Genomic DNA, 144,179 nt, shown 5'->3' on the forward strand with positions numbered 1-144,179 from the left:
TATTGCTAAAATTCCTAAATATCCCTTCCTAATAAAATATAAATTTTCCCTGAAAATTCTTTAAAACTTTACTTCTAAGAATAGAATCAGTAAAATCAATATATAGAATTCAATACAGTATGGTTAACTGGGAAACAATTCTGTATCAAACAGGTAACTACCTTTTAAAGATCCAGAGAACAATGAAATATGCTTAACTATAAACTTCATGTAATGCCATTACAATATATAACAATATTTTAAAGCTTATCAAGAGACCTTTAGAACGTGATGACTATTAAGAGTAGAATTTCAGAAGTCAATTATTATATTGTGGATATTTGAAAATGTAACTTCTATTAAATACTCTTCTATTATATTGAATACTAAATAATAGATTTTACTATAACCAAGTCAAAGAAGAATGCAGTGAGGTGTGCAGTGAGGTGTACCATGAGACAAAAGCAGAATGATTTATTGTGCCACCATTTATAATTTAACAAAATATGTCAAATAACATTGAATATTTTAGCTTCTAGCTTTACATGGAAACAGAGTAAAATAATAAATTAACTACAAAAAAGTTATATCGCCTAAATAGAGAAAATTCCTACAAATAATCACATATAAATATTTATATTGAGAGTGGAGCGTTAAGAATATGCTATCATATTAAAATGTTAAATCCCAGAAGAATCTCCCCCTCTTTTTTCTACAATGTGATAGCCTATACATTTTCTGATTATATTCACAGGAAAAAATGTCATAACAGTACTTAGTATAGACTTAAGAACTAAATAAAGGGAGTTCCCATCGTGGCTCAGCTGAAATGAATCCGACTAGTATCCATGAGGATGCAGGTTCTATCCCTGGCCTTGCTCAGTGGGTTAAAGATCCAACATTGCCCTGAGCTGTGGTGTGGGTTGTAGATGTGGTTTAGATCCCACATTGCTGTGGCTGTGGTGTAGGCTGGCAGCTGTAACTATGATTTGACCCCTAGCCTGGGAACTTCCATATGCCATGGGTGTGGCCCTAAAAAGCAGAAAAGAAGAAAGGAAATATAAAATTATCAATGAAAAATATCACATGCATATTGAACAACCACAGAATTAAGTCATTTCAACATAAAAACAATTTCTAGGGTTTAAGATGATTATAGTTGGATAAATTTTTCCAAAAAATTAATGGACTCAGAAATAGTGTTATAAACCTCTTTCTGTCAAAACATCTTCCAGCATATTGTTTTAATTACAATAACCTAATTGAAAAAAATTTTCTAAAGAATTCAGCTAGTGAAAATAGCACTAAACTGTTTGTACAGGCTTTGTTTCTGATATTTCAGTAGAAAGTTTTAGTACCTCCTTGAATCTTGAAAAAGTACCACTTTGAATTTATGGGGTTCATGCACATCACATTTCTGACAATGTTGCCAAGGGTATGGGTGGATGAAGTTATAAGCCAAACTTCATATTCTACGGAGTATGTATTTTCATTTTTGAACAACTTCTTATTTTGCTTAATACCATTTTTTCTAATTTGTTATCTTAATATATAAAATTTAAAATTATGAACTTGAAAAGCAATTCTATAAAGTTTCTTTCTTCTCTTTGTTATTTCCAAGGAGAAGTGAGGAATACAGGAAAATTTAGAAAGAATGATTACGACACATCTAACTGTTCAGTAATATCTATTTAGAAGAAAATGTTTCAGTTGTTTAGTATAAGAAAAAAAGTTATTTAGAATAGCATACATTAATTTTAGAACACTAATTAATTTTTACATTTAAGATTTACTAAATTATCAATTAATCCATATAAGTGATAACATACTTTTTGAGACTTTAATATTTTAAGAAAACATTTCCCTTCCCATTCTATATTGTTTCTAGTTAAATAATAATTCTGTGCAGATAATAAGAGTTGCGGTTAAAAACAGAATAAAAGAACAAGTAGACATTGTGATCTATTGAAAAAACAATAGCATATAATTTAGAAGACAAGAATTCGCACGCCAAGTCAGTGTTTAAATAAGCATTTTAAGGATAAACTTCCATCATTCTAAATATTTATGTTACAGAAAACATCTATAATCATGCTGCATGGAAGTTTTCTTTTGCATATTCTTTAATTGCTTTGATACTTTCAGATGTTTGAAAAAGTTGAACTATTTCAGTCTCATAGGCTTTGAGCCCACGTCTAATTCATCAAGTTGAGAATGGTGGCAATTATTTTGCAGGGAATGGGTAGCAAAAAAATCAAAGGACAGGAAACTTGGTTACTGTATAGCTGCTCTCATCATTTGATACAGATATTACTTTTTTTTGAATGCTGATAAAAAGACTGACCTCTAAATGTATTCAAATAAGCAATATATCAAAAAGACAGATCTTTATAAATAGACAAGCACTCATACATGTGTATAAATATATGTCCCCTTACGTCTATCCTTCTGAATATTTCTCTTTCCAAGCTCAACAAGAATAACAACGAACAACAAGAACTCTAGAATAGTATATTCTAGACTTTACATTCAATTCATCTCTCCTTTACAATGCTTAGTGCTGATGATATACTCATTTTAAAAAACTAAATCCCCCATGGGGTACGTAAGATGTTAACAAAATCTTCATCATCTATTATCCCTATACTTAGACCTTCATAGTAATCTTCAAATTCACCATATGACACTTCATCGGACTTGATGCAGGCATCTTTTAATGTTTCTAGAAAAGATGATTTGATTTCTTCCTCTGTGGAATGTCCTGTAAAACAGTACTGACTATGAAACAATGTACTTAAAAGTCCAATAAAATGGCTGATGATGATAAAAAAATACTTAATTCATCTTATGAAACTTTTTCAGCAATTTGAAATCTTATGTCAAGCTATCCCCCAATTTATTTAAACATTTTCGTGCATAAACTAGAATTTACTTGTGAGGATTTTAATACACATTTGAGGAATCTTTTAAGCCTCTGATAGGGTGTATCTGTATGTATAGGCAAAATAATAGTTACTACCATAGATATTCATGCATTTGTTAATGTTTTAGAGACCTTGTTTTCATTCCCATTAGAAATGAGGAAAGAAGAAAAAAGGTAAATAATCTCAGTGATTTATAGGCTGTTAACACAGTAGCGCAATGTGTGAAAGGCAGCAGTTACTTTATGAAGCAGTTACTCATTACTGCAGCTAGAAAATATTACTGCAAACACAGGATTCAGAGGCCTATGAAAATCTTCGCTGAAAGAATTTTCACTTGATTAAATTATTCTATTTGAATCTCTGAAATTAAGTAGGCTATTTCTACTGGTGGGTTATTTTAAATATGATTAATTTTAACCTACAGGAAGATGTTATTGAGAATTACATATGTAAAAGGATTATAATTCCTTAGCTTGTTATTTAAAGAGAACATAAAATATCTGATTCATCCTTTTTAAAATTTGTTTTAACAGGTAACAGTTTTTCCTCTTTTTAGATTGTTTAGATTGCTAGCTTATCTTCCTTAATGTTAATGCAAAAAGTATAGAATTTTTTAAACTAACAAAGGCTTATCTGACAACACAAAAACAAAATACTTACCAAGGACTCAATGACACATAACAAAACTAAAGCTACTGAAGCAACTTAATTAAGATTTTAGAGGGGAGAAGACAAAGAGGAAAAAAAAATTCACAGTGTTGAAATCACCTAATATTGAAATAAGTAAACTATCTTGTTCCTGCATTTAATGTGACCAATTAAAGGGGAAAAGGCAGAAAAATCACATGGATTTAAAGGGAAAGACATACTAAATACAATTAAATAATATTACAAATTCCCTTATAGCAACCATAATTCATTTAAAATCATTGATAAGGAAGTTAAACTATTTGACCTGAAATAGATGACTGGAAATTGAGAAGCCTGTGATGAGTAGCTTTAATCATCATAATTCTGTTAATTTTTCACTCCACAATTAAAAGTAATAACCATTTATAAGGATCAATTAAAAACCAAAGTGACTATATGTTCTTTTTTCTAAAAAGAAAAATTCTAGAGTAATAGTATTATATAGTATTTAACAATATAAAATCAAATTATGAATTAGAAACTTCACAAAATATAAATTACAAATGGTCAATAAATATACAAAAATATGCTTAACCTCCCTAGTAACAAAGGAAATGCAAATAAAAAAATTTGGGGCCTATCAGATTGGGAAAAATCTAGGGTTTTGGTGAGGTGGTGGTGGGAATTAATCTCTAATTAACAGCAATAAAATCTGGAGTAGCCATCTTATAATGAGATTTGGAAGGAGCAATTAAAACATGAAAGGTGGATATTATAGGTCTTAATATAACCCCAAGGAAACAGCAGAAAATAGGATTAAGGAGTCACAAATAAGCATATTCACTGCTTCAATGCTTGCACATCAATAATTAGAAATTAAAAGTCTACCAACAGGAGACTAACTAGGTAAATTGCAGTAATTTTGCTTTTTAAAAGAATAATAGGCAGCAGATAAAAATAAGATGCCTCAATGTTGATTAAGATGGAAAAAAACGGAGTTCCCAACTAGTAACCATGAGGTTGCGGGTTCAATCCCTGGCCTCGCTTGATGGGTTAAGGATCTGGCATTGCCCTGATCTGTGGTGTAGGTGGCAGACGCAGCTTGGATCCCCATGTTGCTATGGCTGTGGTGTAGCCTGGACTCCAACTGGAGCCCTAGCCTGGGAACCTCCATATGCCGTGGGTGCAGCCCTAGAAAAGACAAAAAGACAAAAAAAGATGGAAAAAACACCAAAACATGTTGTTAAGGGTAAAAAGCATACTACATAGCAATATGGTTAATGTAATTTTCATGTCAAAAAAAATCTTCAAAAGATATTATCTATTTATAGGATATACACAGCTATGAAAATTTATACAGTAAAAACTATATATATATAAAGTAAAATGATAATAATTGTTGCCTCTATAGAGGGAAATGGAAAGAGAGGAGTTACTATGGCCAAATGGTTTCTTTATAATAATAAAATTTTATTTATATTTACTCATATTTATTTATATTTATTAATTTAATTATGTAAAAATTAAAGTCAGAAGAAGTATAGTAGGTACTGAATCTCTAGAATTACTTGGAGCTATTTTCTATATCCTCAAATTTTGATAGACATATGATTTTCATTATATGCATAGCTATCCCCAGAAAAAGGATATCCCCTTATTCTGCCATAAATCCTCAAGCATAAGCAGATACAGAAAAACTAACTCAGAGAACGTGCATACGTAATTATCTGTTTTCTAAATCTGCTCTGTTCAAACTCAAATTAGTCATTATCTCCTCAGGAAATAAAAGTTAAATCTCAATTATAAACATCAAAGAAAAAATAAGTATAGATAACAGACCTAAGATTTTTAAAAGAAGGTCAAATAGCTCTCACGTTCCTGGTTTAAAAAAAATTGTTTCTTTCCTGTCTTAATGGCCTCAAGCTCATGCTAAACATTAATATAATTAAAGATAATACTTTTATTAACTAGCATCTTAGAAATATAATGAATTTTAACTCATAATGATTACCTGAAATTACTTGAGGATGCTTCTTTGCACAATAACATTTTCTTATGTCTATAATAGACACAGTACCTGTTTTGTTAAAATCCAATTTCATAAAGGCCTAAATAAAGAGAGAAATGTTATTCTTTTCTATGAAATTATTAGAACTTAATTTTCTATTCTGAAGTAAGTTATTTTTGAGCTCAAACAAGACAGTTTAAAGTACTAAACTGGTATAGGAAGGAAACATCATGAACACAGGGAGAAAGGTATTGGAATAAGATATTAGGTAAACTGCACTTAAGTATCAGTTCTACCACTTTTTAGCACCCTGGCCTTGAGAAAGCAACTTAACCTCTGTTGCTCTGGCTTTTCTCTTCTGTACACTGAGGACTTGGGTAAAAGACCTCTCAGGTAAATATCACCTTTAGGATTCACGTGAAACTGATAAATGGCTAAGGGAAATTGCTGGGATTATTCTGATTTAGAAAGTGAAACTGTAAATAATCCATCATTGAAATCAATGAGATGGAGAAATAATTTTTAAATGGGTTTTGTTACTCTATTTCCTTAAGTTTAACACTATCTTTTGAAATGCTACTTTTTATACTATTCCTCTAATTCAATGCAATTCTGAGTATCACAAAATATATTTTATTGGAAAGAGGAGTGGGTTCATAGAAGCATCCAACTAACCCAAAGCAACATCCCACATTTGCAGACAAGTCAAAACTAAAATCATGTTTGTTTATTCACAGTAATACTGCAGATACATGGTACCTGTTATGGGCTGAATTGTGTCCTCCCCCAAATTCACATGTTGAAGCGCTTACCCTCCCCCTAGTACCCCAGAGTGTGACTGTCTTTGGAGATAGAGCCTTTAAAGGGGAAATTAAGTTACAATGAAATCATTAGCATGGGCCCTAATGCAATACCACTAGAGTCCTCATAAGAAGGGATAAGAACACAGACAACAGAGACCGAGATACGACCATGCAAGCACACAGGACCAATTACAAGCCAAGGAGAATAGCCTCAGGAGAAACCAAACCTGCTGACACCTTGATCTTGGACTTTTAGTCTCCAGAATTGTGAGACAATACATTTCTGTTGTGTAAGTCATCCAGTCTGTAGTATTTGTTATGGTAGCCCTAGCAAACTAGGGCAGTACTTTAGAAGTCTGCCTTTGTCCTCTAGTCCCAGTGCCAAGACTTATGAAAGAGACAACCACCCAGTTTCTACTCCTGATACATCTATCAGCAGGACATGTAAAGTACAAATAAGTGCAAATTTATACACATTATGAGGTAAGTTGTTTACCACAAGGTTTTTATTTTGTATTTTGGCCAGTGAAAATAAAGATTCTGATATTTTCTATTTTGAGATTTTTACCTGATGTAGTTGTTGATACTAAATACACAATAGTTTCATTTCAATATTAGGTAAATATACTTCTCATATGAGATCTATATACAAGAGGGGAAAAAAACCACATTGCTTAAAAGTATGTGCTAAAGATGGCAACCAGAACCTAAATAACATGTTCTTGCTTCTTACAAAAGCAGGGCTCCTGTTTTCAATTACAATTTAACATGATCGTTTTAATCTTCATTTAAACATTTAGCACTCATATTTAAAAGCAGAGAAGCATCTTTTAGTTATCCTCCTAATTGAGCCTTGACCTACAACAGCTATAATGCTATTAATTTCACATGTATTACACCATTCAATCCTTAGAGCAGCTCTGTGATGTAAGAAACTGAGGCTTGGAAATACTTAATAACAGATATAGATATACAGCTAAATGGAGCTACCAATTTATGGAATTAGTAATTTGTGAACTGACTTTTAATTTGAGATTTTATTTTCCTTTTATAATATTTTCCTAAAATATATGCATAACTTATTGTGCTTTATCTTGGGCTGATCTGTGTTTATGTTTTACTAAACCCAAAATACCTTAGAAGTAAATGAATTTAAAACATTTTCTTCTTCTTTTTTTTTTTTTTTTGTCTTTTTGCTATTTCTTTGGGCCGCTCCCGCGGCATATGGAGGTTCCCAGGCTAGGGGTCACATCGGAGCTGTAGCCCCCAGCCTACACCAGAGCCACAGCAACGCAGGATCCGAACCACGTCTGCCACCTACACCACAGCTCACGGCAACACCGGATCGTTAACCCACTGAGCAAGGGCAGGGACCAAACCCGCAACCTCATGGTTCCTAGTCGGATTCGCTAACCACTGCGCCACGACGGGAACTCCTCCTAAAACATTTTCAATGATAATTCTTTTAGTTCAAAAGAATAAACCCAACAATCTATTAAAAGTAACCATTTAAAAGACTAACAAATTTACCTTTCGAACAAATGATTTCCTGTATTCATTCATTTCACCAACAACAGCATGCCTGAATTCTCCATAATCAACCTTGCCATCACCATTACCATTTAGAATTAGCCACAAAGACTCAAAATCCTAGAAAAAAATCACACAGAGACCATTGCTACACCTTTAAGTTATGTATGGTCACAAAGATAATCATCATAACAATATTTTGTTATATCTTTTGTAACCCTAGACTAGGTAGTGGACTTAATAAGAAAACTGAAAAAGTTACATAGAAATCCAATCAAAGTCACTAAGAAAGCATATTTAGGGGAACTCTGTGTTGGACAGTTCCATAAAGTTAAGAACCACTTAAGGGTGGCAATAAATCACAAATTTAGCTTTGTTTTTTTAATTTCTTTTATTGTTACTTCCCCAATACAATTTTTTTCTACTGTACAGCATGGTGACCCAGTTACACATACATGTATACATTCTTTTTTTTCATATTACATGTTCCATCATAATTGACTAGACAGAGTTCCCAGTGCTACACAGCAGGATCCCATTGCTCATCCATCCCAAAGGCATCAGTCAACATCTATTAACCCCAAGCTCCCGATCCCTCCCACTCCCTCCCCTTCCCCCTTGGCAACCACAAGTCTGTTCTCCAAGTCCATGAGTTTCTTTTCTATGGAAAGGTTCCTTTGTGCCATACATTAGATTCCAGATATAAGTGATATTATATGATATTTGTCTTTCTCTTTCTAACTTAACCTCTCTCAGCATGAGAGTCTCTAGTTCCATCCAGGTTTCTGCAAATGGCATTATTTTGTTCTTTTTTATGGCTGAGTAGTATTCCATTGTGTATATATACCACATCTTCCTAATCCAATCATCTGTTGATGGACATTTGGGTTGTTTCCATGTCTTGGCTATTGTGAATAGAGCTGCAATGAACATGCAGGTGCATGTGTCTTTTTAAGGAAAGTTCTGTCTGGATATATGCCCAAGAGTGGGAATGCTGGGCCATATGGTAGTTCTATGTATAGTTTTCTAAGGTATCTCCAAACTGTTCTCCATAGTGGTTGTATCAGCTTACATTCCCACCAACAGTGAAGGAGGGTTCCCTTTTCTCCACACCCCCTCCAGCATTTGTTGTTTGTGAACTTATTAATGATGGCCATTCTGACTGGAGTGAGGTGGTAGTTTTGATTTGCATTTCTCTAATAATCAGAGATGTTGAATATTTTTTTCATGTGCTTGTTGGCCATCTGTATATCTTCCTTGGAGAAATGTCTATTCAGGCTTTTTGCCCATTTTTCCATCGGGTTGTTGGCTTTTTTGCTGTTGAGCTGTATAAGTTGTTTATATATTCTAGAGATTAAGCCCTTGTCAGTTGCATCATTTGAAACTATTTTCTCTCATTCTGTAAGGTGTCTTTTTGTTTTCTTTTTGGTTTCCTTTGCTGTGCAAAAGCTTGTCAGTTTGATTAGGTCCCATGGGTTTGTTTTTGCTTTTATTTCTGTTGCTTTGGGAGACTGACCTCAGAGCACATCTGTAAGGTTGATGTCAGAAAATGTTTTGCCTGTATTCTCTTCTAGGAGTTTGATGGTGTCTTGTCTTATGTTTAATTCTTTAAGCCATTTTGAGTTTATTTTCGTGCATGGTGTGAGGCTGTGTTCTAGTTTCATTTATTTGCATGCAGCTGTCCAGGTTTCCAAGCAATACTTGCTGAAAAGACTGTCTTTTTCCCATTTTATGTTCTTGCCTCCTTTGTCAAAGATTAATTGACCATAGGTGTCTGAGTTTATTTCTGCATTCTCTATTCTGTTCCATTGGTCTGTCTGTCTGTTTTGGTACCAGCACCACATTGTCTTGATGACTGTGGCTTTGTAATATCGCCTGAAGTCTGGGAGAGAGATGCCTCCTGCTTGGTTTTTGTTCCTCAGAATTACTTTGGCAGTTCTGGGTCTTTTGTGGTTTCATATAAATTTTTGGATTGTGTGTTCTAGTTCTGTGAAAAATGTCATGGGTAATTTGATAAGGATTGCACTGAATCTGTAGAATGCTTTGGGTGGTATGGCCATTTTTCCAATATTAATTTTTCCAACCCAGGAGCATGGAATAGCTTTCCATTTCTTTACATCTTCTTTAATTTCCTTGATTAATGTTTTATAGTTCTTGGCATCTAAGTATTTTACTTCTTTGGCCAGGTGTATTCCCAGGTATTTGATTTTTGGGGGTGCAATTTTAAAAGGTTTTGTATTTTTGTATTCCTTTTCTAATATTTCATTGTTAGTACAGAGAAATGCAACTGATTTCTGAATGTTAATCTTACATCCTGCTAGTTTTCTGAATTTGTTGATGAAATTTAGCTTTTTAAGTTTAATTCTTTTCTTTAAAAACACCTACCATTTATTTGAATTTGACCAGTTAATTATTATTGATGTATTATATCTGTGACAAATAAGAAGTCATTTAACATACTGGAATGCCTCCAACAGCATTAAGACTACTAACTTTATTTCTGCTTCACATTTGAAATGAGATTTTAATGACTGTAACAAATATTCCATAATTTACACTGAAAACGGATGTTTTGAATAAATTCCTTATACCAATTTATTCATTTTACCATTGCCATCTTTTTTTGGGGGGGAAATACACTACCAAATAGAAATAGAAAAATAGTACAGAATTGAATATTAGAATAGAATAGAATAGAATATTCACAGCAAGAGCTTTTCTTAAACTCAAATAAATGGGAGTTCCCATCATGGCACAGTGAAAATGAATCCAACTAGGAACCATGAGGTTGCAGGTTTGATTCCTGCCCTCGCTCAGTTGGTTAAGAATCTGGCATTGCCATGAACTGCAGTGTAGGTTGCAGACGCAGCTTGGATATGGCATGGCTGTGGCATAGGCTGGCAGCTGTAGCTCCGATTACAGCCCTAGCCTGGGAACCTTCATATGCTGTAGGTGTGTCCCTAAAAAAAAAAAAAACAAAACAAAACTCAGATAAATGTATTTTCAATGTTTCAGTCAAGTTGTTACCCTTAAATGAGAATGTAAATTTAAAAAAACAGCAAATTGACTGACAAATAATGGATACCCCCAAAATATTCTACTCCATTTCCTCCTAATTTTTTAAATTAAATTGTTAATAATAAAAACTTAAGATGTCTTGTCTCCTCGCAGTTTTCAATAACCCATAAATGTTTTTTTGTCTGTTGCAATGCCCTGTAGATAAACAGATTTTAAGGTCTATTAAATAAACTTTTAAGAGTGCAAATGAGCTTAACCTTTACAATCATAAGTAACATGGATAGAAGATGAATTTGCTCACCCAACTCATGGAATACTAGAATTAAAAGATACTGCTTGAAGCTTAAAAGAAACTATTTTTAAGAATGAATGATTTACCAAAAGGAGTAACAAATTTAGATAACTCTTTATAAAATATGGTGCAGAATGGAAAATGATAATTCAGTTGAAAAAAATAAGGTAAATTTATTTGATAGTATCTATATAAATTAGGCTATTTAGAGGGCATATCATTTTGTTTAAATTTCAAATCAGTGCAAATACTTTGCCTTCCCCTAAACTAGTACTAGAATTAGACCCAGGTTGGTGACTTTTATGTTCTTATGTTTCTGCTTCTCATTGCCTGGGCAGTCTGAGGTGATATTACAGAGAAGAAAGAAAGAAAGAAAAAGAGAGAGAGAGAGAGAGGGAAAGGGAGAAAGGGAGAGAGGGAGAGAAAGTGAGAGAGAGAGAGAGAGAAAGAGAGAGAAAGAAAGACAGACAGAAGAAAAGAAGGAAGGAAGGAAGGAAGGAAGGAAGGAAGAAAGAAAGAAAGAAAGAAAGAAAGAAAGAAAGAAAGAAAGAAAGAAAGAAAGAGGGACTATTATTTTGAAAATGGGAAAATGGGAAAACTTACTCATACTTTCATAATATAGGTTCTCCCTTATGCTAGAAGTCATATAATTACTTTAGTTCTATATTCCTGAATCCAATCATAAAAATTTAGCCAATCAACCAAAAAGAGAAGTATTGTGGCAGCTCAGAAAAAGTACTAGATTGTTCTGTAATCATTTATATCTTTCTTTCCTTATGAAGACTTTAAGACTACAGCGTATGTCTTCTCAGAGTTTAGAACAATGCCTGCTTATTAGGCTTGTAGTCAGCATATGAGGGAAGGGTGAATACTGACATTTAAGAAATCACGAGACTCTGGGTAAAGCATCTTGGGAACTTTGGAAACCAGCAGTTTTAGAATCCATGAATCATTCTACCAATCCTGGACTTGAGCTGCAACAGCTAACCTAGCTCATTTCAGACTGGTCCCCACAATCTTGAATAGGTTCTTTCTAATCCTGCTACTGTTGGTCCTGAGTTAGTGGTTTTCGTAAATGGACAAAACTGCTTGGTGTGTCTTGTTTGAGGTCAAAGGGGGATTATGTCAGCAACCAAGGACCTCTGTTGAATCCTGAGCTTTTAGCCTTGCAGGGCTTGTTCTCATAGTTGTGTACAGGGGTACAGTTATACTACCCCTTAAATTTCATTAACATGTAATACTGTTTCACATTACACCCTTAAAACTCTAGAATTTAGCACTGTCAGTGAAAGTTTAAGTGTTAAAGTTTAAGTTAAAAGTTTAAGTGTTTAAGTTAAAATAGTATTATACCAAAAAAAAAAGAAAAAAAAAAAAAAAAGAAATCACTAGGACTGGCCTGAGGGCTGAATCTAAATATTGAGACACAGAGAAGGAAATAAATGAACTCCTAAAATTTCAGTAGAAAAGTGAGTAAGACCACTTAAGAGTACTGTGTCATTCACTGCAGAGAATTATCTGTGGTACATACGTTTTCAGACACTTCTAAGTGAAATACTTCCAGAGCTTGCTTAAAATCTGCCTTCTCTAAAAGCCCATTTCTTTTCTTGTCCAATTGTTGAAGGTATTTTCCCAAACCGGTAAAAATACGAACACCTCTTTTCCGTAGCTGTTCTTTTAGCACATCTGTTTAGAAAGAAAGGAAGTGGAAATGAATTGCTCCTATGCACACATGTATCAAATTGCAATTGTCTTTCTGATAAGAAAATTAAAGTTGATATAACTGATTTAAAGGATGTGAATATGCAACCAGATCATATATACGACTGATAATAGGCTTTGAAAAACAGAGTTTTTAGTAAAAGAGGTTATATATAAAATCACATGTAAATATACCAGAACTATAGCACCACTGTGTGGTGAAAATGTTACTATTTGAAATGTAAGAAAATAATGGTTCATTTTCTCTGTAGCATGAAAATAACCTACATGCTACAAATAAAATCTTCATTTGTATTTTCCAGGCTTTCTCTTCATCTAAAGATCCTACGTCTTTAATATCTTTTCTCTTTCTTTACAATTAACAACTGAAAATTGATGCCAGACAAGTCACACAAAAATTATCAGCTCAGAATTTCTAAAATTTTTTGAAATGTTCAAATTGTAACCTATATATTAAAAAGTATTAAGACTTTGGTGTGCTATTCAATATTACACATTTAAAGTAGCCCTTTCTTCTAGGAATTAATGAGAAGTTATATTCTAAGGTCCCAGCATTCTCTTTGTGGACAGATTTCATTTAATGCAGTTTGTGCCATCTTTACTTAGGAAAATATAGGCAACTTTATTAAAGCAGTTATTAAATATAATACATGAGAAGAAAGGGCAAATGTCCCTAGATACACTAGTGACAAGTATATTGATCATGACAGAACAGAGAAAATGATTTGCTGAAAATGGCATCAGGAATATTGAGAGCTCAAATATCAATCCCGGAAAACTTTTAAGCCTGTTTTTAGTCCTCTTACCCCTATCATCAGGATTTATCAAAATTCATAAATTATATGTCGATGTCTGAGATTACGTGTTTAATGCCTTCCTCCCTTCTTGACTATGAGATTCAACAGAGGAACTGTCTACATGAGCCTTGTAGACTGTAGTGATTGCAAAAGTGGACTCTAGAAACAAATCTGTAAAACGTTCTGGTGTTCAAAGCCAACATGTATTTCACTTATTACCTAAAACAACTCTGAAAGTAATAAAAGAGGTCATTAGCCGCATTTTAGACAAAGAGGTGCAGGAGATTTACATAAAGTCATATGTCTACTGAATGGCAGGATCCAAACATGAAATCTGGCTTCCAGTCTAGCATTTTTTTTTACACTAGGCTGTCAGAAATCTCTTTAAAAGATCATCTGAAGCCTAAGATAAGTACTATATGGCAAAAAACCACTTCTATTCATTTCATGAATAAAACCAGTACTATCTGGTACTTTCTAAAATCTTAAATTCATAAATGATAGAATACTAGTTATTCAGTTAGATGGGATCATTAAAATAGGGGAAATCCTAAAAATATTTTTAAACATGTATATATGTATGTGTGTATAAACTTATAAAAGATGGGAAAGCAAATAAGAAATATAAATCATGTCATAAAATGAAGAAATATCTGCAAAATACTGCTGTACTACTTAACAAAGAAATTGGTTGAAAATTAAAACTACCTGAGAGTATAGTAATGATATATACCTTGAATGGCCTTGAAAACCAGCCTATCATTGGCTTCTTGATTGTTTATATCATCATGTTCCACAGAATCAGTTCTGCAATTGACATGTTTGCAGTGATAAATATACATTGTTTTGTAATCTTGAGTACAGAAACTCTAAGCTCTTCCCTACTCTAGACTGAAAGAAACCCTCAAAGTTGGAAGGGTGCTTAATCAAGTCCACCTTTGCTTGCTGCTTTAATCCCTGGGAGAATTAAATATGCTAAATCAAGAACTGAAATCCTCAAAACCTTCCAAGAATTACCTTTAAACATTACATTGCTTTGTAGTTACTTCAATGTTCTTTTAAAATACTTAATTAAAACTACTGAACTTAAAAGCAGTTTTACCTTTAAATGTATAAGATGTAAAAATGTTATTTTAAAAAGTAAAAAAATACATTAATATTGGCAATACGGTAAATGACAAAGAAATACAGACTTCCTATAAATTATAGCCAATTTATGGGAAATGGTCTCTAAGGCACAGTTAGTATACCAATTGTTATCATCTTGATTATATTTAGCACCAAAAAAACACTTGCAAAAATAGCATATATGTTTTTTCTGCGATTGAAAAAAAAACCTCAAATTCATTTAAAAGCTTTCCATTCACAGCATTATTTTTTTCATTTTATATATACATTATCAATCAGTAAATATTATAAGCATGTGGAAAAAGATGTTTCAGTATTTTATTGTATCTCTTTTAAAACCTATTGGTTTGGTAGCATTTAATAAAATAAAAAAGTGTTACAGCACAGGCAAATTAATAAAGTACTTCAACGAACTTAAAATGGTACTTTTTAAATCTTTACTTGATTGCAACTGTTCCCACATATGGCATATATTTGAGTATAAGATATAACACATAAAATACACATATATAGCTATGCTCTGTTTTTTATAAATACAAATATTCAAAATGCTTCAACATAGAATATCATTTTAGGATAGTAAAAAATAATGTTTTCGCTTACCTCCAAAATGACAAATGGATGTTTGACTTACTTGAGAGAATCTGAAGCTCCCCGATCAATATTCGTGATTCGAAGTGTAAGCACTGTGTTTTCTTTTATGCTTTCTGGAAGCCTGGGATGTTCAGAACTCAAAAATGTCAAGTTAGCACCCTAAAGAAATTAACGAATGGATTATTTAAAGCTAGAAATATGTAAGAAGTAAAATACAACTAATATTCAATTTTGATTATATCTGATGTGGTATACTTTTATACCAATAAAAAGTATATTAAGAGAATATTTAGAAACTACCCAGGCTTCAGCTAATAATATAGGAAAATAACAGAACTAATTTCCCAATTGATCTCTCAATTAACAATCTTAAAATTAACAGTTCATGTGAAAAATACAAGAACTCCAGTTTTTATAAGAATCAGGAGAAAGGACAGGTTATTTCAATAGAAATTATGTCAGCCTAAATACAGAAATAGAGTTATTGATCCACAGAAAGATGTGCTGCAAATTGATGAACTATGATAGATTTATCACCTTCTTTCACCTGCTCTTTTGATGGCAAATATCACATAAATGTAAAACTAATTTTAACCTAATTAGAGCATCAAAGATTTGATGAAAAAATTCCCATAAAAAATTTTTAATCCAAACTTAGAAAATTATTATTTTAATTTCTGAGTTGCTCAAATAAATATGGTCAAATAGGGATGAACACAAATTTAAAATAAGTTTAATTCTCTCTCTTGAAAATAAGAAATTTCTCTCTTCTCTTTTTTCCAAGAGCATTTACTTTAGAAAACTTGTAACTATAAGTATTTGCTCCATTCTTTGAAATGTATATAAATTCTCTCAAAATCATGTAGGCAATTAAAGAGACTATGTGTTATGTGTAGCAGAGTTATGCATATAAGCATATGTGCATAACTGTGCATCTATGAGGTCTGTCAGTGCATCCGAAGAATATGTATGTGTACAAGTGAAGTGGGTGAAGTTTTACGTATGTGTGTCTATGGACACAAGGGCATGCTTATATGACTATTATCTTAACAGTAGGCACTAAAATTTATTTTAGTGAGTATTTAGGAAAAGACTTATGGGGCACATAGAAAGGAAAAGATAAGTTCCAGAGCAACATCAGGAAGGCAGAAGAGACCATACTCCCCCCAAAAAAGAGGCATAAGGTTGAATATTTCAGCACAAAGAAACAGAAATTGTGGGTAGGCACAAGAGGTGGCAGGAGTCAGAAAATCAAGAGGTGGGCCTTTATCATGGGATTTATTGAAAGGATGCATTTTTAAGAATGAGAATGTCCAATACAGAGTTCCCATCGAGCTTAGCAGAAACAAATCTGACTAGCATCCATGAGGATGCAGGTTCAATCCCTGGCCTCACTCAGTGGGTTAAGGATCCTGCGTTGCACTGAGCTGTGGTGTAGGCTGCAGACGTGGCTTGGAACTGGCATTGCTGTGGCTGTGGCCTAGGCCAGCAGCTATATCTCCAATTCCACCCTTAGCCTGGGAACCTCTAAATGCCACAGGGGCGGCCCTAAAAAGAAAAAAAAAAATGTCTAATAATTGTAAGTTGCTTATGCTGCACCTATATAAACTTCCCTCTATATCCCCTTCAAAACATCTGCCACACACTAAAGGTGTCATATATAAGGTCTGTGTGTAGCTTTCTCTTTTTTTTCTTTCTATTTCTTCCTTCTTTCCTTCCTTCCCTCTCTCCTTTCTCTTTCTCTTTCTTAGAAATCATAATAAAACAAGAGTTTCACATCTGGCTCAAATAATATGGAAGAGGGATATTGAGAATAAATCATAAATTATTGGAGACAGCAGCTCAGACCTAGAGATAACTTTCATCTATCTGAGATAGGCATTCAAATTCTGCAGGTTGTAAAATGTGAGATGAAGCTGATTTTCTCTAGAAGCAGACTTGAGGGATACACACACACACACACACACACACACACACATATACAAATACATACATAGTATGTATAGTGTACTATGTCCAAGTTTAAGGGGTAAAGTTTTTCTTCACCCCTCAACTCCTCACCCATCTAGTCACTACATCTTAGTGACTCTACTGCCTGAAGAATTTTTTCCTAATTAGCTTCACAGCAATCACTTGCCTAATTCACACTGCTGCAACCCCCCACCTAGATTAAGGTCATTCAATCCAATCTGGTCCTTTGTACTAATCTTCAGTCCATTCCCCACACTGCAACCAGAGAAATCTTTCTAAATCACAAATATGATAACGCCACCACCCTTCATTCCACCCATGAATGACTCCCCAAAATATGAGATAACTCTTTAACAAAAGGCTGTTCTTAATAAGCTCTGATTTGTCTCTTGCCGACTCTCACCTTGAAGTAGAATTCAACAAGCCTAAACTACTTTCAGTTCTCAAAAAAAAGGCCATGCTCTTTCATGCTTTGATTCTTTGTACAAACTGTCTCCTCCATTTAGAAGCCTTTCCCTATATCCTCTGCTCTCTACCTCTCGCAGCCTACCTAGGTCAAGGTCAGATGGTACTTTCCTAGGTCAAGGCAATGACACTTTCACCATGAAGCCTCATTTGACTCCACAAAACTAGGTTGTTGCTCCTCCTATTTGACTGTTTCCCATTAGACTGCAATTCCCACAAAAGCAGGGAATATTTTTAAGTTACGGTTCCATTTCCAATGCCTAGCCTATGAGTATCTACTTGTTACATGAATGATCCCTGTGGATAGTGCTACATTTTGATCATGAGATGACATGAATGTAATAATTTAAAATTTAAGGGCACTATTCAAACTCTAATATTACCTATGATCCACCCACACTAGGGAATCCTTGTAATAATGCCATATGCCAGGAGTGTGCAAGGTAGGGAAAGCATAGGGAAGACAAGGTAACTAAGAGCTATGTGACAGCTCCAGAAGCCAAGGCCTTCTCGCTCTGTGTGGAGGAAAATGTGCATCTTCAGGAAATAGGCCTACATTAGCTGGAGAATTATTCATGGTACTAATAAAGTAGCCACTTACCCAGAGGTACAGCCTCACAGGGCCTTTAAAAGTACCAAGACACAAGCTTTCCCGGGCTTATATTGCAGAATTGAGCATTGGCGGAAGGCTACAGGAATAAGTGCTATGCTTAGATTCAGAACTTCATGGGGAAACATCAACCATGAGCCATTCACACAAAGGCCCCTACTCAGGAAGGAGGAGAGAAAATAAAGTGGAAACTAGAAACTCTGCCCCTCCAGTCCCACAGGAGCCCTCAAAATCCAATACCAATAATAAATATACAGCAGGACACCATCAAACTCCTAGAAGAAAACATAGGCAAAACACTCTCTGACATCAACATCATGAATATTTTCTCAGGTCAGTCGCCCAAAGCAATAGAAATTAGAGCAAAAATAAACCCATGGGACCTCATCAAACTGAAAAGCTTTTGCACAGCAAAGGAAACCAAAAAGAAAACAAAAAGACAACTTACAGAATGGGAGAAAATAGTTTCAAATGATGTAACTGACAAGGGCTTAATCTCTATAATATATAAACAACTTATACAACCCAACAGCAAAAAAACCAATCAATCAATGGAAAAATGGGCAAAAGACCTGAATAGACTGTTCTCCAAAGAAGATATACAGATGGCCAATAAACACATGAAAAAATGCTCAACATCGCTGATTATAAGAGAAATGTAAATCAAAACTACCATGAGATACCACCTCACACCAGTCAGAATGGCCATCATTAATAAATCCACAAATAACAAGTGCTGGAGGGGCTGTGGAGAAAAGGGAACCCTCCTGCACTGTTAGTGGGAATGTCAACTGGTACAGCCACTATGGAGAACAGTTTGGAGATACCTTAGAAATCTATACATAGAACTTCCATATGACCCCGCAATCCCACTCTTGGGCATCTATCCGGACAAAACTCTACTTAAAAGAGACACGTGCACCCGCATGTTCATTGCAGCACTATTCACGATAGCCAGGACATGGAAACAACCTAAATGTCCATCGACAGATGATTGGATTCGGAAGATGTGGTATATATACACAATGGAATACTACTCAGCCATAAAAAAGGATGACATAATGCCATTTGCAGCAACATGGATGGAACTAGAGAATCTCATCCTGAGTGAAATGAGCCAGAAAGACAAAGACAAATACCATATGATATCACTTATAACTGGAATCTAATATCCAGCACAAATGAACATCTCCTCAGAAAAGAAAATCATGGACTTGGAGAAGAGACTTGTGGCTGCCTGATGGGAGGGGGAGGGAGTGGGAGGGATGGGGAGCTTGGGCTTATCAGACACAACTTAGAATAGATTTACAAGGAGATCCTGCTGAATAGCATTGAGAACTTTGTCTAGATACTCATGTTGCAACAGAAGAAAGGGTGGGGGAAAAAATGTAATTGTAATGTATACATGTAAGGATAACCTGACCCCCTTGCTGTACAGTGGGAAAAGAAAAAAAAAAAGAAAAAAAAAAAGAAAAAAAAAATCCAATACCAGTTAGTATAACATACACACATATACACTCAACTTACAATATAAAAATCACCAAGTTGGTATTGTTTTCCTTTTCTTCGTCCATGCTGATGACAATAAATGCTCTTCTGAATAAAAGGAAGCACATTTGTTCTAGGAGTTAAATAACAAAAATGTGAAGTTATTCAGCTTCTCTGGGAAGTAATCATCTTGAGAATTTTAACAATGTTTGATGGCATACCTATTTTTCCCAAATTGCCGATACTCATAAATTGTAAGGGACTGGTCATGAGTGAAAAAGAACCCAACCAGCTCTCTGCAGGCATCATGTCCATTTCTAGTAAGACAGAAAAATATCAAAGATTTTTAAATAGAACACTTTTAATACTTAATAATAAACAGATTGTGTACGTCAGAGAGGGATTGCATAGAGTTCCCATTGTGGCTCACTGGGTTAAGGACCTGACATTGTCTCTGTGAGGATGTGGTTCAATCCCTGGCTTTGCTCAGTGGGTTAATGACCTGGCACTGCTGCTAGCTGCAGCATAGGTCGCAGGTGAGGCTCAGATCTGGCGTTGCCATGCCTGTCTGTGGTGTAGGCCTGCAGATGCAGCTCTGATTCAACCCCTAGCTCAGAACTACCATATGCTGTAAGTGCAGCTGTAAAAAGAAAAAAAAGGAATTGTGTGACTCGCTCAAATGTGTGGCATTGGGCAAGAGTTATGGGAAACCACAGGGAAAACATGACAGAGCTTGCTTAAGTGTCAACTTAAGTCATATTTGGATGGAGAAAAGAGCTTTATCTTATACAGATAGGAATATGGAAAAATTACAATGTGGATTACTAATTTGGCATAGATTTTTAAGATAAAGTGAAAGACATTTACAAAAATGTTGAGTTTGCATAAAGCCACCCCAGGATAGATATACATTTATTATCTTGGACATGGAAAATTTAAAATCACTGAACAATATGATAATTTACCTTTAATATGCATAAGGAGCATCAAGTAGCATTATGTATTACTAGAAGTTTTTATAAGACTGAGATAACAGTTTTAAGAATCATCTTCCTTGTCACTTTACTACATCTACCAATAATATACTATTAATTTAAATTATTAAAATAAAACTAACAAAAGTAGCTTACATAAAGGTTAATTTTTAAATAGTTTAGAATACCTCTAGCAGTAACATATATCCTTAAAAAAATCACTTTTAAATTTCTTTTTGAAAGATATATTTTTTTTTTTTCTTTTCGTCTTTTTGCCATTTCTTGGGCTGCTCTCACGGCACATGGAGGTTCCCAGGCTAAGGGTCTAATTGGAGCTGTAGCCGCCGTCCTAAGCCAGAGCCACAGCACCGCGGGATCCGAGCTGCGTCTGCAACCTACACCACAGCTCACGGCAACGCTGGATCCTTAACCCACTGAGCAAGGCCAGGGATCAAACCTGCAACTTCATGATTCCTAGTCGGATTCATTAACCACTGTGCCATGACGGGAACTCCTGAAAGACATTTTAAAATCACATTTTAAATAACTTTTTTTTTTTTTTAAGGCTTTTTAGGGCCATACCCACAGCATATGGAAGTTCCCAGGCTAGGGGTCAAATTTTCAAAAGCTGCTGGCCTATGCCACAGCCACAGCAATGTGGGATCCAAGCCATGTCTGCAACCTACACCAGAGCTCATAGCAATGCCGGATCCCCATCCTACTGAGAGAGGCCAGGGATAGAACCTACATCTTCATAGATACTAGTCAGATTCATCTCTGCTGCACCACAATGGGAACTCCAATAACTTCTAATTTAAATGCTTTTCTTTTAGATTCACATGTCCCATAATTTTTGTCACAGATTAATATATATTACCTAAAGATGTTTGTGCTAAATTCATATTTTTCACTTAAATGTGACAAATTTAACTAATTCCATTATTGTTATTTCTATTTGAAAGGAAAATACCTTTTAATAATCACAGGATTAAAAAGCTTAATAAAATCACAATTACCTTGATATGATTCTACCATCAAATTGTACTTTATGAGAAAGCATATTTTCAGTTAAGGTAGACTGGGTTCTTATTCTGTGGAGAAATACAAACAGTCAATAATTATTTCTAATTTATCTCTATTGGATGTAAATGATAAAAGCACCTCCAAAAGTTATGTTAATATCTTGAAGTGCACATATTAGATAAAGATGAAGATATAAACCTCTTTTTTCCCAGATTGCTAGTTGTAGCACAGAAGAAAAATAATCCTGAGCTATGGGACATAACACATGAATGGCTTTTATGTTAGAATGTATAGTACCAGACTGCTACAAAAGCCAGTACAGAACAGAGACAGCACATTTGTGCCTAGAACTATTGCAGGACTACCCATTTCTAACCCACTTCTCCTTTGCCTCTCCCGCACCACAGAATTTGCTTTCTTTTGTCCTGATGAGACAGTGGCTTGGGAAGAGTTCCTGGCCCTGGACGTGGCAGGAATGTGAAGGTAGGAGCCACTATAGCCAGCAGGCCACAGTGTTGGAGAGGCCAACAAGATCCCAGAGAAGCTTGCCCAGAGCTGCACCTCCCTGGCCACAGAGCTGACACCAACTACTGCCTACCTCCAAGCAGCTGGTTGAATAAGGAAAATAAATCCTGACTTGTTTAAGCCCCTATCAGTCAGGTTTTCAGTTATGGGTCTCTGAAAGCATTCTTTGCCAAAACAGACTAGAGAGGGAGAGTCCTGGACGAGACTCTAGTCTTGGCCACAGTTCCCACTGTGAGGCCTCCAATCAGTTATTTAATCTTTATGGCCGTTAGATAGCATTGAACCATCTCACAAAGACTGCCAGTCCTGGAGTTCTCTTTAAGAATATGAAGCAAAATCCAATGACACACACTTTGACACCCTACTACCAACAAATCTCCTTTTTACTAAGAGATCTGAAGATTCAGTGATAGCTCTTAATTCCCTTTCTAAGTAATTTTATGATACTCCCATAAAACTGCAGATATAATGAAATAGCAATAATGTAAACAGTAAGTGTGTAGCTTACTGAGATCTTGAAAAGTTATATCTCTATAAAATCTAGTTGTCTATGAAAGGTAAGCAGGATACAGCAAACAAGAACCTGTAAACCAAATGAGAGTTTGCAGACACAGAGTGGAACCATGAAAGCTTGGTCATCTCAACTCAGTTCAATCCATTAGTAGTAATGTGTTTATTGAATGCCCACTATGAGCCTGAAATAATTCTAAGTGCTAAGAAAATAAAAGCAATAATAATAATAAGTACTATTTATTAAGAACTTTGTAGATACTAGTCTGTGTGAAAATAATTTTAATGTGTATTGGTTCATTTAATGGTTATAATAACTCTATGAAGGAAGTACTATTATTCCCATTCTATAATTAAATTTTACATTTACACAGCACATGGCAGAACCAAAAAAAAAAATTGCTCAACCATTACATTATGTTGCTTCTCTAAAGTAAATAGAACTCAGGGAGTTCCCCATTGGCCTAGCAGTTAAGAAACCAGTGTTGTCATTGCTGTGGCTCAGGTTTAGTTCCCAGCCTGGGAACTTCCACATGCCATGTGCATGGAAAAAAAAAAAAAGTAGACAGAATTCAGAATGAAGTAATAGCTTCAAGCAGTCTACAGTCTTCTTGGAAAGATAAAAGAATTAAAGAGGCATTTATATTATAAAATGGAAAGTTCCATGTTGGGGTTTTGGGTATCCAATGAGTAGCACAAATACTTCTCCAAGTTCTCCAGTAGAGGAATAAGGATCCACACAGATGAAGATCCACACAGGACTATTACTATTGATAGAGCTGCTGAAAGCCATGGCTTAGAAATGCAGCAACCACAAGCTAAGTACTTAACACTAGAATTAAACAGACTAACCCTCTCGTTCCCACTGGGGAGGTACCCTCTAAAACTTAATGCACTTCTGCAGACAGCTCCCAAGGCAGAGAGAGGGGGAGGGTTGCACGACACATGCCAATTCCTGCTTCTCACCCCTCCTTCTCTGGCAATAGGGAGGAAGGGAAGTGAAGTCCATAAATTCAATCATTCTAATCAATACCCCCTAGGATTTTTCACAGAACTAGACTAGCTAAATCTAAAATTTTTACTGAAGGCGAAAGGGCCAAGAATGACAAGATGCTATTAAAGCTAAACAAGCTTCAGGTATTTAATACATAAGAAGACTAATTAAGACAGGATAATATTGGTGCAGGGATGTATCTCAAGTAGATGAGACTGAAAAAAGCCTAGAAACAAACCATGCCCCAGAATAGCCAAAGACATCCTGAAAAAGAAAAATGGAGCTGGAGGAATCAGGCTCCCAGACTTCAGACTATACTACAAAGCAACAGTCGTCAAAACTGCATGGTACTGGCACAAAGACAGACATATAGATCAGTGGAACAGGATAGAAAGCCCAGCATTAAACCCATGCACTTACAGCCAACTAATCTATGACAAAGGAAGCAAGACTATACAATGGAGAAAGGACAGCTTGTTCAATAAGTGGTGCTGGGAAAACTGGACAGCCATATGGAAAAGAATGAAATTAGAACACTCCCTAACACCATACACAAAAAGAAACTCCAAATGGATTAAAGACCTAGATATAAGACCAGACACTTTCAAACTCCTAGAGGAAAACATAGGCCAAACACTCTCTGACATAAACGACAGCAACATCTTCTCAGATCCACCTATCAGAGTATTGACAATAAAAAGAAAAATAAACAAATGGGACCTACTCAAACTCCAAAGTTTCTGCACAGCTAAGGAAACCCTAAACAACATGAAAAGACAACTCACAGAATGGGAGAAAATCTTTGCAAATGAATCGACTGACAAGGGATTAATCTCCAAAATTTATAAACAACTTCTGCAGCTTCATACCAAAAAAACAAACAACCCCATCAAAAAATGGGCAGAAGATCTAAACAGACAGTTCTCCAAAAAAGACATACAGATGGCCGAGAAACACATGAAAAGATGTTCAGCGTCACTCATTATTAGAGAAATGCAAATCAAAACCACGATGAGGTACCACCTTACACCAGCCAGAATGGCCATCATCCAAAAGTCTACAAAGAATAAGTGCTGGAGAGGGTTTGGAGAAAAAGGAACCGTAGTACACTGTTGGTGGGATTATAAATTGGTGCAACCACTGTGGAAAGTGGTATGGAGATTCCTTAGAAAACTCAAAATAGAACTCCCATTTGACCCAGCAGTCCCACTCCTGGGCATCTATCCAGAGAAAACCACGACTCGCAAAACACGTGTACTCCAATGTTCATTGCAGCACTATTTACAATAGCCAAGACATGGAAACAACCTAAATGTCCATCGACAGAGGAGTGGATCAAGAAGATGTGGTACATATACACAATGGAATGTTACTCAGCCATCAAAAAGAACGAAATACCAGCATTTTTAGCAACATGGATGGACCTAGAAACTATCATGCTAAGTGAAGTCAGCCATACAATGAGACACTAAAATCAAATGCTTTCACTGACATGTGCAATCTGAAAAAAGGACAGAATGAACTTCTTTGCAGAACAGATGCTGACTCATAGACATTGAAAAACTTATGGTCTCCGGAGGAGACAGTTTGGGGGGTGGGGGGATGTGCTTGGACTGTGGGATGGAAATTCTGTGAAATCAGATTGTTATGATCATTATACAACTACAGATGTGATAAATTCATTTGAGTAATAAAAAAAAGCATGCACGTACAACAACTTTATATATGACAGTGGTGTTACAAGTTAGAAGGATAATGACTTGGTGGTAGGGAGAGATTTTGTAAAGAAGACACGAAGGACACTAACAATAAATGGAAAGACTGGCAAACTGGTCTACAATAAATTTAGAAACTTTTGTTCATCAAAAAACATGATCAAGGGAATGAAAAGATGGCCACAGGGTAGAAAAAGATATTTCCAGCAAATAAAGCTGAAAAAGGACTCATAACTGGAATATATAAATAAGTTCCACAAATCAAGATGAAAAAGATAACCCAATAGATTTGAAGGGAAATTTCCTATAGGAGGATTTCCAGATGACTGATACACATGTGCAAAAGTGATCAATGTCATTACTCCCCAGTGAAATGTAAGTGAAAATCACCAATACATACCCATGGGAAGAAGTAAAATGAAAAATATAGACAGTTCCCAGCATTGGCAAAGATATGGTGCCACTAGCACCCTCTTGCTGCTACTGGTGTGTGTTTTAATTGCAGCAGCCACTTTGGAAAACTATTTGGCAGTATTTTTCAAAGCTGAACATATGCAAACTAAATGGGCCAGCGATTCCACTCCTAAGTGAGTACTGAGCAGAAACGAATACATATGTTCACCAAAAGGCGTGCACAAAAGTTCATGGCAACACTCTTCATAAATTGCCAAATGTCCACCAACAGGTGTGAATAAATAAACTGTGGTATATTTATACAATGAAATGCAGTACAGCAATGAGTATAAAGGACAACTACAAATAGTAACACGGATAAAACTCAAACATAATATTGAGCAAAAGAGCCAGACACAGAGTCCAAATTCTGTGATTTCATATCAGTTTATAACCAGGCAGTTATGACTATAGGACTTCAGGACAGAGAGGGTAGGGGAAGTGGAGAGTGACTGGGAGGCAACACATGGGGCAGGGGAGGGGATGGTTCTGGGGTAACATTCTATTTCTTGGTCTAGGAACTTGGTACACAAATTATTGTTCAGCTTGTGAAAACTCCTATGCTGTACATTTACATGTACACTTCGTGAATGAATGTTTTATTTCAACAAAAGTTTACTTTAAGAAAGGGAAGTTTAGATATATTGTAGCTGAATGATGGCCTTCCAAAGAGATTTATATCCTAATCCTCAGAACCTATAATTAGTGAATTCACATAAGAGGGGCTTTGCAAATATGATTAAGTTAAGGGTCTGGAGATGAGGAGAATAACCAGGACTATCCAGGTAGGTTCTATGCAATTGCAAGTGTCTTTATAAGAGAAAAGCAGAAGGATATAGAACTATAGAAGAGGAGCATTCGAATGATCTAGAAAAGACTTGACCAGCCACTGATAGCCTTAAAAAACCAAGGAAGGAGTTTCCATCATGGCACATCAGAAATGAAGCCAACTAGGAACCATGAAATTGTGGATTCAATTCCTGGCCTCGCTCAATGGGTTAAGGATCCAGTGTTGCCAAGAGTTGTGGTGTAGGTCAAAGATGAAGCTTGGATCCTGCGTTGCTATGGCTGTGGTATAGGCTAGCGGCTATATCGCCAATTCCACCCCTGGCCTGGGAACCTCCATGTGATGCATGAGTGCATGTGGGCTAAAACAAAACAAAACAAAGCCAAGGAATAAAGGCAAAGAAATGAATTCTTCCCTGAGGCCTCCAGAAGGAATGCAGCCCTGGCAACACCTTGATTTAGGCTTCTGACCTCCCTCTAGAACTGTAAGAGAATAAATTTGCCTTGTTTTAAAATAAAACACCTGTTTGTGATCATTTGCAATAGGAAATTATCAATAGGAAATTAATACATGATACCTTCAAATATTTAAAGGTATGAAAAAAAAGGCTTCCAAAAAATAAGAAACGAAAAAATAGAGTTATAAGAAAGAACTGTCTAACAATTACAGAAGTCTAAAAATATAAAAAACTGCTACAGCAACTGGTGGGTTTTTATTCTATTAAGTCTGAGGCTAGATGTTAACTGTCAGTGAAGTCGCTGAAAAATTTCATTGGACTGTACTAGTGGACTGTAAAAGTCCATATCGAACCAAAGATTTTAGGAGGTTTAAAAGGCAAAAATAAGAACTTTTAAACTATACTAATTTTGAATATATTATGTCAGTGAAATTCAGCCAGTATATATTGTGCACAAATAAATGTCTCAATTACTATATTAGGTATTTTCACATATATTATCACCTAAGATTCTTGTTTTCATTTTTAAATTATAAGTAGAAGATCTGGAGGGCAAAATTTACTCCAGTATCTTAACTGAACTCCAAATATTCCACCTCCATTTATATAGAAAAAAGAAAAAACATGCAGAAAATCTTTTCAGTTAGACTCAAAAGTACATTTAAAAATACATTTATAACATATTACGTCCTCAGTTTAATATAAGTAAAATCTTCTTACTTTGTTTCATGTAGTGTTCTTTTCCTAAATCGAATAGGTGCCATCTTTGAATCTGGAAGGATATGAGCAATTTCTTGTTTCTCAGTGGTTAAATTTTGCTCTGGATCACTGATTACAGCCCTATTAGGAATATACAAAATCTGACAATTAAATGTTATAATGCATTTCTCTAGCATTCATATATTTATAAGCAATTGGAAAACTCAAAGACAAATGCCAATTTATGCTACTGGTAGAATTATATATTTTTCAGATATTGAATTAATAAATTTAATAATTAAAAAACACTGGCCAGGAGTTCCCGTCGTGGTGCAGTGATTAACGAATCTAACTGGGAACCATGAGGTTGCGGGTTCGATTCCTGGCCTTGCTCAGTGGGTTAAGGATCCAGCATTGTTGTGAGCTGTGGTGTGGGTCACAGACGTGGCTCAGATCCCGTGTTGCTGTGGCTCTGGCATAGGCCAGTGGCTACAGCTCCGATTCAACCCCTATCCTGGGAACCTCCATGTGCCACGGGAGCGGCCCAAGAAAAGGCAAAAAGACAAAAAAAAAAAAAAAAAAAAAAAAAAAAAAAACCACTGGCCATAAAAAATTGAATATTCCTGTCTCTTTTTCTACAAGTGTTACCTAAAAATAAACTGAAATTTTTGAGAGAACTCAGACCTTTAAGTCTTCCTCTTACTATTCTTTAAACAAAAAGATACTGTGCTGGTGACCTGTGAATAAAGACAAGAAGCAAAATAAGTAAGCAGTGGTATGGATTTCCAGGGAAAATGCATTCCAAGCAGAGCGGAAAATAAATGCAAAGCACCTGAGACAGAAGTGAACCTGGTATGTTACAGAACAAAGAGGAAGCCAGATGGTGGAGCCGGGTAAACAACAGGGGAAAAAGTGGAAGAGGCATTCAGGATCTAACAGTGGGCAGATCACCTAGGGCTTGAAGAGACTGTATTCTTGGCTCCAACTTTTCAGCAATTCTGATCCATATCCTTGCCTTAGCCTCCATATAAATATAGTGTATTTTCCTACCCTTTGGCTTTAACCTTAGCTGTTTAACTTCCTTTGGCAAGTTATATATAGTTAGATGGCTCTGCTGATCTCAGTTGAACTCTTGCCAAGTGTGGGCTGGTTGGGGATCTGCTCATCTAGGTTAACCTTGGCTAAGTGTCCCAGCTGCATTTGTAGAAGTACTTTCTTCTTGAGACCAGTGGGTTGACCAATCTATGTTCTAATTACAAAGATAGCAGAGGCACAAAAAGGCAAATGGAAACACATGATATTTCTTAAGGCTTAAACTCAGAATTAAGCCCATTGCTTTTGCTCATATATAACAAGCCAAAGTAAGCAAAAAGTTAGAACCATTCAGCCAGGCCTCGCCTGGGCAGCTGACCTAAAGATACATGAACTGTAATTAATGATTGCTGTTTTAAGCTACCAGGTTTGTGGTTATATATAATTAATACATAGGTCTTATAGATTTTAAACTGATTGAGATGGGAAATTACTGGAGGGTTTGATCTGGCTTGCCTTTCAGTGGACTTACTCTGGCTGCTGGGTTGAGAAGAGACCAATTAGGGTGAATGCAGATACAATGAGTCCAGTTAAAAAGTGGTTGAAATAATCCAGAAACAGAAGATGAACAGAGATGGTAGCAGCAGAAGGAATAAATTTATTTTGATGGGAAACCTGAGAGTGTTTGCTGACAAAGTGGGTATAGGATTTGAGTGAAGGAGAGGGATTTAAGGCATCACCAAGATTTTAGGCCCCTGAATTATTCGAAGAATGGGGTTGCCCTGCAAGAAAATTAAAGAGGATTTCGTCATGAGGGAAAGGAAGGAAAACAATTTGCAGGAACCCAGTTTGGAAAAATTTTACTTTGGGATCTTGAATTAGAGAAACATCAGCATGTAGACGGTTATTAAAGATGTGGTACCAGAGGAGATCACTTAGGAAGTTAATGTTTACAAGTCCAATAATTGAGCCCTGATGTTTTTCCACCTATAAAGACTGGAGAGACAAAGAGGAAGCAGGACAAGTGGCCGAAAACAGGGATGTAGGAGGAAAAACAAGCCAAGAGTGGGAAGCCAGAAAGCCAAGTGGGAAAAAGAAAAGCATTTCAAAGAGAACAAAGTCTTCAATCCAGACAGATGTTGCTGATGGGTAATGTAATTGAGAGTTAAGAAATCACCATTAGTCCAGCAATACGGATGTCACTCGCTATCTTTTTTTTCTTTTTTTTTCTTTTTCTTTTTAGGGCTGTACCCTTAGCATGTGGAGGTTTCCAGGCTAGGGGTCCAATCAGAGCTACAGCTGCCAGCCTACACCACAGCCACAGCAACGCCAGATCCAAGCCACCTCTGCAGCTTACAGCACAGCTCATGGCAATTCCAGATCCTTAACCCAATGAGCGAGGCCAGGGATTTGAACCTGCAACCTCATGGTTGTTTTCGCTGCATCATGGCAGGAATTCCTCATTTGTTATCTTATGAAGAAACACTGTAGTGGCATTTGGCAGGTAGAGGAAAACATAGAGTCCATGAGATAAAAGAAGGAAATACATTGAAGACTATAAGGAAAATTAATTGTTTCAAAGAATTAACCAAAAGACATGCATGCAGACTATCATTCTTTCTCTCTGCCACTTAACTAAACAATTTTTTTTTAAGTCTTACTTCTTTCTTGAAGACTTTTGAGACTATTCCAGCTTCCTCTGAAATCCAACAATATATACGTATTCACAAAATTGAGCACAGTAGGTATCAAAACTTCATATAGTTTTCCAAGGGTTGTGAAATTTTAGATTTTAAAATTCTTAACAGTCCCACAGCTCTCAAACCATGCACTAAGTCAAACTGGGGTGTCACAGGGAACTCAAAGGGACACCAGGGATATTTTTAATTTTTGAGGGAAATGGTGACACTTCATGTTTGTTGGCTATCACAGAAAGTACTAGCTCAAGATAATTCACAGTTTCAACAAAATATGCTACACTCCTTCAATGACATTACGTCTTTGCAAAGCTGTCCTTTCTATAATTGCTGTGATTAAAAGCAAGTGCCATGTGGAATAGAAAGTGAGGGTGGCAGCATCCTACGCATTCTAAGGTTTGAGAGATTGTGCAGCACCCAAGAAGTGCATACATCTCATTAGTAAGTAACTACACCTATTTCAGAATGAAATTAAAATATATTTTCTTTCGATTTACGTGTATGATTTTTTCTGATGACCACTAGTTTGTTGAGAAGTAAATGTTTACTAAGATGTTTAGACAAAGATAATAAATAGAACTGCTGGCTAGATCTATCAGCCAAGGAGTCTGGTGAAAAAAATTACGAAAACACTGCAAGTGCAGTGAACAGAGAAAGTCTGTAAATCTCTGAGCTCACCACTTGTTGACTGACCAAAGATATGGGTATCATGTATTAAAAAAGAAATTTGATGAATAATTTCTGAATGGATTTCTATTATGATTTACTCTCTTACCTGGATAAGTGGTCTAGCATCACTTGCTCTGCAACAGTCTGTTTCTTCTTCTCTGCAGCCACAACTTCCTGAGAAGAGAAAATAAAATGTCATTGTCCATAAAGAAGAACAATGTTATAGTTAATGCAAGAGTCCTAAAACATAAAGTAAACAATTCCAATTTCTTTCTTAAATATAGATTACTGTATCCATAATAAATAAATCTAAAGTCCAACTTTTTAACCTAAAAATACATTTATTTCCTAAAAAGTAATGCACTTAAATTTTGGTAGGAATCATTGGAGATTTCCATATCAGCCAGATGATGGATGTAAAACCCAGAAGCAAGCGAAAGAGGTGAGATTAATGAATATAGAGACCATGCAGAAAGCCCACCTTGGGTGTTGACATTTATGGTGGCTTATACTTTGGAAGAAAGGTTAGAAACACCCTCAAGCACATTGATTTAGTGGCCTGTGTAAACAGAAAGCAGATTAGAAGCAGAAGTCACATAAAGGCAAAGGAGCTAACACTAAAAAATGACAAAATAGAAGAGATGGACCTAAAAACCATAGGTTCATTTCTTTTGTTCATTTAGTTAAAAACTAACTACATTTCCACCTACATATTTTAAAAATACATTGGTACTAATTTCAGATGCATTCAAAGTTTACTCACATAAACTTTTCCTTTCAAAAACTGATAAATGAGTGCTACCACAATGGAGTAAAATGTGCTTTATGGTGAATTCAGATGTGATGCCACTAAGAAAGTAATTGTAAGGAAAAGAAATCCACTAACACCCAGCTGGCTTTGGATTACACCAAGAATAGAACCCAACGGGCCTTGAATATTTGTAACGTCCGTTCAAGTAAAACTAAAGGAATATATCCAAATAAGCCTTATCTGGGACAAAGCTTTGCCCTATAAAGTAGGGTTTTGTTTTGTTTTTTAGGATAATCCTGGTAATACTTCTTATTTTATTAAGCATAAATACCTAAATAATAATAGGCACAGAAAATAATGTGTATGTGATTTTAGTAAAAGAACATAATTACCAACTTGGAACAGCCACAGAAAATCAGTCCAACTGGTTCAGAGATTGATCACACATTGCTCTCAATTCAGAATGTACTTATTTTGGATGACTCCAAATAAAATCTATTTTTAATTTCTCCTCAAAGATAGTGATAATGTAACTAGCTAAATCCATATTGATTTATTATTATTTAGGCCAATTAAGGCAGAATTTTTTCAATGTTTGAGCCAATACACACTGATATTCCATCAATTTATGATAGGTGTGCCTAAGATATTAATCACCGGGGGCAGGGTGTCTAGGTAACCAGTAGACTCCAACTCCATGCAGCTTGGTCTGCTTGCCCCAGGACGCTATAGAAGTGTTATAATCATTTATATATACAAGAACTGATCTAAGCCAATACTTATTAGACAATCTCAATTGATGTCCAACACTTATAAAGTTAATACTGAGAGCCTAGAGCTTTGCTTCCCTTTTCCTAAAGAAAAATTACTTTATCCCTGCCCTTTTTCTTAGTTGGCCTGAATTTCTCTAGTTCTATATCTAATGACTTTCAAAAAAAAAAAAAAAAATCTGGCTACATCTTTGTGGGGGAAGGGGTGATGCCAGAGAAGCCCACAGTCATAAATACTGGCCTTTAACATTTTGAACAACATAAACTTAATTTTTACAAACTCCCAAAGATGCAAAATGATTTTCCCGTATTTAACATACCAAACAAATGTCAATCCATGGTAAGAGCGAACACTCAATTTGCATATTAATGCATCACCTCAATCCAAATTCAGTTGCAATTATTTATTCAATTTTAAGTCTGTAAAATCTCGAAGGGCAAATTATCTTAACGGCTTATCAAATAAGTAGAAATACCAGTAACATACGGCGTCAGATTTTCTTGTAGTCCGTTGTGCAGTATAAGGGTTGTCTGCATAACCGTGCTGTAGGAGGGCTTTCCTGTCCAGAGTTGTAAGATCATCCACAATGGCTTCTGCATCTTGTATACACTATACATGAAAGCAACAAGTGAACCCTCATACATATACTTAGAATATTTGTTTTTAATAAAATAAAGGATAGGAGTTCCTGTCATGACTCAGCGGAAATGAATCTGACTAGCATCCATGAGGACACAGGTTAGATCCCTGGCCTCGTGCAGTGGGTAAAGGATCCGGCGTTGTGTGAGCTGTGGTGTAGGCCAGCAGCCACACCTCCGAGTTGACCCCTAGCCTGGAAGCCTCCATATGCCATGGGTGTGACCCTAAAAAACAAACAAAAAAAGTAAAATGAAATAAAATAAAGGATAAAATTATTGCTGTATACGTAAGACTAGGAGCACAAGCTCTGACAATGAGACAGTCTGAAGTTCTCTCTCCCACTTTCTAGCTAGATGACCTCTCTATACCTCTATTTACTCATAGATAGAATAGGAATTAATATTAGTATTTACTTCACACACAAAAAATGATTAAATGAGATGATACATGTCCAACACTTATAAAAGTACTGACATACAGTAAGCATTAGATTAAAAGGAACAACTAATATAACTGTCCATTTGAGAATGTAAAGTTAATAAATGTGGGCTTCTCACTTCTTTATAAAATTAAATTCACATGTACTAATAGAAAGGGTGTATCCTTTCAGACTGTTAAAATCAAACACAAAGACCAGTATTGAAAATTCCTTGAGCAGACAATACCAGTTTAGTCATACAAGCAAAGCTTAATTTAGCTTATTTTGCAAGACAAGTGAGCCTAACTTGACTAGGATCACTTCCTGCTTCCTGGAAATCATAAGCAAAACTTAAAACTATTCCCCAAAATTGATATGAGGTAACCACGAGTCAATCCCCTATCATTTAAAAAAATTCTAATATAATCAATCAATGTGAAGAATAAACAGTCACTCCCTCCTCACTCCATCATCTGCTTTATAACAATTTATCCCTGAGTCTTATTCCACATTTGATTTGAGTGCTCCCACTTTACAAACTGTCTTTTTGTTGTGTGCACAACTGACTTTTAGTAATTACTGTTTCAATGATTTACTGGTTTTACTTCTGATATTCCTGAACTTTTAACAAGGATTCTAAAGAGATAAACACTACATTTTTCTCTGACTATAAGATGTGCTTACATGACCTTAACAAAAAATAGGACAGCAACTTGTCAAAAACTTAATAGATTTCAAGAGTTTCCCCCATAGGGCTTGTTTTTGCTCTAGGTCTTCCTTGAAAGGTTACACTCCTTCATACTCTTCTCTTCTGAAGACCTTGAATTGCTACATGAAACTTTATTATACATTTGCTTAGGATTTGTTGTCCACCTCTCCTGCTATAAGTTCCCTGAGGGCAGGAATCTTGTCTGTCTTTTATTGCAGCATGCTTGGTACCAGAACAGAAGCACATATAGTGAGCACTTAATATTTATTCAATGAATGAATAATAAATCTTGTTTCTATACTATTGGGAAATAAATTTATGAGTATATCTTACAATTTTATTTACCCACTAATATCTCTTTTTCCTAAATAGTGATTTAACAGTCACCAAAAAGATGTTTAGCATTATATACAGTAACTATAAAAGGTTAACACATATGTTTTACTATAAGCCAAGCTCTGCATTATGTGTAGGCTGGAAAAACTTTCCAAAGCATTTTATTTTGTTTCAGCTTGTTTGTAATCTTGTACAAAAGGGAAACAGTGACATTTCCACTTGGTAATTCACATTTAATCTCCCCAAATCAGACTTCACTGTGGTCTTTTCCACTCCAGTTAATGACAAGTCCACCCTTCCAGTTGCTCAGCTCAAAAGCCCTAAGAGTCATTTTTCAGCTTTCCTTTCTCTGAATCCTACAATCAATCCATCACCAAATATTCTCAGCCCTACCTTCAGAATCTATCTAGAAACTGATTTATTATGACCACTTCTTATCCAAGCCTTCTGCAACCACCTGGGTCCAAGCAAGAATCTTCATCTCTTTCCTGCGATATACTGTGATAGCCTCCTCAATAAAATGTGTGTGTGTGTGTGTGTGTGTGTGTGTGTGTGTGTGTGTGTGTGTGTGTGTGTGTACACACACACAAAGTTTACATTTTAGGTAGTAAAACAATTTGACAATAAGAGATTCACCACCATACTAAATGTAAGGAAAGTTCAACACAAGACATTTGCCTTTAGAATCAAGCAGAATGGAACTTTTATTTTACTGTTTGACATTATCAATTGACTGATGAATCAGCCTGATTAGTTAGTAGCTATGGCCTTTAGTTACTATCTTGGATTCTAAATATATCTAACTTTAGCTCTTCTTTTTCAACAAAGAGAATCAGTTTACATGTGGGCTCCCTCCTTTAAAGAGAGGCTTATATTTCTGGGGCCTCTTCTATTTCCAGAGACTACTATTAGTGTTAATTCATGTAATTATAATAGGATTTACTAACAGCACACTTACATAGCAGTTTTGGTTCTAATAATGGGGTGTGTGTGTGTGTGTGTGTATATATATATATATCAGATAAATTGCTTAAACCCCTTAAGTACAAGATTATTATATATGGAATATATAGGAACTAGGGCTTTTTTGCAAGACTATCAAAAAATTTTAAACTTTTAACATGTAGGTTAAATGTAGGTTAAAAAATCAAAGAAATAAAATTGGATCTTCTCTAGAAGAAAATATGCAAATATTGGCTTTTATTTATAAAACCCTTAATTCATACTATGTAACTATTTACCAATCATATAGGAAGATTTGCAAACAATACTGTCCTCTCTTAAACCAAAAGTTAAGCAAGTGTCCTCATTTGGACTTGTGTTCAGTTCAAGGTCATCAAATGTTTACTTTAAAACTATTTTTATGTGGCAAATAAAGCATGCACTTATAGAAACCTTTGTTCTTTCTATTTTTCTAACATTATTACAGTGATCTAAATATCACATGATAGATCCTAGAAATAATGGCTAGATGCTAAACAGTTTTGAAATTATTCTATATATTATGACAGACATTAGAATATTATATTTATGTGCATCTATTTGGATCTGGGAAATTTGTTTTAAAATAAAAGACCAAATAATCCCATAATTTTTTTTACTCTTTGAGCTAAACACCATGTGATTTAGTTAGTTCTAGATAATTCCTACATGGATTAGAAAAAAATAGCTGATATGCCATACCTACTTATAATTTATCCTTTTTTTTTTTAACCTACAGGAAAATGCTAAGCAAATACAACCATAAAATGTCTGTGAAAATAAACTGTTCTCATTAAAAAGTAAGTGATAAAGAATTGTATCAAGAGTGCTCTCTTCTTAATGGTCAGTAGTATCATAAACTATGTTTTCAAGCTTTCTTTCTAAAATTCAAGATTGACTTTTCCGGTATGCTTGTGGAAAGCCATTCAATGTACTACATTTAATTTGCTCTTATATTTGCTATTGGTGAACCTACACCTAATTAGTATAATATTAAATGAAAGTATAACAATTTCAGCAATTTGTGATACTAAATTATTACCCAAAATGAGATAGAAGACAATCATAGAATGATGACAGTTTTAGAATAAAACAGGGTCACTTTTAAGTCTGAAACTACTTTTCAACTTTAAAGTTTAGCTTGTGAGACCAACAAAGTTCAAAACAGTTACACCAAAAACAGTTATATAATACTATCTTATTTCCAACCCAAGGAATGTGAAAAATTATTAATAAAGATGATTAGGTCAGATGACTAGAGTTTTCACATCTGAAAATGGTGATAATAACCAATTAGGGTTGTTATGCAGAATAAACTTGTTAATGTAAGTAAAATACTTAAAATAGCCTTTGGCACACAGAAATAAATATTAAATATTATACTTTATCATGAATAACAGCAAAACATATCAGACATAAAGATGTTTCCATAATATGGGTACTGTTTTCTTTAAATTTTATTACAATTTTATAAAGCCTCTATATTACCTTGCCATCTATTTTGTTTCTTACATTCTGTTGATGTGCGATGTTTGACTTAGTCTTTTCTGCATTTCTCTTACTATACTGCTTATATTCCTCTTTCATTTCAGTTTTATATTGCTGATTTTTTAGTTTATATTTTCCTGTTGGCGCTGGCAAATCCTCAGGTAGTATGTCCTGCTCCTAGAGGTAAAAAGAAAAACTATACTATATGCCAGAAAATATCAAAGTTATATTAATTTTCCTCATTAACATTAACTGGCTTACATTTTATCTTTACATTAATACCTAAGAAACTGACCACTATAATCTCTTTTCTAAAGAGAGGTCATACTTAAAACATTTAGCTGGAATAGCAGCATTGAACAATCAGAGCACACAGGGCTACTCAGAATGGGCCTGGCCTCAGACTCTAAGCCTGTGTCTTATTTCCCAGCTGGAGATCAGTGCTTGTTCTAAATTGTAGAGGAGAAAAAAAAAAAAAAAAATGACTTTTCTTTCTTCTTAGGAGTAGGCTTTTTATTCCTGCCTCAGAAAAACTCCATAACCCATCATATTTCCAGAACAGCCATGAGAACTGGAAATCACTCATACTGAGAAGCTCTGTTGCCATTTCAAAAATACTTAAAATTCTACCTTCTGGTGTTATTTGGTTCCCTGCCACATTTCCTTGGGATGAGCAGTAAGAGAACCAGTGAATAAGAGAAACTTAAAAGGAATAGTAGGCAAATATGTATTGTCCCAGAGAGGAACAGCTGTTCCAAAGGGAGTGTAATGCCAGTACAATGCTTAGAAAGTCTACACTCCAAGTCTACACCCAGAGGAGAAGGATGGGGCAAGGCTTCAGGGTGAAAACCACAGCATGATACCAATTAGGGTACTAGTCATATAATTTAATCCAAAATGAGACTGAGAAGAACATGAATGGAAAAAGACTAACAAAGACAGAAAAGCAAGCCCTACTCACAGAATACTATAGTTAGTTACTTAGTCCCTAGTATCCTAGTAGCCTAAAGTATAAGTCAATTTCCAAGAGACCAGTTTTATATTGTTAAGCTAGCAAGATCCAATCTAGATTTTCTGCCCTAATTTTCAAATACCAGAACTCTCTATTAGTATAAATCAATACGTTACTGATTTTATAAGACATTTTAAAAATACTATTCTTATATGAAACAAAAATATAAAACAAAGTAAAATTATTTCATCAATAGTATTGTTTGGGATGTTAATATATATAATACTTCAGCTAACAACGTAGACTAAACATAGTGAAATTTCTGGGTTAAATACAGTGATAGATGCACACTATAATTCTGAAAGTTGGTAAATAAATAAATACAAACCAGGTAATTTATTTATTTATTTATTTATTTATTTATTTATTTATTTTGCTTTTTGCTTTCTGTTTTTTAGGGCTGCACTCATGTCACATGGAAGTTCCTAGGCTAGGGGTCGAATCAGAGCTATAGCTGCCGGCCTATACCACAGCCACAGCAGCAACAGATCCAAGCCGTGTCTGCAACCTACACCATAGCTCATGACAACACCGGATCCTGGACCCACTGAGTGGGGCAGAGATCAAACCCAAACCCTCATGGGGATACTAGTCAGATTCGTTTGCACTGCACCACAATGGGAACTCCAACCAGGTCATTTAGATGATGCTGAGTATATGGTATTTGACATGGTGGGACACAACCAAAAGCAGAAGATGAATTTGGTGGGTTAAAATGAATATGCACTATACTAAGTGGAATATATGAAAAATCATCATAAAAATAAAATTAAGTGACACTGATCACACGCTATCTGTAATACTGTGTTCAAATGTTTATTATATTAAATAACAAGTAAAAATTACCTCTTCATCAGAGTCAACAAGGCTTCCCAAATCAAGTCGTGGAACCCTGAAAGAAATAATCTATGCATCCTATAAATTTTTAAATGAGACTTTAATAGCTGCAAATCATATAAGCTACATCCTATATAAACAGGTACCTGAAGCTAATAGTATGCTGGCTCCTTCAGCTATGACAGGCTTTTGTTAAATGTTCAGTAAATTTTTGAGCTGGTTATTAACACAGAATTATCAAAAATAAATTGTATAAACTTTTGATGAAATAAATTATATTAAAAACAAAGGTAATAAATACTCAAAAGCCATAATTTCTTAATGGCTTTACTATACTTCACTATTACTTGTGTTCTGGAAATTATTTATAGCTATCCTGAGTGGTAATATTGTGGTGGATCTCTTTCCCACTCTGTTCAGTGACAGCCTGAAATCAGCCACAGTGAGATTATTTAGACAGAAATGGGCAAATGCTATGAATTGGAACTTGATACATTATTCTGTTGATTTATGAAGCTGACACAAGTGGTAGAGAAAACATTAATAATGCATATTAAACTTAAAAGTACATCCTGTCTGTAACTATCAAATGGTAACAAAAAACTGAGGAAATATTTTTCCAATAGTCAAAACTATTACTTGATTCCACAAAGAAATCACTCATGTCACTCTACAGTAAATGAAAATATCAACCATTATTCATGTTGATTGATATTCTCATGTAAAATTTATAATATATTTAATTATATTTAGTTATATTTAAATATTTAAATATATTTGATTATATTTAAATATATTTGATTTATTATGATTAACAAGTAAAATTTATAATAAATTTATAGTATACTTTTAGAAAAACAGTTGTTATACTTTTTCCAGCACACAACTGATTGTCACCATATACTCAATACCTTGTATATGCACTTGCAACTTGCTCTATTCTTTGGATGAGCATACAAGCATCCATTTTGTGAAACCACATGAAATTGCTGATATTTGCCCATTTTTAATCTGTAAAAATGTCAATTTTCTATAGTTCAACCTAATACATAACTTTAATTTCTATTTTTCAAGAAGTCCTACAGTCTGACCTACTTGAAATAATATGAAAATAATATTCTTTCAGTTTTTTTTAAAAATAAAATATGTAACAATCAATGGATTTTAGACCAAAAATAAAATCATTTAGTAAGATTGAGAAAATTGTCACATTCCTCAAGATAAGATTAAAGTACAGATACACCTCCCATTAAATTCATTTTGACTATCCCAGTTATAAAACACAAGATTTTATATATTTCTTTAATAAAAGCTCTTAATTTTCTAAATAAAACAATATTTTAACTGTCAGAAAATTATAAAAATAATATTAACTAAAATTAAATAACAAGAGTAGGGAGTTCCCATCGTGGCGCAGTGGTTAACGAATCCGACTAGGAACCATGAGGTTGCAGGTTCGATCCCTGCCCTTGCTCAGTGGGTTAACGATCTGGCGTTGCCATGAGCTGTGGTGTAGGTGGCAGACATGGCTCGGATCCAGCGTTACTGTGGCCCTGGTGTAGGCCAGCGGCTTCAACTCCGATTAGACCCCTAGCCTGGGAACTTCCATATGCTGCCAGAGTGGCCCAAGAAATGGCAAAAAGACAAAAAAAAAAAAAACACAAGAGTTAAGTATTACCTTAATTCTACCATCCTATCACAAGAGCTAGTTTAATTCTGACACAGTAATTTTCAGGCCATCCACATGCATATAAACTTTTCTGTGTTTCATAATCATACTCTATATATAATTTTCTTACTTTTTGTGTCAATATGTTATAAATATTTTACCCATTAAACATCTCAAATGTGAAGAAATGTTACTTACACAGGTAGGCAAGGATTCTCCATTGCCCATGATTTGGAGGTCCATCCTTGCTTTAATTTAAAAAAAAAATAGAATCAGTATGCATATATCATTTATTTATACTTTAAAAGGTCAATGCAACAAGGCTAATTATAATTTTCCTCAGTCAACTTTATGTAAGAAATATTTAGTAAGTCCCTCCTGTGCTTGAGACACAGAGGTAGGATAATAACCTGCATAGGACTGTACCTACCCGGGGAAGACATTCATGCAAACAAACAATGTGGAAAATACGTGCTGAGACAGAGCAGCTGCATACTAACCTAGTCTAGAGAATTGAGGTGGTCTTTTCGGAAATAAAAAAGGAACCTTTAAATGGAGCTCTGAGGGATGAGTAGGAGTTAGCCAGATGGAGAGAGAAGGGAGAAAATTGCTCCAGCCCAGGCAAACAACTTGTGCTGCACAGGCCCACAGGCAAGAGTTGGCAGTAGGAAAGGGCTGAAATCCAGAGTGAGGACGTGGTGGCCAGAGCTGTAACATTAGAGTACAAGTTAAAGAACTTGGGCCTTATCCTAAGGTAATGGGAAGACAGCCCCCAGCATGGGACTTAAGAAAGTGACAGATATATACAGGTGTATGTTGGTAAATGTTCAATCTTCTTGCCAAAAAACTGCAAAGACTTAAAAATTACAATAAGCTCAGCCACCATGGCATAAGAAATATATATGAGTCTTCAGGAAAGTTCAAGTTAATAAAAGCAGAAAATATTTCACCCATTAGCATTTATAGCTTACTTCTGAAATGTCACCTAATAGGTCATTTTTGTGATACTTAAATTATATTTACGACTAGACTTCATCACTCTGACCATAAAAGAAAACAAATTCAGCTCAGTATCAATTTTAATATGGCATCATTTTAAATACTATCTGAATAGTTAAGATGAAATATAAAATCACAAGATGATCATATAAATAGAAATATATTTGATATATAATAAAATAAAAACATATATATTAATCATAATTAATTTTAACATAATAAATTTAAAATATAATTGTATATCTCTCTATATAAAACATAGGCTAAAATAGCAGCACACTTCCATCACCCATCAAAGATTTTCTTAATTATATTTGGGAAACATTATACTATCATCTAACTTTAGGAAGAAAATCTAAAGAGAATACAGCTATAGATTTCATAGTCATCATAAACATCATCATTGTTATTCCCCAGAAAGTGTTTTAATACATTTATTAAAGTTTATTAAATAGGCTATTTAATAATGAAGTCATAGGCATAAATATTTTAAAATAGCAGTTAACCTTTCTTGCCCAATTCCAACAAAACTTGCTAGCCAATCCAGAATAAGATAAATTATAGTTTCTAAATCCCTAGGCCAGTGGTCAGCAAAGAATGGCCCAGCTCTGTTTTTGTAGATAAAGGCTGTATGGGAACACAGCTATGCTCATTTATTTATAAATTGTCTATGTGTTCTCACTAAAATAGCAAAGCAGAGTGGATGCGACAGAGACGACATGGCCCATGAAACCAAAATATTTATTATTTGGCCCTTTATTTTAAAATGTAGATAATTTTGTATCCTATCTTTTAAAAAAATACACTTTATTTTTTAAAACAGTTTTAGGTTCACAGCAAAATTGAGTGGAAGAAATTTCATACATATATATACTATATATATATTTCCCATATACTCCTTGATCTCACACATGCATAGCCTCCCCTAAGAAAGTCTTCTTTGATTCACATTATCAAACAATTCAGATTTAACCCATAATATTGTGAACCATAAAAAAAACCCAAAACACTAACTCAAGCATAAGGGAGATGGCTGAACACAGAGTAAAGAGCACAGATCCTGAACTAAAGTTCAAAATCCTGGCGAGTCAGTTAACCTCTAGGAAGTTCAGTTCCATGTCTAAAAGCAGGCTATTATTACCTACCTCAAAGGCTTGCTGTGAGAATGAAGTGATATAAATTATCAAAATATTTATCATGTTCACTGATAAGCAGTATGCATTCAATATATACAATAGTAAGAACAGAAAGGAAATACATATTTCTAAACTAAATTTTATATTTACCCAATTTCATGGTGGCTTCAGGGACAAAGTAGCTTAAACTTGCATTTCATGATATACACAACAGTGATATCACAAAGGTTGAAAGTCCTAGTTAAGAGAAGCCCAGATACTTTCTACCTAGCCAACACAAAATGTATATTGGTATTTTCTTCCTCTTTCTATTTTTTTTATATTTCCTGCAAACTTACACAGATAGTATTTTAAATACTAATGAGGAAACAATAATAAGCTCAATTTTAGAAAACAAAATTGATTCAAGTAATGATTTTCAAGGTACGGTTATCTTCAGTTTGATGGTTCAATTATTCAAATCTAGGAAATATTGATCTTAAATATTTGGGACTATAAGTAGTCATAAAACACAAAGAAAGGAGTCAGAAAATTATGTAATGAATCATCCTACAAGAGGAAGATTATATAGCATACATACTTGTAGTGGGTTCTTTCTTCCAGAACATGGTTGAGTTTGACTTACAGGAGAAGCAGCAACTCCTTTAACCTCTAAATCCATTCAAGTTCATGTATTTATCATGCAGTATACTTTGAAAAAGCTAAAACAGATATGAAATGATAATTCTTACTCTAATTTTAAATAAGCCATACAAATTACATGGTAATCGTACATGGAAAAAAATCAGATGGTTAATCTCACATTTGTGTCTTTCATCAAAATCAATGTTTTAGGGGGCAAGTATATTACACAGGGTAACATTTACGGGGTATTTACGGCTCCCTCAGAGATGTCCCTGTCCTAATCACTAGATCCTATGAATATGTTGCCTTAAATGGCAGAAAGGACTTTTCAGATATGATTAAGTTAAGGATTTTAACATGCATTGATTATCCTGGAATATCTGGTGGCCCCAATTAATTACCTCATGAAAAGTCCCTATAAAAAGGAGGCAGGATGATCAGAGTGAGAAAGAGGATGAAAGCACAGGTCATACAGGAGCTAAGATGTCAAGCAGCCAGCTTTGGAAATGGAGGGAGAGGTCACCTGTAGTTTCTAGGAGCTTCAAGAGGCAAGGACCCCATTCTCCCCTGGAGCCTCCAGAAGGAACCAGCCCTGCTGACATCTTGATTTTAGCCCTGTAAGGCTCATCTTTTATTTCTGGCCTCCATAACTGTAAAATAATGTGTTTATGTTGCTTTAAACCACCATTTGGTGGTAGGTTTTTACAGGGGTAGTAGAAAACTAATGTGTGTACCACTTATCTACCACTAAGTGATATACGTTTATTTTCTTTACTTTTTTCCTAAACCTTAATGAGTTGATTTTGTCAGAGTAGGTCAATGACAGTATTTTTTAGCAAACAATCTTCATCTATAATACAAAGAATAAAACACAGTGAATAGTTCAATTAGTAATTAAGAGATGATAGGTAAAAATGCTTTCAAGAGAATGCAGAAAATAAACAACTTGCAAATATGTCCAAAACAAAAATCAGGTGAATAGTTTGATCATCCAAATTGTGTATATTTCACTATAGACTTCAACCTTATATTACCAAGGACACATTTTTGTTTAATGATCCATTCATACTTCCTTTTTCTATTATTAGACTTGAATTTATGTTCATGGTAATTTTTTTAAGGAAAGGTGGTATGGCACAGTGCCAGCTTCAGTCAGACAGACTAACAATAAAATCTTCATTTTTTTTGACACCATCCCATAATGTAAACTTAGGAAAGAACTTAATCTTTCCAAGCCAATATTTCTAATACACAATATGAGTTTAATGTTAGCACTTTTCTCATCCTACTGTATCATATGGAACATAGTTAACCATCAATACAACACACTTATCCTTATTATTATTCAAATGTAATTTCATTTCATGCCCAATGAAATCCTCTCATCTGAAAGACGGCCCAATTCCTTACTGATTTATCCGTATGGTTCCCTTCACCCCATGATGGAAGAAAATTTCATATGTTGAGGTATAAAAAACTCGTTCTGGCTTATTTGGCCTGAACTTCATGCTAACCAGACCAGCTGGTCTTGTGACCTATCAAACGTTCATTTTTGCTTTTCTTTAATCATTAAAGAAAGAGGTACATTTTTCAGAAGTAAAGAATGTCCATTTTGAAGATAGAGGTAAACACCTCCCTTCCTGGGAAGTCAATGCTAGTACTCCTTTGGTGATAAGACTCCCTTCCCAAGCAACACTCACTCCAGAGCCCTCTCCCCTAAAAATCCCTTGCCCTAAGCCTGGAATTCTGTAAGAGTAAATTCAGAAAGACTTAGTTACTTCACAAGAGCTGTTATATTTGCCAGGATAATTAGTGGCCAAGGAACCCAAGTTGAGACACAGATGCTAAGCAATCAGCTGAAAAATTTTCTCCAAACATCAGCCTCGCCATTATTTACACCTTAGGGAACGTTAAGAGCCATTTCGAATCACTATAGGCCACTTTGTCCTGATAACTTATTTAAAAATAATGAAAACAATAGGAGTTCCCGTCGTGGCGCAGTGGTTAACGAATCCAACTAGGAACCATGAGGTTGCGGGTTCGGTCCCTGCCCTTGCTCAGTGGGTTAACGATCCGGCATTGCCGTGAGCTGTGGTGTAGGTTGCAGACGCGGCTCGGATCCCGAGTTGCTGTGGCTCTGGCGTAGGCCGGTGGCTACAGCTCCAATTCGACCCCTAGCCTGGGAACCTCCATATGCCGCGGGAGCGGCCCAGGAAATAGCAACAACAACAAAAGACAAAAATTAATTAATTAATTAATTAAAAAACAAAAATAACAATAACATTTATATTCTCAAACGTCCATGTCCTCCTCGTTCCTTACTTCCCCAGGCATGACAGTCATCACTCTTCACTGTAATTACTCTTTTCATCTCCCTAATAAACTGTCAAGACCAGGAAGGTTGGTATCTCATGTCCTTAACATAGCAGATGTTTAATAAATATTTAATCAATAAATAAATTAATGCATAATCAAATACCTGAATACATCTTAAACATATCTTTAGTTTCACTTCTTTGCACTTAGTTACGACATGATCATAAGGCCCATCTATAAAACTGTCTTCAAACAAAGATAAGGTGTTTAAAGCATGAATGGTAGCTATTATTCTTCACCACTATACCATAAAAAAAAATCTACCTATACTATACTATCCTCAAAAAAGTAAAGATTACTACTGGTTTTCTTCACCCTGTAACTCAGCACTTAGAATAAAACCTAGAAAATGGTAGGCTTTTAAATTTTTGTTAAACAAGTGAATTCAGTCAATTCAGATATGAGTTATTTCAAAACTACAATCACTAGCATACAAACATTTCATTCAGATATAACAAAAGTATGAAAAGGGCAATGCATCATATATGGAGCACTCCAGGATTTATAGAATTAGGGAAGTCAGGCCAATGACATCCTATTTCAGAGAATCTTCAAATTTGGACAAAACTTCAGAAATTAAACATCTCAACCTTTTGACTTTCAAACTCAGAAAAGTGAATTTTACTTAGCCAAATTACTTGCTAGTTACTGCAAAGTTTGAAGTCATACAGGTTCCAGACCACTTTCTAGTACTACATCCTTGCTGGTACAGGAAATAATCAGAAGAAGGGAATTAGCTGAAGAGACTAAAGAACACCAGAAACCTAAACTTGGTAGGAAAAGCCTCAGAATTTCAAATAAAGGGCTTGTGAGCCAATCTTTGTAATGCAAGGGTTGCCAAGGCTTGTCTTTGGTTGCCAAGGCTTGTCTTTGGTTGCCAAGGCTTGTCTTTGTCCAAAAGCACTGAATAGCCAGTTGGGATATGTTGGGGATGGGGGATAGCAGGAGGTAGGAAGAGGCTTTTGATGGATTCTGTCTCCACCCAAACTGCTGCGGAATCATGGATGTTATTTTCAGCATGTAATAAATACTGTTGGCTAATAAACCCACATCCTGCCATATTATCTTTTCTGCTACCAAAAAGAATTCACCTCCCACTTTTCTCATTTTTTAAAGATGATTATTTCCAACTCCAATCACCATCACTTCTCTCTTGATCAGTAGTATTAGTGGCTATAATGTTGCTTATACCAAATCCGAACACAGTGGAAAGCAAAGAATAAACTGATCAAATCAAGCCATAATCAAATAAAGAGGAAAAGAGGTGTGTAAATACAATTTACTCCACACAGGTGGAGACCAAGTCTACCTTGGAGTCCTGGTGATAAGAGAACCAGGTGTCTGAAGAGAACCTGGGGTCATTACTAATTTCAAACAAAGCAGAGTAATTGCCCCCACATCACTCTGCCCCAAAATGACATTATACTGAAGAGCTTCTGCAATGTACCAGAAGGTATGCTCCACCCTCTTCCTACCTGGGATTCATGGACCAGGACAAGCGGCAGCTAACCTGAATTAACCCAACAATCTGAGTAAAAACTAAATCCGGGATGGAAGGGCTGGAAAAGGCATAAATTGACGCAATTCCCCCGAAAGAACCCTCTTTGAGAGAGCTTCAGACAGGACACGCTAAGGAACAGTTCCCCGCTACGGCTCAAGCCAGCCCAGACCCGCGTCTGCCGGTTGCTAAGCAACCGGCGTCTCCACGCAGGGCCTCTGAGCCCTTTCTCACTTTCAGGGAAAAGAAGGTCTTCACCTGAGTCCCTGGCTCCTTTCACCGCACCTCTCCAACTGCGTCTGCCTTTCCCCCTCCTCCCCTGCCTGCTCACTGCAGGAGCTCCCGCCCAGCGGAGGTACTCACGGAAAGTGCAAGGCATGAACTCTTTTAAGTTCCTGGCCTGCCAAGCGTTTCAGAAGACCAGCCCCGCTGCGCCTCTAAACCTCTGCCGGAGCTGGAGGGGACTCACTTATCTGCGCATGTCCGGAGTTAGAAGGTGGGGCCAAAGCTCGACCCAGATCCAAGGCGGTTAGTGTGCAATTCTCCAATGAAGTGAATTCTAATTAACGTATTTTATGGGGCATATACCAGGTGTTCAGCTCCCAGACTGATGTTTTGAGAAGGAAAGAGCTTTAAGCATATGGTCCGCTCTCAAAGAGCTTGCAATTATTTAAACAGACTGCAGTGTATTATTAAAGAGCCAGAGATAAAGATATTAGTTTCGGTATGTGAACATATATGTATATGATCACCTATATAATTACATATATGCATAGATATAATTACAAATTAAAATATTGATATAAGGGAAAGGGAACAGGCTTGAGAATCAAGAAACCTCTCTTTTATTCTTTGCTCTGCACACAATGTCTTCTGGCATCAACCCCTCATCAGTAAAAGGAAGGGTTTGGTTTAAGATATTTCTAAGGTTCCATTCTACTTTAATATGTTGTAAGTTTCCTGAATTACACATCAAGGTGTCAGATACCCAAGTTAGAGCTAAGATATTTTGAAACCTAATCCAGTTCTCTTCCCACAAAATGAAGTTGTTTTTCTAATCTGCTGTATTTTTTCAAAGCATAAAATGAATCTTCTCAGTGAGTGTAAAGTAGTCACTTTAATTTCATCTCTGTACCCTATAATCCATAAAATTCATCCACCCGTAACACCCACATAGAGAGAAAAGAAAAATAAACTGAAGCAAAAATGAACCAGAAAACTTCAACTTTTAAAAAGTAATTAAAAAGCTTAAAAATTCTAATGCCTTACTAACCTTTCTGGTTCCACAAATAATATTCAAGAAAATAACGTTAACACATATTCTTGTCTTGACATGTAGGCTTAGTACACCTAAATTGCTTCAGTATTTCTGTATATAGAAAACATCTAGTATAGAAGCAATAATCGTGGATTATGTGTTGATTATATAAATTGCACTTTTTGCCAATTTTCAAAATAATTTATTACAAAAGCTCTTTTCTTATTACTGCCAATTAATTTGTCTATACATAAAATAAAGCTAAATTAGCCATATGTTAACCTCTACCATTTTTAGATCCAAAATAAATTGCATTTGAAGCCCAACAAACATCCACTGAATACCTACAATCTGCAATTATATCCAATGTTAGAAAAAGTATATAAGCTTATCCAGTATTGCCTTTTAAATTATTGAGTATAAAATACTTAGTAAGCCCCTAGTATATATGTGACAAATAAGATACATAGTTTCTAAATAAGCTTACAATTACATACGACATTTTTAGAAAATTAAAGACTGCTCATTTCTTCATAATTCATTCAACAGCTATTTTGTGAGGGTGTAAGCATTCAGTATCTACTCTAGGTGCTATGGATATAGCAGTGAAGCAAACAAAGCCACTCTTTTAGTGAAGGTTACAATCTAATAGAGGTGACAAACCTTAAATAGTAAATGATGTCAGGTAGCAGTTAATACAATGAAGAAAATATTAGAGGTTAATGGGATAGATACTGACAGTAGGAGATGTTGTTATGATCTGGTATGGTTTCACTGAGGGGAATTCTGCAGGCGAAGGGAAAAGCAAGTGCAAAAGGCCTGAGGAGATGGCATCCTTGTCAAGCTGATGGATGTGGCTCAAGCAGAATGAGCCAGAGGAGAATGTCAGATAGGGGCCAGGGATTAGCCATGGTCAAACTAGGTAGTGCCTTGTGAGCCTTGTCTAGGACTTTGAATTTTATAAGTGTGACAGGAAGTCATTAGGGGGTTTTTGAAAAGATGGTGGCTTAGGTTTTAAAAGGAACAATCTGCGTTTCTATGGAAAATAAATTGTAATGAAGCAAGAATGGGTACAGGGAAACCCAGTAGAAGGATACCTCTGCCTCTATTCCAATAAGAGGAGATGTTGACTCTAACAAGGGTATTGTCTGTCCACAGAATGGGAAGAAATGTTTGGATTCAAGATTGTTTTAAAAGTAGAGCTAACAAGATTTGTAAATTGACTGAATGAAGTAGATGAGGGAGAAAGAAGAATAAAGTCATAAGATAGACAGATACAGTGTTTGGAAGAGTAAGAGGGTACCATGGTTAATTTTATGTGTCAGCTTAGCTAGATAGTGACAACCAGTTGTTTGATCAAACACCAGTCTAGATGTTTCATGAGGATGGTTTTTAGATGTGATTAACACTTGAATCAATAGACTTTGACTACAGCAGGTTATTCACTCATAGTGTGGGTGGGCCTCATCCAGTCAGCTGAAGGCCTTAAAAGCACAGAAGAAGGAACTCTGCCTCTAGAGTCCAATACAGAAATTCTGCTTGAGTTTCTCGCCTGCAGACTGAAAACTGTAACATCAACTCTTATCTGAATCTTCAGCCTGTTGGCTTGCCCTATAGATTTGGAGCTTGCCAGCCCCCATAACTGTGTAAGCCATTAAAAAAAAAAAAAAAAAAAAAAAAAACTGGGAGTTTCCATCGTGGCGCAGTGGTTAACGAATCCGACTAGGAACCATGAGGTTGCGTGTTCGATCCCTGTCCTTGCTCAGTGGGTTAACGATCCGGCATTGCCGTGAGCTGTGGTGTAGGTTGCAGATGCGGCTCGGATCCTGTGTTGCTGTGGCTCTGGCGTAGGCTGGTGGCTACAGCTCCAATTAGACCCCTAGCCTGGGAACCTCCCATATGCCGCAAGAGCGGCCCAAGAAATAGCAAAAAGACAAAAAAAAAAAAAAAAAAATCTGTGTGTGTGCGTGTGTGTGTGTAAAGAGCAGGTCAGGATATATATTCTATTGGTTGTTTCTCTAGACAACCCTAATACAAAGGAAAAGAGAAATAAAGTAATAAGCTATAGGAAGTTGAAGTCCTTTAATGAGAGGACATTCCTGTTAATTGGAGAATTTCATAAAGGAACTAACATAATTGGGGTCTTAAAAGGTTCATTTATTAATTTGTTCATCAAATATTGAACTCCTCTGTTGAATGCTGGGAATACAGCAGTAAAAAATATTAATAATCAATCCCTGCCTCATGGGGCTTACATTAAATCGAAAGGAAATGTGATAGCAATATAAATAAGTAAATTACATCAAAAAATATGAGGGTAAGAGTTATAAAGAAATATAAAGCAGAAAAAGCCAATAGGAAGTGATAAGTATAGAATGGGTAATATAAAATACCACTGTCAGTTATTTTGAAAAGTTATAATTTGAGCAAATACTTAATAGAAGTTATAAATGAGCCATGTATCTTTCTGGGGAAAATAATTTAGGCAAATGAAACAAGAACAAATGTCCTGAGGCAAGAGCCCCATAGCTTTTTCCAGGAGCTAGAGTTTCTTAAAGAGAGAATAGGAAGGGGAGAGAAGTAGGAGATGAGATCAGATGTGGGCTGTATTGTTTAGGACTTTGAAGGCTAATGTGAGGATTTAGTTTTGCTTTGGGAAGCCATCAATTGGAAGGTTTTGAGCAGTGAAGTGTCATGACCTGATTTACATTTAACAGAATCACTCTGGGAGTTCCCGTTGTGGCTCAGTGGTTAATGAATCCAACTAGGAACCATGAGGTTGCAGGTTTGATCCATAGCCTTGCTCATGGGTTAAGGATCCAGCATTGCCTTGAGCTGTGGTGTAGGTCGAAGACGTGGCTTGGATCCTGTGTTGCTGTGCTGTGGTGTAGGCCGGTGGCTACAGCTCCAATTAGACCCCTAGCCTGGGAACCTCCATATGCCATGAGTGAGGCCCTACAAGAGACAAAAACAAAAACAAAAACAAAAACAGACGCACTCTGGATTATGTAAATATTTGAATATGAAGGTAAATATACATAGAAGCAATAGTATGAGGTCCAAGAGATACTCAGAAATACTCTATTTTCCTGTAGAGGCTTTTTTCACATTTAATTCTTAATCTGGAATTTAATTTTGTGTAATGAAGAGATTAAATCTTACATTTTTCCATAGGGATAAGTAATTATATGAGAATATCTTTTAAAAAGTCTTACCACCTAACTCACCAGAAATAGCATCTCTGTTAGACACAAGTTCTGGGATGTATATGTGGATACTTCTTGAGTCTTTATTCTCTTCATCTGAGTTCCAACAAAAAAGGCTTTATAGCACATAGTTCATATTCTCTAACCTCAAATGTAATGAAATTTAATTTAACTTAAAAGGCGGGAACTAAAAAATAAAAATCTGGAAATTTTTTTTTTTTTTTTTTGCTCTTTAGGGCCACACCCATGGCATATGGAAGTTCCCAGGATAGGGGTCTAATCAGAGGTATAGTTGCCGGCCTACACCACAACCACAGCAACACGGGATCCGAGCCATGTCTGCAACTTACACCACAGCTCTCCACAATGCCAGATCCTTAACCCATTGAGTGGAGGCCAGGCATCGAACCTGCATCATCGTGGATTCTAGCCGGGTTTGTTAACAGCTGAGCCATGAATGGAACCACCCATCCATAAAATTTTTAAAAAAGCAATTAATAGGTGAAAGAATAAGTCATAGTAGAAATTATGAATTATTTGTAATTGAATAGCAATAAAAGCAGTACACTCTCAAACCTTATGAGTTGCACCTAAATTGTAATTCAAAGAACACGAATAAACTTAAATACAGACACGAAGAAAGGAAAAAGTAAAAATTCCTTCTGATTTCTTGACTTCTCTTGGGTTGACTAAATATTCATCTTCTGCCATTTTTCCTCTGCTCGTTTGGTATTCTTTTTTCTTTCAATTTTTATTCCTAAATTTTTAACCTGTGCGTCACTTAATGTCAAAAGTCACTCATTATCTCTGCTCTTCTCCCACATTACAATCCATTTAAAATAGTTCAACTATAATCGCTAAGCTCTCTCACCTTCCACACGATTTTTGCCTATATTATAATTCCACCTTGACTTAAACTTCTTCTTTGAACACACTTCCTCCAGTATTCACATGCTTCCCTCTTGCATCCTCTTCAAGCATTTTCTCAAAGGGCACCTTCTCAAAGACATCCACACTGTCAATTTCACTCTAATTAAAATCACAATGTGCCATTGTTATGTCCACACTTACCCCAGTGTTCTCAAACTCCTAATTTATTTTTTCCATGAACAGTATCGCCATTTTATTATACTACAGAACTTTATTATGTTTACCATTTATTGTCTGTCTCCCTTCACTAGAATTCCAGGAAGGCAGATCGCTTTGTTTTATTTTTTACAGTTATAACATCAAGCACCAAGACAAATGCCTGGACATTTGTAGACACTCAAAATACATAAATATACTAAAGACCATCTAAGATCACTCTGACTGCTATCTTGGGAAAAGACTGTAAGAGATTAAGAGTGAGAGTAGGAAGATCCACTACGAAGTCATTGTAATTATCCATGAAGTCAAAGAGGTCCCATTCCTAATGGTGATCAGTGGTCAAGTTCTGAAAATATAAAGACAAACCAATAGAATTTACCAGAGGACCAAATGCCTCCAAACTTTGGGGACTGAACAGTCCAAAAAATGGAGGTGCCATTAACTGAAATAGGGAAGATTGTAGGAGAATCAAAATTGAGGTGAGGGCTATCAGAAACTCAATTTTGACTATGTAAATAATTCTCAAGTCACACATATTGCAATTCCCTATTGACAGATAGTAGACCGGAAATATTTTTTTCTACTGCTCAGTAGAACGTCCATTAGGATCCTTGTATTTCCCCCCATTTTATAATTTAATTTTCTGCTTTCTATTTAAAAAAAAAAATGACGGGGTGGGGGAAGAGGAAAAAGTCACTAGTAGCAAAGATTTTTTTTTCTTTTAGTGGCAAGTTTAACTGAGTACTAGAATTGATTAGAATATCAGTAAATGAAAATACGTGTTCACTTAAACAGAATTGTAAACAACCTCAAATAATCAAATAACGACATTTATTTGAAACACAGAAATACTGAAAAATATCATTTAATGTCACAGGAAAAAATGCTGGTTTATTATTGAATAACAATTTAACATAATGGATTTAAAACATTAAGCCAAATGAAGTTGATTCATATCTCAATGTAGGTAAAATACGCAATCAAATGCACTCTGTTCTAGTCTTTAATGTCCCAGCTGTCCTTTATCTGAAGTTTACTAGTCACCAAAAGGAAGATCTGTTCCAAATTTAAGTATCCAGAAGGAAAGATTTTGTCCACTTGTCCACATGTCTATATCTTTCCAGGCATTCATTCTCTTCAACTGAGAAAAACAGAAGCAGAATATTAAATAATTAAATGTTAAGTAATTAAAGGTATTAAGAATCTCTACATCATGGAGTATACAGAATGCCTATTCTTGCTTTATTACCAGCCTCTGAGGAAACACACAATATGAGGCTGCAATTTATTTAAAGCAATTTTAAAAAAAAAAAAAAAGCCATACAAGGAAGCTGAGTCTGTTAAACAGCTGCTCTATAGGGCTTTGCACAGGCCCGGGCCCATTATCACTATCTAATACGTGTTGCTCTTTTACATACTTGTGCTCCCTGAATACTGCAACCCGGAATACAATCTAGATTCCCTCTGCAGTAATTTCAGATTGGATCCACTGAAAGCACCTTGGACAGTTAAGAGACTCAAGACTTTCTCCTGCAACCCAGGGCTGTGCGCTGGGCTAATTCCGCACCCTGTCAGCCTGGCTGCTTGGAGCCCAACCTCCCACGCATCCCCCGTGCTGGGCTCGAGCGGGTGCAGGAAACTGGAGCCAGTGGAAGAGCGTGGTCCGCAGGAGCTCGGAAAGCTTGATTGACCTGGCCGTTACTGGTCCGTACATTCAGGGCATTCTCGCGTCCCGCCATGATTCTGAAGAAGAAATTGAGTTGTTTTTGGACATTAGGTCTCTGTCTGGTAGCCAGTAAGTCGTCTCCCAAAGTCCCCTCCATCACAGATCCAACATTTATAGACCAGGCCGTCAAAGCGCACAATGAAATGCGTGGTAAAGTCTGGCCCACCGCAGCCAACATGAAACACATGGTGAGGAGGAACTCGGGCTAGGACCTTATTTCTCTGATTCATTCTAAGGTATCTGAGCGATAAATTTCGTGGCTTCATTCATGTGAATTCAGTCTGGGGCTTTTCAACATGCGGCTAAAAATCACATCTGGCTGAGCTGTCTCTTCCAAGGTCGTGAAGGAGTGGATGGATGCGAATGGATAACTGGAAGCTATTCCTTGCCTGGACTTAGCTCCCTTTTGTGCAGGTTTGAGGGCACAAAGGAAGGGGTGGTCGTCATGGATACTCTTGGCTTAGTGACTGTCTGTCCTCCATATAAACAATAGGCAATGGTAGCACAGAGACAAAACAGCTATAAAAAAATACTTACATTCAGAAAGTGGAAGAATGGGAACCACACAGCAATCACTGGTTCAGAGCAATTCTGAAATCTTTATGAGAATCTTTTGTTTTATAATGAAGACTCTGTGTGTGTGTGTAATAAGTGGTTTCTTATAAAGATGGGACCCAGAGCAGGGATTCTTCCTACTTAGGTCTCAGTGGTATGAGTTTAGATTTTTATTATGGCTGCACCTCACTTCCAGTAATGTTTTACAAGAGGCTTCCCTTGGCTCTGGTGTGAAACAAACCCTGAAATCTAAGTGGCTTAACAAAACAAATTTTAAGTTCATACTTACATAGGTTGTAGAGAAAATGAGTTAGGATTCAGCCCTTCTGGCTGTGACAAAGGGATGTCCCCAACCTCAGCTAGCTCATTGACAGGCAACAAGAACTCCCAAAATCATTCATTGGATAATTGCTTTATTTATTTACTTATTTATTTATTTATTTATTTTAGGACCGCACTGTGGCATGGAAGTTCCCAGGCTAGGGGTCGAATCGGAGCTGTAGCTGCCAGCCTACACCACAGCCAAGGCAAGGCAGGATTCAAGCCGGGTCTGCAACACAGCTCATGGGAACACAGGATCCTTAACCCACTGAGCAGAGCCAGATATAGAACCCACATCCTCATGGGTAGTAGTTGAGTTCATTAACCACTGAGCCACAATGGGAACTCCAATAATTGTTTTAGTAATGTGAAGAATAAGAGGGTGTCTACTCATCCTCTTGCTATTGTAAAGTAGGAGGCTTCACATTCTTTTGCTGTCTTCTTAGTCCCATTTTTTGTTGATGTAATGACTTTTATATTCAGAGTGCTCGTCTTAATTGCAAATGTTTGTTATACTGGAAGTAACTACAGTAACTTTTTGGGTAACTTTTGGTGAGGTTGTGGAGAAATTGGAATAACGGTACACTGTTAGTAGAAATGTAAAACTGTGCTGAAGCTATGGAAAACAGTAGGAAGGTTCTCAAGAAATTAAATACTAGAACTACCATATGATCCAGAAATCCTGCTTCTTGGTATCTATCCAAAAAAAAAAAAAAACTGAAAAACCAAGCTCTTGGAAGAGATATCTGCTGCACTTCCATGTTTGTTGCAGCACTATTCACAATATCCAAGATAAAAAAAACAACTCAGGAGTACATCTACAGATAATTGGATACATACAATGGAATATTATTCACCCTTAAAAAATAAGGAAATCTTGCCATTTGTGACAACATGGAAGAATTTGCAGGACATTATGCTAACTGAAATGTGGCAGTCACAGAAGGACAAATACTGCATGATTCTACTTATTAGAGGTTTCTAAAATAGTCAAACTCATGGAAGTAGAGAATGTTAATAGCGGTTGCCAGGGGCTGGGAGGTGGAAAAATTGGGGAACTGATATTCAAAGGGTATAAAGTTTCAGTTATTTTAGATGAATAATTCTAGAGATCTACCATATAGCATGGTTAGTGACTACTGTAAACAATACAGTATGGTGCACTTCAAAATGTGTGAAGAAGGTGTATCTTATTTGTTAAGTGTTCTTACCATAAAAACAAAGCACAAAGGGATAGAAGGAACCACTGGGAGGTGTTGATTATGTCTGTTAGGTTGATTGTGGTCATGGTATTATGAGTGTTTGCATGTGCCCCAACTCATCAAATTGTACACATCTAATATATGGTTTTTCTATATCAATTATATCTAAACAAATCCATTTTTAAAGTACTATTTTTGTCATTTGCATCATTTTGTATAGTCCTTTGAGGAATTTTTGAATAGCAACTACTATACTGTATTTTATTGCTGAACATCATTCTTTTTATCTTTTCTGTGTATAGCATAAATTCTTTGGTAGTTTACTGACACATCCCAACATCCTCCTACCCTCAGCTCTATGCACAACATAATATTTCTTTCCACAGCACAGGCAGAATCATCTTGATTATTGGATCATAGCCTTTAAAAACAGTGTGGGAATTCTCTATCAGATAAAACTATTATAAATATCTTTGTGTTTATATTTTGAAGAATTCCTTAGTAGGCTTTTTTCTTCCTCCTTGCCCTGAGGAGCTTGTTAATATAGATGTGATTCATAATTGAGGACTTATGATTGGAAGAGCTTCTAGACTGTACTGGAATTATTAGTTACTAGGCATAAGACAGGTGATTGGGCTTTTTAAAAAGATTCATTTAAAAAAAAAATTTAAAGGTCGAATTCTTCCATTTACAGGTTAGAGCAGAATATTGCTTAATAAAAATATTCACTTAGGGCCAGAGACTTAATAGCAATTGTTTTAGGTGAAAGCACTGCCAAATCTAAGAGGTCATTAAATTATTTTCTAGAAAAAAATTTTAATTACATTGTCCAATCAAAACAAATGATCTATAATTATAGAGTCCTTGGGAATTCTAAAATGCAAATATATGTTTTTATATATATGTCTAGGGAATTATAATTTGTACATATTATGCATGTTTGAACTGGCTTGAAATACATGCTTTGAATAAATATAATTCCTAGCCATCAGATGTTAATTCTTACTCTTTCAAAGCCATAGTGTCTTCCATTTGGATAGTAAGACTATGTCTTAATTAGAATGACAGAATAATTTTATTTTGTACCATACTCTGGATAGGGGATGACATGGTACAAGCTACTCTATTTTATAACTACACTTAATTAATATTTTTTCTTTTAAAATATATACTAGGAGTTCCCACTGTGGCTCAATGGAAACAAATCTGACTAGCATCCATGAGGATGTGGGTTCGATCCCTGGCTTCTCTCAGTGGGTTGCTGTGAGCTGTGGTGTAACTCTGATCTGGCATTGCTGTGGCTGTAGTGTAGGCCAGCAGCTACAACTCTGATTCAACCTCTAGCCTGGGAACCTCCATATGCTGCAGATGCGGCCCTAAAAAGACAAATAAACAAATTAATTAATTAAATAAAATATATTCTAGATTTAAGATAATAATTTTTCCTTTTAAAGCAGAGAAATCTCCCAATGATCCAGGCAAAAGACTAGGATTCTCCTAGACTTACAGGGAGGTAAAGTTTTCTAGAGTCTATAGATAAGCAGAGATATCTTGAAAAAGAAATGAATTGCATAAAAGCTATAGCTAATATTATATGAAGTGAAAAAAAGTGGCTTGAAAATTTTTTTTACTATTGTTGATTTCTTGGTTTAGTTCTGGAATTATATCTGTCTTACAGTAACTATGAGAAAAAAATTGGAAATTTTGTCTTTGTGGTATTTTACCTGTTTCAGGCTCATATAATTTTTGGTGGAGGGTGGTATACGAAAACTCATCACTCAGTCTCTTCATTTTTCAAAAGAGTAAATTATGAACTATTTTCTGGAAACTGCTGAAGTCGCTCTTGGATACTGAAAACAAAATTTTTGATACAAAAATGTTTGCAGCTTGAAGGAAAATTAGTGATTAAAATGTGAAAAAAATACAGGAAATTAACCAATGACATTAATGGTATGGATTTAAATCCACATCCTAAAATAGAAATGTAATGACATGTATTTGTTTCCATTAAATCAACATCATTGTAATTTTTAGTCCTCACATTAACAAGGGAGTTAAAAATGTTATCTTTAACATTTTTGGACTCATCTTCTTCCATTATTACATATACACACACACACACACAAAAAAAAAAAAAAAAAAAAAAAAAAACCACACACAAAAAAAAAACCTGGAGTCTTTACTCGAAGAGATAAAGAAAACGTCTTTAGGAATCAAGTCAATAATCATAATTATCCTTTCAAACTAGTCACCAGTGAGATGCCACTGACATTTGCCTTCCAGGTCTGAAAACATTCAGTCTCCATGGTAGTCCTATGCCACAGAAATTTTGATGAAGGCTGGGAGAACCATATTAGATATCTGACCTTCCTAGTCCAATGGCCTACCATTCCCCTGAGAGCTTTCTGTAGGCTCAAGGCTATGATTGTGGTAGCAGAATTTATTATGGTAGCAGCTTTTATTTTTATTTAAGTTTCTGCCAAATTTCTTGAGTCAAGGAACTAAGGGAGGCTATCTACCTATTGGGAATGCCTTCTTTTGGAGTCATAAAGATAGGAATGGGAAATATAATGAGAAAACAACTTTTTAAAAAATCACTTTCCCAATAAGATGAAGCAGATCCATCCGCCATATTCCTCCCATTAAGTATAGCTATAAACCTTGGATATTCTATATAAAACAAATATAAGAAGACTTAAAGTTGGAGAAAAGAAAGCAGACAGTTCCACTAAAGACTCCAAAATTCAAAGAATGACACAAGGTGAGTTCCCTGGATTTTCTTTTTAACTCACGTATTTACTGGACTAGGAACTAAAGAAGTCTAAAATCCAGAAGTGCCAATGGATGAAGAAAACAAAAGCCTCAAGAAAAATCTGCAGTCTTGTCAGAGAACACGGAAAGGGGCAGCCTTCTAGGGCAATTTTGGTTTTTTTGTTGTTGTTGTTGGTTTTTTTCAACAGTAACCATCCTACTCTGAACAAACAAGGGGAAAAAAACGACAACCCTCTTATGTTTTTCAGCAAAGGCCAAGTGGAAGGCTTAGACTATGATAGTAACTTGACACTTGACCCTTCCTACCTCCTCTCCACCAGTGTTGTGTCAGAAGACGCTGAACGGGGAAAGTTCCAGCCCCACCAGACAGTAATGAGTTTGCCACCCCCTTCCAGCCAGGGTGATGTCAGAGAAGGCCAAGCATGGAGCCTGGACTTTCAGTACCACCCAGCAGTAATGAGAGGGCCCTCACAACAACCCCTCAGTGGTACCAGTGGAGGCCATGTGGGGAATCAGGACTTCCAGCTTCATCCCAAGGCAATAGATACCCTTTCCTCTACTGAGGTGTCAGCAGAGGTCAAGTAGGGAGCTTAGACTTTCATTCCCACCTAGTGATAACAAGGTACCTCATTTTCTCCACGTGGGATGCCATCAGCAGAAGCAAAGGGGAAGCCTGGATGTCTATCTCCTTCTAGTGATAACAAGATAACCCTTCCCACAGCAGGGTTAATAAGAATGAGTGGGAAGCCCTGACTTTTGCCCACCAACTTGTGATGTATAGAACTTCGTCATTGGAGTAGTGTCAGTGAGGACCTGCTAAAATAAGAGGATTGACTAGGATATAGACTCTCATACTAAAAAATTCAAAATGTCAAGGATACAATAAAAAAACCCACATACACTAAGAACTAGGAAAATTTCAGTGTGAATGAGAGAAGACAATAGATGCCAACACCCAAATAACACAGACGTTAGGATCATCTGATAAGGATTTTAAAGTAGTCACAAAAATGCTGCAAGGATTGATTACAAAAAATGCTTAAAATAAGTGAAAAAAATTCTCAGGAAGGAAATGGAAGTTATAGATTCAAATGGAAATTTTACAAATGAAAAATAGAATGACCAAAACTAAAAACTAAATGGATGTGCTGAGTAGCCAAATGAATTTGGCAAAGGAAAAAAATAGTGAATTTAAAAATAGAACAGTAGGAATTACCCAATCTGCACAACAGAGAGAAAATGGACTGGGAAAAAAAAATGAACATAACATCAAGGATCTAAGAGACAGTAATAAAATATCTAATATTCATGTCATTAAAGTCCCAGTAGGATGGAGAAAGATGGAGAGGAGTAGAAAAAATATTCTAAGAAATAGTGGCTGAGAACTTCCAAAATTTGGGTAAAAACATAATAAATCTGAGTAAAGGCTAAATATGATAAGCCCAAAGAAATTCATGCCACAATACATCATAATCAACCAGAGACCCTAGAACAAAGAAAAAGCTTAGAAGCATTTGGAAAGAAACATTATATTACCAATAGGAGAATTTCAATTTGTCAAATTTCTCATCCAAATATATGGATATCAAGGAAGTGGCACAACATTTCCTGTTTTTTTTTTGTTGTTTTTTTTTTTTTGCTTTTTAGGGCTGCACTTGTGGCATATGGAAATTCCAAGACTAGGGGTAGAATCAAAGCTGCAGCTGCCGGCCTATGCCACAGCTCATAGCAATGCCAGATCCTTAACTCAGTGAGTGAGGCCAGGGATTGAACCCACATCCTCATGGATACTAGTCAAGTTCATAACCTGCTGAGCCACAGTGGGAATTCTGCAACTTTTTCAAATTCAGTTTCAATGTCAAAAAAAAAAAAAAAAAAAGTCAATAATACCACACAGAGAAAATATACTTTAGGAATGAAGATAAAATTAGAACATCCTCAAATTCAAGAAAGCTAAGATGATTTGTCATAATCAGACCTATTCTAAAAGAGTAGCTAAAGAAACATCTTCAAATAGTAAGACAATGGTAAAACAAGGACTCCTGCAAATCAAGAGTGAAGAAAACACAAGACAAAGAGTAAAACCATGAGTAAATATAACAGATTGTTCTTATGTTTTCTAAATTATATTTGACAATTAAAGCAAACTTATAACATTGCCTGATATGGTTCTTAATATAGAAGAAATATTTAAGTCAATGATATTAGTGATGGAATGAGTGAAAGGACCTAAATGGAAGTAACAGTTCTACACTTCATTCAATCAGGTAAAGCCTAACACTAGTAGTTTGTGATAAGCTGTATATATTATATACAACTATAGCAACCACTAAAACATCTATATAAAGATACCTACTTAAACACACTATAGATAAAATGGAGTTCTAAATAATGCTCAAGTAATTCACAGGAAGTCAGGAAAAGTAAAACAGAAATGAAAGGTGGATCAAATAAAAAATAAACAATAAAATGATAGATTTATGCTTGAACTCTCAATAAGGATATTAATTATAAATAGTCTAAAATCGTAAATTAAAAAACAGATGGGTTGAGTGGATTGAAAACAAACAAACATGAACTAATAATGTGCTATAACCAAGAAATTCACTTCAAATATGATACAGGAATGTTGAAAATAAAAGGGTGGAGAAAGACATGTCGTGAAAACATTAATCAAAAGAAAGTAGAAGTGGCCTTATTAATTCAGATAAAGTAGATTTCAGAGCGAAGAAATTACTGGAGACAGAAAATGACCTTAAATAATGATAAAATGATCAATCCCTCACAAATAAATTGTTATAAAAATGTGTATGTTTCAAACAACAGACTTTTAACATACAGGAAGGAAAGCTGAACTAACTGAAAAAGGAAATACAAAAGTCCTCAATTACATTTGGAGATTTAAACCCTCTCTTTCAACAATCAGACAAAATCAGCAAGGACAAAGAAGAACAATACCATTAACAAACTAGAATTTAATCGACATTTAGAGAACACTCCACTCAACAACTAGAGAATACACATTCTTATCAAGTGCTTATGAAACATTAACCAAGATTGACCATATTATCCTGAACCATAATTAAAAACTCAACAAATTCATAAGAATTGAAATTATATGCAGTATATTCTCAGAACATACAATGAAATCAATCCAGAAATCTATAGCACGAGGATAATAAAAAAAATTTGTAAACATTTAGAGATTAAACACACTTCTAAATAAGCCATGAGTCAAAGAGGAAGTCTCAAGAAAATTTAAATACAGATAAATATATCTATATAGATATATAAATACTAATACATATATTTCATATATATATATATACACATATACATACACACATACACGCCAATGCAATGTGGCTAAGGCAGTGCTGAGAAGAAATGTACAGCACTAAATGGTCACATTAGAAAAAAGGAAAACTCTTAAATGGATACTCTAAGTTTCACCTAAAGAACAAGAAAAGAAAGTAAAAAAAAACATACAGAAGGAAGAAAACAATGAGGAGGAGAAATTAATGAAGGTGCAAAGCAGCAGCAATAACAGATCCGAGCCTCTTCTGTGACCTACACCACAGCTCACAGCAACAGCAGATCCTTAACACACTGAGGGAGGCTATGGATTGAACCCACATACTCATGGATACTCGTCAGGTTCATTACTGTTGAGCCACAGTGGGAACTCCTAAAGAGGAAAATTTATTGTTACACAAAAACCTGCTCACACATGTTCATAGCAGCTTTACTTGTGATAGTCCAAATGTCTACATTTCCATCAAAAGGTGAAGATTAAATGAATTATGGTTCCTCATGCCATGGAATACTACTCAGTAATAAAGAAGAATAAATGACTGACACATGAAACAATGTGGATGGATCTCAAGGGAATTATGCTGAGTGAAAAAAGCCAACCTCAAAATGGTTACATACTGCAGGGTTCTATTTTATAACATTTTTGAGATGACAAAATTATAGAGATGGAAAACATACTAGTGATTGCCTGGAATTAGGAATAGGGTGGAGGAATATTAAAGGGTTAACATGAGGGATCATTAAGCGATGGAAGAGTTATGTATCTTAATTGTGGGGGTGTTACTTTAATTTAATATGGTAAAATTGCATGAAACTACATACACACACACACATACACATAAATGAATGCATGCAAAACTATTGAAATCTTAAAGTCTGTTGATTGTACCAATGTCAATTTCTTGATTTTGGCACTGTGCTATATTTACATAAAACATTACCAATGGAGAAACTGTAAGGTATTTACACAGGATCTCTGGGTACTATTTTGGTAACCTCTTATGAATCTACAATTAGTTTAAAATGAAAATACTTTTTAAATCACCTTGCCAATAATACCTCATATGAAGATATTGTCACTTTTGTCAAAAGTTGCTTCTGGACGCTGTTTTGTTCCATCAGGCTATTTGTCTATCCTCCTTCCAATAGTGCAATATCTTACTATAGCTTTATGGTACCTTAATATATGGTTGAATAGATCTGTTTTACTTTTATAAAGTTTGTCTTAGCTATTGTTGGTTCTTTGACTTTCCATATAAAGTTTATAATCAATTTTCACCCCCCTGAAAAACCTACATAGATTTTCATTAGAAATGTATTAAAATCAAGACCAATTTTTTTTTACAAAAAGGAATTTTCCAGGCTATGAACATTTAATACTTCATTATTTATTTAAGTCTTCTAAAATTTCTCTTAGTGATGTTTTGTAGTTTTCAGTATAGAGATAGTTTTTATATCATTTATTAGATTTAATTATATATATTTGATATTTTTGAAGCCATTGGTTTCTAGAGTGTATATGGAAATAGTTTTTTATCTATTCCTGGAATCAGGACAACTTTGCTAATTTCACCTATTTCTTATAGTTTTGTTTGGGTATTCATTTGAATTTTTTATGAACCCAGTAATGTCAGTGAATAATGAGAGATTCCAATCAAGACAACTTGGATAATTTCACGTATTTCTTATAGTTTTGTTTGGGTATCCATTTCAATTTTCTATGAACCCAGTAATGTCAGTGAATAATGAGAGATTCCAATCATTATACATATTATATGTTCTATCTTATATATTTATACCTCACATTTTATTATACTATCTAACCTCCAGAACAATTTTAAGCAGAAATAATGAGACATTTTGTTTCATTCTCAATCTTAGGGGGAAGCTTTCACTATTTTACCATTATCTATTAATGTTTATTGTAAGGCTTTGGTTTTCTTTTGTAGATGCTCTTAATCGAATTAACAAAATTCTATTCTTAGTGTGCTAAGAAGCTTTTTCCCTTTTTAATTATAAACAGGTTCTTATCCTTCACTAATCATATATTTTCATAACCTTCTGAATTAATAGACTGTGGACTCTGACTTATATAAATCACATTCCAATGTATTTGTTGAGTATCTCTACAGTACCAGTCCATCTGCTAGGTACTAAAAATATAAAAATGAACTGCTGCATAGTGAGTACTAAGTAACTGCTTCTGAAGCTGAACTAAAAAGAAATAACTATGCACATAATAAATACCACGTAAAAGCTATATATTATTAAAATAATTGATTTAAATAAAATTTAATTGATTACAATCCTTAGAATAACTTTAATCTGGACAAATATGCACAATTCATCTTAAATTATTTTTATCTTTCAGAGTTGGGATGAAGCTTTAGCGAAGACTGCTAAAGCATGGGCGAACAAGTGCTTATTTGGACACAACCCCTGTTTACCAAAGTCACTTCAATGCCATCCAACTTTTCAGTACATTGGAGAAAATATCTGGTTAGGGCCATTACGCATCTTTACACCAAGATGTGCAGTTGAAGCCTGGTATAACGAAAGTCAATTTTATGATTTTAATAGTCTATCATGTTCCAAAGTTTGTGGCCATTATACACAGGTAAATATTTGATATTTTACTGATTAGTTCTTATTTCAATTATAAGACAATTTTTTAGCATTCTCTTTAGAATTTCTTTTGAGGAGTTCCCGTCATGGCGCCATGGTTAACAAATCCGACTAGGAACCACGAGGTTGCGGGTTCGATCCCTCCCCCTTGCTCAGCGGGTTAACGATCCGGCGTTGCTGTGAGCTGTGGTGTAGGTCGCAGATACGGCTCGGATCCCACGTTGCTGTGGCTCTGGCGTAGGCCGGTGGCTACAGCTCTGATTCGACCCCTAGCCTGGGAACCTCCACATGACATGCGAGCGGCCCAAGAAATGGCAAAAAAACAAAAAAAAAAAAAGAATTTCTTTTGAGTATCTGGAAAACCCACCTTCATTTGGAAGATGTTTTGACCAGGAATAGAACTCTGTGTATTGAGGGGGGTTTTTTTGACTTTAAAAATCTTACTTCACTCTCATTTTGCTTGCACAATAGTGCAACAACAAGAAATCTAATGCAATCCTTTAATTTATTCTTCTATATGTAATGGGTCTTTTTTCTCTGACTGCCTTTAAATTTTTTCCTGTATTGCAGGTCTTGAGCAATTTCATAACAATGTACTGCAGTTTCTTCATGTTTTTTGTGCTGCAGTTCACTGAGCTTCTGGAATTGTAGGTCTATAGCTTAAATCAATTTTGGAAAAATGGGTGTCCCCATTGTGCCTCAGTGGATTAAGAACCCAACATAGTGTCCATGAGGATGCAGTTTGATATCTGGCCTCACTCAGTGGGTTAAGGATCTAGTGTTGCTGTGGCTGTGGCATAGGCCTCTGGCAGCTACAGCTTCCATTCAACCCCTAGCCCAGGAACTTCCATATGCCAACAGGTGCAGCTGTAAATAAAATTAAAAAGAAAAAAAAAATAAAGTATAGGAAAGTAAAGGAAAAGAAAAAGAAAAGAAAAGAAATTTGGAAAAATGTTAGCCATTGTTTCTTGAAAATATTTGTCTCTCTCTTTCCAGAGCCCAGTTACCCATGCAGAAGTCCACTTGAAGTTTTCCCACGGTGATTTAATTTTCTTTTTCATTATTGGTTAAATTTTCCTTCTTCCATTCATATTGGGTAAATTTTATTATATTCCCAACTTTGTAAATTCTTGCCCTGCTGGATACTGGATTTCTTTATATACCTATAAATATTCTTAACTGCCTTCTGGGATATGGTTATCTGGAATTCGTTTGACCATTTTGGTTCCTGCTTTTAAAATATGTTAGATGGAATTAAAGCAATGTTTAGTCTAGGGCTAATTCTCTCACCAGTATGTAATATTCTTCTGCACAGTCTACCCAATGCCCCAGAAATTATTAAATTTTTCAGTCTGGCTAGTGGGAACAGGCCTACTGTTCCTATTCCTGGCCCTGTATATTCTTTCCTCTAGGTTTTATAGGTGTTTCTTTCCGAGGCCTTGGGTAGTTTTTTTGCATGCATGCTCTGATTAGTGCTCTGCTGCACTGATAATGAGGACCCTCTACAGACCTCCACAGTTGTGTCACTATGAGATTTTCACCTCTCCAGTATTATGCTTTCTAAGCTTCTGCCTCCTTGCTTTCCCCGGACTCTCTGCTCTGACTCTCAACTCTGCGAATTCAAGCTTCTCCTGGTTTCTGTGCCATCCCATACCTAACCACAGCCTGGAAACTCTCAGTACAAAAAGCTGAGACAATTGCATAGCTAGCATCTTTTCTCTCCAACTCTCAGGGGGCATGATCCATTGTTGTCTGATGGCCAGTATCTTGAAAAACACTATTTCCTCTCATTTTTTCCAATTCTACTTGTTGTTTGGGGTAGGAGGTTTGGTGAAATGTGGAAGTCACTTTTTCACTAAATTAATCTTCGACATGGCACTGAGCTCTTAGGGAAGTTCATTTAAGCAACAGAAAGAGCTGACTTTATTCTCTAAACTTATTCATCTGCACAAGCTGAATTAACATGTAATGTCCTAAAGCAAATCGTTTTTTATCGGAGGTGTACTGAACAAAGAAATTAACATTTTCCATGCTCCCCTTCTAATCATTCTTTGTCCTTTAACAGAATGCTGTAAGTTTGCAGATACTTTTCAGAATAGACATTTGGTTTGGTCTCTGCTGGCAAAATTGACAGAATAGAATCAAATGTCAAGCGTCTGATAATAAGCAGAATTCAGTACAGTAGTCCCCCCTATCTACAAGGGATATAGTGAATGCCTAAAACTTCAGATAGTAGCAAACCCTATATATACTATTTTTTTTTCCTATACATATATACCTATGATGAAGCTTAATTTATAAATTAGGCACAGTAAAAATTAATAGCAATACCTATTAATAAAATAGAAAAAATATTTAAAGTTTAATAAACATTACCTGAATATAGTCTCCCCCCTCACCCTGTCTCAAAATATCTTATTATACTGAACTCATCTTTCTTCTTCTTGTGATGATGTGAAATGATAAAATGCCTATCATGTAGGGAGGCGAATAAACATAGGCACTGTGATGTAGCAGTTAGGTGACCACTGAAGGAGGATCACTGCCTCAGGTGATTCTGGATCAATGAGCCATGACTATGTCAGTGGCTGGATGGCAGGAGCAGATGATATCAGTGGTTGGGGATCCCAGGTGGGATGGAGTGGAATACTATGAGATTTCATACCACCACTCAGAAAGGCACACAATTTAAGACATAAATTGTTTACTTCTGGGATTTTCCATTTAATATTTTTGGATTTCAGTTGACTGTAGGTAACTGAAACCTCAGAAAAGGAACTGGCAAATAAGGGGTGAACTACTATATCCCTAATATGGTGTCGAGGCTGAGTCACAGCCTTTATATAATCTTTGTCTCCTCTTTTGTTGCAAGGAAGCAGGAACCTGTTCCAAAACACCCCTTCTCCCTTAGTATGCCACATCAGAAGCAAGAGCTCACTCCTCGTCTAATTTATACATACGCTTAGGTAATTAAGGTGCATTCTTTCTTTTGGTTCAACAACTTTATCTTGCTTAATTTTCTAAACAAAATGACCTAAAAAGTTCTTGCATTTACTGTTTGCAGATAGTCATGTAGAAGTTACAGCCAATGTTCATATTAATGTTACATCTAGTCCCTTTAATGAAAGCAGTACATTCAAACCTATACATAGTATTTATTTTTACCATTCTCAAAGCCAAAAAAGAATCACAATTTAAATATATTAAGCAAATAAAATTTCATGGTGTAATCAGTTATTTATAAATCAAAATTTTAAACATGATTGAGAATATATGTACTTGAGAATATATATGTTTACAATATAGTACTTGTAACTACTAATAAATTAATAGTTTATTAATTCTAAAACATTCAAAGGAAAAGAAGCTTTCAAGGATTTAGTTTAATCTCATTTTATTAGGTGGGAAACTAACCAAAATTGATCTGTCACTCTGCAAAGCCACATACATGGTTAGAAGCAAAACTCATCTATTCTTGATTCACTGTGCTTTTTATTGTATTTTGTTGCCTCTCAGGCAACCAAAGAGCCATTAAAATATATTTTGCATAACTGTTGATTCCAGCTACACCCAGCCCTGGGAAATAATGACAAATACATTGGTTTATAAAATATGTTGGTATGTTTTCTTAAATGAATTGTAAAATACACAAGTACAGAAAATTCATTTGTTGTTAAAATCAATTTTCTTTGGATTATTTTGTTTTTCAAATGGAGTAAATCAGTATTTTTCCCTTTGTTCATTGGGAAATAGAGAAAAATTCCAGTCTATCACTGTTACAAAGGAATAGTTCTGTTCTTAACTTCTTCATCTCTCTCCCAATTGCTAATTTTCCATAAGAGTCTTCTTCCTTTTGAATAACTTTACTATTTTTTCCAAGTAAACAAAAATAAAGATAAACAATCCCTATGGTAAGCATTTTTTTTTATATTTGCAATAAACTCAGTATGTTCTTCATTTCCATCCCTATCTGTCTCCTGGGATTTGACAAAGGTAAGAATATAGTTAAGATCACAAAATTTAAAATGTTAGCATAAATTTAGGAGAATTTTTCTGAGAAAAATAAATAAAAGTTAATTATTGTTTTCATTTATAATCTGTTTTTGTTTTGTTTTTTCTCTCTTTATGACCACACCTATGGCATATGGAATACCCAGGCTAGGAGTCAAATCCGAGCTTCAGATGCAGGCCTATGCCACAGCCACAACAGCCCAAGATCTGAGCTGCAGCTTGTGGATCCTTAACCCACTGAGTGAGGCCAGGGATGGAATTAGCATCCTCATGGGTACTAGTTGGGTTCTTAACCTGCTGAGCCATAAAGGGAACTCCTACAACCTGGTTTTAATGCTCCTGTATGACATACCCATGGAGAAAATAAAAATATATCTCATAAATCATCTAGAAGAAATTATGATTTTGGCTACATATTAGAGTCTCCTTTTGATTTATGAGAATGATCAGTGAGGAAAAACTACTTAGGTAGTCCTCATGAATGTAGCCTTAACAAAATAATGTTTTAAACTAAATATTAGAAATTAAGAAAAAATAATCAATAAATATTTAGGTTTATTCTTTTTTTATAGCATGATAAAAATTATACCTGTTCCTATAATGCATTTTTTTTTGTATAGGGTTGTTTTGCATATTTCATTTTAAAATTCTTTTCCTTATAGGTAGTTTGGGCCAATTCATATAAAATTGGTTGTGCAGTTGCAATCTGTCCTAACCTTGGGGGACCTAACACTGCAATATTTGTATGTGACTATGGGCCTGCGTAAGTTATTTTGCTATTAAAAATATTTTAAATTGAAATATGTATGTTAAGGATTGTTTCCAAAAATAAAATCTTATACATTAGAGACAAGCATATTTTTGATAAATGGATATGTATAATGCTAATCAAAATAAATAAATGAGGAGTTCCCGTTGTGGCACAGTAGAAACAAATCCGACTAGGAATCATGAGATTTCGGGTTTTGATCCCTGGCCTCACTCAGTGGGTTAAGGATCAGGCCATTCTCATGAGCTGTGGTGAAGGTTGCAGACGCAGCTCAGATCCTGCATTTCTGTGGCTGTGAGGTAGGCCAGCAGCTGTAGCTCCGATTTGACCCCTAGCCTGGGAACCTCCATATGCTGTGGGTGTGGCACTACAAAGCCAAAAAGAAAAAAAAAGAAATATATGAAATAAAAGTGGTAGGAGAATGTGTGAAAAATTATGCCTGTCATTTAAGATTGAGAATGATGGGGATCATTTAAGTAAAAAATAGATAATATAAAATACATTGTGCCATAGAAATATCTAAATACTGGAACACAAAACAGGTTGGCAGATGCTTCTATAATATAATATAATATAATATAATATAATGTAACATAATATAATAAAGCTGGAATGAATAAATGATTGAGATGATGGTGAAAGCACATTCTTCTAAGAAAAAATACCATAAGTGTTTGACTGCCTTGCTGGCAATTGCATATCTAATTGGTATATAACAAAAGCCTAATGAGAGTCTCTAAAAGTGAAATTCTGGAATTCTAATCCCAATAGATCTGTACAAAGGAAGAGATTAAATCAGTTAATAATCCCACTCTTTAACAAACAAGAATTTAAAAATGCAGAAAATTAAAAAACATAGGCAAAGACTAAATATACAGTTCTGTCAACAGAGTAATTTTTTTAATTTTTTTTTAGACTTTATGAAAATTAAAGTTTTTATTTTTAAAGAATGACATCTAGGAAGTAAAAAGACAATCTACAAAATGGGAGAAAATATTTGAATATCATATATCTGATAAGGGTATTGTATTCAATATATAAACCTCTCAAAACTCAATAATAAAATGGTAAATAATCTAATTAAAAATTTGTCAAAATGTTTAAATAAATATTTTTTCTAAAAGAGATGTAGAAATGTCCAATAAGTGCATAAAAATGCTTGGGGATTCCTTTGTAGTGAAGAGGTTAAGGATATGGTATTGTCACTGCAACAGTTTGGACTCCTACTGTGAACAGGTACACTCCTTGGCACAAAAACTTCCACATGCTATGGGTATGGACAATAAAACAAACAAACAAACACAAAAGCAAACAAAAAAACCCCAGCATCATATGTCATTTGGAAAATGCAAATAAAATCCATCAGGAAATACTTCTTGACATTGACTAGAATGGCTCTTGATGTGGCCTCCTCTTTGTCTTCTGGAGTAGGGTATCTTTTTTAAGGTTTCCGGTCCATTTGGTTGATGATTGCTCAGACTTTAGTTGTGAATTTTGTTGTTTTTAGGAGAGAAGTTGAGCTCCAGTCCTTCTATTCTGCCATCTTAATCCCATTCTCCAATAAAGAGTAATTTAGAACTGGTTTAACATTCTAAAACCAATATTACTAACCATATTAATCAATCTAAAAATAAAGATTATATGATCATCTCAATAGAGTGAGAAAAAGTCAAACATTTTTTTGGCTGCACCCGTGGTATGTAGAAGTTCCTAGGCCAGGAATCGAACTTATGCCATAGTAGTGACCCAAGTGCCTGCAGTGACAATGCCAGACTTAACCTGCTGCACCAAGAGGGAACTCGACAAGCAAACTCCTTAAACCTAATAAAGTATATATATGAAAAGCGTGTATATAACATGATACCAGTAGTAAAAAATTTTTCTGTAAAGTATCATAAACTATATTTCACTATACTTTTTCTCTAAAGTATTAGACAGTAAATATATATTAGGCTTTGCATGACACATTCTGCTAAATATTCATTTTTGTTTTTGTTTTAAATAACCCCTTAAAGTGTCTTTTCTTTTTTTAATTCCCTGTTCACAGACTGCACAAAATTAGACCACAGGCCAGATATGACCTATGAATCATACTTCATTGATTGCTGGTCTGTAGGTCTATATAGAAAACCCAATGGAATCTATGAGAACTGTCCTAGAACTAACAAGTAAATTTAGCAATTTTTCAGGATACAAGTTCAATATAAAAACTTAATTACATGTCCATATACCAGCAATGAACAATCATAAATTGATTAAAATAACAATAACATAACAGCACCAAAAAAATATAAATTATCTAGGAATAAATCATGCAGAAGACATGAAAGATCAATACACTGAAACTACATAATAGTCATGAGAGAAATTTAAAAAGACACAAATAATTAGAGTGATATATCTTGTTAAAGGGTTAAAAAACTCAACATTGTTAAGATGTAATTTTCACTGAATTGACCCAACACAATCCCAATAAAAACTCCATCAGGCTTTTATTGTAGTAATTGACAATACATATAATAAAATTCATAAGGAAATGCAAAGGACTTAGAATAGTCCAAACAACTTTGAAAAAAAAAAACAAATTTTAACTGCCTAACATGATTGTTTTAAGAATTATTAAACTAGAATAATCATGCCAGGGTGATATTGATATAAAGCGAGACATAAATAAGTGGAATAGAATACATAGTCCAGAAATAAACCCACATATGGTTGACCGCATACATTCAACTGATTTTTCACAAATGCACAAAGGCAATTCAGTGGAAAAAAAGATTTTTCAATAAGTGGCGCTAAAACTATTTATCATACACATATAAAAAACAAAAATTAACTTGGATCTATACAACATACAACCTATAAAAATTAACTCAAAGTGGATCACAGATCTAAATGTAAACCTAAAAATAAAATACTTCTTAAAGAAAACATAGATGAAAACTTGTGACCTTCAGCTAGTCAAAGATTTTTTAGCTGCCACACCAAAAGCATGATCCATAAAAGAACAAGTTGATAAACTGGATTTCATTAAAACTAAAAATGACTGCTATTCAAAGATACTGGTAAGTAAATGAAAAGACAAGCCACAGACTAGCAGAAAGTCTTTGCAAAACATATATCAAATAAAGACTTTATACCAAGAATATAGGAAGAACTCTCAAAATTCAATACTCAGAAAAATTTAAACTCAATTAGAAAAATGGACAAAAGATTAACAAAATGGCAGGTAAGCACATGAAAAAAACACTCAAAATCATGAATCATTAGGGAAATACAATTAAAGCCATAATGAATATACTATGTAACAATAAGAATGTCTAAAGATTAGCCATTCTCACACACTGCTGGTGGGAATATAGTGTTACAACCACCTGGTAAAAGCATTATAGCAGTTTCGTAAAAAATTAAATATGCACCTACCATATGATCTATTCATTCCACTGCCAGGTGTGTATCCAAGAAATGTATGTCCATATAAAGACATTTATGAATGCTCAGAAGTGCATAGTAACTTTACTAGTAATACCCCAAAACTAGAACAACCCAAATATCCATCAACAGATGAATGAATAAATAGTTGGATATTATTTACTGGAATATAACTCATGTTATTAATGTTTTTCTTTGTGTACTATAGGTAAACAGCACTTTTTTAAGTCTTCCATAGATAGAGAGATGGGGAAAAAAGAGGTTTGTTGACATATATCAGCCTGTATTATTGAAAATCAGGCATAAGAGCTGCCAATTATTTTTGGTATATCACCAAATAGAGCTAGGTAATAACTAGAGTATTGTACATATAAATTAAACCAAAAACATGTTTCCATTTGTAATTTAAATGTCCTCATTCCATTTACAAAATCAAGAGATAATTGTAGTATTTACAACAAAAACTGTGGCTATCACACACATTGGTTCGCATCTAATTTGTGTTCTAGAGAATATTCTCCAACTGCCACTAGGATTAGAGACATCCTATAAAGAATAACTTAATAATTAATAGTTTAATTTTCTTTTGTAAAAAAGAGGAAGAAATAGAAATAAGCATAAAATTGGGACCTAAGTTGTTGCTATGTTTCCTTTTCAATATTTATGATTAAGGACTAAAACAACTTGCATTAATGCATGCACAATTTTAGAGGAATTAATAGCTATTTGGCTAATTGCTGTTTATTTTTTACAGGGGAAATTATCCAAATATGCATCCTTATGCTAACGGATCATCCTGCTCTATGTGTGAAGAAGGAGAAATTTGCACAAAGAAACTCTGCCGTAAGCAAAAAGGAAACAAAATAATCATGGCATTTTATTTGGAAAGTAGAGTTTCCAAAAATTCATTATATTTTAAAATTTGACATCTAAATTTTATAGAGAATTTTATAGACAAAATTTGATTGGCTGCTATATGGTGATTTGTCATAAATAATCATATTTAAATCCAAATGATCCCTCCTTTCTTCACTGATTATTTTCCCTCTCAGGCTAAAGGACAGGAAAGAGCAAGGCATAACTGATTCCATTTGCTGCTTACACTCAAAGTAACTACTGGCTGACATATTTTTCTTATTTGCATTTTCTTCCCTTTCACCTCTTTTTATTAATTGTAAAGATACTGTCTTGCTCAGAAATAATACATTAATCAATGTCCAAATTAATTGTGATTTAAAACTAAAATGTTTTTCTTCCATCATCAGCTTTTGGGTCTCAGGACAAAGACTTTTTAAGTAAAAGTATTAATTTTTGATTCTCAAAGCAGATGAGCACTCAGTACAAAGTTAAATTTTTTTTCTTTTGTCTTTTTAAGGCCACCCTGAAGCATATGGAAGTTCCCAGGCTAGGGGTTGACTCAGAGCTGCAGCTGCAGGCCTATACCACAGCCATAGTAACAGCAGATCCAAGCCATGTCTTTGAACTACACCACAGGTCATGGCATTGCCAGATCCTTAACTCACTGAGTGAGGCCGGGGATTGAACCCCTATCCTCACAGATACTAGTCAGGCTCATTACCACTGATCCACAAGAGGAATTCTGTGTACAACTTACTTTTTAAGGATAAGTATATATATATATATATATATATATTTTGCCCATGGAATTTCCCAGCCAGGGATCAAACCTGCACCACAGCAGCAACCTAAACCACTGTTGTGGCAATGCCCAATCCTTAACCCACTGCACCACAAGGGAACTTCAAGGACAAGTATAAATTCTTTTTTTTTTTGTCTTTTTTTTTTTTTTTTTTTTTTTTTTTTTTTTTTTTTTTTTTTTGTCTTTTTGCTATTTCTTTGGGCCGCCCCCGCGGCATATGGAGGTTCCCAGGCTAGGGGTCGAATTGGAGCTGTAGCCACCGGCCTACGCCAGAGCCACAGCAACGTGGGATCCGAGCTGCGACTGCGACCTACACCACAGCTCACGGCAACACCGGATCATTAACCCACTGAGCAAGGGCAGGGACTGAACCCGCAACCTCATGGTTCCTAGTCGGATTCGTTAACCACTGCGCCATGACGGGAACTCCCAAGTATAAATTCTTTTTTTTTTTTTTTTTTTGTCTTTTTGCTATTTCTTGGGCCGCTCCCATGGAATATGGAGGTTCCCAGGCTAGGGGTCAAATCCAAGTATAAATTCTTGATTGAGGACAGAGTGAAGGGGGTTGAAGAGAGGAGGTAATTTGAAAATTGTTAAAGATGTGGTGCCACAAAAGAATAATGCATATTAAATGATTCCATTTAATAAAGTCCAAAAAAACAGACAAAATAATCTAGGTTTGGAGTCAGGATAATAGTTAACTTTGGAAAGGAAAGAGGAGTTAGTAATTAGACTAACTTGAAGGACTTCCTGGACTTATGCTATGCTAATCTGGGTGCTCGGTTCTATCACTTTGTAATAAATAGCTCATCAAACTTTCCAAATATGAGGTATTCATGTTTCCTTATTCATGTCATACTTCAGTTAAAGAATGAATGGATGTATGGTCTCTCTAATATCAGACTTCATCCAAGTGTTCTAAAAATTAAATTTACTGTGTACCTCTTATTTGCATACTACTGTTTTCTAGTCAAAGGGATATAAAGAAAACAATGACACACTTTTTTTTTTTCTCTTCCCCTTCCTGCCCAGTATCCAAACCACTGCCCTTTCTTGCCTGAACTAGTACAGACTCCCCACTTCTCCTCCCACTCTATCCCAAGGAGTTTTACACAAAGAAAATCAGATCAAATCACTTCTCTTAAAATTTCTCATTTCCTTTTTATTGCAACTAAAGGAAAATCCGACTCTGTGCCATGAGGCCAACAAGTCCAAGTGTGATCTGGCTCTTATCTCTCTTTCTCTTACCAGATTTTTAGTTTGACACAGTAAGCTCCATCATCACCACCCTCAAATACTCCAACTCCTTTTTAAAAACTCCAGCATCCAGATCACCCATGAGCCTGCTTCTAGTTTCAAGATTGTTTTTTCTTTCAGTTTTGGTAACACGTTCTGTTTCTTGGCCTGGGGAATTATCCATAAAGATGACCACCACCAGTTCCTTCCTCCTCTCCATGCACAACACTCCTCCCATCAAGAAGTCCAGACAGGGAGTTCCCGTCGTGGCGCAGTGGTTAACGAATCCGACTAGGAACCATGAGGTTGCGGGTTCGGTCCCTGCCCTTGCTCAGTGGGTTAAGGATCTGGCGTTGCCGTGAGCTGTGGTGTAGGTTGCAGACGCGGCTCGGATCCTGCATTGCTGTGGCTCTGGCGTAGGCCGGTGGCTACAGCTCCGATTCGACCCCTAGCCTGGGAACCTCCATATGCCGCAGGAGCGGCCCAAGAAATAGCAAAAAGACAAAAAAAAAAAAAAAAAAAAAAAAAAAAGAAGTCCAGACAAGTTTTTCTCCTCTTGAATAAAAACTTGATGTTGTGCCAGTTCTGGGCCCAGCCTTTAAGAGACCTGGCAGCTTTGGCTTTTGCTCTGTTGAAAGCTTTCCAGCATATCAAGACATCCATGCTTTCCAACTGAAGAGGTCACATTGAAAAGGCCCTGGAAGGAGTTCCTCACATGGTTCAGCAGTAACAAACCAACTAGTATCCATGAGGACTGTGGGTTTGATCCCTGGCCTCCCTCAGTGGCAACCAGTGTTGCCATGACCTATGGCGTAGATCACAGACATGGCTTGGAACTTGCATTGCTGTGGCTATGGTATAGGCTGGCAACTCTGATTTTACAGACTACAGGTCCAATCCTACAGGCTACAGCTCTAATTCCACCCCTAGCCTGGGAATTTCCATATACTGCAGGCCCTTAAAAAGAAAAAAGGCTCTGTAAGAAGAGAGATCATCTCTCTGTTTAAATTCCAACTGAGCATGCAACCATGTCCTTATACCTTGATAACACTAGATATTGTAGGGAACTGGCCTAGTAGAACCAGCCAACCCAGGTAATCTTGCAGTTGTGAGAAATAATAATAAATTGTTACTGTTTTTAGCCATTATGTTTTGGACGTATGTTCCACAGCGGTAGATCAAGGAAACATTTGTTGTGCCTAATAAGTTTTTATTAAACACCTAACAACTTATGTGAGACAAAAATGTAGACTTCTACTTTTTCCTCCGCTGAAGAGATGGAAGCAAGGTGTTTCACCATAATCCAAACACAATTTAGTCAAGGCTGGGTTAGAATTTACCTAAGATGTGGTCTACCTCTGCTTTGTTGCAAGAGTATAGACTTCTAAGGCTTTCCACTGGGATACTGGTGTGTTCATTGCTGCCCTTACCTAGTGGATTCTGAACTCCAATCCTTATTGCTTTAGCACACAGAAATTACTGAAAAATCTGCTTTCATTTCTAAAGACTTTCAGTCCAGGATTTTAGCCTCCTGCTCCTCACAGCTGTAAAATTAAATAGGTTTAGGACAAAATAGGCCTTTCTTGGGCTCATTTCCTCCACCTCCATCTCCCACCTGGATCTTGAACTATTCAATTCTTTAATTTTATCTCTAGCTCTGAAAAGCCAACCAAATCTCTCCTGGTTTCTCCATTTCCCTAAAAGTGGCCTCTTCCTGAACACAGCCTGGTTTTTCAGCCTAGAACTGGGCCTAGAATCAAAAAATGGGCCCAAGGAAAGAGCAGCTTTCATCCCATCAGCCCACCTCTTTCTGTATCTCCTGCTCTGAAATCTGGACCCTCCAGTCTTTGTTGCTTTTGCAAATCTCTGATGCTCTTAAACATTGTTTTTGTTATATTTTATTTGGGTTTTCTAGTTATGTTTGATGAGAGCTTTTTCTGGCACAAACTATCCATCCTGGAGCTTTAAACAGTGGGTCTTCAAGACTGCACCACACAAGCTAAGCTACCAAGGCTATAATAAGCATTGATACTTGGTAGAAGGTATTCCCCCAACTTGTTCCTTTTCCAAATTGTTCAGAAATTAGTTGACTATTCTTGGCCCTTTGCCCTTGCAAATTAATGTTAGGGTAAGCTTATCAATTCCATAGAAGATGTTGAAATTTTGGTTAGAATTTCATTGAATTTATAGATAAATTTGGGAAGATAATATTTCTACAGCATTGGCTATTTCTATTAATACAGATTGCTTATTTGGATCTTTTAAAACATCTTTTAAGTTTTGAAGTTTTCTCAGTAGAGGTCTTGAATCTCAAATTACATTGCTATCTCAGAATCTTTCTGAATTCCCTTATTATTTCTAATATTTTGATTCTCTTGGATTTTTTATAGTGACAATCATGCTATCTGTAAAAAATGCAAGTTTTTGTTCTCTTTTCTAATCTTTATATGTCATTTATTTTACTAGTATTAATAGTCAGTGAATTCTCTAGTGCAATGCTGAACATGAGCTATAGTAGTAGCATCCTTCTCTTATTCCTGACTCTAAAGACAATGTTTCAACATTATACATATCTGCTTTTTTAATAACTCCTCATTGGCAGGTTATGGAAGTTTCTCTTTTCCTTATTTTGCTGTGAGCTTTATCTTGAATGAATGTTTAATTTTACCAGAATTTTTTTGGTCTGCATCTCTTGAAATGATCCCATTTTTTTCTTTTAATGGCTTAATGCTGTAAGCTATATCAAAGGATGTTTTTTCCTTTATTTTGTCTTTTTGGAAACTGTCATGGGGATAATATTTTGAAACTTTTAAAAAATTACTTGTGATGGAGGCAAGATGGCAGAAGAGTAGGGGGACACACTCGCCCTCTCCCACAAACACAACAACAAAAAAAACACATCTACAGGCTAAACAACTCACACAGAACAGCAATCAATCACTGGCAGAAGAACCTAAACTCCAATAACGGCAAGAATCTCGTCACATAACTGGGTAAAACAAGAGAAAAGAGGAGAGTCAGAGAAGGTGAATCCGAACTGGATGGGCACTGCCGAAAGGAAACTGGAGGAGAAAGGGATCCCACACCCTGGAAAGTCACCTAATCGAGGGAAAGATCAACTGAATCAGAGGAATCTCCAAATGCAGAGAAGAGTGCAGCAGTAAGTCGGAGTTCTGAAAAGCAGAGCGAGAACCAAACAGATCATCTGAACTACTGGCACAGTCACCAAAAATTGAGATGCTTGGGTGGGGGCTGGGCACTGAGACCTTGGTTCTGGAGGTTAGTCCCCCGGAAGGGGCTAGGGAGAGCAAGGCAGAGACTGCTTGGGGGGGTCTAGGAACCAGTCTGTCAGGTTTGAAGGGGCAGAGACTGCCTGGGAGACTAGAAAGCAGAGCGTTGCAGAGGGGGGAGCAATACGCTAAGGGCGGGGAAGTGGAAAGCCACATCAAACGGAACCTGGGAGAAGAGCTGGATCTGCAGGAGAGAAGGCGCCAGTGTTGGGAAGGGGAGAGAAGAAGGGGTGGGCCACCAAAGAATACACTCCATGCCAAAGCAAGCTCACTGGCCTGCCAGCTATCAGAAGGCTGTGCTTCCCAGTGCATCCCTCCTCTCCCTACCCCTCACACTTGCACATGCTAGACCTGGGGCTGCCTGTCATCCCAGAGGGCTGACCTCAACAACTGCCAGAAGCCTACCACCACAGGGGCTTTCCCTGCCCTGACCTGCTTGCCTTCTGGAGGGGCTATACCACCACAGAGCAACACCAAACACCACCAGCCCCTGGGAAAAGGCCTGCAGCCTAGAAAAGCTAGAACAAGCTTGGCCAGGCCGTGAAAAATCTGCCTACATTCTCAGGCAGTCCTTCCAAGTCGGGCTGCCCTGGGGAAGAGCCTCTTGGGTTCTCAGTGGCCCAGCTAGCTGCTCCAGCCCTGGGGGGTGCTACACTTCCGCAGAACAGCTGCCTAGCACCACCAGCCCCCTGAAAGAGCCCCATTGCCCAAAAACACCAGAGCAAGCTCTGCCCAGCTGAACAAAACCTGCTTCCATCGTGGTGCAGACCTCCCAGTCCTGTCTGCCCTCAGGAAGTCCTCCTTTGCTTCAGAGAGACCCTATCAGCCCTGCCCACCTACCAGAAAAGCCATGCTGCCTCAAATAAGACTGATCAACAATGCCAGCCCTCAGGAAACATTCCACAGCAGTGCCAAGGCAAACACTGCCTGGCCATGGAGAGTACAACTCCACCAGGAAAAAGAAAACAACAAACAAGATGAAGAAGCTGAGAAACCACCCCCAGTTAAACCAACAGGAGAACTCACCTAAAGCAGTCAATAATGAAACAGATCTCTGCAGTCTGACAGACCTGGAGTTCAAAAGATAAATAGTGAAAATACTGAAGGATTTAAGAGAAGGTATGAACAGTAATGCAGACACCCACAGAAAGGAACTAGAAAATATAAGGAGGAGCCAAAAAAACTAGAAAATTAATTTGCAGAGATACAAACTGAACTAAGGGCAGTAAAAACCAGAATGAATAATGCAGAAGAACAAATCAGTGATGTGGAAGATAGAATAATGAAAATCACCCAATCAGGTCAGCAGACAGAAAACCAAATGAAAAAACATGAAAGCACTATAAGAGACCTACGGGATAATATAAAGCAGGCCAATCTACACATAATAGGAATTTCAGGAGGAGTAGAAAAAGATAAGGGGATGGAAAATATATTTGAAGAACTTATCATTGGAAACTTCCCAAATCTAAAGGATACTGAGTTCAAGATACAGGAGTGCCCCAAACAAGTTGAACCCAAATAGACCCACATCAAGACACATTATGATAAAAATGGCAAAAGTTAGTGACAAAGAGAGGATCCTAAAGGCAGCAAGAGAAAAGCAGAATGTTACCTATAAGGGAACCCCCATAAGGCTATCAGCTGATTCTCTACAGAAACTCTACAGTCCAGGAGGGAATGGCAAGAGATACTGAAAGTGCTAAAAGGAAAAAATATGCAACCTAGAGTACTCTATCCAGCAAGAATATCATTTAAAATAGAAGGAGAAATAAAAACTTTTTCCAACACAAAAGCTAAAAGAATACACCAATACAAAACCCAGGCTAAAAGAAATATTGAAAGGGCTTCTCTAAACCAAAAAGAAAGGAAGGAAAGAAAGGGAGGAAAAAAAAAAAAAGGGAGAAGAATGAGGATTGAGGAAACCACAATCAGAGAGCAGTCACTCAAATAAGCCAGCATCCAGAATTAATCATGAACATGTTTTAAACAAAATAAAATTTAAAAGAATAAAAAGAGTCATCAATATCATAAAATGTGGGCAAGGGAAGTAAGGAAATAAATAGACACTTTTTGTTTGTTTGTTTCTCTACTTAATTTCAGTATAGTAATGAAATGTTTGAGCCTACAGGACCATCAGGCTAAAACACACAATTATAGCAAAGGGATAGCATACTTAAGAAATAGGGCAACCACAACCCAAAACCAAACATTGCATTCACAAAAAATGAAAAAAAAAAACAAAAAACACTCAAGCAGAAAATAACCAAAGACCATCCAACCAAAAACAGAAAGGAAGAATGAAGAACCATAAAATCAACAGGAACATGAGGTTGAAAAAGACAAAAAATAATAATCTATCAATAATTACCTTAAATTTCAATGGACTAAATGCTCCGATCAAAAGACAAAGGGTGGCTCGGTGGATAAAAAGGCAAAAACCTTAAAACACTCCCTACAAATAAAAGTCCAGGACCAGATGGCTTCACAGGCGAATTCTACCAAACATATACAAAAGGGGATCTGGTGCCCATCCTCCTTAAACCTTTTCAAAAGGTTGAAGAAAAAGGAATACTCCCAAAGACATTCTATGAGGCCACCATCACCCTAATTCCAAAACCAGACAAAGATGCCACCAAAAAAGAAAACTATTGGCCAATATCTTTGATGAATATAGACACAAAAATTCTCAACAAAATCTTAGCCAACCAAATCCAACAACATATCCAAAAAATCACACACCATGACCGGGTAGGGTTCATCCCAGGTTCACAAGGATGGTTCAACATACACAAATCAACCAATGTCATACACCACTTTAAGAAAAGAAAAGTCAAAAATCATATGATCATCTGAATAGAAGCAGAAAAAGCATTTGACAAGGTCCAACATCCATTTATGACAAAAATGCTTACCAAAGTAGGTATAGAGAGAACATTCCTGAACATAAGCAAAGCCATTTATGACAAACCCACAGCAAATATAATACTCAACGGAGAAAAACTGAAATCCTTCTCACTAAAATCTGGAACAAGACAGGGATGCCCATGCTCACCACTGTTATTCGACATAGTACAGGAAGTCCTAGCCACAGCAATTAGACAAACAAAAGAAATAAAAGGCATCCATATAGGAAGAGAAGAGATAAAACTGTCACTGTATGCAGATGACATGATACTATACATAGAAAACCCTAAGGACTCAACCAAAAAACTACTTGAACTGATTAATTCAACAAAGTAGCAGAATCAGTCGCATTTCTGTATGCTAACAATGAAATAATAGAAAAGGAATACAAAAAAACAATACCTTTTAAAATTGCACCCCCAAAAATCAAATACCTGGGAATACACCTGACCAAGGAGGTAGAGGACTTACATGCCAAAACGTATAAAACTTTAATCAAAGACATCAAAGAAGATGTAAAGAAATGGAAAGATATTCCATGTTCCTGGATTAGAAAAATCAATATTGTAAAAATGGCCATACTCCCCAAAGCAATCTACAGATTCAAGGCAATCCCTATCAAATGACCCATGACATTTTTCACAGAACTAGAAGAAACAATCCCACAATTTATATGGAACCACAAAAGACCCAGAATTGCCAAAGCAATCCTGAGGAACAAAAACCAAGAAGGAGGCATAACTCTCCCAGACTTCAAGCAATATTACAAAGTCACAGTCATCAAAACAGTGTGGTACTGGTATCAAAACAGACAGATGGACCAATGGAACAAAATAGAGAACCCAGAAATAAACCCTGACACCTATGGTCAATTAATCTTTGACAAGGGAGTCAAGAACATAAAATGGGAAAAAGAAAGTCTATTCAGTAAGCATTGCTGGGAAACCTGGACAGCTGCATGCAAAGCAATGAAACTAGAACACACCCTCACACCATGCACAAAAATATTCTCAAAATGGCTGAAAGACTTAAATATAAGACAAGACACCATCAAACTCCTAGAAGAGAACATAGGCAAAACACTCTCTGACATCAACCTCATGAATATTTTCTCAGGCCAGTCTCCCAAAGCAACAGAAATAAGAGCAAACATAAACCAATGGGACCTAATCAAACTGAAAAGCTTTTGCACAGCAAAGGAAACCCAAAAGAAAAAAAAAAAAGGCCACTTACAGAGTGGGAGAAAACAGTTTCAAATGATGCAACGGACAAGGGCTTAATCTCTAGAATATATAAGCAACTTATACAACCCAACAGCAAAAAAAGCCAATCAATCAACAGAAAAATGGGCAAAAGACCTGAATAGACATTTCTCCAAGGAAGATATACAGATGGCCAGCAAACACATGAAAAAATGCTCAACATCATTGACTATAAGAGAAATGCAAATCAAAACTACCAGGAGATACCACCTCCCACCAGTCTGAATGGCCATCATTAATAAGGCCACAAATAACAAGGGCTGGAGGGGTTGTGGAGAAAAGGGAACCCTCCTGCACTGTTGGTGGGAATATAAACTGGTACAGCCACTATGGAGAACAGTTTGGAGATACCTTAGAAATCTATACATAGACCTTCCATATGACCCCGCAATCCCACTCTTGGGCATATATCTGGACAAAACTCTACCTAAAAGAGACACATGCACCTGCCTGTTCACTGCAGCACTATTCACAATAGCCAGGACATGGAAACAACCTAAATGTCCATCAACAGATGACTGGATTAGGAAGATGTGGTATATATACACAACGGAATACTACTCAGCCATAAAAAAGAACGACATATTACCATTTATGGCAACATGGATGGAACTAGAGACTCTCATACTTAGTGAAATAAGTCAGAAAGACAAAGACAAATACCATCTGACATCGCTTATAATTGGAATCTAATATACAGCACAAACAAATCTTTCCATAGAAAATAAAATCATGGACCTGGAGAATAGACTTGTGGCCACCTGGGGGGAAAGGGAGGGAGTGGGATGGATCAGGAACTTGGGGTTATCAGATACAACTTGGAATGGATTTACAATGACATCCTGCTGAGTAGCATTGAGAACTATGTCTAGATACTCAGATTGCAACAGAACAAAGGGTGGGAAAAAAAATGTATACATGTAAAAGTAACTTGATCCCCATGCTGTACAGTGGGAAAAAATAAAATAAAAAAAAATTACTTGTGCTTTAAATTTCTTTTTGAGTAAAGATAATTTTTTTATAAAATTGGCCCATTAACATTTTCAAGTTAATGTCAAGATGTAAGCATATCATATGGTGTTTTTTAAAAAAATTTATAATCTGCCTTTTACATATTCTACTTCCCTTTTCCATTTTGTGTATTGTTTCTTTTATGTTTTAAACTTTTTTTGAACTACTTTTGACATAAAAAAGCTGTATTTATATATTTAATGAATACAATTTAACCAGTGAGATTTATATTTTCATATAGGTATTGGGAGTTAAGTGATAGCTCAGTAATCCAATTTTAAACTATTTTTTCACTCCTGTGATAAATCCAATTTTGTCATAAAGTTTCATAGATGGCTAGATTCTTCTTAACGTTTTACTTATAATTTTTACTCTTAATTTCAGAATAATGATTGGCCTGTAATTTTCCTTCTTCCTTTCTCTTCATATGATTTTTGACTTCAAGGTTGTAGTAGCCTCATAATAGAAACTGAAATTTGGGAACATTACTTCTGTTAATATTTTGGTTGCAATTTATGTAACCAAAATTATTTATTATTTATTTTTTGAATGTTTGGGAGCAGTTTTCTGTAATTTCGTTCTGGTGTGTGTGTTTGTAGATGTTTAATTACTGAGTTAATTTCCTTAAGTGTTATGTGATATCAGGTTTGGAGGAAGGAATTCGCAAATTTTTGTTTGATCCATGTTTTAATGACATTCTCTTACATTTTAATCTCTGCTATATCTGATATATTCTGCTTATTTAAATCCTATGACTTTTAACTTTTACTGATAAATTTCTATAGAAAGCCAAATTTTATCTTTTTTACTTTCTTTTTGAGGGGCAGGAGATATAGCATAATGGTTAAATGTATAGGCCTGGAATCAGATGGCTTAACTCAGGAGATTAAGAAGAGAATTAAGTATAATAAACTATACAGAGTGATTTGGGACTCAAATAACATAGGTTCTCATAAATTTTAGCTATTATCAGACCTAAATTCCTCATTATTTTCTATCATTTGACCTTTTTTTTCTTCATAATAATCACTCTTTGAAATGATACTTTTTATTCACTTTTATTTATTTATTCAATTTTAAAATTAACGACAGATTTTCTCCTCTTACTCTTCTGTAAGGAAAATAACTTTATTTTTTCCTGATAACCATTATATCCAAAGCCTAGATTCATGTTTGATACATAGTAGACACTCAAAAATAAGTAAATGAATAAATATAAATGAACTAAATTCTTAACAAACTGCAGAATCCTGGTACCCAGGCACAATATGAAGGAATTATTATTTTGGGGGTGTGGGGTGGGAGACTTTAAAGGTCTATGGCAGAGTGCCAAAAATAAAGTTAACTGCTGTACATAGTTTTGTCTATTTCAGACACTTGTGCCTTCAGTATGAGAGATATTCTAGAAATATTTGTTGACGTGACATTGCGGAAGGGGGCATCATACAGATTTTTAAGCAAATTTGGGATTGGCTGAGAAAGCTTAATTTTCTTAAATTAAAAAATTAAGCTAAGTTTCCTAAGTTGATTATCTTATTTAAAAAGCCAGAAAAGCAAGTGAATGATTTTAATTTTATATTTTTTTCTATTTTAGAAAATAAAGACCTTGATAAACTTCAATGTACGTACCAAAATATTTCAGTATTGATTCAATTACTTCCTCTCCTTGAAACTAAATTCAGCTCTTAACTATTGCATTTTATTGACAGCATATCCAAATTGGAATCCAGAAGGGATAGCACCTCAGCTGGCAGCATGTAGTCCACTGTACCTACTTTCTGTTCTTCTGAGAATATTTTAATTGTCATTTAAATAAAAGTGAAATTCTCAGATATGGCAACAAAGTAAACATCTAAATGTAACTAAATCAGTAAATGTAACTAACATCTGTTTAATTATTAAAACTTCTAAATTCTTACCTATTATCTAAAGTTAATGTCTGTTTTTAATTCAAAAAGATGTTCTGTCATATAGCAAAAAGGTAGCAGTATAAAAAAAACTTAAAGTGATTTAAAAATTTTTTACATGTAGCAAGATAGTCCTTTTTCTAATATTCTAGATTGTCATTTTAGTTACAGTAGACTTAAAGAATTAAACATTTCAGATATTGGATATTTTCCTTATATGCCAGTAGTTTCCTTTAAGAATTCCATCAGCGAGAGAAAGGCAAGATGGCGAAGAATAAGGGGATGTGCTCGCCCTCTCCCAAAAACATGGCAAAAAAAACATCTTCATGTTAAACAACTCACACAGAACAGCAACTAAACGCTGGCAGAAGAACTTAAACCTCCAATAATGGCAAGAATCTCATGACATAACTGGGTAAAACAAGAGAAAAGAGGAGAGTGAGAGAAGGGGAGTCAGGACCAACGGGTGCTCCCAAAAGGGAACTGTGAAGGAGAAAGGGAACCCACACCCTGGAAAGTCACCTAATTGAGGGAAAGATCAACTGAGTCTGAGGGATCTCCAGATGCCGAGAAGAGTGCAGCAGTAGGTCTAAGAGCTGAAAAGCAGAGTGAGAGTCGAACAGATCATCTGAACTACTGGCACAATCACCAAAAACTGAGATGCTCGGGTGGGAACTGGGCACCAAGACCTCAGCTCTGGAGATTAGTCCCTGGGAGCAGGCTAGGGTTGGTGGTGCAGAGACAACCTGGGGGACTAAGAAACCTGTTGGTCAGGTTGGCAGTGTGGAGACAGCCTGGGAGACTAGCAAGAGGTGCGTTGTGGGTGGAGGGAGCAATATGCTAATATAGGGCTGGGGATTGGAAAGCCGCAACAGAGGGAACCTGGGAGAGGAGCTGGAACCACAGGAGACACAAGGTGCCAGTGTTGGGGAGGGGAGAGGAGGAGGAGGGGCAGGCAGCCCAGAATACTCCTTGCACCCCAGCGAGCACACTTCCCTGCCATCTAGCAGAGAGCAGTGCCTCCCAGTGCATCCCCCCCTCCCCCTACCCATCATGCGCACCTGACCTGAAGCCGCCTGCCATCCCGGAGGGCTGGCCTCACCACTCGCAGGAAGCCGACCACCCCAGAGGCTTTCCCTGCCCTGGCCTGTGCACCCTCTGGAGGGGCTACACCCCTGCAGAGCAGCACCCAGCACCACCAGCCCCCTGGAAGAGCTCCAGGGCCCAGAAACGCCAGAGCAAGTTCTGCCTGGCCAAGGGAAGTCTGCCTCCATTGGGGGCGGTCCTGCCAGTTCTGGCTGCCCTAGGGAAGTTCTCCTTTATCTCCCAGCAGCCCTGCTAGCCGCTCCCACCCTCAGGACATGCTGCACTCCTGTGGAGCAGCTGCCCAGCACTGCCTGCCCCCTGGAAGAGCTCTGCAGTCCAGAAGCACTAGAGCAAGACCTGCCTGGCCACAGGAAGTCCACCTCTATCACAGGGCAGTTGTGCCAGTTCTCTCTACCCTGGAGAAGTGTTCCTTTCACTTCCAGAAGCCCGGCTAGCCACTCCTGCCCTTGGGAGGATGCTACACTCCCGTAGAACAGCTGCCCAGCACCGCCCAACCCCTGGAAGAGCTCTGCAGCCCAGAAATACCAGAGCAAGCTCTGCCCAGACACAGGAAGTCTGCCTCCATAGAGGGGCAGTCCTTCCAGTACCAGCTGCCCTGGGGAAGTGCTCCCTTGTCTCCCAGCAGCCCGGCTAGCCACTCCTGCCCTCAGGAGGCTCTGCACTCCATGGAGCAGCTGCCCAGAACCACCCACCCTCTGGAAGAGCTCCACAGCCCAGAAATGCCAGAGCATGCTCTGCCTGTCCACAGGAATTGGATAAAAAAGGAGAAACCTTCAATCTGCTGCCTACAAGAAACTCACCTTAGGACAAAGGACACATATAGATTGAAAGTGAAGGGCTAGGAAAAGATATTTCATGCCAATAGACATGACAGGAAAGCAGGAGTTGCAATACTCACATCAGACAAAAGTGACTTTAAAACAAAAGACATAAAGAAGGACAAAGAAGGACACTATTGAATGATTAAGGGATCCATCCAAGGTGAGGATGTTACTATCATCAACATATATGCCCCAAATACAGGAGCACCCAGATACATACCACAAATATTAACAGACATAAAGGGAGAAATTGATGGGAATACAATCATAGTAGGAGACTTTAACACCCCACTCACGTCAGTGGACAGATCCTCTAGACAGAAAACCAATAAAGCAACAGAGATCCTAAAGGAAACAATAGAAAAGTTAGCCCTAATTGACATCTTCAGGACACTAGATCCAAAAAAATCAGAATACACATTCTTCTCAAGTGTGCATGGAACATTCTCAAGAATCGACCACATATTGGGACACAAAGCTAACCTCAACAAATTTAGAAGCATAGAAATTATTTCAAGTATCTTCTCTGACCACAATGCCATGAAACTAGAAATCAACCACAGGAAAAGAAATGAGAAAAAACCTACTACATGGAGACCAAACAACATGCTACTAAAAAACCAATGGGTCAATGAGGAAATCAAGAAGGAAATTAAAAAATATCTTGAAACAAATGATAAAGAAGACACAACCTCTCAAAATCTATGGGACGCCCCAAAAGCAGTGCTCAGAGGGAAACTCATAGCGATACAGGCCTTCCTCAAAAAAGAAGAAAGATCCCAAATTGACAACTTAACCCTCCACCTAAACGAATTAGAAAAAGAAGAACAAAAAAGACCTAAAGCCAGCAGAAGGAAGGAAATTATAAAGATCAAAGAGGAAATCAATAAAATAGAGATTCAAAAAACAATAGAGAAAATTAATAAAACCAAGAGCTGGTTCTTTGAAAAGGTAAACAAAATTGACAAACCCCTGGCTAGACTCATTAGGAAGAGGAGAGAAAGAACTCAACCAAAATTGGAAATGAAAAAGGAGAATTCACAATGGATACTGCAGAAATACAAAAAACCATAAGAGAATACTATGAACAATTATATGCCTACAAATTTGACAATCTGGAAGAAATGGACAACTTTCTAGAATCTTAACAGCCTGCCAAAACTGAATCAAGAAGAAACAGACCAACTGAACAGACCGATCACTAGAAATGAAACTCAATACATCATAAAAACACTCCCTACAAATAAAAGTCCAGGACCAGATGGCTTCACAGGCGAATTCTACCAAACATATACAAAAGGGGATCTGGTGCCCATCCTCCTTAAACCTTTTCAAAAGGTTGAAGAAAAAGGAATACTCCCAAAGACATTCTATGAGGCCACCATCACCCTAATTCCAAAACCAGACAAAGATGCCACCAAAAAAGAAAACTATTGGCCAATATCTTTGATGAATATAGACACAAAAATTCTCAACAAAATCTTAGCCAACCAAATCCAACAACATATCCAAAAAATCACACACCATGACCGGGTAGGGTTCATCCCAGGTTCACAAGGATGGTTCAACATACACAAATCAACCAATGTCATACACCACTTTAAGAAAAGAAAAGTCAAAAATCATATGATCATCTGAATAGAAGCAGAAAAAGCATTTGACAAGGTCCAACATCCATTTATGACAAAAATGCTTACCAAAGTAGGTATAGAGAGAACATTCCTGAACATAAGCAAAGCCATTTATGACAAACCCACAGCAAATATAATACTCAACGGAGAAAAACTGAAATCCTTCTCACTAAAATCTGGAACAAGACAGGGATGCCCATGCTCACCACTGTTATTCGACATAGTACAGGAAGTCCTAGCCACAGCAATTAGACAAACAAAAGAAATAAAAGGCATCCATATAGGAAGAGAAGAGATAAAACTGTCACTGTATGCAGATGACATGATACTATACATAGAAAACCCTAAGGACTCAACCAAAAAACTACTTGAACTGATTAATTCAACAAAGTAGCAGAATCAGTCGCATTTCTGTATGCTAACAATGAAATAATAGAAAAGGAATACAAAAAAACAATACCTTTTAAAATTGCACCCCCAAAAATCAAATACCTGGGAATACACCTGACCAAGGAGGTAGAGGACTTACATGCCAAAACGTATAAAACTTTAATCAAAGACATCAAAGAAGATGTAAAGAAATGGAAAGATATTCCATGTTCCTGGATTAGAAAAATCAATATTGTAAAAATGGCCATACTCCCCAAAGCAATCTACAGATTCAAGGCAATCCCTATCAAATGACCCATGACATTTTTCACAGAACTAGAAGAAACAATCCCACAATTTATATGGAACCACAAAAGACCCAGAATTGCCAAAGCAATCCTGAGGAACAAAAACCAAGAAGGAGGCATAACTCTCCCAGACTTCAAGCAATATTACAATGCCACAGTCATCAAAACAGTGTGGTACTGGTGTCAAAAGAGACAGACATAACAATGGAACAGAATAGAGAATGTCAAACTCCTAGAAGAGAACATAGGCAAAACACCCTCTGACATCAACCTTTCAAATGTTTTCTCAGGTCATTCTCCTGAAGCAACAGAAATAAGTGCCAAAACAAGCCAATGGGACCTAATCAAACTGACAAGCTTTTGCACAGCAAAGGAAACCAAAAAGAAAACAAAAAGATCACTTACAGAATGGGAGAAAATAGTTTCAAATGATGCAACGGACAAGGGCTTAATCTCTAGAATATAAAAGCAACTTATACAGCTCAACAGCAAAAAAGCCAACAACCCAATGGAAAAATGGGCAAAAGACATGAATAGACATTTCTCCAAGGAAGATATACAGATGGCCAACAAGCACATGAAAAAATGCTCAACATCACTGATTATTAGAGAAATGCAAATCAAAACTACCATGAGGGGTTCCCGTCGTGGTGCAGTGGTTAACGAATCCAACTAGGAACCATGAGGTGCGGGTTCAGTCCCTGCCCTTGCTCAGTGGGTTGGCGATCCAGCGTTGCCGTGAGCTGTGGTGTAGGTTGCAGACGCAGCTCAGATTCCGCGTTGCTGTGGCTCTGGCGTAGGCCGGTGGCTACAGCTCCGATTCAACCCCTAGCCTGGGAACCTCCATATGCCACGGGAGCAGCCCAAGAAATAGCAACAACAACAACAACAAAAAGAAAGACAAAAGACAAAAAAAAAAAAAAAAAAAAACTACCATGAGATACCACCTCCCACCAGTCTGAATGGCCATCATTAAGAAGGCCACAAATAACAAGGGCTGGAGGGGGTGTGGAGAAAAGGGAACCCTCCTGCACTGTTGGTGGGAATGTCAACTGGTACAGCCACTATAGAGAACAGTTTGGAGATACCTTAGAAATCTGTACATAGAACTACCATAGGAGGAGTTCCCATCATGGCTCAGTGGGTAATAAATCCAACTAGGAACCATGATGTAGGGTTCAATCCCTAGCCTTGCTCATTGGGTTAAGGATCCAGCATTGCTATGAGCTGTGGTGTAGGTCGAAGACACGGCTTGGATCCCGCATTGCTGTGGCTGTGGTGTAGGCCGGTAGCTGCAGCTCCGATTAGACCCCTAGCCTGGGAACCTCCATATGCCGTGGGAGCAGCCCTAGAAAAGGCAAAAAAAAAAGAAAAAAAAAGAAATTACTACCATATGACCAGCACTCCCACTCTTTGGCATATATCCGGACAAAACTTTCCTTAAAAAAGACACATGCATCCGCATGTTCATTGTACTAGTATTCACAATAGCCAGGACATGGAAACAACCCAAATGTCCATCACCAGAAATTGGATTAGGAAAATGTGGTATATATACACAATGGAATACTACTCAGCCATAAAAAAGAACAAAATAATGCCCTTTGCAGCAACATGTATGGAACTAGAGACTCTCATACTGAGTGAAATAAGTCAGAAGGAGAAAGACAAATACTAAATGATATCACTTATAACTGGAATCTAATATATATTACAAATGAACCTTTCTACAGAAAAGAAAATCATAGACTTGGAGAATAGACTTGTGCCTGCCCCGAGGGGAGAGAGATGGAGTGCGAGGGATTGGGCGCTTGGGTTAAGGGATGCAAACTATTGTTCTTGGAATGGATTTACAATGAGATCCTGCTGTGTTGCACCGAGAACTATGTCTAGATACTTACATCGCAATGCAACAGGAGGAAAAATTATGTATATATGTATGTGTAACTTGGTTCCCATGCTGTACAGTGGAAAAAAAAAATATATATATATATATAAGAATACAATTGAACTGGAGTTCCTGTCGTGGCTCAGTGGTTAACGGATCCGACTAGGAACCATGAGGTTGCAGGTTCAATCCCTGGCCTTGCTCAGTGGGTTAAGGATCTGGCATTGCTGTGAGCTGTGGATCACAGACACAGCTCGGATCCCGCGTGGCTGTGGCTGTGGCATAGGCCGGCGGCTACAGCTCCGATTGCACCCTAGCCTGAGAACCTCCATATGCCGAGGGAGCAGCCCAAGAAATGGCAAAAAGACAAAAAAAGAAAAAAGAGAGAGAGAGAATACAATTGAACTAAAGCCAAAAGTTTCAGTTGCAAAAAAATTTAAGGGCTCAAAATAATGTCTAAAGACAGGCTCACTTTGTTTTACCTTATTAAAAAAAAAAGAATTCCATCAACATTATTCAGAAACAAAATGGTATTAAGGAAAGTTTCAGACAGCATATAGTGTTATATTACAGTCATACTCAATAATTTGGGAAATGGATGAGAAAAGATTAAAACTCAAAAAGGGAAATAAATTTTAAATTTTTGAAAGGTATATATGTGTTCTGAAAATCAAAATCACACCCCTTTAGGACTAAGAGATTTTCATCTCTTTTAGAAGATTTTGTTTCTAATGTGCCCTGTATAATATAATGAGGCAAATATACCTTCTAAAACCCTGTACAAATTATCTGTAGTATAGTTGAAAACATCTCTACAAACCAAGGAACTGGTGAATTCTGGCATTTCTTTTGTCTGAAGACAAATAAATAAATAAATAATTATTCAAGTAATTTGGTTTTTTAATCACTTATGTTAAATTGTTGACTCCTATGGACTAAACTGTTTAGATCTTTTTCTTCTCAACTAAAACAACCACCAACTTCCCTCAGCTATAAATATTAAAAATCATTTTTGGAGTTCCCGTTGTGGCTCAGTGGTTAACGAATCCGACGAGGAACATGAGGTTGCCGGTTTGATCTCTGGCCTTGTTCAGGGGGTTAAGGATCTGGTGTTGCCGAGGGCTGTGGTGTAGGTCACAGACTCGGCTCAGATCTGGCATTGCTGTGGCTCTGGCCTAGGCGGGTGGCTACAGGTCTGATTCGACCCCTAGCCTGGGAACCTCCATATGCCACGGGTATGGCCCCAGAAAAGATAAAAAGACAAAAAAAAAAAATTTCTAAAAGTCATTTTTAAATGTATTCTTAACGTGGTTGAGAGTCTGTACATATTGCCAAATACCTAGGAATTTCCACATAACGGAGTGATTTATGATGTTGTTAAAAGAGAAGCCAAGTGATTTTATATTTCAAATCTCCTTGTATTACTTAAGGTTTTCCAGAAAAACAGAACCAGCAGGTAAGGAGGTGGGGGGGCAAGGATGAAGAAAAAGAAGGGACTATTTTTTTTTTTTTAATAGCTGCATCTGTGGCAAATATAAGTTCTTGGACCAGGGATCGAATCCAAGCTGCAGCTGTGACCTAAGCTGCAGCTGTGGCAACACTGGGTCTTTTAAACCCACTGCAGTGATGCAGGGATCCACACCTCCACAGCAGCTTGAGTTGCTGCAGGTGGATTCTTAACTCACTGTACCACATTGGGAACTACAAGAAAGAAGATATTTTAAGGAATTGGCTTCCATGTTTGTGGTGTCTGTAGGAAAAGCTGACAAGATGGAGTGTCAAAAATTGCTGCTGCAGTCTTGAGTCTAAAGTCTGGGAAATCAGGCAGAATACCTGTGTGGAGTCTAAAGGCAGAATTCCTTCTTCAGGAATTCCTCTCTACTCATAAGGCCTTCAACTGATTGAATGCAGCCCATCCACTCTGTAGAGGGTAATCTGCTTCCCTTAAAGTCAACTGACTATAAATATTAATCATGGAGTTCCCATCGTGGTGCAGCAGAAAGGAATCCAACTAGGAACCATGAGATTGCCGGTTCTATCCCTGGCTTTGGTCAGTGGGTTAGGGATCCTGCATTGCTGTGGCTGTGGTGTAGGCCAGCAGCTGTAGCTTCAATTTGACCCCTAGCCTGGGAACCTCCATATGCCATGGGTGCAGCCCTGAAAAGACATAAAAAAGACCAAAAAAAAATGTTAATCACAACTAAATAATACCATTATAGCAATATCCAGACTAGTGTTTGAACAAACATCAACTACCATATATAGCCACATTGACATAAAATTAACATCACACTACTACTCAGTATAATATACACAGAGTCATTATCTTTTTTAGTAAAATAAACCATTGCTGTTTGCTTAACTACTGTATTGTTAAAATTTGAGTCCATAATTAACTACTTCTTAACTTGCAGTTTGAAATAAATTAAGGTAAACTGATATGTATATAGCATACTTTTCTACCCATTATTTGTTGTACTGTTTTCATGGATTTTTTAAATAAACTTTTTTTATTAATAACTAAAATTTCTTCTGATTTTTGATAGATTACTCCATTACGTCTTCAGACTCCTTATTCATCCAAGAGCATATAAGTTTTCTTAGGTTAGATGAACTGAAATTCTACAGGCCACATTAAGAAATGAATTTTTACAGAATTATACCTTCTGATTTGGAATAAATATTTGTCAGAGAGTATTACATTAGCACTGCTACAGGAACTTATAAGTAGTGGCAGTTCTCAGATAATGGTGTCTCTATACACAGAGTTTTCTACCTACTCTGAAGCTGTGAGCAGAGACTGAGCAGGTGCAGTGCCTCTGCCCTACCAATGGTGTTTCCCCTCATAAGCAAGAAGAGAAAATTCTGGACCAAGGAAATGTCTTTTCCTTGTGATCATAACCATGGGCTCTTTCTATGACATCTTAGGGGGTCTGGCATCACTTTAGTTCTTTTACTCTGAGCAGATCTTGCTTATAATAGTGACCGTAAGTAACCTTCCTATTTCACTGAGTTTGGAATCACTAGAAAACAACTGTGGAATTGGCCTTTTTAAATTACTTAGGGGTGTTAACCTAGGATTTGAACAGTGCATTTTTCTAGGGATCCTATTGTCCTACTTGGCTAGGCTTGATGTTTCCACAAATTGTCTAAATTGGGCTTGGTGTATCCCATTCTTACCCCTTGACAGGTGGTGAAAAGATGGTTTAAAGGGTAATCTCCATAGGTTTTTTTTTTTTTTAATTATTATGTATCCCTATCAGTAAATAAATATTGTAACATGACCAACATTCCTGGTTTGCCTGACAGGGGTTTTAGGACATAAGAAAACATGATAAACCCAGGACATTCCCTAACAAACCAAACTACCCTAAGCTTGAACCAAAAATATGTATGTACCACTTAATTACATGTACCATGTGTGTTTCTATAATAGAGTGATATATATATATTAAAATACACAAAAACTAAACCTGAAAAAGATGACATAGAAATAAATTTAAAAATAACTGCAAAAGGATGTTTATGTCAGGAAGACAAGAATCAGTATTGTTTGTATGTACTTGTGTCTTTTCAGCTATAACTAATCTGCAATATCCTTTTAGCTATTTTTGCAAGACATTAAGATCATTTTGTGGTGTTTGGCTTAGTTAAACTAGGTAAGATAATCTGTAATTAAATCTGCCTGAATTCACACAGTGCAGCAAAAGAAACAAATCCCATAATCATCACTAGCGGGAAACTCCCATTTTCCCTCAGGAAAGTTCCATTCACTTGACAATGCCCCTTAGTCAAAAACTACCAGGAACTACCAGGAGTTGCCTACATTGCACTTCTCATTGTAGCTATTGAGACCTCACCAATTATCATAATAATAACTCTATAATATGAATTAAGAATGCATACTGTGTCTGGTAAAATGCTGTGTTAAAAACGTATTTTAGTCCTTGATCATATAATAAGTGAAAATTAGATAGTATTTGTTGAGTATTAATTTAATAATAGTAATAACTAATACAAAGTAATGTTTACATCGTGCCAAGTACTTAGTGCTTCATATTTAATAATTTATATAATTCTCTCAATAAATCTGTGAGGTAGATGCTCTTCTTTTTTTTTTTTTTTTTTTTTTTTTTTGGTCTTTTTGCCTTTTCTAGGGCCGATTCCCATGGCATATGGAGGTTCCCAGGCTTGGGGTCTAATCAGAGCTGTAGCCACTGGCCTACACCAGAGCGTCTGCCACCTACACCACAGCTCACAGCAACACCAGATCCTTAACCCACTGAGCAAGGCCAGGGATCGAACCCGCAACCTCATGGTTCCTAGTCAGATTCGTTAACCACTGAGCCACAATGGGAACCCCAGTAGATGCCATTAATTTTCATTTCTCAAACTATCGGTAGATTTAAATATTTTCATAAGCAACATTCTAATTTATAAACATATATTTTGAGATTTATTCAGATAGTGTGGGAAAATTCTCTCTTTGGTGGGAGAATTCCTAGGACTTGTTGCATATATACAACCATGCCAAGTAAATATTAAGCTCCAGAATACAGGAGTAAATTTAAGAGTCAAAACTCTATATAAATAATTTCCAGATTTATACTCAATTTTATGACTTTGACTTTTAGATAGAGGCAAACTGTAGTTTAGTTCCTGAAACTCAAATTGATGCAGGAATCTGGTTGCATACAATCTATCACCTCAATATGTAAAAAGAAGAGATGCAGTATGGGCAGTATGAATATTTCCACATTTCCATTACCTAGTTTTGGCTCTTTTTTTTTTTTTTTTTTTTTGTGGTCAATTGCCTGTTCATTTCCATTCATTTCTCTAAAGGTGCTGCTCATCTTCTTTAAAATTTTAATTGATTCTTAAATGTGCTCTAACGGTATATCAGTGATTTTATTTATTTATTTATTTTTATTTATTTTTGTCTTTTTGCCATTTCTTGGGCCGCTCCTGCAGCATATGGAGGTTCCCAGGCTAGGGGTCCAATCGGAGCTGTGGCCGCCAGCCTCCACCAGAGCCACAGCAACGCAGGATCCCAGCCGTGTCTGCAACCTACACCACAGCTCATGGCAACACTGGATCGTTAACCCACTGAGCAAGGGCAGGGATTGAAACTGCAACCTCATGGATCCTAGTCGGATTCGTTAACCACTGCGCCACGACGGGAACTCCTGATTTTAATTCTTTGATACTTACCTAGCAAGTCTCTTTCTCAGTTGTCCTTTATTTACATTTTAATAAAGTCCATCTTTCCACTCTTGAATAATGTATTCTATTTGCAGCATCATTTTGGTTTTCTCTTGCACCATTATCATAATTTGTATTTCTGAATTATGGGAAAGGTCAACCAAATGAGGACTGACAGAAAAGTTAAAAAAAAAGTAGGAAAAAGAATCAGTAAAGTAAAAGTAATGTAAAAGTAATATATCTTCCCAATAACATCTATACAGAGAACAAAATAACACCCATCAGTATCATTAGCCGTATTTCATGATCATTTTCCTTAAAAAATGTATTTTTAAGCCTGCTAGCTTTTATCAAAATCAGAGTATAGGATTAAAGTATTATTTCCTTAAAATTTCAAGCACAATGTACAGAAACTGAAAACTTAAGGAAGTCCAAAATCATCTGAGAAAACCAAGACACTTAAAGTCTATTTACTAAAATTGCCCTTATTTTTTAAGAGAAAGGAGTATCTCTTTTAAACACAACAGAAAAGTAAACCGGTATTCAAAAGGTACATTAGCAGCAGATAACGTGACATTTAATTTTCACATTGCTTATTTAAAAAAAAAGTGATTCTGTTAATATCCTCAAATAATTCCAATGCCTTCAAGAAACTTAGTGTGTAAATTATTTTGTCCCTTTCAAAATTAAGAAATTCTTTGAGGCCTAGCTGAAAGTTTAGACTTTTTTAAAAAGTCACAAGCTATAGGAGTTCTCGTCATGGCTCAGTGGTTAACAAATCCGACTAGGAACCATGAGGCTGCAGGTTCGATCCCTGGCTTTGCTCAGGATCTGGCGTTGCCATGAGCTGTGGTGTAGGTTGCAGACACGGCTCGGATCTGGCGTTGCTGTGGCTCTGGTGTAGGCCAGTGGCTACAGTTCTGATTAGACCCCTAGACTGGGAACCTCCACATACCACGAGTGCAGCCCCAGAAAAGACAGAAAGACCAAAAAAAAAAAAAAAAAAGTCACAAGCTACCCAAAAAATATGTGAGAAAACTAACACATTTTTGGTACTGATGTATAATCTGTGATTTAATACATATGTTCAACAGTGATTAATTAATTCTCAAGTGTTTTACGCATCTTTAAAGTTTTGAGAAAAAATATTTTAGGAGTTCCCTGGTGGCTTAGTGGGTTAAGGATCTGGCATTGTCGTGCTACGGTTCTGGTTACTGCTGTGGCATGAACTTGATCTTTTGCCGAGACCAGCTCAGCAGGATGGGGCTGAAGAACGGGTGCTATGGAACTTAAGGAAAAAAAGTTAACATAAAACAAGACACAGAGACATTTATCTTAAGTAAAGGTGGGAACCAGGGGACTCAAGGTCTCAGGGACCAAGAGCCCTGCCTCAAGAAACCACACTGCTTTTATTGTGCTCTTGAGGATTATGTCAAGTGAAAAGGGGAGTTGTAGGTGCAGAATATAGGGTTTTTTTTTTTTTTATTTTCTAAGTTCTTTTATTATTTTAAAAGTCACTTAGCTGGTAGATGGTTAAACCTTAAACTTTAGGCATTTAAGAATCATTAGCATTTGAGTTAGCTCTCTATGCATAGCATTTCAGAGAATCCTCACTGTGCTTCCACAAAGGGCATGCCTATTTGTGGCAACCCTGTGTGCCTAGGTTTGCACCTTGGTTCTCTTTTCTAATGCATATTCTGTTAACGACCACTCATAAAGCACTTGGCCATGAGGGTCCTCTTTTATTCTTTAGAGGACATATCATGCTTGTGCAAATGGCGTGCCAATCTGCACAGGTCTGGTGTGCCTAGACCAAGGTACTATGTCCTCATTTAGCTGACCCCGCGAATAACCCATGCCCTTAGGTCTTTGTTCTTAAGCTTAAGTCATTTACCATCACTATGACTGTTTCTCAAGCAGGAAGACGGGACAAAGTAAGGAAGGACAAGATGAAGTTTTCAGCAAAGAGGCTAAGAAAATATTATAAAAACATGTCTTGCAACAATCTTTGGTCTGGGAACTCCCACATGCCATGGGCACAACCACATATATATACTGACAGATCTTAAAGGTGGAATATTTGCAAAACATCCTCAGCAAAGCTAGCCTCTTTCTAGCTAGCTAGGCAAACCACATTAAGCCTCTTTCTAGCTAGCTAGGCAAACCACATTAAGTATCTTCATGTATCCTACCTCTGCCCTCCCATGCTAGTCACCTGGGTTTGAAAACTAGCTCTACCACTTACTGACTGAGTGACTTTAAACAAATTACTTTTTTTTCCTCAGCTTTCCATCTGTAAAATGGCGATAATACAAATATCTGTTTCTCAAGGTTTTTATGATTTAAATGCGTTGATATTTTTCCAAACATTGAAAATGGCATTCGATAGTTCTGGAATCAACACTGCGAATGTAACTGCCACTGAATTTTACACGAAAAAAATAATTAAAATGGTAAATTTTATGTTATGTAAATTTTACAATAGAAAATAATAAACAAATAACATAGCTTCTGATACAGAGTAAGAATTTTTAAAGTAAATTTTAAAATAGCAGAGTTCCCTTTGTGGCTCACTGGAAATGAACCTGACTAGTATCCATGAGGATACAGAACTTATCCCTGTCCTCACTAAAAAAAAAATTTTTCAAGTAGGATTTATTACTCTGTATTATAATTATTGATGATTTGTCTTATCTTTTTTTTTTTTTTTTCTGTCTTTTTAGGGCCCCATCCACAGCATTTGGAAGTTCCCAGACTAGGGGTAGAATCAGAGCTGTAGCTGCTGGCCTATCCCACAGCCACAGCAACATGGGATCCAAGCTGCATCTGGGACCTACACCACAGCTCACGGCAACGCCGGATCCTTGACCCACTGAGCAAAGGCCAGGGGTCGAACCCACGCCCTCATGGATACTAGTCGGGTTCATTACCACTAAGCCACAATGGGAATTACAGTATCATTTTTAACTAAAAGCTTCATGTGGATAGACTACAAATCTAGTTTGTTGAGAAACTCATAGCTCTGGCACCTAGCATGGGCTCTGACACACAGAGGTCCTAAAGAAATACTCATTAAATTAATGAGTAAGATGTCCAGCAATGGAATGGGCTAAGAGATGGTGACTTCCCTGCTAACGTAATTATTTAAGTGGTAGCTATGATGATCATCTATGAAACAGATGAATGTGTCTAATGCATTGGGACTAGCCAATGTATCTAAAATTTCTCCTTAATCTAAGATTGCATTATTCTATTTATCTTGTGCTTTAATATAGCAATTTTCATAGTCTAACAATAGTACCAAGAAAATAAAGGAATTCCATCTTTCTACACTTGCCCCCCTTCATCCTCACAATACAATCTGGTCTTACTAAAACACAGCCTTTTCAGATCTCCTGTATTATTATATTCTTTTTCTTTTATTTAGAATGCACTTTCACCTATGTACTTCACTTCACTTTCTTGATTTCACATTCCCCAGCCAGACTTACCAGATCCTCAAAAAGGATGTTAGTTGCCCCATACATGCTACAATAGCAATTTAATATATCCCATAGTAAAAAAAAAAAAAAAAAAACTAGCAAAAATCACTGATTTGCTAATTCTCCAAACTACAAGCTACTTGGAAGCAAGGTCTGTTTCTTGTCAATGATTTCTTATCCACCTAACACATTGCCTGGTAATAAACATTTATCAAAAAAATTCAGGTGGAATGAGTTCCCGTTGTGGTGCAGTGGTTAAAGAATCTGACTAGGAACCATGAGGTTGCGGGTTCGATCCCTGGCCTTACTCAGTGGGTTAAGGATCTGGCATTGCCATGAGCTGTGGTTGTAGGTCGAAGATGCGGCTCGGATCTGGCATTGCTGTGGCTCTGGCGTAGGCCAGTGGCTACAGCTCCAATTAGACCCCTAGCCTGGGAACCTCCATATGAGGCAAAATACAAAAAAAAAAAAAAAAAAAAAAAAAAAGGCAAAATACAAAAAAAAAAAAAAAAAAAGAATTCAGACAGAAATGAAACCAGCGTGTTAGGTCTACTGCTTTCAATTGAGTATACCATAGATAATTTTTAAAACATCGGTCTTTAGATATTTTGAGTCAACCAGTTGCAATGCTTTCTTTGTGGCAAAACTCTGCTCCTGTGTCAATGACTGAATGTCTCCTTAATGCTATCAACCACAACATGTAACATGCAAACATGTTTCTATTTTGTGGTTAGAACTTAATTTTCAAAGGAAGTTTTCTTGAGCAAAATATTTGAAAGGAAACCAGGTCAAAATCTGCTAGGACACTTGCCATTTTGTCTGAAAGAAATGAAAACAAAAAATGAGTTCTTACTTACTGTAAAATTTGTTAGAGAAGATAAATATTGAATATTGATATTCCAGGCACTCGCGGTCTATACGTGCTGATGAGAGTAAAATGAAAATATTTTTATGAGAATTTGATGATCCCTAGTCTACCCTCTACAACTGAGTTTTCCACTCGTCCATTTATCCTGTGGTTTTCCACAAAAGATCATTAAACCACTGAGAGAAAACCTCAGTGAGGAAGTCCGCCTAAAAGAGGATATACTTTTGCTCATGAGAAAAATAAAGGGAGTGTCCTGTCTTAAATTCCCAACCCAACAGGTAAGGATTTTGTAATTGAATGTTCATTGGTATCACAGAAGAATTACAGGGTTCCTCAGGTTAATTATTCAGCAACTGGCATTTACTGTACAGTTGACTCATTAATAAATGAGGACACATCAACCAGTGTGAAAAGCTGACTCTGGATATTTAACTACATTAGTTTAGTGAAAAGCCTGCACTCATATTTAACTCAAGCCTTTGCAGTTCTGGCTGCCACTCAAGTTTTTCTCCACTGTCCGGGGGGAAGCGGGGCGCGGCTTGCCTACACCACCCCGCCCTGACCCACCCATAGATTGGCAGGTCACCGGGGCAGGCCGACGCATGCGCAGTGTCCTGTCCGCAGCCGGCTAACCATGGAGACCTTAAGGCCATTAGCCCGAGAGTGGTATGCCCAATGGCTTCCCTTGACACCAGTGGGCCTTTGGAAGATGTGGTTTTGTGAGTTGTGGCTACTACTATTGGGTTCCGGTTTGCCACACGAAGAGGACGTAACGTTCATCAATGAGTATGTGAATCTCCACAATGAACTCCGGGCCAACGTCTTGCCCCGAGGGGCTAACTTGCGCTTCATGGTGAGGCCCGAAGGTGGTTGCCCAAACCCCTCACAGCCCTAGTCAGGACACTACCCGCTCTGCCTCAGACTGTCTAGGCCACTGCTCCAAGGCTTAAAGAATCGGAGAACCTCTCTTCTAGTTTGGGTTTTAAAATGCACGTAAAGTTATGCATTCAAGAAATAAGAACTATCACTCCAACAGAGTTATTACCAAGATTTTGCACAGTGTCGGGATTAGGGTGGATAGAGGTACTCACCTGAGGTGCAAAATTTAAGGGTGCTTCAATATGAGAAAATGATAATTTAATGCAGTGTTTCTTTGTTTATTTTGTTTTGTTTTTATTTAAAATGCAGGCGTTTCTGTTGTGGCTTGGGGGTTAAGAACTCGACACAGTGTCCCTGAGAATGCGGGTTTGCTCTCTAGCCTTGCTCAGTAGCTTAAGGATCCCTAGGCGTAGTTCGACAAATGGGGGTTCGGATCCGGTGTTGCCCTGGCTGTGGCTGAGCCTCTAGCTGCATCTCCTATCAGCCTACAACCGCGGGAACTTTCATGTGCTGCAAGGTGCGGCCATAAAAAGAAAAAAAAAAAAATCAATGCAAAAATATTGATGAAAACTATCCATTTAAACAAAGGAGTTTGAATTTGGGAGAGGCTAGTGAGGCACTCTCAGGATAATGCAAGTGAAAGGTCCGATTCTCTTATTTACATTTTGAATTTTTGTCATGGATAGTATCAACTAATTTTGCCTTTTAGTGATATTTTTACCTTGATTATTGAGTTTTTGGGTAGGCGCCCTAAATTTTGCTTCTAGATTCTCATTCACCTCATCTTGGACTCAGCCCTGGTTTTGCATTCCTTTACATTGTTCAGACTTCTTTCCCATTTTTCCTCCTATTTCTTTTCAGTCTCATCAACTGTTCCCTCTTTGTTATGGAGTCTTCATGATTGTCATTAAAAATGATTGCAAAATTTGTTTAGCAAATATCAGGCCTTTAGGAGCTTCCAGTTTTACATTGTAAATAATGCAAAGACTGTCTTCCCAGATGTAAGACTTTTCCTCCTTCTGAATTAGTTCCTTAGGAAAATTTCCAGAAATGTGATAAAGAAATTAATAATGTGATTTTTTTTTTTAGTTTATATGATATAGCAATTGCTATTCTAAAGAACTGCCAAATTAGGCAAATATCAGCTGTGTAGAAGTATTCTGTTTTCACCACATCTGACTGGCTTGGGCATTTTCAATCACTTGCTAAATTAATAAATTATGAAAAGGTACTTTGCTTTAATGTTAATTTTAAAATGTCATTTTGATTGGATGTATTTTGTTCTTTCTTGTTCACATTCTTTACCTTTTGTATTGTCAGTAAGTTTCCTCTTCTGTTTATATGTTTTCTTATAAACATATACTAGTATTTGCTAAAGATAGTTTTATCCAAGTCATTTTTTATCTTCAGAATGTAACTAGAATTTGAAGATATTTGAGAGTTATAGCTATATATGTCCCATCCTCTGCGATTGTTTCATCCAAGTTTGAAAATTAACCTTCCTTTTGATAGTGAATAAACACAAAATACTTTTTTTAATCATTTACTTATATATATTTTTTTCTACTGTACAGCATGGTGACCCAGTTACACATACATGTATACATTCTTTTTTCTCACATTATGTGTTCCATCATAAGTGAATAGACAGAGTTCCCAGTGCTACACAGCAGGATCCCAGTGCTCATCCATCCCAAAGGCAATATTCTGCATCTATTTACCCCAAGCTCCCAGTCCTTCCCACTCCCTCCCCTTCCCCCTTGGCAACCACAAGTCTATTCTCTAAGCCCATGATTTTCTTTTCTGTGGAAAGGTATGACCCAGCAATCCCACTCTTGGGCATATATCTGGGCAAAACTCTACTTAAAAAATACACCCGCATGTCCATTGCAGCACTATTCACAATAGCCAAGACATGGAATCAACCCAAATGTCCACTGGTAGATGATTGGATCAGGAAGATGTGGTATATACACAATGGAATACTACTTGGCCATAAAAAAGAACAAAATACATTTGAATACAACTTTTTATAGATTTTGTATTCCTAATCCCTAAAACATTTACTTCAAACATGAAGTGTAGAGGATAAGATTGTTCCCCCACAATATATATCTTAATATGTAAACATTTTTGAAGGAATAATGCTTTGGGGAGTTTAAAACTCCACCCTAAATTTTATCCTCTTCTTTCTAAAAGTTGGTGTGTATTTTTCTCATGGATTTTACTAGGATGTAAATAATAACTATAAGTAGTATAGTCTATTATAATATAATAGTATGATTTATATTATATGACTTTGATAGGCTTAGAAATCATACTTTTTTATTGGTTATGCTTAATTAACATTTTAATATGTATACTTGACAAAGTTGAATGTTAATCAGCATCTATAACTGCCTTCCAAATGTTAAAAAGATATTACAACACATAAATTTTGAATGTCTCCTGTCCATGTCCATGCTGTTATTGTCATCTAGTATTTTTGTTATACCTTGTTTTTAAACTCAAAATTTTTATTGTAAAATATACATAACATAAAGTGTGCCATTTTAACCACCTTTAAGTACAATTCTGTGGCACTAAATACATTCATATTGTTTGGCAATTGTCACCACCATTCCTCTCCAGAACATTTTCATCCTCCCCACTTGAAACTCTGCTCTCATTAAACACTAATTCCCCATTCCTTTCTTCCTGCTGGCAACTATCATTCTACTTTGCCTCATAAATTTGACTACTCCAGATATTTCATATAAGAATCACAAGTATTTGATTATGATTCAGTAAAGTGACTGCTTTATTTCACTTAGCATGATGTCTTCAAAGGTCATCTATGTTGTAGCATGTGTCAGAATTTTCCATCCTTATGTGTATAATGCTGCTGTGGACATAGGTATGTGAATAATATCTGTTCGGTTCCCTGCTTTCACCTCTACTGGGTATATAACCAAAACTGGAATTACCAAACCTTGTAGAAATTCTGTATTTAATTTTTTGAAGAACCGCCATTCTGTTTCCCATAGTGGCTGCATATTTCACATTCCCACCAACAATGCACAGGGTTTCTATTTCTCCACATCGTTGCCAGACTTGTTGTTTTCTGGTTTGTTTGTTTTTTAAAAAATACATGTAACTATCTTAATGGCTCTGAGGTGGATGTCATTTTGGTTTTGATTTGTATTTACTTAATGATTAGTTATGGTGAGTATCTTTTCAAGTGCTTATTTGCTATTTGTACATCTTCTTTGTAGAAATATCCGTAAAAGTCTTTTGCTCATTTTTTGGTGGTGTTAGGGTATTTTTGTTAGTTTAGTTGAATGAATTCTTTATATATTCTGAATAAAATCTCTCATCAAATACATGATTTTCAGATGTTTTCTCCCTTTCTATAGATTGCCTTTTCATTCTGTTAACAATATCCTTTGATACACAAAATTTTTAATTTTAATGAAGTCTTGTCTATCAATTTTTTATCTTTTTGCCTGTGCTTTTGGTGACATATGTAAGAAATCATTGCCAAATCCAATGTCATGAAGCTTTCCCTCTTTGTTTCATCTGAGAATTTTATAATTTTAGCTAATAGTTACATTAAAGGGTGATCGACATAACTAAATCATCTGGAAAATTAAAATTAAAACCACAATAAGATATCATTTCACACCTGTTAGAATATCGCTCATTGAAAAAGGCAGAAGATCACAAATGTTGGTGAGGATGTGGAGAAAAGTGATCCTTTTTGCTTTGTTGGTGGAAATATATATTGGTGCCACCACTATGGAAAGTGGTATGGAGGCTCCTCAAAAAATTAAAAAGAACCAACGTGTAATCCAGCAATTCCAATCCTAGGTGTATATCCAAAGGAAATGACAATGGGATTATCATAGAGATACCTGCACTCTTGTGTTCATTGCAGCAGTACTCATAATAGCCAAGATATGGAAACACCTAAGTGTCCATCAATAGATGAATGAACAAAAAAGAGGTGGTATGTATATATGCAATGGAATATTGTTCAGCCAAGAGAAAGAAGGAAATCCTGCCATTTGAAACAACTTGGATGGAACTTGAAGGCATAATGCTAAGTGAAATAAGCCAGACAGAGAAAGACAAATATTGCATGGTATCACTTATATATGGAATCTGAAAAAAAAAGTGGCACTCATAGAAACAGAGTATAGACATATGGTTGCCATGGGTTAGGGATTAAGGGAAGTAGGAAGAGTTTGGTAAAAAGGTACAAACTTTTAGCTATAAAATTAATAAGATATGAAGATCTAATGTAAAACTTGGTGACTCTACTTGATAACACTGTATTATATAATTGAAAAAAAAACCTTTAGCCTCTGTTTTCAGCTGTAATTTTATTCAGGGTTGAGCAAAGGAATTTGTAACTATCGTAACTTATTTGCAAACAGTCATGGAAAGCAATAAAGTAAAATGCTTATGAGTTTGGGAATTGAGAGACTTCCTGGGTTTAAATCCCAGCTCCACAATTTACATGCTCTAAGTGGCTATAAGTAAATTCCTCAACTTTGTGTTTTAGTTATCTCCTTTTTGAAACAGAAGCAGTAATAATAATGCATACCTCATAGGGTTATTGTGGACATTAAGTTAAATAATGCATAAATAACACTTAGAATAAACATTAAAAAAAAAACCTAGTTTAAAAATGGGCAGCGATCTTCAGTAGACATTTTTCCAAAGACATATAGGTGGCCAAAAGACACATGAAAAGATGCTGAACATCACTAACTAATCATCAAGGCAATGCAAATCAAAACTATAATGAGACATCACCTCATATCTGTCAGACTGTCTGTCATCAAAAAGACAAGAGATTAGTGTTAGGATGTGTAGAAAAGGGAATCTTTGTGCACTGTTGGTGCAGTGTATATTGGTGCAGCCACTACGGAAGATTGTGTGAAGGTTCCTCAAAAAATTAAAAATAGAACTTCCATACAGTCCAGCAATTTCACTTCTGGGTATTTTTCCAAAGGGGAAAAAACCCCACTCATTCAAAAAGATATCTGCACACCCATGTTCACTGCAGCATTATTCACAATAGCCAAGATATGAAAGCAACCTAGGTGCCCATCAATAGATGAATGGATAGAGAAGATACGGTATATATACAATGGAATATTACTCAGCCATAAGAAAGAATTAAATCTTGCTATTTGCAACAACATGAATGACACTGTAAGGTATTGTGCTAAGTGAAAAAAGTCACACAAAGAAAAATACCACTTATATATGGAAATATACTCATTCTAATATGTGGAATATAAGTATACTTATAAGTATACAAATATATGTGGAATCTAAAAAACAAAGCAAACATGACTAAATGGAAACAGAGTCATAAAAATAACAGACTGGCAATTACCAGAGGTGAGAAGATGGAGGGATGAGTGAAATTGTGAGGAAAGTTAAGAGGTACAAACTTCCAGTTACAAAATAAGTGCTTCAAGGGATGAAATGTATAGCATGGGAAATACAGTCAATAATAATGTTATACGTTTGTATGGTGATGGTAATTAAACTTGTGCTGAACATTTAGTAATGTGTGAAAATATTGAACCACTGTGTTGTTTACTAGGAACTAACATAGTGTTGTAGTCAATTATCCTTCAAAAAAAAACCCTCACAAAACACCAAACTCATAGAAAAAGAGATAAGATTTGTGGTTACCAGAGGTGGGGGAATTGGAAGGGAAAATTAGATGAAGGTGGTAAAAAGGTACAAACTTCTAGAAACTTCCAGTTATAAGATAAATAAATACTAGGAATATAATGTACAGCATGATTAATATAATTAACTGCTTTATTTTATATCTGAAATTGTTAAGAGAGTAAATCCTGCGTGCTCATATTTTTTTTTCTTATTTCTATCTGAGATAATGGATGTTCACTAAAATATTATAGTTATTTCATGATGTGTTATGCTGTACACCTTAAACTTACACAGTGTTGTGTGTGTCAATTATACATCAATAAAAATGGAAGGAAAAAAAAACCCACTTAGAGTAGTGACTGGTGCATAGTAAGCATGTGTTGATAAATAGTATGCAAAATTAAGCAGTAGAAATATGATCCAGGTAGCATTGTTTGCAGGTAGGAAAGATCTGAAAGGCCATTAATTGTGGAGTAGTAACCTTTATTACATACTAGTAGCCATACTATGGGATACTATGAAGAGTCTGTAAAAATTAAGTAGATTTAGTCGTACTAATATGAAACAATCTCTCTAAGTGAAAATTGCAGGTGGGAGGCCAATAATGTGTGTAATATGATTAAAACACTGCAAGGACAAAAATCACTAAATACTCATCTAGTGTTAGGGTTAGGGTTAATAATTTATATTTGAACGTGTGTGTGTATAGAGGTAGAGAAATGTATACATAAAAATTTTTTTAACAATGATTACCTTTGGGGAGAGAAATAGTATGGAAAGGGAGGGGATATGCTAAAAGCCTGACTCATTTTCTATAATATATTTTCTGTATTGTATTTATGTATAATCTATGAAATTAACCAACTCTTAAGGAAATCTTAGTATTGTTTTTCAGAAATATTTACTTTCAGATATACCGCAATGTATATATTTTAGCATGTTTGGTTTTACAACTATTTTGTTGACTTTTCTATCTCTATTTTTTTTCTCATCCTTAACTAAACAATGAACTTAATGAGCCTCTAAATATGATAATAGGATATGTTTCTGGATGTTTCCAGAAAATAGAAGGGAGCAGCATCTTGTGATGTTTTCTCACATTTCTGGGAACATCCATGAAACTTTACATATACCTCTTTTATAGCATTTACCAACTATCACTATGTGTTAAAATTGTATGTGCATGTGTGTGCACATGTGTATATACACATACATATATATATGCACACATGTATATACATACGCATATTGTATTATCCCAAGTTGTTCTCCTAACAACAATAAGCAACTGAAGGGCAAAATTTATGTTGACTTCATATTTCATTCCTCACAATACAATAATTTGTGTATAATCAGTGCTCAATAAATAGTTCTTAGATAAATATTTTAAATTATAGTATTATTATGTATAAAAGACTGGAGATTAAAAATACACATTTTCTGAATAGACTACATGAAAGAGTATTTTACAGTTCTGAACAGACTACATATAAAAGTATTATAGATGCAGAATGTTGCCTTCAGGATGGATTAGCAATAGGATCCTGCTGTGTAGCACTGGGAACTCTTGTCTAGTCACTTATGATGGAGCACATAATGTGAGGAAAAAGAATGTATACATGTGTGTGTAACTGGGTCACCATGCTATACAGTAGAAAAATATATATATAAATAAATGAAAATAAAATAAAATAAAAGTATATAATCATTTGCATCATATAACAATCCTATTTTTTGAATTACAAATATATGCCTAGGCCTTTGTTGCAGGAAATAGTTGTTTCATTTATAAATATCTCAAAATCCTTTTCCTTCCATATAAATTCCACAAACCAGACTTGTAAGCACAAAATAAGAATTGCTTTCCTTAAATCCAATTATGAGAACTCAAGGAAAATAATTTAGAGCACAAAGAAACCCTCATTATTATTAATTTGTTTCTTTGCTTTTTGCGTTTTTTTTCCAGACTTGGGATGTAGCTTTGTCACGGACTGCTAGAGCATGGGGGAAAAAATGTGTGTTTGCCCGTAATACTCATTTAGAAGAACTGAAAATGGCCCATCCTCGTTTTAATGGTATTGGTGAAAATATATGGGTCGGCCCTGAAAATGAATTTACTGCAAGTATTGCTATCAGAAGTTGGTTTGCACAGAAGCAAGAGTACAACTTTGAAAGGAACCATTGCTCTGATAACTGTTCTAATTATCTACAGGTATCTAATTTTTATATTATTAATTCAGTAGACTCCTTAATTGCTTTACTACTAAGTTTTTGTTGATTATGTTTCAATTTTATAAATAAACACAAATGGTAAGATTATTACTTCTGATAGAATCAAATTGTAATCAGCCTTAGGTCTTGTAAATGTTCATAACTTCTATTATTTGAACCATGTAGTTAAAACATTACTTTAAATATAGTAAATCTAATTTCCATACCCAAAGATGAAAAGTGCCTTCTAAAATAACGCACACTGGAAAAGGAAGTAAGAAGCCAACAAACAAAAATTAGTTTTAACTTATTGATTATAAACATAAGTAAAAGATTTAATTTTTTTTGCACAGATCACTACACATACTACTATATAAATGATTAAAATAGTTTAAATGCAAATACATGGTATTACTGACCACCTCATGTCTAACAATTCACCCTATACTTTTACTCCAGGAACACCAAACTGCTTTTTATTTCCTATATGTACATTTATTATTTACCTTATCACGTTTTATAATCATCTATTTATATATATGCCAGTACAGTAAGGGCAGGGACCTTGTCTTCTCATCCATGTATTCTCACAATAACATGACATCATTTAGGTCTTCAATAAATATTTGTATCAGGAATCAAGTTTTTTTTTTTTTTTTTTTTTTCCTTTTCTGGGGCCTCTCCCGCGGCATTTGGAGTTCCCAGGCTAGGGGTCTAATTGGAGCCACGGCAACGTGGGATCCGAGCCACGTCTGCGACCTACAGGATTTGTCAATCACTGTGCCACAACGGGAACTCCAGGAATCAAGAAATTATTGAATTAACTTTCAAGCTTATTTAAAAGATGATTGGGAGTTCCTTTCATGGCTCAGTGATTAACGAACCTGACTAGGAACCATGAGGATGCGAGTTTGATCCTCGGGCTTACACAGTGGGTTAAGGATCCAGCATTGCCACGAGTTGTGGTGTAAGCCAGCAGCTGGAGCTCGGATTTGACCCCTAGCGTGGGAACTTCCATATGCTGCAGGTGCAGCTCTAAAAAAATAAATTAAAAATAAATAAATAAATAAATAAATAAATAATAAAAGATGATCATTTTTCAGTAAGTAGACTCTGATGTAGAAGTTAAAATCATGGAATTTTTTTCATGTTGAAGTCATATCTTTCTGTTCAATCAAATGAATTATGTTTCAAAAAAATTTTTTTTAACTGAGTCTCACCTTGTATTTCTTTTTTTTTACTTGAAGTATAGTGATAATTTCTGCTGTACAACAAAGTGACCCAGTTATATAGACACAAATACCATTCTATCTCAGATTCTGTGATAATCTATGTGAGAAAAGAATCAAAAAAATTTTTATCAATTCTTTCTTCTTCTGGAAAGTTAGTGATTCTTTATTGTCTTACATCAAAGCTGGACTCTTTAATATGATTTCAATACTCTGAGTAAACTAAATAAGTCTACCTCCGACTTACTCCTATATATTTTTTCCAGTCTCCTAGACATTTTCATTTCCTGTATTTGACTTAACTTCAGCTGTTGCAGACAGTCTATTACCTGTTCTTTTAATGCATCGTTCTATTTCTTTTGGAATCACATTTTTAAAATTGCTAAGGATTGGGCTATATGGAAAAGGAAAACAAATGGTTCCTTCCTCTTCCACAAAATAGTATTTTCTGTTCACTTGAAAGTATTAGAAATATTAAAGCCATTTGGGGAATTTCTGGAATATTTTTAATTATTCTCACATTTTTATTCCAAGACCTGTTGTGCAAGAAATTATTTTATAGGAACCAGCTTTTCTACTCATTTTTTAAATGAAAGGCCCAGACTCCATTTAATTTTAATAATGAAATTGCCTCAACAAAAGAAAATAAAAATACTGACAACATTTAATTACTGTCTACCCTTGCATGGGCTTTTCCTTCCCATATGTAATTTTACTGTCCCCTCTTTTTCTCCTTTCTGTTCACAACTTCCATTCTTCCCAAACCTTTTCTCCTCTTGTTTTCCTTTTCTCCTCTGCTCATAACCTAGAACTCTCAGATTCAACGAAATGTTGAAAATTGATTCAGAAGATGTGCCTTCCTTTGGCTCTAAAATGCTATTCTGAATTAGTTTTTCCAAACTCTTTATCTTAAGAAAACAGTATTGTTAGACTCTATTAAAGCGTTTCTCTAAATACAGTTTTGAAAGTGGTTCCCTAAGTGCATGATAATTCTCTACATCCATCCAAATGAAGAATAGTTCATATTCTTTGAATTCCCTGGTTAAAGGATCTATGTGAATTGAACATACTCTTATTTATGATATGACTGAGTAGATGTTTTGAATTAAATGTTATGTTTTCTTTGACAATTTTATTTTAGCTTGTTTGGGACAAGTCTTACAAAGTGGGTTGTGCTGTTACTCCATGTTCAAGAATTGGACATATTAGTCATGCAGCAATTTTCATATGCAACTATGCACCAGGGTAAGTTACTTTAAATTTTTTAAAGAACATGAAAATAAATTGGGCATTTTTCAAGGTTAAGCTTTCCTAATTTCAACATATTCTTCTAAATGTCTTTGCAAACTATAAAAGAATTAAATATAAGATAGTAAAGACTTTATATTAAAATATTTTTAAATTCCATAATAAAATAAGTCATAATTTAGGCATACCGATTTTTACATATGGATTGCCAAATACTACTTCCCAAAGGAATTTTAACAAAAGAATTTAATACTAATTATTTCACAGTATCTAGCCTAATTAACATGACCTAAATTATTTTCCAAAGTAGTTTAATTCCATATTTATTTTTAAAAAGTCAAAAGAAAATAAGGTTAGCTGTGTTGAAATGTATATTGTAAAAGCTGTTTCAAGAGTTTGTCAGTTTGAGGGGTTCTCGTCGTAGCTCAGTGGTTAACGAATCCGACTAGGAACCATGAAGTTGAAGGTTTTGATCCCTGGCCTTGCTCAGTGGGTTAAGGATCCAGCGTTGCCGTGAGCTGTGGTGCAGGTCACAGACATGGCTGGGATCTGGTGTTGTCCTGGCGTAGGCTGGCGGCTACAGCTAGGATTAGACCCTAGCCTGGGAACCAACAGATGCCCATGGGCGTGGCCCTAAAAAGGACAAAAGACAAAAAAAAAAAAAAAAAAAAAAATGTTAAGCTTCCAAATTAGCTTCCATCTCCGGAGAACTTTATTGGAAAGTCTCAAGTTTTCTTTCAGGTCAATGTGATACTATACATAATATTGTTAAAATGTCTAAAGTAAAAAAATATCCTAATCATCATGCCAAGAAAATTGACTATGTGCTAGGATTGAGAAGGAATTTCTTTTTTTTCTTTTTTTCTTTTTTTTTTTTTTGGTCTTTTTGCCTTTTCTAGGGCCGCTTCCACTGCCCATGGAGGTTCCCAGGCTAGGGGTCTAATCGGAGCTGTAGCTGCCGGGCTACACCACAGCCACAGCAACGCTGGAACCAAGCCGCGTCTGCGACCAGATACACCACAGCTCATGGCAACGCTGGATCCTTAAAACACTGAGCAAGGCCAGGGATCGAACCCACAACGTCATGGTTCCTGGTCGGATTTGTTAACCACTGCACCACAACGGGAACTCCAAGAAGGAATTTCTTAAAAATAAAATGCTTCTGGGGTTAAACCAAAAAGAGAAAGTAAAAAAAAAAAACCAAACCATTGATTACTAATTGAATGATTGTATTCCCCTAGATAGGGAAAACAGCAGAATTATGATGCAAGTTGAATTAGATTTAGAAAGCCCCTTCCTAAACTGAAGCTTTCCTGACTTTGAACATAGGTATGCAAAACAAGTGTGGAATGTAGAATAATTGCTAAATTTTTAGGCTCCTTTTATTCCTGCAGACTGGAAGCACTGGGATGATACATGTTATATGGAGAAATTTTGAAAATTACTGATCGGTACTGAAAATTCAAACAGAGCACTGGGCGGGAAGGAAGAGGTTCCTTTGGGGTTTAGTCTTCCTTTATGCACTCAGCAACTATGCACAAGGCTCTGTCTACGAACAAGACCAAAAAAAAAGACCGACCATACTTAGTTTATAGTCTTGGAAGAGAGACAAACAAATAAGTGAACACAAATAACTGAACACATATTTAATTAGATATCAAAATATACCATAAAAACAAAGCACAATAGGCAAATAGGGAATAACTAGCATAGAATATGGATAGGATAGTTCCAAAAGGAGGTGGTATTTGAGCTGAAAGCTGAAAGAAAAGGAGACAACTAAGAGTATTTCAGGTAAAAATGAGAGCACATATAAAATCTCTGAGCTTGGAATGAATTTAGCATGTTTGAAAAATGAATAATTGTGGGAGGTAGGAGTTGAGGTAGAGAGTTAAATCACAGCTAAACCAAATAGAATACGTGAGGCCAGTTTAAGGATTTGGGTATTTATTCTACATAATGGCAAAGCCACTGGAAAGTATTAAGCAAATAAGTAGCATGATATCATCTATGTTTTGAAAAGAAAACAGTAAAAGATTGCTCTTGCTATTGTGATGATACTGGGGTATAGGAAAATAAAGGTACAAAGAGGAACCAAGCACAATTGGGAGATTTTTTTTCTGAACTACAGGATATCTACTGGTATTTTGGATTAGGATTTTAGCATATGGATTTGTTTTCTATTGTTGCAAAATAAATTACAACAATCTTAGTGACTTAAAACAGCAGCCAGAAGTTCTATAGGTTATAAATCCAGGCACAGTATAGGTCAGGGTCTCAAAGGCCAAAAACCAAGGTGTTGACTGGGTTCTTATCTGGAGACTATGAATCTGCTTTTTTTTTTTTTTTTTTTGGTCTTTTTGCCTTTTCTAGGGCCGCTCCCACTGCATATGGAGGTTCCCAGGGTAGGGGTCTAATCGGAGCTGTAGCTGCCGGCCTACACCACAGCCACAGCAATGCAGGATCCGAGCCACGTCTGCAACCTGATACCACAGCTCATGGCAATGCCGGATCCTTAACACACTGAGAGAGGCCAGGGATCGAACCTGCAACCTCATGGTTTCTAGTCGGATTCATTAACCACTGCACCACTACAGGAACTCTGGAAGAATTTGCTTTTAAGCTCATTCAGGTTGTCAGCAGAATCCAGTTCCATATGGTTATGGGACTCGGTTCCCAACTTTCTTGCTGGCCTTTAACCAGGTATTGCTCTCAGCTTCTAGAGGCTTCCCATATTCCCTAACACACAACTCCCACCATCTTCACATCCACAAGGGCACATCAGGCCCTTCTCACAATTCAAATCTCTGACTTCTCTTCTGTGACCTGCCAGAGAAAACTCTCTGCTTTTAGAGTGGCCAGGTGATTGGGTCAGGCCACCTAGATAATTCCCCTATTTTAAGGTCAGCTGTCCAAATAACATAACTTAATCATGCAAGTCCATTATATTCACTGTCCTCAGAATTATGCAAGGCAGGAATACTAGGGGTGAGAGATGTTGTGGTCCCTTTTAGAATTCATGGAAATTGTGGTGAAAAGTCAGTTTCTGCATAAATTATGAAGGTGGAGCTAAAAATATCAGCTATTGGATTTGTCTTTAGGGGTAAGAGAAATAGAATAACCTAGGGTGATATTTTTGTCTTTAGTCTGAAAAACTGGATGGCTAATGATACTATTAACTAAGATAAGGAAGAAGATCAGAAGATACGATTTACATTGGGACACATTATAGAAATATAAAGTGGGGAATATAGATGAATCATGAGTAGGAACTGGCCATGTGAAAGTCTGGGAGAGATTTTGAAGTAGTGGAAACTGCTTCTATAAAAGGCCCTGATGTAGAAATGAATCATAGTCTTGAATGAGATCACTTTATGAAAGAGTGAGTAAGTACAATACCTTTTAAAATTGCACCCCCAAAAATCAAATAACTGGGAATACACCTGACCAAGGAGGTAAAGGACTTATATGCCGAGAAGTATAAAACTTTAATCAAAGACATCAAAGAAGATGTAAAGAAATGGAAAGATATTCCATGTTCCTGGATTGGAAAAATCAATATTGTAAAAATGGCCATACTACCCAAAGCAATCTACAGATTCAAGGCAATCCCTATCAAATGACCCATGACATTTTTCACAGAACTAGAACACACAATCCCACAATTTATATGGAACAACAAAAGACCCAGAATCGCCAAAGCAATCCTGAGGAACAAAAACCAAGCAGGGGGCATAACTCTCCCAGACTTCAAGCAATATTACAAAGCCACAGTCATCAAAACAGTGTGGTACTGGTATCAAAACAGACAGACGGACCAATAGAACAGAATATAGAACCCGGAAATAAACCCTGACACCTATGGTCAATTAATCTTTGACAAGGGAGGCAAGAACATAAAATGGGAAAAAGAAATTCTGTTCAGCAAGCATTGCTGGGAAACCTGGACAGCTGCATGCAAAGCAATGAAACTAGAACACACCCTCACACCATGCACAAAAATAAACTCAAAATGGCTGAAAGACTTAAATATAAGACAAGACACCATCAAACTCCTAGAAGAGAACATAGGCAAAACACTCTCTGACATCAACCTCATGAATATTTTCTCAGGCCAGTCTCCCAAAGCAACAGAAATAAGAGTAAACATAAACCAATGGGACCTAATCAAACTGAAAAGCTTTTGCACAGCAAAGGAAACCCAAAAGAAAACAAAAAGACCACTTACAGAGTGGGAGAAAATCATTTCAAATGATGCAACGGACAAGGGCTTAATCTCTAGAATATATAAGCAACTTATACAACCCAACAGCAAAAAAGCCAATCAATCAACAGAAAAATGGGCAAAAGACCTGAATAGACATTTCTCCAAGGAAGATATACAGATGGCCAGCAAACACATGAAAAAATGCTCAACATCATTGACTATAAGAGAAATGCAAATCAAAACTACCAGGAGATACCACCTCCCACCAGTCTGAATGGCCATCATTAATAAGGCCACAAATAACAAGGGTTGGAAGGGTTGTGGAGAAAAGGGAACCCTCCTGCACTGTTGGTGGGAATATAAACTGGTACAGCCACTATGGAGAACAGTTTGGAGATACCTTAGAAATCTATACATAGACCTTCCATATGACCCCGCAATCCCACTCTTGGGCATATATCTGGACAAAACTCTACTTAAAAGAGACACATGCACCTGCCTGTTCATTGTAGCACTATTCACAATAGCCAGGACATGGAAACAACCTAAATGTCCATCAACAGATGACTGGATTAGGAAGATGTGGTATATATACACAATGGAATACTACTCCGCCATAAAAAAGAACGACATATTACCATTTATGGCAACATGGATGGAACTAGAGAATCTCATCCTGAGTGAAATGAGCCAGAAAGAAAAAGACAAATACCATATGATATCTCTTATAATTGGAATCTAATATCCAGCACAAATGAACATCTCCTCAGAAAAGAAAATCATGGACTTGGAGAAAAGACTTGTGGCTGCCTGATGGAAGAGGGAGGGAGTGGGAGGGATCAGGAGCTTGGGCTTATCAGACACAACTTAGAATAGATTTACAAGGAGATCCTGCTGAGTAGCATTGAGAACTTTGTCTAGATACTCATGCTGCAATAGAACAAAGGGTGGGGGAAAAAATGTAATTGTAATGTATACATGTAAGGATAACTTGATCCCCTTGCTGTACAGTGGGAAAATAAAATAAAATAAAATAAAATTAAGTTAAAATAAATAAATAAATAAATAAATAAAAAGAGTGAGTATGTAGACTTAATCTGAGGACCAAGTCCTAGAGCACTACCAGGCAAAGGAGCTAACAAAGAAGAATGAAGAGGCTAACAAGATAAGAAGGAAATCAAAACAGTGATGATAAGGATACTTGGAAGCCAAGTGAAGAACATGAATCAAAATGCCCAAAGTGGTTAACTATATGAGATGCTCCTGAAAGAATGGTTTTTAAAAAAGTATGGAAGGAAAGATGACATTTCCATTTGATAAGATGAAGACATTTGGTGACCTTAATAACAATAGCAAATGCAGGGGATCCCATGACTATAGTGATGAGATGAAGTTATCAATTGTTAGTGTTACTTTTCTTTCCACCTACCTTTCCCATAGGCTTCTTTGTCTTGAAATTTCCATCAACCATTTTTTCTTTGATACAAATATTAACAGGCTACCTGTGAAGAATCTAGGTCGGCAAATATAGTAGTCAACCCAGTCCAAGTTTTGTTTGATATGTACTCAAAATAGACAGTCTTAGCTATCTTTCTTAAGAATTACTGGTTGAAAAAAATCAGCTTATCATAATATTATGAAATATTTTAGGAGAAATGAAAATAAGAAAGCCAAATTGAAAATCAGAATGTGTAGTGGGCTAAATGGTGGCTGCCTCCCCTCCAAACGATGTATCCAGGTCCTAATTTCCAGAACCTGTGAATTTTAACCTACCTGGCAAAGGTGTGTTTAAGATAAAGATCTTGAGAGGAGGAACTCAGATTATTCTGGTGGGACCTAAAGGCAATTATTTACATCCTCATAAGAGAGAAGGGAGGGAGATTCAGTACTAGACACTCAGAAGAGAAAGAGGCAATGTCACCATGGAGGAAGACATTGGAGTGATACATTCACAACCCAAGGGACTCCTGGAGCCACCAGAAGCTGGACGAGTCACGGAATTCTCTCTCTGAGCCTTTAAAGAGAGCACAATCCTGCCAATGCCAAGATTTTGGACTTCAGGCCTTCAGAACCAACAAAATAGATTTCTCTTGTTTTAAACCACCCAGTTTGTGTCAGTTTGTTAAAGTAGCCATAGGAAGCTAATACAGAATAAAAAAACTTAACAAATTCAGCAATAGAGAAAATATGAGTCAATGACAGTCTTGAATATTTCTTTTAGAACACAAAGATGAAGAATAGAAGTAAAAATATATATGAAAAAAGAAAGGAACTGTGTAGGGCAAATAAGCGTATAAATTAGTGTTCCTAAAGAAGAGAATAAATAGAACAAAAATAATAAAGAATAGAAAAGAATCTGTAGATACCCATAAAAAGATTAAGATAGCTTATGTTGTATCAGAAAAAGTAAATTGAAACAATATTTACGTACATCATTTTCTGGTGATTATTTTACAAAGATAAAGACTGATACATTTCTAAGCAAAATAAAACGAAGTAAATGAAACAGTATTAATCAGATTAGCTTTGAATTTAGATTTTGAAGAGGGTGCAATAAAAATGAGCATAAGAATTTAAGCTTAAGTGATAGGTAATTTTATTAACTGAACTAGGAAAAGACATAGGGTGGAGGAAAAAGTGTTTGTTTGTTTGTTTGTTTCTTGCTTTTTAGGGCCACACCCATGCAGCATATGGAGGGTCCTAGTCCAGGGGCTAAATAGGCAAGATCCAAGCCACGTCTGCAACCTTCACCACAGCCCACAGCAACTCCGGATTAACCCATTGAGCGAGGCCAGGGATTGAACCCACATCCTCATGGATACTAGTCAAATTCATTTCTATTGTGCCACAATAGGAACTCCAATTTGTTTATTTTTAGACCTGTTGCATCTGCAGGTGTCCACAAGATATTTTACTTAATTAAATGTAAGTTTGCCGTAGGTACATTTAAACAATAACTGTGCAATAGAATTCTACATTTTTACATGTTTTCTATCCTGAAAACACTTGTAGACTGTTGGAAAAGAAATTTTAAAAAAAACCTACACCCATACAATGTTAACCAAATAAACACAATATCTGTATTTTAAATGGTAATTGAGTTATACACATACATATATCCAATCCTTTTCAAATTCTTTTCCATATAGGTTATTACAGAATATTGAGTAGAGTTCCCTGTGCTGTAGTGGGTCCTTGTTGATTACCTATTTTGTATATAGTAGTGTGTGTATGTTAGTCCCAAACTCCTAATTTATCCCTTCCCCCCATGTTTCCCCTTCGGTAACCATAAGTTTGTTTCTGTGAGTCTCTTTCTGTTTTGAAAATAAATTCATTTCTATCATTTTTAACTAGCTTCCACATATAAGTGCTATAATATGATATTTGCCTTTCTCTGTCTGATTTACTTCTTTCTCTGTCTGACTTACTCAGTATGATAATTTCTAGGTCCATCCAAGTTGCTGCAAATGGCATTATTTCATTCTTTTTTATGGATGAGTAATAGTCCATTGTATATATGTACCACATCTTCTTTATTCATTCCTCTGTTGATAGACATTAAGTTTGTTTCCATGATGGACATTAAGGTTGCTTCCATTAAGGGCATTATAAATAATGCTGCAATGAACATTACTGAAATAGTGCATGTATCTTTTTGAATTATGATCTTCTCCAGATATATGCCCAGCAGTGGGATTGCTGGATCATACAATGTTTTTTTCTTTCTTCTTTTTTTTTGTCTTTTTAGGGCTGCACCCATAGCATATGGAGGTTCCCATGCTAGGGGTCCAATTGGAGCTGTAGCCACTGGCCTGTGCACAGCCACAGCAACATCAGATCCGAGCCGAGTCTGCAGCCTACACCGTAACTCACGGCAACACCGGATCCTTAATCCACTGAGTGAAGCCAGGGATCAAACCTGCATCCTCATGGATGTTAGTCACTGAGCCACGACGGGAACTTTAAACAAATGATAGTTTTATTTTAGTTTTTTAATGAACCTCTATACTGCTCTCCATAGTAATTGTGCTAATAACATTCCCACCATCAGTGTAGGAGGGTTCCCTTTTCTCCACACCATCTCCAGCATTTATTGTTTGTAGATTTTTTTGATGATAGCCATACTGACTGGTGTGAGGTGAAACCTCATTGTGGTTTTGATTTGCAGTTCTCTAATAATTAGTAATGCTGAACATCTTTTCATGTGCTTTTTGGCCATCTGTCTGTCTTCTTTGGAGAAATGTCAATTTAGACATCTGCCCTTTTTTTAATTTTTTTTTATATCAAGCTGCATAAGCTGTTTGTATATTTTAGAGATTAATCTTTTGTCAGTCGCTCTTTTGCAAATATTTTCCTCCATTCTGTAGGTTGCTTTCATTTTGTTTGTGGTTACCTTTGCTATGTAAAAGATTTTAAGTTTAATTAGATCCCATTTTTTTATTTTTGTTTTTATTTTCACTACTCTAGAAAGTGGATCCAAAAAGACATTGCTGCAATTTATGTCAAAGAGTGTTCTCTAAGAGGTTTATAGTATCTGGCCTTACATTTAAGTCTTTAATCCATTTTGAGTTTATTTTTTGTGGTATTAGAGAGTGTTCTAATTTCATTATTTTACATGTAGCTGTCCAATTTTCCCAGCATCATTTATTGAACAGACTGTCTTTTCTCCATTGTATATTCTTGCCTCCTTTGTCATAGATCAATTTACCATAGGTGTGTGGGTTTATTTGTGGACTTATTTTCTCATCAGTCTCTTTTTATTATACATGAGTTTGCTCTTTTTTCACACTTTTATGCATGCATAATAATTTATGATTCAATCATATATTATGATCATTTTAGACATTTCGAATAGCAATTTAAATAACATAAAATGCAAACTATGCATATAACCTATTTGGAATGATGACAATATGAAAAGTTATGCTGGGAATTTGGGGTTAGTAGATGCAAACTATTGCATTGGAATGGATAAGCAATGAGATCCTGCTATATAGCACAGGGAACTGTATCTAGTCACCTGTGATGGAACATGATGGAGGATAATGTAAGAAAAAGAATGTGTGTGTGTCTGTGTGTGTATATGTATATATATGTATGACCGTGTCACTTTGCTATATAGCAGAAATTGACAGAACAATGTAACTCAACATAGTAGAAAAAATAAAAACCTGAAAAAAAGAGTTCTGACAAGATCATGATGTGCAGTGATAACCCTATCACCTCTCTGCCTGGCCACCTGCGATTTTAAGATTCCATCAATGTTAAGATAGATCTCAATTTCAGAAATACCAAAATGTGAAAATATATACATATTAGAATTATGAAACAAAGTACATTACTGAAAGAGATTTCAAAACAATGTGTATCCTTACTGTGAATGATGAAATAAAAACATGAAATGGTGTTTCATTCAGTTAAGTGCAGATTTCTAGTCTGTCTCACATTTTAAAACATTGATTATGAAGCACTAAATTTGATTTAATGACCTATTAATGGCTCATGACTTACAGTTTGAAAAATAGTTATGCCAATTTAGAATATTCTATATAGATATCTGGTAACAAAGAAAAAGAAATGTGGTAAGTGTGTAGAGTTTAGTGAAGGTTTTTTTAAAAAATATAACTGATTTCTAATGCATCTTTATAAGCTAAAGAAAGTCATCATAAATAGAGAGTGTTAAGAATTCCCATTGTGGTTAAGCAGAAATGAACCCTACTGGTATCCATGAGGATGCAGGTTTGATCCCTGGCCTTGCTCAGTGGGTTAAGGATTCAGAGTCGCTGTGAACTATGATGTAGGTCACTGGTGTGGCTCAGAACCCATGTTGCTGTGGCTGTGGCTGGCAGCTGTAGCTCCGATTTGACCCCTAGCCTGGAATCTTCAATATGCTGCAGGTTTGGCCCTAAAAAGACAAAAACAGAAAAAGAAAATAGGGAGTGATAGAATATATTAGAACATATGAGGAATGGGGTAAGAATTGAAAGAGAAACTTCTATCTGGAAAAAGAAAAGATAACTATAATGAGAGAAAATGTAGAGATATTCTTAATAGTGAATATTTTTCTTCCTTCTTTGCTCATGAGGGGTTTAATCTATTTTATTGGTCTTTCAAAAGAAAAGATTTTTGGATTTATTTATCCTTTCTCATTCATTCTTTATTTCTCTTTCATTATTTTGAGACATTTAATCTTCCAAGTATTTTTTTTTGGGGGGGAGAAGCTATTGTTGTGTTGCTGTTTTTAATAGGATATACAACATTCAGTTTATCTTTAATCCTACTTAATATTGAAGATGTTTTAAGTTATATGTTTTCCTCTGATTACAATTTTTACTAGACCTTAGGATCTTGAGTGACATAGTCTCTTTCTTATTGGCTTCTATGGATTGTAATTTAAGGTCATTTAATAAATCATGTTCAGTATTTGATACATGTTTGTGATGGAAAATTCTATCCAAGGAGAAGATAATGTTCCCATCCTTGTCTTTCAGTTACCCTCCTCAAAATTTTATCCTAAAAGATGTGTTCTCTGCATATGGAAATGTATATCTTTGTGTGTGTATGTGTGTGTGTATGTGTGTGCGTGCATGTATGTGCACTCCTGTGTACATTTCCGTAATTGAAACAGGAGCATACTACATTTACTGCGGTGGTCTTTAATTTTTTTTACTTAATGATATGAACTGGAGTTCCCATGTGGCCTAACAGTTAAGGATCCAGCATTGGCACTGCTGTGGCTTGGGTCATGACTGTGATGCAACTTCCATCCCTGGCCTGGGAACTTCCCTGCATGCCATAGGCACAGCCAAAAAAAAAAAAAAAAAAAAAAATTATATGCATTAGAATTCTTTCCATATGAGTACATGAATAGTTTCCAAATTCTTTTTTTTTTTTTTTTTTTTTTTTTTTTTGTCTTTTTGCCTTTTCTTGGGCCGCTCCCACGGCATATGGAGGTTCCCGGGCTAGGGGTTGAACAGAGCTGTAGCCGCCAGCCTACGCCAGAGCCATAGCAACGCAGGATCCGAGCTGCGTCTGCGACCTACACCACAGCTCACGGCAACGCCGGAACCTTGACCCACTGAGCAAGGGCAGGGATCGAACCCGCAACCTCATAGTTCCTAGTCGGATTCGTTAACCACTGCGCCACGACGGGAACTCCCCAAATTCTTTTTAAGGCTTTCACAGTGTTTTTTTAAATGGATATATAAAAATTAATTTGAAATACTCTCCTGATGGATGTTTCAGATATATTATTAATTTTATTTCAGTCAGTAATTATCCAGTTAGACATGCAATTCTCACATGAGTTAGTGGCTGTAATATAAATACATAGTATATAGAAACACTAAGCCAAGGAGCATGTGTACTTTTAATTTGCATAGGTATTACTCAATATGTATTCATCATAGTCACTTGTTTTCCTGTAACAATTTTTTTAAACATGTAAGAAAGGTTTTTCAACTCCTTTGAGAATATATTTTCAAATATTTTGCTGTTTACTACCATGAGTTAAGTATATATTTAATTTTCATATTCTATTTTTCATGAGTTTAAGCATATTTTTGTATATTTCAGAAAATTTGGATTTCATATGCTGAGACCTGACTGTTCCTCTGTATAAACTGTTTCTCTCTTAAGTTGTTGGACTTTTTTTTCACTTATAGGAGTGATTTATGTAACAAGAAAAATTAGCTCTTTCATGCAGTGTAATTTACAAATGTTTTCTCAGTTCGATGTTATCCATAATGCATTTTATTTTTGCCAAATAGAATTACTTTGTTATATGGTATAAAAAAAAAAAAGCATCATACATTTTTCATGGGTTTGAGCTTTGTGTCATACTTAGACACAAGCTTTCCCCAAAATGTTACTATCTTACATTTTCTTTTAGCAATTGTTGTTTTTAACTTTTAAATATTTGATCCGCTTTGCTTCTCCACATTATGTAAGCTGCTGTAAAAATTAGCCTTCCTGCTTAAAATAACTCTAAAGACTGGACAAAACATAAAATAACTATTTTTAGGCATTAGAAAACAACCAGTGCAAGGCTATGATCCTTGCACATAGGAAAGAACTCAATGGAAACCTAATATTTGCTTTGGTTTTATCTGAGTGTTCTAGAGACCATAGCCAGAAAAACAGAATCCAAGCAGAGATGGGCAGAGGAGATATCAGTATTGATTGATGTTAAGGTGTCTAGGATTTAGGACAAGATCCCAAAGAGGTGGGGGCTGCAAAGAAGGACCCCATCCACCCCAAACTCTGTGTGAAAATTCTCTGCAAGTTTTTGGCCAACTCCTAAACTGCACCACCTCAAAGCAAGATTTTGGAAGGACTAAATAATAACAGTTATTTGCAGATTGAAGCCCTGAATAGAGATTTCAGAAGCTACACAGTGCTAAGAAGACAGAGCTGCAGTTGGGCATAGCCAAAACATAGAGATGTTATGAACAGTCTGGGGCCTTACCAAACAGAACTTAAAAATACAAAAAATGTGTATTCGATTTTATAAAAATTTAAGACTAATTAATGGCTAAAGAGATACTGTAGATATAGCCAAAGAAAAAATAATATACTGAGAAAATGTATTTGTGGAATATATGGCAGAGGTAGTCCCTTAATTTACAAAGAATTCATACAAATTGGAAAAAAAAGAAACAACCCAAGAGAAAGTATGCAGAAATATGAAGAGATCATTTACTGGAAAGAAAAGAAAATGGTTATTAATCATGCAAAAAGACATTCAGTTTCACTCATAATTGAAGTAATTCAGGTAAAAACAAAAATAAATGACCATTTAAGAATACAGAAGAGCTTGCACTTGTGATGAGACAATAAATTTGTAAAGTCTTTCTGGACCTGAAAGTATAACAAAATTTAAAATATACTTACCTTTTTCTCTTATAACCTCCTTATTAGGATTTTATCTTATTATTATCCTCATGAAAGTTGGCCAAGATATACATACAAGGATATATATTATAGCATGTTTTAATAGCATGAAACTGGAATTAAAAAAACAATGACTCCATTGGGATTAAGCAATTAATTTCCTGTACATTATTGTGTAACCATTGAAAAAATGGGTATCTTTATGTATCAATATGGAAAGGTCTCATTAGATAAAAAAGTAAAATGAAGAACAATAATAAGTGAGATTAGATCTTTTTGTTTTAACAGCTACCATTACCAGAAAATACAGTGACTCAATAAGATAAAAGTGGGAAATTTTAGTTTAGTGGGTAGCTCTGCTCCATTAGTCATTCAAAGACCCAGGTTGCTCTTTTGTTTGCTTTGCTTTCCTTTGGTTTTCCACACCTGCAGCTTGTGGAAGTTTCTGAGCTAAGGACGGTACCTGTGCCATAGCTGTAACAGCAGTGAAAATGCTGGATCCTTAACCTGCTGAGTGATGAGGGAACTCCACCATTTTGTTTCTTCACCATCTCCTGGGGCATTGTCCTTGTCTGTATGATCAAATCCAGGTCACAGACATCAGCTAGCTCAAGCTCATAATAAGGAAAAGGAGACATGTTGGCAGCATGAGTACCAGATGGAAAGTGGTGCACATCACTGCTACTGCCATCCCATTGGAGATATATATATATATATATATATAATTTTTTTTAATGTAAAGTTAATCTCATGGCCATGTGTAAGTTGCAAGGGAGGTTGGGAAATGTACTGAGACTAGACATTAATGTGCCAAGATGAAATACTTCTGTAATATTTCAAGAGGTATTTGGATTGATAGCTAGCCTCTTTATCACAAGTATATAAGTCATGAGAATTTTTGTGCAAAACTCTTTTCTGGAAGGAATCCTAAGAAGCTATTAACAGAAGTTATCTCTGGGGAGACAGATGGAAAGTGGAGGATGGAGACATTTTTCCCCTTTAAAAGTGCCCTTTTCTGCTTCCTCCTACTTACAATATATATACGTGTGTGTGTGTGTGTGTGTGTGTGTGTGTGTATTGTAGTATATATATATTTCTTCTACATCAACAAGGGATGTCTGGGTTGAGATTGGAGAAGTATTTAAGACATTCTCAGAAGGTAAATAATAGGTTTTGTAGGTCATTAAGTAATGAGAGGGGAAATAGTCAAGGAAGGTTCTCAAATTTATGATCAGGCATGAATGGTATTGGCATTAAATGCAAAGGGGAACACTAAACTTTTAGTGAGGGAAGATTGTGAGTTCCATTTTGAACATAATGAATTTGAGTTGGCTGTGTAACACTCACTTTAGAATGTTTAGTAAGCAGGTGGTTATGTAGCTCAAAAACTCATGAGTTACCAATGACATAGAACAAATATTTAGAGTACATAGGGTAATTTCAATCATAGGAATTGATTAGACTGCTTAGCAAGGGAATATGGAATGAGAAGAGAAGAGGACCTGTGGAATGCCTGCTAACATTAAAGACCAGTTAGTGGAAGATAAAGTGGGAGAGGTGACCTAAGAAGAGTGGCTAGACAGGTAGAAGAAAAAAGCAGTGGAGTATGGTTTCAATGAAGGCATGGGGGAAAGAGTAGTTTCAAAGGAAGAAAATTTCCAAAATGTCACATTCTAAGAGGTCAAGCAAAATCAGGACCTAAAAATAGCAGATTTGAAGAGAAGTTCATTGATCAAGAAAAAGCCATTTCTGTGGAGTAGAGGAAACTGATAACCAGGTTGGAATGAATCGAGGACTGTTTTGTTGTTGTTGCTTTGTTTTTGTTTTCAGTCACAAGATGCCAACAGCACTTTATTTTTTCTTTTCAATGTGTGTTCTGCAGCTTCCTTGGCCCTTTTTGCCCAGATGCCAAAGAGTCAGGCATTGATTGGCATGGGCCATGCAGAGACTCGCAAAGGCCTTGAAGTTCTTCCCCTTCGTGATGACTCTTGCTTTCTCTCTCTTGTAGACATTCCCTATGGGCATGACTGGTCTGGTCAGTTGGATGGCCGCTTTTGAGCTCTTCAGCATCTCTTTGGGGCGGAGGACTTCCTGGGGAAGAGAATGAGCTTAGAGAGGTACTCCTTGAGTTGCTGCACATAGGCCTGCAGGGGTTCCATGCACTTGTTCGACCTCCTGGGATCCACTGAGATCTGAATGGTCTGGGCCACTTTCTTATGAATGCCAACCACCTTCAGCACCTCCAGGCTGAAGCCCCTGCCGGAGCACACCTTCACGTGGTGCCTCACCATGGGGCATCTCACCACCGGCAGCAGCGGGCTGGAGACTGGCCTCTGGGCCATGGGGCTATGCGGCATGCCTTGGCCTGCTGGGCCTTGTGCCTTTGGATCTTATACACCAGGTGGTTGAACCATTTGGCCACCTGCCGCTGCCACTCCTTGTGGAAATGGGGCTTTAGGATCATGCCATTCTGGCTGGCACCAGGGTTGCAGCACATGGGCCTCCTCTAAGAGCACATGACCATGGAAAGAAGCTGTTGTTTTAATTTATTTTGTTTTTAAAATAGGACAGATGTGAAAATATTTAAATATTAACATGAAGGATCTAATACAGAATAAAAGTAGTTCTTTATAAAGAAGATAAGCAGAGTATATGTAAAGATATAAGTCCCTGAGAATACAGAAGGGTTTAAAAGAGATTAACCTTAGAAAGAATGAGGCGCTCTTCTTCAGTTGTATTAAAAAGGAGGGAAAGAGGGGGTAGGTATATTTGTCATATTTAGTGACAGAAAACTTCTCAAGTTCCAATCTAAGGACTGTTATGTTTCTCTGTGAAGTAGAGTATACCAGGTCCTGAGAATAAAGAGGGAGATGGTGAAGTTGGAATTTTGAGGACTGAGAAGATTTGAAATAGTTATTATGGAAAATATAAGAGAGGAAGCTGAACCAAGAATGATAGATATATTCTCTATACAGTTTAATGATTTTCCTCCAGCAGCACCCAGCATCCCTGAAGCAGGCATGGAGCAATGCAGACAGTAAGATTCCCTACTTCTTTTCCAGCACTGAGGTTTTGTCCCGTGGATGTAAAGGAAAATAGTGCAAGAGAGTTTCAGGGTTTCAACTAGAGAATATGCAAAGCAATGGACCCAAGCCAGATCAAGATGAGAAAACATAATAGATAGAGAAAAACTAGGAGAGAAAGTAGTCTTGTGGAACCAGTGAAATTAATGACGTGTATGACAGCAGTAAATGAATTAGCAACCTGGAAGTACAGGAGGTTTCAGTCAAGGAGTGGAATGTATGATTTTGTGAGTTCAGAAGTAGAGACATTTTAGGAGATAGTGAGATCCAGAATGTGGCTACAAAAGTGACCATTATGGAGCATTAGGAAGTTTTGTGATGGTGAGACATCCAATAACATGGAGACCAAGTTATTAGATGAATTATCCATAAGCATATTATAATCATCTAGGTCCCAGATTTGTAGACAATGACTCAATTTTGACTAAAAAGGAAAATGGTGAGCCAGATACCAAAGTGAATAAGGAGGCATGATCAGAAGGAAGAAGGTATCTTGGGGAAGATTAGTGATGGTGCAGCTAAATAATATCGGCCTCAAAAGGGTCTTTATTGGTTTTAACTGTGGTCCCTAGTCCTTTAGGTGCAAGATTTGAAAGTGAGGGAGGGAGGTGTGACCAACTGATTTTCACAGAAAGTGGTATAAAGTGAAGCAGCTTTGCACATATAGGGATAGTTTGAGGTAGAAAACAACAGTATCCATACCTTCCTTGACCTTGAGTAGGTCTAGGAAGTAGTCATGGAGTTTGTGGCAAAGACAAATGTATTTTATGAACCAAAAGGAGAGCCAGATAGACTCTCTAAAAGATAATTTTTGTTGCTGCTTGCATTGTATTTTTCTCCAGCTTATTGGGATAGATTCTTTAGGTCTACTTGGGAAACCTATAAATGTCCAGATATGAAGCAGCAACGGGCATGGTGGTATTTCTCAATGATACTTGTATTAGTAAAAGTGAAGGGAGTGTAGGTGGCCTAGTTATTCCACTTATATAATAAGGAAAAATCAACACTTGTTTGGTGTACTCTGGCCATTTTTCTTGTTCTGTGGACAATATACAGACAATGTAAGTCTGCACATGAAGAACTTTGAAGAGAAGAACCTACTTGGAAACTGTAATTGGTAGACTGTCAATCCATGGGGCTGGATTACCTCCTTTATGGACAAAGTGGCAGGCAGTGAAGTTTCCCATAACCACTAGAATTATGTTCTAATTCTGGAACAGTGTAGATCTGTTATAAAATTTGAATAATAGTCTTCTAATGGACTTTGGGTTGGGCATGGGAATAGTTTATCTGTTAGGCCTCCATTAGGCCACCCAAGCAACCTGTTCTTATCTAGGGTCTGGACACATGTCCTGTAGGTGGCACTATACTAAAGATATGGCCAGATATGAGTCTAAGAAAAGTTCCAGAGGACAGTGTTCAGAGTCTTGACTTAGTCTCAGCCAACCACTGGGCAGCTTCTTGGAAAAAGCAAATGCCTAAAGACAAAGAATATCATCTATTTCTTCAGCTACTGCCAGGGTAGCTATGAAATTTCAATGGACTTTTGCTAGTTCCTCCTTATCCAGCCTAGTAATTCTAGTTGCAGTTGTGAATTGTACTATAGATTCAGGTTCAAGTTGCTTTGGGGTTAAACTTTTTAGAAATTCAGAACAAGAGGAAGGTTAACAAGAGAGAGTATTAGCTTTGCCTTTCTGACTACCTAATATAAATAGTTATATAAAATTCATATCTTTGTAAAAAAGAGCCCATTTTTATTCTAGCATGGTGTGATTTATTTATTTTGATTAATTGATGAACTTATTTGTTTATTTATTTGCCTTTAAGTTAATTTGCCCTGCAAATTAACATTATTGTCACAGGGTGATTGGCCTGTGCTCCAGGTTTAAAGGCAGTCTTTGCAGTGAGTAGCTTTTTGCAGAGGTACAACAGAGATCCTCCAACCCGGGGGCCTTAGGACAGGATAAGCTCTGCTTTTGTGTTACAGGTATCTGTTTCAGTGATAAAGGGTTAGGGCAGTAAAAGTGGACTGGGGTAAAAGTAAAGGTGATTGGATGAATTCTTGACTTTTTTGATGGCTAGTATTCTGGCTGCGAGCTAAACAAAATTCATTTGTGCAATAAGAGAATGATATATGATCCGCAAATAATATATCTTTGCATATTCTTGATGGACTTGAAAGCTTGCCATTCAAGAATATCAGATACCTTGTTGGGTGGGTATCATGAAAAACTTGTGATAAGATATGCAGAAATTTGATATTCATGTTTTTAAATATGTATTTCTAAGGTTTTGACTATTCTTCTAGATAGCCCAGAGTGGCCTAACCATGGAGTTAAATGTCTAATGTTTGTTTTTATAGCTGGCTGCTATATACTCAGTAAATAAGCAACCTTATTTAAATAACCACAATTAATGTCCCTCTCCTCACTCAAAAAAATGTCTTTTCTCTATGTTCTCTATCTTTCTTATTCTAGATATTTAAAATAAGCATCTCAATTTGTATCTATTTTGGGACCTCTTTTACTAGCTTAGCTTTGGAAAGGTGATATAATGATTTTTTTTTTTTTCACTTTTCCTCTGTGCTCTGAAATGGATTAAGTCAACTTTGTAAAATCCCATATACATTTTCTTGCTCTTTTATATGTTTATGTAATTTTCATGTAGACCTCAGGATAATCCATGCAGCTGAGTCTTTGAGACAATAGGCATTTCAGGATTTTGCAAGTTTTTCGGAAAACTATCATCTCTATGTAACTTTTTATACATTTGTGCCAACCAGAAAGCAATTAATTATAAAACATTCTATAACATCCATTTTTAAAGGAAAATTTTGCTGTGTGCTAAAATGAAAGAAGCTTTAAAACTTGCTCATATTTAAATTATAATACTTTGTTTAAAAATCATGGGAATTTGTTTCAGAAGAGACTATTTTCTGGAGGAAAAAATGAGGAGGAAGATTGCATCTCTGATTCAAGCACTTCCTTGAATCCATTTTTTAAACTAAATCACCTTTATAAATTAAAATTGATAACCGTATTATTTAAATAACATAAAATTTGATAGTTTTCTCAATGTTTTCTGCTTTTTTTGTAGAGGAGCTCTATGGAGAAGGCCTTATACACAAGGAGTAATGTGTTCTCAGTGTGACGACTATGACAGATGCACAGATTTTCTTTGCAGTAAGATAAAGAAAATAACTGAAACATGAAAAAAATCCATAATGCATTGGATTACAAGAAAATGATGTGGTGAACTCTAGTCTTTAATTATCATGTTAATATTGTTCTTTGATCAGAATGATATTGTTATATTATTGAAAGTGGTATCAAATAGTATCATCTTTAGATTTTTCTAAACTGCACAGCATTTTCTGCCATCTCATATCCCTATTTCTACCCCTGAGGGCATATGAGAATATCTGAACAAAGGAATGAGAGTTAATAGTTATACCCTGAAAAAGTTTCATGGTTAATTTCTAAAATAGCAGCCTATTTAAGAATGATTCATCTAAAGGATATGATATTCCAAAACATTCATAGAGAAAGGAAGTAAAGTAGCAAGCATTTAATAGCCCTTTATTTTAGGGGTTTTTTTCCCTCCGAGACATTCAAAGATAAAAGTAGAAAATGTTTTGTTAAATTTTTCTTTTAGTTTTTCCAAATATGAGAGCATGTAATCCAAAAGTATAACTCTACCTAAAGTATATGATGCTTAGAGGAATGTGGTAGGAAATAAATGTCACTCTTGGCATGAGAGGAGTCAGAGCCCCAGTAAGAGGAGAATCCACACATTTGAGAGGCCCAAAGCTAGATTTCAGAGTCTGAACGTGGTGGTGGGGGGGGGTGTCCTAGATGGAGAATCAGCCTGTAGGTTGCCAGATTAAGTGCAGGGTTAAATTTGAATTTCAGGAAAACAAAAAAAATATTTTTAGTGTAAGCATATCCCAAATGTTGTATGGCTATACTTACACTAAAAAAGTATTTATTGTTTTCTGAAATTTGAATATAACTAGGTATCCTGTATTTTTATTTGCTAAACTGGCAACCTTACCACCCTGATGTGGAGTGTCAAGAGCCCAAGCAGGAAGTGGAGGGCACCTATGTAGTGGGAGGGAGAAGAAGCAGTGGAGATTAGAAGCATACTGGGAAGTTGATCAAATTAGTAGGTTAATGATAATGCAACCAGTTTTCTCACCATGGGAGAATGGAGTACAAATATGTAAAGGAAGAAAACAAGCATGAATTTTGTGTTGATGATTTGGAAATAGAGTTATTAGAACTTACAGTTTTCAATAAATATGTATATATTAACATACATACATATTTTCCTTGGCTCTGAAATGGCCTTGGAAGAGTGTTCAGTGAGCACAACTAGCCCCCAGATGTTGGTTTCTAAATTCTAGTCTGCACTAAAGGGAAAAAAACCCTGGGAATAAAAACACAGAACATCTTTTTATACCTGCAAGCAAGGAAGTGCTCAAAAAGTAATGGGGACATGTAACATAAAAGACACACAAGGACAGAGAAGCCATCTTGAAGAGCTCTTACTGGTAAAATCTGGGCCAAAGTAATAATAGTAGTCATTTATAACTCAGTAGATAAAACAGGAAGTTATGATTCATACTGATGTAATTTAATACATGAATGAATTAAAAGTTTGATGAGGAACAGTATATTTGTATAGTTCCAAAGTAATTACTTAATTACTAAGGGAAAAGAGTAACTTCACAATAGAGCAACCTGGGACAAAACCCTAATAAAATGATCAGAGTGAACATCACCAGTAGTGGGAAATATTAAAACCAAAACCCTGAATGACCTGAGAGAATGCAGTGAGAAAAGCAGAGCATCACTTCTCTACTGTTCCATCCAAAGATGCATAACCTAATCCAACCACAAAGAAGCATCAACTAAATCAAAATTACAGATTTGTTTAAAAATTTGAGGATTTTTCCACAAAATAACTGACTTTGTTGTCTTTGTCAAGATCCTGAATGTCAAATAAAGAATGAAGAACTGTCCCAGACTGATGAAAATAGAGATATGAAAACAAAATGTAATGCATGATTCTAAACATAGTTCTTTTGCTATAAAGGACACTATTTAGCACAATTGGCAAAAACTGAGAGTTAAAGATTAGATGGTAGTAGCAATGTTACTTGTCCTAATTTTGATGGTTGTACTATGGTTATGTAAAAGATTGCCCTTGTTTATGGAAAATACTAAGTACCCTGGGATAATAAGGTATCAGATTGGCAACTTGCATTAAAATGGCTCAAAATACGGAGTTCCCTTCGTGGCTCAGTGGTTAACGAATTCAGCTAGAAACCATGAGGTTGCGGGTTTGATCCCTGGCCTTGCTCAGTGGGTTAAGGATCCAGCGTTGCCGTGAGCTGTGGTGTAGGTTACAGATGCGGCTCAGATCCTGCATTGCTGTGGCTCCGGCGTAGGCCGGTGGCTACAGCTCCAATTTGACCCCTAGCCTGGGAACCTCCATATGCCGTGGAAGCAGCCCAAGAAATGGTCAAAAAAAAAGAAAAAAAAGGTTCAAAATAAAGGTTATTTGTACTACATTGCAACTTTTTTGTACGTTCAAATTTCTTTTTGATATTTTAAAAATTCTCCAAAAAAAAAAAAAAAAGAGAGAGAGAGAGCAGAATCTAAGGAAAGTAAATCAGTTTGAAGTTTTTTGTTATAGTCCATGGGAGAGATGAGGTTCATATTAGAGTATTTGTAAGAGAAATTAAGATGAAGAGGATTTTGATTAATATTTGTGGAGCAAAATTAGCAAGTGTTCTGCACTAATTGACATAATAACGAAAAAAAGGAAGAGTCCAATATAAATGTCAGTTTTGCAGTTTGGGTGATAATGCAGCAAGTTATTGAGATGTGAATTATATGAAGAAAGGAAGCTATGGAAAATAGATGATGGGTTCAGTTTTGGTCACTATTAACTTTAAATACCTATTTAACATTTGAGCAGGTAAGACCAATAAACTTAAGGTACAGATCAGGGCTGTGTTTCATAATCATTAATATATAGTTTAGACTAAAAATGTGAAAAGGAAGGACTCACTCAGATACAACTCATCCAAGTACAAAGAAAGAAGAATAGTACACCAAGAATAGAATCCTAGAGGAAAAATAAGGAGAAGGAGAAGAGGGTACCCTAGTGTACCCATTCATTGAATTGGCAATATGAAAATCATCATTAGGAACCTGAAAGAAGTTTCAGAGGAATAGCAGGGTAGCAGCCAGATTTCTATGGGTTGAAAGTGAGTGGAAAGAGAAGTAATAGAAATATCTAGAATAATATGACTGTTAAAAGGCTTGGTTGAGAAATTTCCACTTTAAAAATAGCATCTTACTGGTAGATTCCATTAAAAGTTTCTCTTAATTCTGCATTAAAATACAAATAAAAACCTTTTATTTAGCTAACCAACAAACATTTATTCAATGGTAACTGTGTGCCAGACATTGCACCATGCACAGGAAATAAAATGCTAAGGAGAGAGAAGTACTTTCTATCCTCTTTGAACTTAGAGTCTAGCTCGGAAGATTGGCATTTAAAATAAGTAATATCATAAAGTATAAAACTATTGTTTAAATGTTTTATTTATTCAAAGTTCTATTAATTTTTAGATTAATAGATTCAAAATATCACCATTCCACTAAGATACAGAATAGCTCCATCATGCCAAAAACTTACTCCCTTGTGTTATCCTTTAATAGTCACACCTTCCTTCCATTTCTAATTCTGGCAACCTCCAAGGTGTTCTTCACCATTCTAGTTTGTCTTTTTGAGAATGTCATATAAATGGAATCATATAGTTTGTAATCTTTGAAGACTGGCTTCCTTCCTTTGTTCACATGATCCTTTGGGATTCATCCAAGTTATTGTATATGTTAATAGTTCTTTCTCTGCTGAGTAATATTCCATTACATGATGTGCCACAGTTTGTTGATCCATTCACTCATTAAAGGACATCTGGATTGTTTCCATTTCTTGGCAATTGTGAACAAAGTACTTACAAACATTTGTGTTGTGTACAGGTTTTTGTGTGGTTAAGTTTTTATTTCTCTAGGGTAAATACCCAGAAGTAAAATTACTGGATCATATGGTAAATGTGTGTGAGACATTGTAGGTACATGACAGATGTGTTTCCAGAAAATGGCTATACCATTTCTCATTTCCACTAGCAATGTATGGGCATTCCAGTTGATTTGTTCTCTCTTGAGCATTTGGTATTGTCAGTATTTTTATTTCAGTCATTCTAATTGGTGGATTGTAGTATCTCATCTTGGTTTTAATTTGCATTTTCCTAATGGTTACCCATTTGGAACATCTTTTCATGTTCTATTTGCCTTCATCATGTCCTCTCTGATGAAATGTCTGTTCAAATCCTTTTCCCTTTTTTAAACTGGATTGTTTATTTTGGGTTTTGAGAGTTCTTTACATACTTTAGGTGTAAACCTTTTGATTAGTATATATTTGAAAATTTATTTATTTTGCACTGTACAGCATGGGGACCAAGTTACACATACATGTATACATAGTTTTTCCTCCCATTGTTGTGTTATGATGTAAGTATCTAGACACAGTTCTCAATGCTACACAGCAGGATCTTATGGTAAATCCATTCCAAGAGCAATAGTTTGCGTCCCATAACCCCAAGCTCCCGATGCCTCCCACTCACTACCTCTCCTCCCAGGCAGCCACAAGTCTGTTCTCCAAGTCTATGATTTTCTTTTCTGTGGAAAGATTCGTTTGTGCTGTATATTAGATTCCAATTATAAGTGATATCATATGGTATTTGTCTTTCTCTTTCTGACATACTTCACTCAGTATGAGAGTCTCTAGTTCCATCCATGTTGCTGCAAATGGCATCATTTTGTTCTTTTTTATGGCTGAATAGTATTCCATTCTGTATATGTACCACATCTTCCTAAACCAGTTGTCTGTCGATGGATATTTGGGTTGTTTCCATGTCTTGGCTATTGTGACTAGTGCTGCAATGAACATCTGGTGCATGTGTCTTTTTTAAGGAAAGTTTTGTCCGTATATATGTGCAAGAGTGGGATTGCGGGGTCATATGGAAGGTCTATGTATAGATTTCTAAGGTATCTCCAAACTGTTCTCCATAGTGGCTGTACCAGTTTACATTCCCACCAACAGTGCAGGAGGGTTCCCTTTTCTCCACAACCCCTCCAGCCCTTGTTATTTGTGGACTTCTTAATGATGGCCATTCTGACTGGTGGGAGGTGGTATCTCATGGTATTTTTGATTTGCATTTCTCTTATAATCAGCGATGTTGAGCATTTTTTCATGTGCTTGTTGGCCATCTGTATATCTTCCTTGGAGAAATGTCTATTCAGGTCTTTTGCCCATTTTTCCATTGATTGATTGATTTTTTTGCTGTTGGGTTGTATAAGTTGCTTACATATTCTAGAGATGAAGCCCTTGTCCATTCAAATAGATCATTTGAAACTATTTTCTCCCATTCTGTAAGTTGTCTTTTTGTTTTCTTTTTGGTTTCCTTTGCTGTGCAAAAGATTTTCAGTTTGATTAGGTCCCATTGGTTTATGTTTGCTCTTATTTCTGTTGCTTTGGGAGACTGGCCTGAGAAAATATTCATGATGTTGATGTCAGAGAGTGTTTGCCGATGTTCTCTTCTGGGAGTTTGATGGTGTCTTGTCTTATGTTTAAGCCTTTCAGCCATTTTGAGTTTATTTTTGTGCATGGTGTGAGGGTGTGTTCTAGTTTCATTGCTTTGCATGCAGCTGTCCAGGTTTCCCAGCAATGCTTGCTGAATAGAATTTCTTTTTCCCATTTTATGTTCTTGCCTCCCTTGTCAAAGATTAATTGACCATAGGTGTCAGGGTTTATTTCTGGGTTCTCTATTCTGTTCCATTGGTCCATCTGTCTGTTTTGATACCAGTACCACACTGTTTTGATGACTGTGGCTTTGTAATATTGCTTGAAGTCTGGGAGAGTTATGCCCCCTGCTTGGTTTTTGTTCCTCAGGATTGCTTTGGCAATTCTGGGTCTTTTGTTGTTCCATATAAATTGTGGGATTGTGTGTTCTAGTTCTGTGAAAAATGTCATGGGTCATTTGATAGGGATTGCCTTGAATCTGTAGATTGCTTTGGGGAGTATGGCCATTTTTACAGTATTGATTTTTCCAATCCAGGAACATGGAATATCTTTCCATTTCTTTACATCTTCTTTAATTTCTTTAAGTTTTATACTTCTCAGCATATAAGTCCTTTACCTCCTTGGTCAGGTGTATTCCCAGGTATTTGATTTTTGGGGGTGCAATTTTAAAAGGTATTGTATTTTTGTATTCCTTTTCTAATATTTCATTGCTGGTATACAGAAATGCAACTGACTTCTTAATGTTAATCTTATATTCTGCTACTTTGCTGAATTTATTAATCAGTTCAGGTAGTTCTTGGGTTGAGTCCTTAGAGTTTTCTATGTATAGTATCATGTCATCTCCATACAGTGACAGTTTTACCTCTTCTCTTCCTATTTGGATGCCTTTTATTTCTCTTGTTTGTCTGATTGCTGTGGCTAGGACTTCCAAAACTATGTCGAATAACAGTGGTGAGAGTGGGCATCCCTGTCTTGTTCCAGATTTTAGTGGGAAAGCTTTCAATTTTTCCCCATTATTATAGTTGCTGTGAGTTTGTTATAAATGGCTTTGATTATGTTCAGGAATGTTCCCTCTATACCCACTTTGGCAAGAGTTTTATCATAAATCAATGTTGGACTTTGTCAAATGCTTTTTGTGCATCTATTAAGATGATCATATGATTTTTGACTTTCCTTTTTTAATGTGGTGTATGACGTTGATTGATTTGTGTATGTTGAACAATCCTTATGAACCTAGGATGAACCCTACCTGGTCAAGTTGTGTGATCTTTTTGATATGTTGTTGGATTCGATTGGCTAGAATTTTGTTGATAATTTTTGCATCTATATTCATCAAAGATATTGGCCAATAGTTTCCTTTTTTGGTGGTGTCTTTGTCTGGTTTTGGAATTAGGGTGATGGTGGCCTCGTAGAATGTCTTTGGGAGTGGACCTTCTTCCTAAACCTTTGGTTTAAGGAGGATGGGCACCAGATCCCCTTTGTATGTTTGGTAGAATTCGCCTGTAAAGCCATCTGGTCCTGGACTTTTATTTGTAGGGAGTGTTTTTATGATGTATTGAGTTTCATTTCTAGTGATCGGTCTGTTCAGTTGGTCTGTTTCTTCTTGATTCAGTTTTGGCAAGCTGTAAGATTCTAGAAAGTCATCCATTTCTTCCAGATTGTCAAATTTGTAGGCACATAGTTGTTCATGGTATTCTCTTATGTTTTTTTTATATTTCTGCAGTATCCGTATGCATTGTGAATTCTCCTTTTTCATTTCTAATTTTGTTTATTTGGGTTCTCTCTCTCTTCTTAGTGAGTCTAGCCAGGGGTTTGTCAATTTTGCTTACCTTTTCAAAGAACCAGCTCTTGGTTTTATTAATATTCTCTATTGTTTTTTGAATCTCTATTTTATTGATTTCCTCTTTGATCTTTATAATTTCCTTCCTTCTCCTGACATTAGGGTTTTTTTGTTCTTTATCTAATTCATTTAGGGGGTGGGTTTGGTTTTCAACTTGATATTTTTCTTCATTTTTGAGGAAGGCCTGTGCCGCTATGAGTTTCCCTCTGAGCACTGCTTTTGTGGTCCCATAGATTTTGAGAGGTTGTTTCTTCATCATAATTTGTCTCGAGGTATTTTTTAATTTTCTTCTTGATTTCCTCATTGACCCATTGGTTTTTTAGTAGCATGTTGTTTGGTCTCCATGTTGTAGGTTTTTTCTCATTTCTTTTCCTGTGGTTGATTTCTAGTTTCATGGCATTGTGGTCAGAGAAGATTCTTGAAATAATTTTTATGCTTCTAAGCTTGTTGAGGTTAGCTTTGTGCCCCAGTATGTGATCAATTCTTGAGAATGTTCCATGCACACTTGAGAAGAAGGTGTATTCTGATTTTTTTGGATCTAGTGTCCTGAAGATGTCAATTAGGGCTAACTTTTCTATTGTTTCCTTTAGGATCTCTGTTGCTTTATTGGTTTTCTGTCTAGAGGATCTGTCCACTGACGTGAGTGGGGTGTTAAAGTCTCCTACTATGATTGTATTCCCATCAATTTCTCCCTTTATGTCTGTTAATATTTGTGGTATGTATCTGGGTGCTCCTGTATTTGGGGCAGATATGTTGATGATAGTAATATCCTCTTCTTCAATGGATCCCTTAATCATTCAATAGTGTCCTTCTTTGTCTTTCTTTTTTTTTTTTTTTTTTTTTTTTTTTTTTTGTCTTTTTGCTATTTTTCTTGGGCCACTTCCTTGGCATATGGACGTTCCCAGGCTAGGGGTCTAATCGGAGCTGTAGCCGCTGGCCTACGCCGGAGCCACAGCAACGCGGGATCCGAGCCGCGTCTGCAACCTACACCACAGCTCACGGCAACGCCGGATCGTTAACCCACTGAGCAGGGGCAGGGATCGAACCCGCAACCTCATGGTTCCTAGTCGGATTCGTTAACCGCTGCGCCACGACGGGAACTCCTTTCTTTGTCTTTCTTTATGGCTTTTGTTTTAAAGACTATTTCATCTGATATGAATATTGCAACTCCTGCTTTCCTGTCATGTCTATTGGCATGAAATATTTTTTTCCTACCCCTTCACTATCAATCTATATGTGTCCTTTGTCCTAAGGTGAGTTTCTTATAGGCAGCAGATTGAAGGTTTTTGCCTTTTTATCCAATTGGCTACTCTGTGTCTTTTGATCAGAGCATTCAGTCCATTGAAATTTAAGGTGATAATTGATAGATGTTTATTTATTGCCATTTTAAACCTCGTTTTCCAGTTGACTCTATGATTCTCCATTCTTCCTTTCTGTTTTTGGTTGGACGGTTGCCAATTATTTTCTGCTTCAGTATTTTTCTTTTCATTTTTTGGGAATGTAATATTTGGTTTTCATTTGTGCTTGCCCTGTTTTTTAAGTATGTCAACCCTTTCCTATAATTGCGTGTTGTTGCCTGGTAGTCCTTCAGGTTCACACACTTCATTACCATAATAAAATGTTAAAAAAAGAAAATTTAAAAAAAAGTGTCTAATTATTTCCTTACTTCCCTTGCCCACATTTTATGATTTTGATGTCTCCTTTTTTCTTTTTAATTTTTTTTAAACATCTTCATGATTAGATCTGTATGCTGGCTTATTTGAGTGATTGCTCTCTGATTGTGGTTTCCTCCATCTTACTTCTTCATCTCTCTTTTTTTTTTTTATTTATAGAAGCCCTTCCAATATTTCTTTTAGAATGGGTTTTACATTGCTGTATTATTTTAGCTTTTGTTTGTTGGAAAAAATTTTTATTTCCCCTTCTATTTTAAATGATATTCTTCCTGGATAGAGTATTCTAGGTTGCATATTTTTCCCTTTCATCTCTTTAAATATCTCTTGCCATTCCCTTCTGGCCTGTAGAGTTTCTGTAGAGAAATCAGCTGATAGCCTTATGGAGGTCCCCTTATAATTGACACTTTGCTTTTCTCTTGCTGCCTTTAGGATCTTCTCTTTATCAATTTTTGCCATTTTTATTATAATGTATCTTGGTGTAGGTCTATTTGGGTTCAACTTGTTTGGGGCTCTCTGTGCTTCCTGTATCTTGAAATCAGTATCCTTTAGATTTGGGAAGTTTCCAATGATAATGTCTTCAAATATATTTTCAATCCCCTTATCTTTTTCTTCTCCTTCTGGAATTCCTATTATGCCTAGATTGGTCTGCCTTATATTATCCCATAGGTATCTTATATTTCTTTCATTGGTTTTCATTTGGTTTTCTGTCTGCTGTCCTGTTTGGGTGATTTCCATTATTCTATCTTCCACATCACTGATTCGTTCTTCTGCATTATTCATTCTGGTTTTTACTGCCCTTAGTTCAGTTTGTATCTCTTTAAATGAATTTTCTAGTTTTTCTTGGCTCCTCCTTATATTTTCTAGTTCCTTTCTGAGGGTATCTGCATTACTGTTCATATCTTCTCTTAATTCCTTCAGTATTTTCACTGTTTCTCTTTTGAACTCCAGGTTTGTCAGACTGCAGAGCTCTGTTTCATTGTTGACTGCTTTAGGTGAGTTCTCCTGTTGGTTTAACTGGGAATGGTTTCTGAGCGTCTTCATCTTGCTTGTTATTTTCTTTTTCATGGTGGAATTGCACTCCCTGTGGCCAGGCAGGTTTTGCCCTGGCACTGCTGTGGAGTGTTTCCCAAGGGCTGGAAGTGTTGGCTGGTTTTTGAGGCAGTGGGGCATCTCCCAAGGGTGGGCAGGACTGACAGGGTCTCTCTGAAGCAAAAGAGGACTTCCCGAGGGCAGGTGGAACTGGAAGGTGGGCATCTCAATGGAGGCAGACTTCCTGTAGCTGGGAAGGGCTTGCCCCAGCACTTCTGGGCTGCAGAGCTCTTCCAGGGGGTGGGCAGTGCTAGGCAGCTGCTCTGCGGAAGTGCAGTGCCTTTTGAGGGCAGGCGGGGCTTGCTGGGTTGCTTGGAGGCAAAGAAGCACTTCCCCAGGGCAGACAGAACTGGCAGGACCACACCACAATGAAGGCAGACTTTCTGTGGCTAGGCAGGTCTTGCCCTGGTGCTTTTGGGCCATAGAGCTCTTCCAGGGGGCAGGGAATGCTGGGCAGCTGCTCCATGGGAGTGTAGCCCCTCCAGAAGGCAGGAAGGTCAGGCTGGTAAAAGCCCTGGAGGTGGTTTGC

The 144,179-nt window shown here is 36.2% G+C and overlaps 3 protein-coding genes and 1 pseudogene across 23 annotated transcripts; 2 read left to right on the forward strand and 2 right to left on the reverse strand.

Moving 5' to 3' along the window:
• CAPS2 (calcyphosine 2) lies at positions 422-48,992 on the reverse strand. Of its 21 annotated transcripts, none has more exons than XM_021092025.1 (17): positions 48,099-48,992; positions 43,818-43,938; positions 41,301-41,350; positions 39,443-39,502; positions 37,585-37,761; positions 33,500-33,622; positions 31,598-31,665; positions 28,115-28,234; positions 21,947-22,021; positions 20,178-20,273; positions 19,996-20,089; positions 15,463-15,581; positions 14,434-14,507; positions 12,713-12,867; positions 7,875-7,994; positions 5,545-5,641; positions 422-2,740 (listed from the first exon to the last, which is right to left on the reverse strand). In XM_021092025.1, the coding sequence occupies exons 2-17, from the start codon at positions 43,843-43,845 to the stop codon at positions 2,565-2,567; spliced, it is 1,632 nt and encodes a 543-aa protein (XP_020947684.1). In that variant the 5' UTR covers positions 43,846-43,938; positions 48,099-48,992; the 3' UTR covers positions 422-2,564. The 21 variants fall into 21 exon arrangements, with proteins under 21 accessions (XP_020947684.1, XP_020947687.1, XP_020947681.1 ...); XM_021092028.1 differs by having other exon boundaries at positions 39,443-39,488; positions 41,301-41,346; positions 48,099-48,988; XM_021092022.1 differs by having other exon boundaries at positions 39,443-39,488; positions 48,099-48,979.
• On the forward strand, positions 52,615-75,383 carry GLIPR1L1 (GLI pathogenesis related 1 like 1). The gene is made up of 4 exons (XM_003355522.4): positions 52,615-55,202; positions 65,551-65,796; positions 70,478-70,578; positions 74,771-75,383. Exons 1-4 carry the CDS (start codon positions 55,026-55,028, stop codon positions 74,940-74,942), a joined length of 696 nt encoding a protein of 231 aa, XP_003355570.2. The 5' UTR covers positions 52,615-55,025; the 3' UTR covers positions 74,943-75,383.
• GLIPR1L2 (GLI pathogenesis related 1 like 2) lies at positions 103,597-133,601 on the forward strand. Its single transcript, XM_021093123.1, has 4 exons — positions 103,597-103,818; positions 111,487-111,732; positions 114,102-114,205; positions 133,487-133,601. Exons 1-4 carry the CDS (start codon positions 103,600-103,602, stop codon positions 133,599-133,601), a joined length of 684 nt encoding a protein of 227 aa, XP_020948782.1. The 5' UTR covers positions 103,597-103,599.
• LOC102164670 lies at positions 129,134-129,804 on the reverse strand (annotated as a pseudogene).

The sequence above is a fragment of the Sus scrofa genome, chromosome 5 (assembly GCF_000003025.6).
Source record: "Sus scrofa isolate TJ Tabasco breed Duroc chromosome 5, Sscrofa11.1, whole genome shotgun sequence".
Taxonomy (NCBI): domain Eukaryota; kingdom Metazoa; phylum Chordata; class Mammalia; order Artiodactyla; family Suidae; genus Sus; species Sus scrofa.

Coding starts and splice junctions, on each gene's coding strand:
- GLIPR1L2 (XM_021093123.1), top strand. CDS start 103,600: ATGGAGACCTTAAGGCCATTAGCCCGAGAGTGGTATGCCCAATGGCTT. Junction 103,819..111,486: donor GGGCTAACTTGCGCTTCATG/GTGAGGCCCGAA, acceptor TTTTTTTTCCAG/ACTTGGGATGTAGCTTTGTC. Junction 114,206..133,486: donor ATATGCAACTATGCACCAGG/GTAAGTTACTTT, acceptor CTTTTTTTGTAG/AGGAGCTCTATGGAGAAGGC.
- GLIPR1L1 (XM_003355522.4), top strand. CDS start 55,026: ATGATTCTGAAGAAGAAATTGAGTTGTTTTTGGACATTAGGTCTCTGT. Junction 55,203..65,550: donor CAGCCAACATGAAACACATG/GTGAGGAGGAAC, acceptor TTTATCTTTCAG/AGTTGGGATGAAGCTTTAGC. Junction 70,579..74,770: donor GTATGTGACTATGGGCCTGC/GTAAGTTATTTT, acceptor TATTTTTTACAG/GGGAAATTATCCAAATATGC.
- CAPS2 (XM_021092022.1), bottom strand. CDS start 43,898: ATGGATTTAGAGGTTAAAGGAGTTGCTGCTTCTCCTGTAAGTCAAACT. Junction 39,489..41,300: donor GAGAATCCTTGCCTACCTGT/GTAAGTAACATT, acceptor TATTTCTTTCAG/GGTTCCACGACTTGATTTGG. Junction 14,508..15,462: donor GGAGCTTCAGATTCTCTCAA/GTAAGTCAAACA, acceptor TGTCAATTGCAG/AACTGATTCTGTGGAACATG.